We start from the raw sequence: 144,179 nt of genomic DNA on the forward strand, positions 1-144,179 counted from the left end.
ACAGTGACTTTTAGTAAATTAAACACCTATCAAAAAACCACCAGTAACCACAGCTGTGACTTAAGACACTTGAGGTGAACCCAGGAGCGTGATAAACAGAGCACAGTGGTATCAAATGCACTCAGGCTCTTTCCAGAAATGAATGCTTGCTTGTTTCAAATGTATAATGGTAAACAGAACTTTTCAGCAATACTAAAGTAAGATTCTCCTAAACTTCCAAATCACAAGGATTTTTCCTCAAACTTTTATTAACTGTTAGAGAGTCTGGACCACTAGTATCGGAGACCACCTCAAACACAGATGCAGACATCTTCCAGCATGGGAGAAAACTAGCATCATAATATGCAATTTGTTAGTTTTCAGTCTGAAGAAAGATATTGCTAGGGGATGTCCTACCCAGAGGACTTCTTGCCTGACTCTGCTTTCACTGAAACCAAGAGCCTCATGTTTTCATATCAGTGAAGTGATGAGATTCAATGCCACGGGAGTAAATGCAGCAAAGTAGGAATGCAGATTTAGAGGGGGGATGACTGGTTTGCAGGGGCAGTATGGACATTACAGACACAGTGATTCTGCAGGGAAGAAGAGACAGAAACCCTGTGCCAAGTTAACAGCCAAACTGACAAAATCGGCTGGATAATGCTTTGTCTATCAACAGTTATTTTAAATGTGGAATTGTATAACTTTAATTAATAGCTTTATTATTCGTGTATCTATTAATGCACTGGGGATTTTCTTTGTTTCCACACAATTGGCTGAAGAGTCTCAGATCTAATGAGGGATGTATATTTTCAAGGTATTTAATTTCTAGAATTTTACCAATTATTTCTTTATGTTTAAGAACTCAAGGGAAACCCTGAGTTCATTGAATCCCTGAGAAAACTCCCTTGTACTTCAAACTATCAAATAAAAAAAAAGAAAAGTATCTTGACAGACTGCCATGCCCTGAATCCATGAGCTACACACTTGTGCCCAGGACTTCTTTCAACCTGCACAGTCAAAGAACGTGGTTCGTTTATCTGTGCGGTGATCAACAATGTCACTCTCAGGGCAAAAATCAAAAGCGAAATTTATTCTGGCTTCAACTAAAATCTGGCCAGAATCCAATCTACCAAATTCTCACTCTGGAATTGGAAAGAGGATAAAGAAACAAAATAGGTATAGAAAGAACATGGCCAGAGGGCAAGAGAGAAATGTTTGTCTTCTGTGTTCTCCAGATGTTAACATCATGTAATGACAGCACCATGCCAAGCTGAAATTTGGTGTAAAGAGTGTAGCTTATCAACCTTTTCCTAAAAATCACAATATGTTTTCTCTATTTCAGTACTCAAATCAAAAAGTCAAAATATATGAGGGTTAACATTACGTAAATTCTGTTGCACATATTATGTTTTTAGTGCTTTTTACTTCCTTATCTTGTAATTCTTACAAATAAAGTCAGAAAATATTCAGTAATTTTGTAGTTGGGACCATGATACTATGATTACAAAGACTTACATATTCAAGAGCAGCTTGGTTGTAGATGGAAACACTGGAGGCCAGGTTGGATGGGGCTCTGAGCAACCTGATCTAGCTGACAATGACCCTGCTCCTGAAAAGGGTTTTGGACTACATGGCCTTTAAAGGTGCCTTCCAACCCCAACCAGTCTGTGATTCGAAGAGGTTTTTTACTGTTCCATGTGGTTTTAACTATTCTCTAATGTCTGAGCAACAAAAACAAATCGAATGCTACCAAGCAGACACAAAACAATGCTCCTTTGATTGAGATACAGCAGGGATAAGAGTGGGCAGAAGCAACCAGCACAAATCTTCATATAGTATCTTACTATACAGATGACATAACAGATGACTATGGTGAAGCCATATGTTTGTTAAGCAACAAAACAAACACCTCTGTCAGAGTGGTCTTACATGTGAGAATATATAAAGCATGCACATGTCCACAACTTTGCCCCCTTTATTTTTGGCAAAGGAAAAGCTTAACTACAGAACAAAAGCCCTTCGACTTCCCGACAAAATGAAGACATGTACAGTAGAACTCAAAGCAGGCCACTGTACAGCACAGGTGAACTGAGTAGCAGAGGCGTCCTCTAAAATACAAGCTACAAAGTCTCCACTGGCCCATAAAGCAATGAGGTAGGAGACTGCCTGAACCAGGTTCATACCCAAAGGCATGTTGGTAAGTGTTGTGAGCTTGTAACTACTACCTCAGGGCCACACCTCCTGAAGCAACAGTCCCAGGTTCAAAAACTCAGGCAGCAGTTTGATCAGCAGCTTGCAAGAGCAATAAACAGAGAGCCTAGCACAACTATGCCTCTCCATGCAGGAAAATTGATTGGGTTTAGGCTAAACCAAACAGCTAGCAACTTCTCCACTAAACATTTTGATTTCAGGGAAAGCAATCAAAACCAGAGCCTCAAAAGAGAACAGAATGGTGCAAGTTCTGCTTTAGTGTATTATTTCAGAAGCTAACATAAATAATTTTAATAGTGCTTTTGAAGAAAGAAGGAGTAGTCTTAAAGTTACAAAAGCCATGATATTTCTCATGTTTGGTGCAGGGCAACACCTGCTAGCAGGATGTATTATTTGTGAAAACATTTTCTAAAAGGCAGGGACATAGGGGCCTTCTGATCTCATCACTTACAAGCCACTACCCACACTCTACATTCTCCACTGATTGCATCTTCGGCTTTGTTTTGTTTTAAACCCTTGTGTTATCACATTAACTACAGCCTCAGACAGATTCATGGCCCAGGTTCTGAGACTTTTGGAGGGTCAGGACAAAGCAGTAGAGCTCTTTATGATTTCATGACAAACCACAAAAAACACTGCATAGCTGCCCGCTGGTTCTGTTTACATGTTCTTTTAAAAATGCATACCAGTTCCAGTCTGCTCTGCTGGCTACACTGCTGAAGGTGTGGCTGGTATCACCCCGCAGAGGCCATGAAACCCAGCTGAGATCTTTGAAGTGCTCTTCCTCATACTAGCAGAGGATTGCCAGGACTAGAAGACCAGCAGTAGAACACAGGCTTGCAAAATATGTGTTTTGTGAATGCTTATTCCAGGGGAGACCTTATAGCAGCCTTTTGGTACAAACTTTCCCTGATATTTGTTCGCAGGAGGCAGGAGACTCAAAAATCTGCAGAAAAAGTACTAACTGCACCGCGGGCTGCAGGAGGGGCTGTTGCCCTGGGCCAAGGTGGGGCCACCTGCCACCGGCACTGCTACTGCTTTCTGTAGTGCATGCAGTTCCAGCATTACAGAAGACATTACAGATACAATAAGAAATACCTCAATTAAATCATGTTGGTAGCACTTCAAGCCAGCTTAAATAATGCAAGTCTACAACAGGCACAGCTTTTTGGCTTACTGAATGCTTATAAAGATATCAGAAAGTTGAAACAGGCATGAAGCGTATATGGCATTTATAGACAGATTGAAGGATGCGCTCGACAAGCAGGCAGACAACCAAGCAGTTACAGAAGCCTTAATTTTGCAATCAGCGATAAAAAAATCCTAATGACTAATGTAGAAAGATATGGCGCAGTCTGAAAATTCCTACAACAGCAGCTGGGATCATTTACCTATCAAGCATAGCTGATGGCTGCTGCCCTGACTGTACACCGGGACAGAAAGACGTTATGTTTTAGATACGGCAAGGAGAGACATTTTAAAAGAGACCGCCACACGCGATGCCAGGATAGAGGGCCTAAATCTGCCCTTGGTGTGGAAAGGGTAAACATTTTGCCAGTTGGTATAGATTAAAATGGGATAAGAACGGGACAGTATTGTTGAAACACCAGGAGCAAAGCATGGTTCGGAGGCACGTACCGACACAGATGCCTCCATGGCAAGCAGCAGCTCTCACCTCAGAGCAAGAACCAGAGGCAGCACCGAGATAGACATGATCACCACCATTGCAGCAGTGTTGCAACTGTCCGCAGTTCACACAATACCACTGAACATTAAAGGACCACTGGGGGGTGGCTCGGTAATTAGAATGATTATCAATAACTCGGTTGGGAATCTTTGTTTTACCTGGGCTTTACTGGAATAATTCGAGCAAGGGTATGAACGCTGCCTCCAGCAGTGTTATGGACACCATCTCCACTAGTATTAATACCAAACGATGGCCAGATAGCACAATTTATTTTGTTCAAAGCAGCTGTGTTCCAAGCTGACTCTATAGAGCGCGGCTCACAAAGGTTTGGGTCCACGGGAATCCCTGAAATACATTTGGTGCAGTCCTTACAAACTCAGCATCCTATGTTGAAGTGCATACTAAATTTAAAATTTAAAATAAAAACTAAAAAAAATAGGGGGGGAAAGCCAGAACGTCTTAAAATGGCTGTAGTGCAACCCTTTGTTGTGCGTGTTCCGCTAATCTTAGGGGGAAGAGATGTGTTAAGTGCAGTGGGAACAGGCATTGGAACCATGAATGAGTGAAAAACTGGGTGCATTGCAAAAGTTAGTGAAGGAGCAAATAGATCAAGGGCATATAGTCCCAATTAACAGTCCTTGGAACACACCTGTATTTGTGATAAAAAGAAATCTGGAAAATGGCATTTATTACATGACTTTTCTAGACAAACTACAAGAGGCCCTAAATAAGCAGGTAGACAATATCACTGCTAGAGAAGTTTTGCTGAAACAATTAACCTCAGAGAATGCAAAAACAGACTTAGTGCACTGTTAATTGCATGATCACCTCTTACAAAGATTGCTTGTTTTACCAGAATTGACTGATGCCGACTTTACAAGAGCAATGCAAGTGATGGCTTGGACATCTATGCCTCCTTGGTTTATACCAAAAGGCACTAGAATTACTCAGCTGATTTGTTTTCCAGCAATTCTACCCCTTGCAGGAAATCGCATACAGGGAGACAGAAGCTTTGGCTGGACTGACCAGTCTGTGATTCTATGAACAGAGAAACTACAAAAATCTTGAACCTGCAAAGTAGGACACTCACAGAGCAACAAAGAGCAATATTTTACTGGAATTGTAACACTTGTTCTGTCATTATCAAGTAGTCATAACCAACATTATATGGATGCATTGAGCTAGCTTTGAAATGATTGGTCCTGTGTGTTTGTGCTTGAAGCACTTCAAACATTTGTAAGACTTACAAATTGGTTTTGATTAATCTTGGAAATACATGAAATACATCTCTGGGACCTTTCAATCTCAAATGTCCACTAAGCCGGCAAACAGGTAGATTTACCTGGGGATCTTTAGAATGAAAGGCTTCAGAAAGAAAAATTTTAAAATACCTAGCAAAACAAACAAACAAAAAGAAAAAACAAAAAAGGAAAAGAGAGAGAGAGAAAAAAAAATGGAAAAAGCCTAGCCTTGCAGTTGCGTGTGTCAATGTCCCTTCCTCACCCCACTTCTCCTAAGTTTGTCCCTGAATGTGTTCTTTTCAGGTCCCCCGAAGTCCAGAGGAGTTAATGGTGTTATCTCTCTAGGGGAATGCCAATTTGTGAGAGCACTCTGCACTCCAGTGTCCCTTATCAGATCAGCAACTGCTGGGCCCTAGCACAGACAACCTTTAGGGATATTGAGCCAACGAAAAGAGGAAAATTAAAAAGATTCATTATGAATTATTGAGTGGATATTTTAAACATAGTCACTAGATTTGAAATGATTACAATGATAATCACCAAGGGAAGAAAAAGAAGCATAGAGTTATTAGACTAGGACTCAACAATCATTTATATCCCAATGACAAAAGAATATGCTAAGTGGTACATGGCAAATATTTTGAATTTACAGGTAGCTGTAACAGATTATCCAGGAAATATTGATATCCATTTACCAAGTCATAAATTGTTTTCCTCTTTACAAACATTACAAATAGAACTGAAGCCCTTATGTAGAGAGTGACCGGTTGATGACCCTACAATATTTACTGATGGCTCAGGAAAAACAAGAGCAGTACTAACATAGAAAGAAAATGGACAGTGGGCAAATAAATTGTATATAATAGAAGGATCAACACTAATAGTGGAATTATATGCAGCGCTAAAGCTTTTGAATGGCATCATAGTCCCTTTAATTTAGTTACAGATTCACAATATGCAGCCAGAGTAGTGCAGCGTATAGAAAGAGGATGGTTAATACAGGTAAAAAATGAGTGTGTGTTTTAAAAATGTTAAAGCAGTTATGGTTTCAAGTCACAACTAGAAAAACAGAATTTTATGTGATGAACATTTGGAGTCACACATCACTTCCAGGATTTTAGTCGAAGGGAACAGAATAGCAGACAGACCGACAGCAGGGGCAGTACAAGGCCCACTAGCAAACATTATTCAACAAGCACTAACATCACATAATCTTATCACCAGTCTGCCAAGGCACTACTTAGGCAATTTAAAATTTCATTAGAATTAGCCTGGAACGTAATAAAATATGCCCAGATTGTCAACAAATAACACCATTACATCCTGGAGGAGCCAACCCAAGGGGATTAAGTGCATTACAAATTTGGCAAAAAGATATTACTCACATACCTGAATTTGGAAAATTGAGATATGTACATGTTTTGATTGACAGGTATTCAAATGTGATATGGGCAACAGCACATACAGGGGAATCTTTAAAAGAAATAGTGAACTCACACAGGTAAAAACAGGCAATGGGCCAGGATATGTAAGTGCCCAACCTGAGAAGTTTTTTCAAACCTAGGGAATAACACATAATAGGGCATACCATATTCTCCACAAGGACAGGCAATAGTAGAACGAGCCCACCACACACTAAAAAATACGTTGTTAAAACAAAACAGGGGAATGAAGGGTGAAACACCATAGAACAGATTAGGGAAAGCATTGTATGTATGCAAGAAAATTAGGGAATGGAACTATTGCCTATAGTCAGGTTTTTTTTTTTCTTCGCAAGCAGAGGGTCAGCGGCTCGGTGGTGAAGGAGCCAGGGTAGTGTTGAAATCTTTAGAGTCAGGCCAATGGGAAGGACCGTGTCAGTTAATAACATGGGGTCGAGGATATGCTTGTGTTTCCACAAGTGGATGCCAGCATGGTGTGTCCATCTGTAACTAAGCAGAGAGAGCAATTATGACGAAGATGACGGCGATACTAACATGGACAGCAATAATGCTGGGGCTATATCAGCACTCATGAACAGGGCAAAGAAGCTTGAAGATGAATGATGATTGAAAAAACTTGTTATAAAGGATTCTTAAGTCAGAAAGCTAGTTAAAGGCTTGAATCAAAATTGCTTTTCTTGCATTAGTATACTTCTGTGTATCTGTAGTAAGATATTTCTATGTTTAATCATGTGTGTCTCATGTTTTCCATGAAAGGTACAACAAGCAATTAATAGTTCAGGATGTTTATAAACAAAAGAAGGGGAAAATGGGGGCATAAAAATTCCAGCATTGCATGTATGCTGAGGCGAGCAGCCGATGCCTTGGTGTACCTGCAATATTACCGGCAAGCACAGAACAAACGGCTGATGTTCTCGTGCTTGCTAGCTTGTTAAGACCTTGGAATTTTTATTAAGATTTGTGGGTTAATAGGAAAGTAATGCACTAGGTGGAAGACATGAAGATAAGGGGCACATCTGTGGAAAACAGAGGGTTGCACTCTGTCACTGTACTGCGGGATTCTCACAGGTAGAAATTCACTGGGATAGCAGTTACTGGATACAGAGGCACTATATAAGGTTTGCACCTGCTCAATAAAGTTGATCTCATTTGTTGCCTCATCAACGGGGTCCCTGCCTTAATTGCGACACTGATGTATGGCCATTTCTAAAAGAATAGTGGATTTCCACTCTCCCCATCCTACACAGCCATCACATCCACAGCATGAAGGAAGGAAGAACTGGGGAAAACGTGATTAGAAATTAGCTGCTGGAAGAGAGAATTGCAACAAGACAAAACTTGATCAAAGGCATGCATTGCTTAAAAAGCACCTGAGGTCTTGCCTCTACCAGGAAGGACTCTGTACTTAGACAGCCTGTAACAACAAAACTGTACCAGTAACTAGGAAACCACCAAGAAAGAAGCTGCTTCCATCGTAACACTAAACAATCTCCCACCTACTATGAAATGTTTATTTGATAATTCATAGACACATATTGCAGCTCAGGCATTATCACAGGTTTGTATTTCTAGCACCAACACAGTTATAAAAGACAGAACAAAAGATGAAAAAAAATTGTTTTGACAAGTTTCAATGCTTTAAACTTTTGTAAAATTCAACTGCAACAAAATGACTATTGAAACTGAGCTATTTGGTGTGGTAAAAACAGGAGTGTAGCATGCATATCTTATTGCCAAGGTGAAATCCAAGACAGAACAGAATTCAATTCTGCCTAAACTGAAAGTAATCTTTTATAAGAGCTGAGGAGGGGCTCAGGGGACGTAGGGATAGGATGAGGGATAAAACTTTCAGCTGAAAAAGGGCAGATTTAGACGAGATATTAGAAAGAAATGTTTTCCTGTGAGGGTGGTGAGGCACTGGCACAGGTTGCCCAGAGAAGTCATGGATGCCCAATCCCTTTATGTGTTCAAGGCTACTTTGGATAAGGTTTTGAGTAATCTGATCCAGTGGAAGGTGTCCCTGCCCATGGCAGGAGGTTGGAACTGGATAATCTTCAAACCCAAATCATTCTTTGATCAGGATTTAAGAACCTTCTAATACAGACTTGAGGAAGTGTGGGGAAATCAATGCAACTGGGATGCTATTACTGCAATGGAAACAATCTAGACGTCTCCAAAGTAATCGGGAACCCATTCCATTGAGTCAGTGTACTAAGAAATAAAACCACCAGGTGAAAGGGTCTTTGGACAATTTATGGGCAGTAGCAGGAGAGGAGGGAGAAAAAAAAAAAAAGCCTAAAGTAGAGACAAGGAAACAGGATTTGCTTGAAGCTGTGGAACTAGGCAAAAGTAAAATAATGTTGCCCTTCTATTCCCATTCTCTGTTTTCTTTGTTCCATAAACGTGCTTGTAGGAACATGGCTTAAAATGCGTAAAACTAAACTTTGAGTACCAATGAATAATATAAATCACATTTTTTTCAAATTTGAGCCTTCAAAGAGATGCAAAGGCAACATATTAAATATTATCAGATACAATTACACCACCTCTCCACCCATGGAAACAACATACTAGAACATTTCACAATGTTTAATGTCACTTAGAATGTACAAATTCTAACAGCTTGCTGTGAGAAGCCACATTAAATTAAGTACCAAAGAGCATGGAAGATTTACTTCTTATTGCCCTTCTTTATGTTTTGAAAACAAACTGGGTGAGAGTGTCTTGTTCTTTTTTGAATGTTCCTCTTCTGTTTTATGTTGTTTGCTTCCCTCATTTCAGATGATCATTTGAATTTGGAATTTCATCAAGTTTGTGTTTTCAAAGCTGTAATTCTAATTAAACTTTTGCAGAGGTAGATCTTTACTATAGCTATAAACTAGAACATGAGAAAAAAATCAAAAAATAAAATAAGAAAGAAAATAGATTAAACCAAAAGAAGAAAGCACACCTGAAGCATTTCTGGAGGACATGCTCATGCTCATTCATCCTCTTTGCTTTTCTTGATGCCCTTCTTCATGCACCAAGCATGGCTGCTTGGTGCAGTCAACTTTTTCCTTGTGTTCTGTCATCAAAGTGGTTACAAGGCGATAGCTACCCAGCATTGGATGTCTTTTCCATTAGGTCTGGGTATTTTTTACATATTTGGAGCTAATTTTGCCTCTTTCCTTTTTACCTTTTTTTGTGGCTGGCAGCTCAGAACTTAAAGGCCGAGTCATTTCTAGGGTACAAAGGAAAGCGAGTAGGAACTCAGACTCACAAACGAAGAATCACCAGAAGATTACAACACACTCAAGCAGTGTGACTATCAGAAATCCTCTGCACAATGTAGAAAAATGCTTACAGACCACACATAGCTCATGACAAAAACCAATCAACGAACCAAGCAACTTTTTTCTTCAAAATCAAATAAAGAGTGAAAACACAGAGAAAGGTACTCTTAGCCATTGTGTCTAACATTGTCATCTGCAGATCTGAAAATTTCATTTATGAAAGGTAATCAGGTTTTGGCCTTGAGATTTCTTTTTCTTGTCTTTGTAAGGAGAAATGGTATCGCTAGCTGCAGTTAGACCCTTCTGTCACTTCCTATACTCTAATTACATTTGCATACCAGTTTTTTAATCTGATCTTGGGTTAAAATTTTTTCTGCCCTTGTTCTGACACATTTCTGTTTTTTGTTAAAAGTATCCAGAATGACTTCAGCGCTTGTTGTACCATTTATAGACTCATCCTGTAGGCCAACAGAGGACGCTGATTTGATTTTGCATTCCTCTCATCCATATTTAGGGTCTGCAAATCTTGCCCTTCAGAAGCTTATCCACCAAGCTTGGAAAAGATGGAAAGAAAAGGAGTCTCACTTCTTTGTTAGAGCTTATTTGAAGCACGATACTTCCATACATCATCCTTAAGTCTCATGCTAGGAACAAACCATTTTTCACCTCCTTTCTTCCTGACAAGATATACACATTAATATACAATGAAGTTACTTTGATATGCAAGATCCAGCAGACAAACAGAAATCACTTTCACAAACGTTCTTCAGGAACATTCCTTTTCTAGATACTTTCTTTTTTCACACAAGTCTCACAAAATGTTTCAGAAACTCCCCAAAATAGCAATTTATCAACTGCATGAATCAGCGATGGAATTCTTCCAAAAGGTCCAATTTTAACTCTTACAATTCGGTCTCGCAACACTACAGAAACCATAGATACTCTTACTTGCTCATGAATCCTTCTTTAATGCAGTTATTTACAGCATTGCCATGAAGAGCCATAGCTACCTGAAGAAAACCTGTCACAGTGAAAAATAGTCACAAAGTATGCTCCTTTGTTTTGATATTTGGTTTCTTTTCATTAATATTATTTTATCTCAGCAAGACCAAGACATCACCCCTTACCATGCAGCTCAGACACATCTGACACATTAAATAAATATGTTTAGGACCAAGACATAAAAGCCTATTAGTAGCAGAGATGGGAGACAATGAGATAACATGGTGTTTTGTTAACAAAGTTGGAATAAGGATAGAAATTATATGATGAAAGAATTTGCAAGGGAATTTGCCATAGAAAAATATTTATCATCAACACACATCAGAATCAAGAAACTTTGAAGGACCCAGAATCACACAAAAAACTTGTTGCATTCTATACTGCAAGAACTACCATTGCTCAGACTTATTGTTAGACTGTCAAAAAGCAACAGGAATAGGAAGACCATTGTAGTTACTGCCTTCTTTGGCATGTAAGGTAGGATGCCAGAGGATGGGTATTTGACATGCATTGCTTTGCTCTTAGGAGATGCTGAACACAGCGTTCGAGCATCAAAGCCAGAATGAGGCCATTACAGTGACACAGAGTTGATTCTAGAAAGGTCATTGTTGCAAACTGCCTCCATTTCACCAACAAGCTTATTGCTTATTTTGAATATCTCGGAAAAAAGCATGAATTTCTTGCATGCACCCCTATTACAGATATTTTTGTTTTTTCAACAAATGTAATCACAGAATATGATTGGCAGTTGTGATGGGAATGAAACTGCACAACACAGAAGAGGTGGATGTGCTTTATGTTGGTGGCTGCAGTTTTAAATGGAAGGCAAGCTAGCTACTAAGTAAAATTATGTGTTTTCAGTAAACGTTATTAAAGACTGTCTTTTTTTTAATGCCATGCATGTGAGAATGACTAGCTTATAACATTATCACTTTTAACAAAAAAAAAAAAGCAGGCAAATATAGAATTTTTTTGTGCTTATTGATCACCTCAGCTTAGTATAAGTACTTAATGAGAAGATTTATTCTCCCTTGAAGGAATTTCGCACGGGAAAAACAGTTGTCAGCACACTAGTATGCATGTAAGGAAAAGCTACAGCTTCTTGCTGTGTCTCAGTTAAGATTGTTTCAATCTAACTCTTCCATTGAAAACAGTTAGAAATTAATAAGCAATTCTTTTGTTTGCAAAGTTCCGTGTAACTATGGTATTTGTTCTGCTACTCTAAAACACAGTGAATAAACAACTAGACAAGCAAATGCTTCCATGAATAATTTCCAGTTTTCCAGTCCACCTGATGGCACTGCCACCTACTATGTTTGTGTCAGGTCCTGCCTATAGCAATGTATGGGACTTACACAGAACAAACTGAGACATTAGGAGAAGACTTCACTAATCAATTATATCTGTTCTTTTATCTGGGCAAAAGCTGAAAGTCACTGGAATGTGGTCATAAAAAATAAATAAATAAATAAAAACACCTTACAATAAAAAGTTTGGAAAACCTTGAAAGGAAATAATGAAACATCAACATCCTTCTTCATTTCTTTAGTTCTTTAATTTCACTGGAAATCACTCCCAGTACACAAGAATCAGCAAGCCTAAAGATAAAGAAGGGAAAAAAAAAAATTCTCTTGTACACTGAGGCAGCACTTACACTTATGATGGCAATAAGTCATCTGCTGTCTAGGTGACTGTGCATATCCTGTTATCATGAAAATTTTAATAACAGAGTTTTAGTTTTTAATAATATTTGCATTTAGTTTTAGCAACAATTGCTCTTCTTTTGTGTAATTCTCTGGGACCCGTGGAAAGTCTTAGCAGTAGTGCTAAGACTTGATATCTGTGTTTAGATATGAATAGACACCTTCTTCTTTTACGGCTAAGGGGAACTGATTACATATGTGGGAGAATCCTGTTTTCCCTTAGAATCTGCGGATGCCTCTGCAGAAAGTCCACTGGGAACGGAGAAGCATCAGAGAGAGTTGCAGCCTCTGCAGCTACCAACTTCCAGCTTAGTCTCCAGAAACAGGCAGTGCCAAGCCAGCAGGGAGCAGAGCTAGAGTAACTAGCCCAAGCTCCTCAGATAAATCTCCAGGCACTTCTAATTCGTCTGGTACTACATCCAACTTTTCCCTAAAAGAAAAGTAGGAAAAAAGTAGAATATTTTTGTCCAGCTACCCCTTCGCAGAGGCAGGAAAAGTGAATACAGCCCAGGCTTCCTTTTCCTTTTTCCAGTTCAGTAGGAACTGGCTATGGAATCCTGCAAATGCTCTACCAAAAAGGAACAACATACAGAGAAGAAAGGCAAAAAACCTTTTAAACACATTACCTTTGCCCAAGAACCAGAGGTTTGTAATAAGGCAGAACTGCTAGCCCACTTCAACCAAACTATCCCACAGACAGGCTACCACTGAAAACCAGCATGAAGTCTGACAGCTTGACTAAAACCCAGTGATATTTAGGGGCTACTTTGGCAAGGGGAAAAATAGCAACTTAATATTCAAAACAATGAAATAAAGATTTCAGATATAAAATGCAATTTTTCCTGAGGGAGACCTAGTAAAAACAATTCCTTTTATAGTACAGTCTTTCAATTCCAGTTTTAAAATGTTTCTTAGGTCCATAAATATTCTAAATCCTTTCCAAGGATAGAAACTTACAGAGTAGAAAGGATTGGATACAGTGAGTGTTGAAATAACACCTCTGTTATGAAAGGATCCAGCAGCTGTCTTGTGCTGTGTGGTCACTGTTATTTGTTGACTGGTATGGATTAACTATAGTTCAGAGCATTTTGCCCTCAATCTCATACACGCATCTTAGAGCCCCACAAGGTATATCAGCAGCTCTGGAATAGTTTATCATGTAACAAACATATGCATCAGATAGATATTGCTGCTCACCTCCAATAAAATGAATTTGTTTTCAAACAAGCATTTTCTTTTTTGCACGCAGCAGTCTTTGTGCAGTTACACACACAAAAGAAAATATAAGACTATAGCAAGCGTTGGAAGTACGAACAGCAACATATTTACAGTAACCCCAAAACAGAAAAGCCTTCAAAGGAACAAAAAATCAGCCTAGAGCCTGTGTAAAAGATACAAGTCAAGTCATGATTCCCCTCCACCCTGCATGATATGCATGAAGTCAAATTTATTAGCTGAAGGATAGAACTTTAAAGGCTGTAAGAGAAACACCTTTCCATGACCCTCAAGGCAACCAGAAGTCAGATGCACTGAAGCTTTGAAAATCCTACCAGTAGTATAGCATCAAGTGATTTTCAAGCTTCCTCTTTTGATAGATAGTCCAGGTGGGCCAGGATAAAACACTACCGTCCGGTAGCGGAAAACAGCTTGTTTGAATTGAGTTCAGTAGGATTAGGAACCAGTTTTTCTTTTTAAATATCCACACAGAGAACTGTCAGTTATTTCAATCTTTAGGAGAATGTACATATAAACTAAACAAAATCCTTGGCCCAAATCTTTCAATAGCCTTTAAGAAAATCAGCTTAGTAAAATTAAGAAACAGTTTTTATTTCATCAGGGAGAGAGGGGGGGAAAAAGAAAATTTTTAAAAAAAAAGGAAAAAAAGAAGAAAAAGGAGAAAAGCCTTTATACCTAAAAACTTTCCACAGATTAGAAAATAGTCCGTAAGGAATCATTTTTTCCTTCCTTCCTTCCTTCTGCAATTATCATTTGGATATCTGCTGGGAATTTTTACAAATTACTCTGCTCTGGTGTATCAGCAGGCGCACCTTTCAGATGGATTCCATTCCTCTTCTTTTTTAATGACTCATTGGGAACATGCATTCCTACACATCAGCTTCTCCCTCTGGCCAAAAAGCCAAAATGTAAATGTTAAGGTCGGTCATATTTACATGTCACCACTTATGCTAATAGCAATCCCACTACCTTACTCTTTAAGGAATGTCATCAATCATCTTGAATATGATTAAGCAATCAAGCAGCAAACAACTCACAAGGTGATTTCTGCTACTCTCAGTCAATTAATGTTGAATTGTCCTCCATTTGCAGAAATGCTTCGCATTGAGTATTCCTTACCTCCCTTCAACACACAAAGTAAACACGAACAGCCTCATTTTGTCATTATTCTTGAGAGCACAGACATGCACCTCCAGCAAGATGCAGTTCCCCGAGTGCATGCTTTCCCAGATGTAGTCCAGATGGCTCCTAAATGCATATGGCAGGAAATTCTTCGCAATCTTTTCTGTTTCCCCTATATTATTGGTTTATAATTGCTGCTATCCATCATCATTTTTTTAGCTACTGACTACTGCCCTGCTTTGCAGGTGTGTAGAAAAAAATGCAGGGCTGCCAAATGAGCTAGTTCTACATCTGTCTTGGTGGGGAGCAGTAGAGCTAACCTTTAGTGTTAGCTTAAAGGGAGCCTTATTGGTAAAATCTAACATGAACAAGACGAATATAGCATTGCAGAGTCCTGAAGAGAAATGCATAGTTCCTAACAGACAATTAAGTTTTTCTTATGAAAACTAAATTTATTTGACTGTTGCCTGGCTGGAATTATGCTAACCCAAAGCTCAAGCACAGTGACTGATAGAGAGCAACAGCACAGCATAAAGTGATTCTGCTTCATGGATACACATTCTAGCACTACGAGAGCTTATGTGTCTGTAGAGCAAAGCATGGATTTCATGTTTGCCCTCACCAACAGTCTGTCTATGGCAACATGGTGCTGCGCTTCGACTAATAAACCTGCCTTTAGAGCTAGCTCAAGGATTCCCAGCAGATACAGGAAAATTATATCTGCCAGAGTACAAGGCGAGATTGTTCTTGTGGCTGCAAGGGACGTGGTAGAAGAGAAAAAGGAGACAAGCGTTTACAGAGCTGTACTACAGTATAGTCCTAAATGTAGACTCCTGGTGAGCAAGGCTAGATACCACTTGAGGTGGGAGACAGTAAAGTTTATTGATGAGCCTACTACAACATCTGAATGGAGGGATCTCTGCCGAGTTTCCTCTTTCCAGCAGAGTACTCTAAGTGATGTCCTAATTTGCCTTGAGCCCATGTACTTCTCCACGACTATTCTGACCCTGTGGTGTTTAACATCCGTTTCCTGCTTTGTCTTAGAATCACAGAATCATAGAATCACCAGGTTGGAAGAGACCCACCGGATCATCAAGTCCAACCATTCCCACCAATCTCTAAACCATGCCCTCTTGCAGCACACAGTACAGACATACCATGAAATTATAATGAGTGAGTGGTTTGCTTAGGTTATTCTATACCCTGCACAGTTTCTCAGGTTTTCTGCAGAGCTTTGCCCTGGAGTAGTAGCATCAGTGCACGTCTTGTGCTCAGAGCCTGGAAAGAGCTCCTTGGATAACAGTTATACCCTGGTCTTCTTTGGAACACTTCACTAAATACCCCACCAACCACTCAAATCTGTAGCTATGATCTAAGTCCCAAGCTTTAACTTCTAGGTATGAGCTGCAAGCTCACAGCTCCCAAGTAACAAGTGACGGGAAAGAGGGCTGGAGCACCTCCCATTTGAGGACAGGCTGAGAGAGTTGGTGTTGTTCAGCCTGGAGAAGGCTCCAGTGAGACCTGATGGCAGCCTTCCAGTACTGAAAAGGGGGGAGACAGGAAAGCTCGGGGGGGCGCTCTTGGTCAGGGAGTACAGGGATAAGGCAAGGGGGAATGGTTTTAAACTGAAAGAGCGGAGATTGAGATCAGATCATAGAAAGACATTTTTTACTGTGAAGGTGGTAAGGCACTGGCACAGTCATGGCTGTCCCATCCCTGGAAGTGTTCAAGGCAAGACTGGATGGGACTTTGCGCACCCTGATCCAGTAGAAGGTGTTCCTGTCCCATAGCACAGAGGTTAAAGCTGGATGATCTTTAAGCTCCCTTCTAACCCAAATCATTCTTTGATTCTATTAAATGATCAAAGCCTGATTAACATCCTGACAGTGAGTGAAGTTTAATATGATAGCACGGATCTTCATTTGACACTTTTTTTTTACATGGATTCTTTTGAAGATTATTAATCCAGGACAATTAAAATAGACTAAATTATCATCTCACTCCATAGTAAATCAAGCCCAGAAAGACTCACAGAGTCCTCAACACAGATATTCAACAGTCTGTCTCCTAGAAACCCATCTGTGGATGCACGTACTCACTCATGCACAGGTGAAGAGGATGCAGTTCTCTTTCACAAAGCTCTTTGTAGACCAGGTAGACAGTAAGTACATGTAATAAAGATGAACAGTATTTTTAGGAATATGTTTAAAAAACTATTTTCTCAGGTGAGAATTCTTATAGTACAGTTTGAATGTGTCGCTAATTTTAATATTCACATCCTAAAGTTTGTTTTAAATAAGCTCCAGCCTTTACAGCTGTGCTGCCTACCAGAACAATACTTGCAGGAAAAAGGCCTTTAGTAATAATCACTGTTGTATGTTCACGTGTTTACTGACATTGACTAGTTTGAGAAACCAGATAGAATGGCTGCAGAACTCAAAAAAAAACCCCAAAACTCCATTGTTTACTCTGGCAAAACTATGCTCATTAATTATGAAGAGAAAGAAATGCATATTGATTGCAAATCTTAATGTCTTGTAGATGCATTATATTACAACAAATTTGCTCGATGTTGAGTTAACACAGTAAGATTCTCTCTTTGGGGATCAAACGGTAAGAATGAGTCACATCCTCGACTTACCAAGGCAGTAAAAGATAATGAAGCCAGCCAGCCAATAGTCACTCTTCATATCCCTCGTCCTTGCTGTTTATAGTGTCACACAGGACATGCTGCATGACACCAATCCAAGAAGATTCTACTCTCCCACTTTCTCCAGTGGTGGACTCCATTACATCACTGGTTAAAAAAAACAACTGAAAAAAGAAGAAAAAACAAGTAAGGAGAGTCTTTGGCTATAGATTCACACATGCTTTGAAGGCAGCACTGCCCTCATGAAAAGCAGTCTTACTCAACAGCTGCTTCTTCCTGTCCTTCACCACTCCATTTCTCATCCCAGCAAAAGTATTTATATAGTTCCACGGCAGAATAAAAACTGACCAGTCAAAAAATAGCACTTAGTTTTAACCCAGATTGGTTTCCACTACTAAATTTTAGTTAAAAGTGTGTATGAAATGACAGCCTTAGTCTTCTAGCCAAAACATATAAAGAAGACGCCGACAGTTACAAGGTTCTCTCATGAGCTAAGCCTTTCTAAGGGGAAGAAGTAGACAGGGAATAGAGAAAAACCTACACTGATTCTCACAGTCCTGTTCCCTGTAGTAAACCTTAACTAATCTCCCTAAAACTGTACAGAAGAGATCACTTCTAGCTCCATGCTCTGACGATGCTGCATCTCATGACCTGGAGATTTTATGCTGTTTGATTTAAGGTAACCGATTTCACTGTCAGAATTAAGAGCATAGCCACCTCAAGCTGTTTACTAAGCTCTCAAAGTCATTTCAGGGAATATGAGTAGACAACAAGTTCTGGAGATTCTGCACCTATACAGCATAGGCAGACTCGCAACTCAGACCATAAAGTGAAAGTTATAAGGAATATGCATGCACATCCATCCAAGTTAACATGCACAGAATAGTGATCTTTATTGGCCTGAAAAGACACCCTGGACAATCCCAGAGGAAAAAGTCAGCTTCTCTAGAACACTATTCAAAGCTTTATTAGGAGATTGGCCCTGTCACACTGGTGTCAGAAGTTTCCTTAAAGCCTTTTCATATAAGCCATTGCAGTCCTCCTTTCCTTAATTACTCTGTAATTTTCTCCCAGAAGGGGTCATCTCACTGTGATGTTTTCCAGTCTAGTTTTGAATGTCTTTGTTTTTTGAGCCCTTTAATCTTTACCTCCCCTCACTCTCATTCCCTCTTCATTCCCACTTTGGAACCTTTATTAATATCATAAATGCACTTGGTTCTGCTGTTTGCTTGTTCCATCGATCAGCTCACATATTCTTTAATTCAGCTGTGTATTCTCTCATCATTCATCAGTCCATTTACACATTCTTCTATCCATCCTCATGTTCTCTCTCTCACTTGCTCTTCTGTCACCTCTCTCATTTTTACACTGCCTACCTCCTGTGGGTTCTGCAGCCCTGGCTCTCCAAGAGTATCACACAGTGTGTCATTGTATACCATCTTGAACTCAAAATTACCACGAAACATTTCACAGCTAATCATACCTGCAAATCCAATTATGTTTTATACATTCAGTGGTCCTGATTCTGATTTCATTCACTTCACAGTAAATTAAAGCAATGCTAGTGGGAATATACAGGTGCAAAATTACTTTAAGTAAGATGAAAAAGAACTCATTTTCTATCAATAACATCAGTATTAGAGAGCTAAATAGGAAGTTGGATAAGTCAAAATCCAGCAACTGATCTTTTGAGGAGAACAAAAAATGCTGGAAAACTGGAGGATCATTGCTTTCTTAGCAGAGGTGTCATAAAGAAACACTCCCTGAGCGCATGTTATTTAGACACAGAGGCTGTAAGACAATGGAATATGTCTTGCTGAGTACCAAAGACATGAGAAAAACACATTAAAAATTTGTACAAAATCCAGTACAAACACAACTGACTCCACAGAAAACCTTCACAAGGTTCACACACAAGCACCTTCACTAATAGAAGTAACAGGCAGAAACAGTGCTTGTGACAAACATGAGAGTCCGTGGAAACAATGAAAAAGCAGAAGCAACATAGAAAACTTCATAAATCTTTATAGGCCTTGCTCTGTTAGCAGTCAGGCAAGGCATGAAAGGGCCATTAAGATTCTTCCCACACAGAAACACAAGCTCTTGAAACTGAGTTGAATCTTTTGAAGGGGCACCTAGAAATGCAGCTGAAACATGAGAAAACATGGCACAAACAGCACTGATGGTAAGTGAAATTCCAAGGAGGAAAATCATGCAACGCCCACACCCATAAAGTAGTGACACACAGGAAGAGGAACAAGAGATGAAAAACACAACACTCTTAGTCTAAGAAAAATGACCAAGGAACAATGCGAAAGATTGAGAATCCATTCAGTTCCAATTCCTCAATGTAGAAAATAAGAAAATCCTTTAAGCTACAGGAAACAACAATTTCTTATTAAAAATATGGAAAATATCACATGGTCATGGAAAAAAGGAGCTAGGCCTAGGTATAATGTCAACACTACATAATCACTTATATCAGGTTAAGAAAAGAGTATGATAAACAGACATTGCAGATCAAACTTCAAACACTGATAATAACATCATGCAGAAGTTCTGCCTTTCTTCTGTTCTTCTCACGTTAATAGTTTCATTGAACTGAACAGAATTTGGTGAGACAGAGGCAAGAATTTGAAGTGATTTTTCATATAAAGAACAGAAAAAAGAAACTTAACAATACCAGCAAAACTGAATGAGGAAAATCAAGACCACAGACAGACCACAAGACTCAACATAAAACACTCAAGAAGCCAGCCATTACCATAAAAGAAGAAATAGCACATTTTTGCTTTCACAAACAGCTACCACATCTTGGAGTTCTTGAAATGCATTGAAGTGGAACCAAGTGGAGGCCACAGAGAGGAAGAGAGGGCAGGGGAGGTTATTTGAACCCAGGAATATGCATCTTAACTGAGATACAGTCTCATTGAGGAAATGTTTTGGAGGTAATAAAATGCAGATTTTAAGATTATGAAAGAACTAAGGGGCAAATGACTTCAGAGAAACCTCATTGACTCTGCCATGCATTCTGACCTTTGAAATACTTGCAGTTTATCATGAAACTTTTTTATTTGATAGGAATGGTTGGACTCGATGATCCGGTGGGTCTCTTCCAACCTGGTTATTCTGTGATTCTGTGTGATTCTGTGAAAGCAGTGACACAGGCTCTGCCATAGCCTTGTTAATTAACTCATTATTTAAGGCCACAATCATAACAACACAAACAGGATTCAGAACATATTGTCATTTATTAGATCAAGTTACAGCCAATGAAAACTATTTTTGTGGTTTATTTTCTTCCTTCTAGACTACTACAGAATTATGATGATGTCGTAACGGCTTAATAAGTTGGTACAAGGCTCAGCTTTCACTGATAATCAGCAGTTCGAATGAGTCCATAATGATGCTTTAGATTCAGTTCTGAGTGGCTGAGTGCCTCTCCCTTCTCTGAAGCATTCATATGGTTTTGATATTGTTGCCTTCTCTAGAGGACACTACCAATATTTTGCAGGGAGGGGGGAAGGGGTTCAAAAGTGTCATTTGCATTTCTGGGCAGTAGTTTTCTGGACTACGTGTTTCAGAAGCCTTCACTTGCTGAATGAAGTTCAACATTCGAACAATCAAAATGACTGGCTTTTAAAGCAACTGTAACCACTAAGGAAGTTGGGGGCAGGGAAACATCTACATATGCAATGAATACCTCTGTTCAATGTGCATGAGTGCTTCAGAAAGCCAACTTAAGGCTGGCTAAGGAATGGTAGGGACATGAATATATAAAAGTATTGCAAACGGCATCAGTTACCATTAACTTTTATTTGTGGAATATACAATTATGTTCTTATTACCCTATGGAAGAAATAGGAAGAAATAGAAAGAAAAGTATTGCTAACAGCGATAGGCATAACCACATATATGAGCAGGTTTCTAAAGAAAGATCAAAACAAGAGGAGCTACCAACACCCATCCTTCCAGTGCAGCTTTTCCCTATCATATTGCCAGGCAAAAACTGTACAAGGGTCCGTGGGCTGGGCATCACTTCTCCATGAGCATCCTACCAGCTCAGAGTCACCACATACATGGCACAACAGCTGCTTAGCCACGTCCTTGTGGACTTCTGAGTGAAAGAGTCACAGCATAGAGCTGAAAAGCTTAAACTCAAACAGGGAGCAAACAAATGCACACTGACAGAAATTGAGAAATAAGTGATAAACCTTCCAAGAGACCAAAGGGTAGATGGGTTTTGCAGCCCATAAAACAATTTAAATGAGTTAAACTGAGCAAAGAAGCAAGGATCCACCTTCCACCACCACAGCAGAAGTGAGAAGGAGCAGGGAGTGAGGAACATGGCTGTTTATTTAAATAAACTCCTTTATTTACATCCTGGCTGACTTGAACATTATGAATTTTTTTTATTCAAAAACTCACATATCCTAGCTTCTGTTGAAATAGAACTTGTTTCTTTGTTGTTAGCTTAAAGCCTTTGATTTCCTTTAGGAAAATGAGCTTATGACAGAAGCTCCTGGCACATTTCTCTCAAAGCTTTTGCCAACCTGGGGTCTTTGTCACTTCACTTACAACAGCAACAGATGTCTGCAAGCCCACTCCATAAGGTCTACAGTATTTCATTTTTTGCACATATTCTATAATTGATGTCTCGTTAAAAAATGTTCTTTAGTGCTGTAGTATTTCAAATGCATAATTTCCACGACATTTTTCTGTGGAGCACCTCATTTTATTTGTCCATGCACACCTTGAACATGGATGTGTTCTAGAAACAGACTTTGGCCAGTGTTTCTGAGGAGAAGTCCTCAACTGTTCCATTGGTTCCCATTGGAACACAATAAGGGTGCTGCAGATCACTGCTTACAACACCTCTCTCTAAGATACCCAGGTACTTGATTTAGGACACACAGCAAGGACAAAGCAATGCTAGAAATAAAACGCCAACAGGTTTAATTAGAGGCTGATGTTTTAACCTCCATTCTCCTCTGTCACAACCCGGACCCACAAGCCACACGCTCGTGTCCGGCCCTGACTGGGGGCGAAATTAGATTCATTTGTCTGTGTGGCGATCCGGAGGCCAATAAGGTCACTCCCAGGGTGAATGTCAAAAGCAGTATTTATTTCTGGCTCCAGCAAGCATAAACACAACAAGATGCCGGGGCGCACAACAAAGACATGGGGGGGCGCAAGCACCCTAAGTTACAGAAGTGAATCCCCAAAAACAACCCAGGTCCCTAGGATCCGATCCAACACGCACACCATGAGGTAATGGGGGAGAGAGAAAGAAAGAGGGAGAAGGAAAGAAATCACCACATCGAAGGCAACAGATGATCTCGGGAATGCGTGATCCAGGCCGCGTGGTCCAGGCTGCTCCAATCGAAGCCTGTGAGTGAGAGCGAGCATGGAGGCGAGAGCCAGACTCCTCCCTTGAGAGCCCTTTACAAGGCCAGCCCGACCCCCATCAGCCTGTGTCTTTTTGGCGGCCCCGGAAGCGAAGACGTGGGGGGCAGGGGGGTAGCGGGGGCAGCAGCAACGGCTACATCCCCTCCCCGCACCGAAGCCAGCTCTGGGGCCTGACTTCACCCAAGCGAGGGAGAGCTGTGCCTGCTCCTGCACTGCCTCCCTGCTGAACCTCGGGACTACAGACAAGCTGGTGCCACAAGTGGGTAGTCCTCAGACAAAATGTTTAAGGCAAATAGATAAACATAGTCTGACTTTACATCCTCTCATCTTCCCTGACCATTGGCTGAAATCAGGCACTGACAAAAAGAGCTTGAAACCAGTTCCATAAGACTGTTAACAAACTATCACACTGCTTTCTCTCTCTGCATGGCCAAGCAGGTCTATCAACAACATGAATCTATCCAGAGGTCAGACTCTGTTTATCAAACAACTTGTTCAAAGCTACTGTTCTTATTTGGGCTGGGGTAAAGTTAATTTTCCCCACAGTAACTGGTATGGGGCTATGGTTTGGATTTGTGCTGGAAACTGTGTTGATAATTTGAGGATGTTTTCATTACTACTGAGCAGTGCTTACACAGAGTCAAGGCCTTTTCCTCTCCTCACACCAATCCACCAGTGAGTGGGCTAGGGGTGCACAAGAAACTGGGAGGGGATGTAGCTGAGACAGCTGACCTCAGCTCACCAAAAGGCCATTCCATGCAAAATGATGTTATGCTCAGCATATAAAGCTGGGGGAAGAAGGAGGGCATATTCAGAGTGGTGGCATTTGTCTTCCCAAGTAACTGTTACAGGGCCATTTTCCTGGAGATGGCTGAACACCTGCCTGCCAATGGGAAGTAGTGAAACAATTCCTTGTTTTGTTTTGCTTGTGTGCACAGCTTTCACTTTACTTATGGAGCTGTCTTTACTTCAGCCCATGAGTTTTCTCACTTCTACCCTCCTGATTCTCTCTACCACCCTCCTGTGAGGAAAGTGAGTGGCTGTGTGGTGCTTAGCTGCTGGCTGGTGTTAAACCACCACAGCTACTCAAATCATCTTTGGAAACAGAGATGTTAAAATAAAAAAAAAAAAAAAGTCCGAGTCTTTTTTGAGTTTGATCAACTGTGGATGATCAAATGAATTTGTTCTCCTGCAAGCCATTTATACAGCATTTTAAAATAAACGTTTATGATCTTTAATTCCCATATTACACTATAACTGCTGGATTGGGGTGGCACTGAAGTGGCACTCATACAGTTCACTGTATTTCTGACATCTCATTTTCAGTGGTTGTTAACAAATCCATTTTTTGTTCTCTCTGAAATTCAGACCTCTCAAATATGCCAGAGTACCTTGGCCAGCCAAAATCCTCCATTGCTTTCTACAGTCTCCATCCAAGAACATTAATACTAAGTGTCACATTTCTCCTCACATAGGCCACTGCTTGCATGACTACCAGCATGACAAATAAAACAAGGGATAATTTAACAAAGCACGCTTCTGAAAAGAAGGAGAACATTCTTCAGTATTTCCTCCTGCTGCTGGTAGAGACTTAATGGTATAGCTAGAATTTTGGAATAGCAAATGGAATAGCAGTTGCAAACTACCTCAGGATAATCAGAAAATCAAGGACTGTTTGAGGGGAAGTAGTTTCTCACTCTATTGCTTTACTCTAACTGTGAGAACTCATCTTATAGTGATTGTTCTTCTAGGCTACCAAAAGGTACATTTCACCTCTGTCACTCGCTTCTTTCATTCCTGAAAGTGAGCACTGCATGCCCACCCTGTACTGCCACGATTAGACTCGGTTCTTTCACATCTGGACACCCGTGCTCTATCATCACATCCCTGCCACATCAGCTGAGAACACAGAGTCAAAATTACACAAACACACCAAGCATGTAGACAATGACAGAGACCAGTCATAAAGAGGTTATAATACAACACCAGCTGGCCTCTATGAACTTTTTTTTCATCTCTTCTGTTGTGAAAATTGTATTTTTGTCACTCAACTTCCTTTACAGATACGGGGACTGCATGTCAGTGCTACTGAGTGCCACAGCTCAACCCAGGGCTGTTGCATGTCAGAGTTTAGAATTAAACATGCAGAATGAAGAGAACAATTACAATACAAGCCTTATGATGAGAATGAAAACATAAATAAGGAAAATAAATAAAATAAAAATAGCAGTCACCACCACAGAGACTGTACAAGGCAAAATGAAAACTACATTTCAGCAGAAATGCACACACTCCTGTAGCCAGACAAAAAAATCCTTCTCCTTTTCTCAGTGGAATATTAAAGTTTATAGCCATGCTTCTTATTTTTAGATAGTTCTTTGAATACAGAGCTGCTGGCTTCCTTAATTTCTTTTGTATGTAATATGGGATTGGGGTGGGGAGGGTGCTTTTTTTTTTTTTTAAAGAGCTGAATAGTTGTAAATCAGTCCAGGCTGTGGAGGTCTTAAAGAAATCTAACAGTTAAAACCATAACATTCATAAATACTTTTATTATCCTTTATAGGCTTGTAGAATGGCTTGACATTCATGTCTCTAACTTGGCACAATAACCAGCATAATCTTGGATGTGAGCAAGCACACTAACGCCACCTCATTTCAGCCCGTTTAAGCAAGTAGAAGAGCCTATGCACACTCTCTATGTGCAGTAAGTGTTGTTAGTGCTGTAAAGTGTGTGTGACATAAAGCAGTAAAGGAATCTCATACTCATTTTTCACTGAGAAGAATCACAATTGTTAAAGACTGATTCATTTTGCTGACAGGCACATACTCCACAGTACATGTAATCTGATCACTGCTTCCAAAGAGTAAAGGCATGCTGGGGAACCTTGCTGAGTAAACGCTAACAAACCTCTGGAAGAGACATTATCATGGTTCTTGTAATGAGTTGGCTGATGATCTTTCAGTTCTATCAGCCAAAGAAATTAAAATGAGTCCAAGTACAGGAGCTGTGATCCATATCCAAAGAGCCAAGAGCGGGGGCAGAGGGAATGACCAGTCATCTTAAGGTGTGGCATTATAATTGATGGGTATGTTTTAGCTGTGAATGAAGATCTGAGTCATTCTAATACACAGGATTTGCAAGTCATTCTCAGAAAACTGGTAATAAAGCCCCTTTGGAAATTTCAGTGAATGCAGCCAAGCACCGGTTTTCCTTAAATGTCATCTTTTCCACTGGACCCATGTAAGCATAGGAATGTGTTTGATACCACAGCAAGGTAAGTGTCTCCATTATACATTGTATTAAATGTTAAGCTTCAGATGTAAAATGGGCTTATGCCACAAAACCACATCTAGGTCTAATCTGTGTTTTAGGTTAGAAAATTACCCTTTTATTGCTTCAAAACTTAACATCTTCCTAGTTATCAATTAAGTTAATTTGGTTCAAATAAACAATCTGCAGTTGTGGGAAATATCTGAAAGAATTAGTGGTTGCTTTGTAGAAATCTCAGAGGAAACATTCTGCATGTGGTCCTTTGAGACTGTCACATAGCAAAGGCTGGGCTAAAAAAACACAAACAAACAGACAAAACAAAAAAAAAAGAGAAAAGGCCACAAGGAACTACCTTCATGCTCACACATGATGCAAGGTGTGTTGGCTATTTCAAGACAGAGGAAGGGCAATGATCAGGTCTAGCAGACAGGCCTAGGATTAGCTGGAGAAAAATCTCAAAGACTACATACAGTGTTTGGAGAAAGAATTGAAACGCAATTGCCCAGTACATGATGTAGGAATTGAACACAACACATACACTGCCATCAGCTATCCCTTGAAATCAAAAGCTAAAGATCCAAGCCTCAATTTCATTGCAGATTTGCACGAGCCAAATCAGGGCTAGTGGTGCAATTTAGTTGTAATAATACCAACTTAAGTTATCTCCATGACATCTGGACACCAAAGGACACAAGTCTTGAGATGAGCTGTTCTTGTGAGATAACAAGTACAGAAGACTTCCTTGATTCAGAACTTACGCAGATTCCCCAGAACTAACATTTACTACGGCAAAAATTAATTGCAAATGCCACCGAGGAAGCATAAGACACTTCTAACTATCCTGAGAATGCTTTTGCAGTATAATATCAATTACATTAGGGCTCCTATGACATAGTGTTAGCACATACAAGACATTCTATAAAAGAATGATAAAGAATCAGGAAAAATCCAAAGGGACTATGGTTCCCAGTCTTCACTGCACTTGCAATCACGCCAAATACGTTCACCATCAAGCTGTCATTTCATATTAGAACTTAATTTTCCTGCTATCGATCCTCTCTCTGCTTATTTATTTTCCCAGTATTCAGCTGCCAGGATTTTGGAAAAGCAATAACAACCAAAACTATAAAGACTTGAAGTCCCAAATAAATTTTGCACACAATCATTCCATTACCATCAGCTGGACTGACTTCTATAGCTTCATGCAAATTTTCATTAAAGCTGCTGTGCATTTGAATAATGAGTCACTGTTTAAAGAGAAAAGAATTTAAAAAGCACCTCGCTTTCATGTTGACAAGGAAGCTAAAATCAAATAGAGGTACCTCACAGCATAGGTGTATGTAATATAGTAGTTGCTATATAGAACACACTTTGTTTCTGAAAACAAAATCAGACAAGGACAGATATAGGTCCCACAAATCAGGTGTCAGAGTCCTGTAAGAAATTAATTAAATACACCATATAGGATAGATTGTTACAAAAACAGAAAAGGAAGAAGGATCAAAATAGGTCTGATTGCCACCAGTGAGTTCAAGCTAATTATATGCTCATTAACAGGACTTGTTAGTACAGATATTCTCAAAAGTTAAGTCAGAGACAGCCATACATATAGTCTGTCCGTTTACCTTTTAGAACACATTATTCTTTCAGTAAGACTTACTGTCTTTGTACTTATCACAGCTGTTTTTGGCTGAGACAGCTTGAGGAAATGTGGACAAAAGTATGTTTAAGCCTGTAAAGTTGTTCTGGCCCGCAGTGATGGGATACCTTCTCCTGGGGAAACAAGCACGTTTTCCCTGCTCCATCAGTTCAAGCATAGGAAAGATTAGTGATATTCCTGGGGTCTGGTGACAAACAGCCACAACAAATCTTCATATGGTGACAGCAATTAGGAATGTTTTTCCTCGATATGCACAAGATTCTTCCCAGGACTGGCAAGACAATGTTAGGCACAGTACTCTTCAGAAAATCACTCATTCACAGTTAAACAATTAACAGTGTTAGACTATAGTAGAATATAGTAGAAGAGAAGAGTCTCTATATTAAATCGGCCATGAAATTAATTTACTCAAATTCAGATCCTCCACAAGAGGTATCCCACTGGTTGACCAATTGCCTGTATTTCAAGCTATGTCACTTTGAGCCTGGCAGCGTACCACCCTGCAGGACAGCTTGCTCCTAAAGTCAAAAATTAAAACAGCTCTGACTGACACTGGGTCATTTTGTTTGGCTAGAAGTCTGAGTCCTAGACATTTCCTCTTCCACTTTCTTTAAGATGACAGTCTCACCCCTTAATGGATTATCATAATTCTCATTGATCCATTCATATTTGCTTAGAATGTCATCTGCAAAATTTATCAAAGTGAAGGTTGTAAAATTTCTTAAAGGGATGCCTGCAAAAAGGGAACCTGAAAACAATAACCAATATGATGCTGTCTGTGGGTGAATCACCTTTTAAAAGGTAAATAGAGCAGGGATTTCTGATGCCAGTAACCAGGACAAGTGTGACAGAATTCAAGTTCCTGACTGATTGTGGCCTTCAAAAATCAAAGAACCACAAGTACAGGGCTCCCAGATGAGCAGCCTGGCTTATTTCCATTAGCAACAATATCTTATGTGATATCATGGAACAAAGAGCTAGGGGATTCATTTTCACACCCTGATGTGGCTGGCTGCTGTTCCGTATGCATGAAGTAGGGCAGGTCTCTCAGTGAAGATTCTGACCTGGGCACTACTGACGTGTACCTTAATGAGATGCAAAAAAGAATGGGAGGAGGAAGACAGGCAGTCACACCTTAGCATGGTCACAAATGTGAATTTTGAACTTCATTTGCTGTTGGTAAAATATTTTTCTCATTTGGAGAGCTTCTAACTACAGCCTCATGTGCTATGTTAGTTTTTAATGAAATATAAATGATCAAACTCTAGGTACCTCTCTCAGTATGCAGCTCAATTTAGAAACAGTCAACAGAAGAACAGAGCAATTCCACGCTGCTCATGCTGTGTCTGATCAAAGGGGAATTATTCCCCAGGGCTTAGGGAGTGTTCAGTCACTGTTTACCCCAAGGCAGGAAGGAATAGCAACAGTAAGGCATCGCAGCCCTTAGAAAGTCTGCAGAGAAAAACTTCTAAGATGCATTAAGCACAAACATTCTCAGTGCCCAAGGCAAACTGGAAAATATTCCCTCCCTCAAGTTACTTGAAGACTAAATCATCACCTGCAGGTTAGAGCTGTCATTTCATACTGAGTAGAATCTTACAGTGTCAGGAGTTCTACTCAAATCTACTCTTCCCCTCTCCAGTCCAACACACACACAGTGGTTTCTTACACAAGCATTAACAGAACACTGAATTACTTTAAGGAAGCAGTGAAATTTACATTAATATAAAACATACATTAAAGTCCTGATTAAATTCAGCAGCTGCCTTCCAGTCACTTCAAACAGATCTATGTTCAATTACAGTTTGGGGTTTATAAAAAAACAAATAATAAAGTTCTCAGCATTTCCTTGTGTAAGCGCTAGCCTAAGAATGAGTGGTCTGGTCTATAAACAGTAAAAATGGAGCTTAATGATACAATTCCACTGGTGCAAGAATCAGAGGCAAGACACAAATTAAATCCAACCACTTCAAAGATATTCCTGTACTGCAGACTTTACAGCATCAAACTGCACTAGAGTAAACAGTCAGGTTCTGACAAGGATCAGACAGACAAGATTGATTTCCTTCACTGACTTGTCCAGTTCATTGTGGTAAAAGAGTCATCCCTTGGAGTATATGTCCTGGCACTGTAGCAGTGGGATCTAATCTCTTCTTGCTCTCTCACAACTAAAAATAGAAACACTTATATTGAAAAGGCAATCATAACTGGGTAAGTCAAATGATCATTCTTGTCAGCACGCAAGCTGGACTAATGGAGAAGAACCAACAGAACAAATCACACAACAGGAAATATTTTGAGTTATGCACAGGAAATCAATGCAGTCTGCAAAGTTTCACATCCAGGATAAAGCCAAAAGTCAGGCTTGAGATGTTGGAAGTCCTGCCCATTGCTGTGTTAGGAGTGCTGTACAATTTGTAAATCCCCATCACTGCTGTGTGGATGAAAAAGAAAGTAATGCAAATCTCAGAACATTGCTGCACAATAAATTACAAACTGGTTCCTTGAAGAGAAATCCTCCACAAAAACTGTAAAAATCTGGTAAAGCCAAACAGCCTTGCAGCAATCCACTGTGCAGATCAGCCCTTACACCATAACCTACAGAATGGTAGCTACTAGGTAATGCCTTTCTATCCAAGATTATTGTGCAGAGGGAGCACATGCTTTCAGTGCTCATACACGTGACCAGCAAACAGAAGTTAGCAATCGCTCTAAGTGAGTAGCACAGGTTCTCTATTCAATCAATAAGACTTTTTTGCTGATCTGCTTTTACAAAGAGAGTCAACCTAAGTTCCAGGACACTGGATTTATATATGTACTGACCATATGCTTAATGAATTTAAGTTTTACCAAAACACACAATTAAGCATAAAAATTTACCATTCAAAAAAAGTTAACTCACCAACCAGGTTGATAAAACATCTCTCAATTAGTATCCCATTTCTGTCGTGTGTTTCATCCTGAGGAACACTGAAGGGGCTTTGAAAAAATGCAACAAAGCACTGTATAAATTGGATACATTTTATTATCGTTTACCTCTCAGAGGGATTCCAGCATCTGTTTGACACTGAGCAGCATAGCTGCACAGCATGCTGCAGCTTGAAGCAGATCAGCTTTGTACATTAAAGCTGCAGGTGGAACTCAGAGCCAATGTAGTTACAGAGGCTGGAATTTCATCAGAACAGTAAGGCTAAAATTCCTTTCACTACTTCTTGTAAAAGCCCGTAGAACTTGAATGAATAAAAAGGTTTCCCTCTGGCCACTCTTATTTTGAATTGACATTGCTTCAATACATTGGCAGTTTCAGTGGTCAGTAAAATCACAGAGGAATTGCTTCCCCGACAGTCATTGCTTGTTGGAATGAGTTCAAGATTTTCGGCTGAGAGGTAGGTGAGCCTTTTCAAAGTTTGGTCCACAGCTCTGAAAGGGCCATGCTCATTTACCTATACTGTTGGCGTGTTTGCATCCCTCAGGTGGATGGCATGTGTCAGTTTTTAATGCAAATACCATGCTAATGCTTCCAGCAAGATTTGTTTGAAATTGCTTCTTCTCTTGACACTGAGAAAGTAGACTGCCATGTCAAAAAAATAACATGGAGCTTACCTGCCTGCTCTCCTTGCAGACACTCGTCAGAGCAGATCAGCTATCGAAGAGTACAGGCATGAATCTGGAAACACAGTGTGACAACTGTGTTACAGTACTTTTATGGGCAAACGTCTATTGATTAAGAACAGTGAAGAAATCACAGGTTGAGGATGAGGCTTCTTAAGCCTCATCTTCTGATCAACTTCAGTGTCTTCAGAACATTCTTTGACTTGCCCTAGAGATGGGGCAATTGGAGGATCTCTTTCATCCACCTGGTCCTACCACAAAATCTGTACAATGCCACGACTTCTATATTCCTGTTAAATGTTGAGATCATAGAATCACAGAACACTTTAAGTTGTAAGGGACCTTAAAGATCATCTAGTTCCAACCTCCCTGCCATGGGCAGGGACACATCCCACTAGATCAGGCTGCCCAAAGCCCCATCCAAGCTGGCCTTGAACACCTCCAGGGATGGGGCAGCCACAACTTCCCTTGGCAACCTGTTCCAGTGTCTCACCACTCTCACGTTGAAGAAGTTCTTCCTCATATCAACCCTAACTCTGTCCCTCTCCAGTTTGTATCAATTCCCCCTCATACTATCACCACAAGCCTTTATGAATAGTCCTTCTCCAGCTTTCTTGTAGCCACTTTCAGGTACTGGAAGGTCTCTATAAGATCTCCTTGGAGCCTTCTTTTCTCCAGGCTGAACAAGCCCAACTCTCTCAACCTGTACTCACACAGGAGGTGCTCCAACCCTCTGATCATCTTTGTATCTCTCCTCTGGATCTGCCTCAGGTTTAACAGTTAGCAAGGGGAGACCTCTCCCCAAACCAGTGCTGAACGTGATTACAGAAAAACCTCACTTTAATGTTAAAATGCTACCAATAGATCAGGTTCAGTGAAGTACCAGAACAAAGTAAGAAAGCTTAATGTTCTTGTCTTCCATACATTGAACACATAGGTGATTCATGGAGCTGGCCTGTCAGGGTAACAGCAACATATTGGCATTCAGTCAGACTGAGGAAAACTCTTTAATAGAAAAGACAGCTGCTAGAAGTGTTTCACAGAATCATAGAATGGTTTGGGCTGGAAGGGACCTTAAAGATCATCCAGTTTCAAACCCACCCCCCCACCCCCGACATGGGCAAGGATACCTCCCACTAGAATGATCATAGAATTATTTGGTTGGAAAAGACCTTTGAGATCATTGAGATCAACCGTACCTGTCTACTACCAAACCATATCCCTGAGCACCTATTTACCTGTCTTTTAAATACCTACAGGGATGGTGAATCAACCACCTCCCTGGGCAGCCTGTTCCAGTGCCCAATAACCCTTTCAGCAAAGGAAGAAAAATTTTGGTAAGAGACATGCAAGTCTCCTTTACTGGCAAAAAACATTTTCTGTTCCTAACATCTCAAGAAGGTAACAACCAGTATCTTTGCCTAGCTTTGTGCAGATAAACTGTATACCTCCCTGTAGTTTTGATATGAACTGAATTGAGAAATGCTGTCACAGGTTGAAAATATACATCAATATTCAATAGGACAGACTGTAATCTCCTCTTGCAGGAAAGCATTTTCATTACAAAAACTACTTTCCCTACAGGGAACATTGCTGGAAAATCTAGTCAAGAAGTTTTCAAAATCCACATTTTTGGAGGGCCTGAGGGAAGAGAAGAGTAGATACCAAAGAAAGTGTACCATTCAAGCCTAAATCTGACTCAACAGATTTGAGAGATATAGCCAAAAATAAAGCTTTTTTCCCCATGTACTTATTTATGAAAATCCCCTATGAAAATTTGTATTTATATGCAGACACACAAAGAAATGCACATGAACTCACAGGCATCATTTGGATCTGGAAAAGCCAAACTATATGACAAGTTCAGTTAAGAAGTTTAAAATATGAAGTTTAATAAATTCTAAAAATAGTGGCTCAGAGATGCAATAAGCCCTTCTCAATTCTTTGTCTGGACAACAAGCTCCCATGTGCGTGCCAGTATTTTGAAGTTGTCCAAGCTGTCACTGGTTTAACAGAAAAATATTTCAACTTCTTCAGAGAGATTGAAAATGGGGGGGAGGGGGGGGAAGGAAGTAATGAAAGGTAACAGGCCAAGACGATATAGGTTTTTCCCTCATGAGGTTTTTGGCAGGAACCCAGGAACAAAATGTATATTTGCACATTCCAGTGGGAACTGAGAGAAACCTCAACCCTGCCAAATTCTGTGTCTTCATTTTGATGGATGAGAAGTAATCCCACAGCTAGTTGTGCATGACTTGAAGATTTTGAAGAAGTGTGCAACTTCCAAACATCAGAATTGATGAGCAGTTTGCCAGAAGACTACCATGAATACGTCACCAGTATTTTATGTGGTGGAGATTAGAAACACAGAATTTTCATAGAATTAAGTAAAAATAAAGGATGAAAGAGGCTTGTAAGTCACCTGTTGATCTCCTAGTTGCAACACAAAATCAACAGATGCTCCCAGAAAGATGTTTATTTCTCCTGTTCCTAAAGACAGTGAAGGCTATGACTTCAGTCCCCCTCCCACCACCTCATTCCACCATTCCACTGGGCTTGCTCCTGCAGTTCTTTAAGTGTCTGACTTCAGTCTTTTTTTACTACAAATACTTCTTGGCCTAATCATAAGGAAGAAGAGATAACTCCCTTTCTTTTCATAGTAACCATATTTATATTTGATTAAATTCTTCTCACTTTTCAGTTTTATCTTTTGGAGTCTATCTTACTCTAGGCTGCTCAAATTTTTGAATGACACATTCTGTGTTCAAAAGTGAATATGCCACTGAATGCAAGTCCTTCACTAGTGCTGAGAAAGTGGAAGGATTACTTCGTTTATTTTTTAGGACATACTACTTGTTTAGTATACCATCCTGTTCTCCTTTTGACTCACCATCTGTGGGCTGCATGATGGAAACATCACTTGGCTCTGGTTCTCTCTTTCTTTCACATTACTCTCGTGGTCCTCAAGAATGCAGCCCCATCCCCACTCTTCTAAAGACTCCCCCTTTTTCCCAAACTGTCCTTCCTTGTCAATTTTATTGCTAAATATTTGTATTTTGCCCTAATTACTATCATTTGCAGAGCACTTAGTCAGTAAGTTATCCTTAGTTATTTTTAAATCTATTCTTAACAGATGAGAGAAATCTTCAAAGATTGGAACAATTGTTTTAACACCATTTTGTACTGATAAAACAGTAAGTTTAAACATGCTCAAGAGCTTCAAGCAGGAAGAGGAATTGTGACTGCTTCCACGCTAAACTGAAAGATTAAGAGAATGAGGATTAGACTGCATCCATGTTTCATCCTTCCCATTTAAAAGCAAAAAGGACTGAGCAAACATTACCTGGAGTCTGTACTAATGAAACAGAATGCCATTTTAAAAGGAAACTAAAGCAATACTACACCTATTACAGAGCAGAAAGTAAATTGCTCAGAGACTATTTAGAGTTGGAAGTATTAACAATAAGTCTTTTATTAACCCACCATCTTTCATAGAATCATAGAATCACCAGGTTGGAAAAGACCCATCGGATCATCGAGTCCAACCATTCCTATCAAATACTAAACCATGCCCCTCAGCGCCTCGTCCACCCATCCCTTAAACAGCTCCAGGGAAGGTGACACAAAAGGTTGATTGGAGTGACATTCAGGTTACTTGGAGTAAATACATTCTGGGGCTTTGCTGTTAGGAGAGGAGATCCTCTCTCGCCAGATAATGCCCCAGTTTATACACTTCATCACAAATTATTGCTGCTAAGATTTTGCTCACAAAGTAAGTGAGCAAAAAAAAATACACAGAACTGCAAATACAACACTAAGGAATTTGTATCTTAGTCCATCATCCACTCACACAATCGCGTCCCACAGTTTCTTTACTGTCTCAACTTAATTGCTAACCACTTTTTAATGCGCTCTGCTAAGACATTTTTTTACTACCACTTTCACACCTAAGAATTAAACCCTAGTTGGCCTTAGCTTTATTGCTGGTTACAGTTTTTGGCAAAGCCATGCCAATCTCTGCAGTGGCATTTGAAGTCCTGTGCCAATTTTAGAGTGATGCTGAGAGCCCAGGAGGAGAGGCAGGAGCAGACTGAGGACCTTGCAGTCCATGTTCCTTCATGGTGGCTGGGGGCTGGCACTGCTGGCTGCAGTGAGGACCCTCAGGCCTCCCCAGACCCAGCTCCTACCTTGTGACTTCACATTTTAGCAACAACTTTCCACATTACCCATGGCTTTGCCTTTTGAGTGGCCATCACCCTACTATTGCATGCCGTTACCAAAACCATAGCAGAAGGGAGGACTCCATTTTGTTGTCCTGTTTACTTTCTCCACAACAAGTAACTGCTGTCTCCTCGTGGAGAGAAACCCTAACTATTGGACATGGTCCTGCAGAACCAGGGAGGCACAGCCCTGCTTTGCACACTGAAAGAGAGACAGGAGAAGAGAAGATTCCATGGAGACCATAGAGCAGCCTTCCAGTACTGAAAGGAAAGCTGGGGAGGTGCTTTTTATCAGGGAGTACAAGGACAGGAGGTGGGGGGAACAGTTTCAAGCTGAAAGAAGGGAAATTTAGATTAGATCTTAGAAGAAATGTTTTCCTGCGAGGGTGGCAAGGCCCTGGCACAGGTTGCCCAGAGAAGTGGTGGCTGCTCCATGCCTGGAGGTGTTCAAGGCCAGGTTGGATGGGGCTCTGAACAGCCTGATCCAGTGGGAGGTGGTTGGAACTTCATGATCTTTAAGGTCCCTTCCAACCCAAACCATTCTATGATTCTGTGAAGAGTCGGCTGCCACCTTTCTCCTTCCTCCTCTCCTCAGCAGCACCCACCACATGCCCTCACAGCACTGTCAGTAAGCTGTCCATGAGGCAAAAATCCCTCTCCTTTGCCAGCCACAGGGTACAGGGCAGACTCACAAACAAATAGCCCTGGGGCTTGAAGGGAAAGCTGCAGAAAGGAAAACTGCATTTCTAAAGGACAGAAGCAGCCTGCATATGTGGCAATCACTGCCGAGCAGTGATTTCACAGAAAATTTATATACAGAATAGTTTTTTGAACCTACAACAATCATTGAGTCCAACTGCCAGACCAGTTTAGGGCTGACCAAAAGATTAAGCATATTAAGAGAACTTCCCAATGCCCTTTAAACACTGACAGGCTTGGGGCATTGATCGCTTCTCTAGGAAGCCTGCTCAGGTGTTTGTCCATCCTCTCGGTAAAGAAATGTTTTTTGATGTTCAGTCTAAGCTACCCCAGCACAGCTTTGAACAACTCCCATGCATCCTGTCACTGGATAGCAGGGAGACGAGATCGGCGCCTCCCTCTGCTCTTCCTCTCCTCAGGTATTTGTAGAGAGCAATGAAGCCACCCCTCAGCCTCGAAAAGCCCAGTGTTCTTAGCCACTACTCAGAATATTCCTTCCAGCCTTTTCACCCGCTTTGTTCCCCTTCTCTGGACATATCCAAGGACCCTCACATCCTTTCTAAATTACAGAGCCCAGAACTGCACACAGTAGTCAAGGCGCCATGACAATTGACTCCCATCCTATGCCAGTCAGAAAAGCACTGTCAGAAGTAACACAGATGCACAGCAAGCCCTTACACTTAACGAGACTCTGCCTACCTCTATGTGTTTAAGCTGGCTGCCTTCCTTCTCATAAAATCACCACTTCAGAGCATGACTGGCTGATTCCAGTCCCCTATTAAAAGCAAAAATATTGTCTTCACTTTCCTGCAAGCTGATAACTTCCACTGTTCTTTCTTACCAAAAACCTAATTACCACAACACAGACTGAAGAAGTTAATTCTTAACAGATAAATCTTTCCATAAGCCTACTTAACTTCGGGTTCACATCTAAAAGGTTGGGAACACAGCTGAGAGGGCAGTAATTGCTGACAAATGTCATCTTACACTAGCTTTATTACACAGTAATGGCCATCACTTATAGCCTTGTGAAAGAGGTTTAAGCAAAGAGATCTGGGATAGATAGGGATAAGAACACACTCAAGACACTATTGTTGCCCACTTGACAGCTACTAATGTCAGTAGCCACTAATTCTCCTTCTGGTACCTGAACTAGGCATGTATGAATGCAGCAGAAAAGCACTAAAGCCTCTTACTTTAGAAGTCTGGCTTTCTTTAAAAGAAAGAGACACTGAATTGGTCAAAGACCCATTCTACCTAGCCCTATCAAAGGAGAACCTTAAGCAGGTGAGGAGATGAAAAAGGAGAATGAAATTAGCAACCAGTGGGCTAATATAAATTCACCAGAAACTATGCTTGGTTCCCTCTCTGTTCTGTTGCTCACTGCTTTCAGGGCAGACTTTTTGAGGGAAGAAATAGACTTCTCAGTATGACAGTTATTCCTCCCATCATTTAAATCTGAAGAAACCCTCTTTATGGATCACAGTTTCTGATTAAATAATTGTATGGAGATGCCAAATCCAGCAGCCCTACATAAGCATGTCTGCTGCAGCTCTGTGCCCCCAGGGCCAGTCAGTAGCAAGACAGCACACCATATCCAGTAACTAGCCCTGGACCCTTTAATCTTCCACGCACCCAACTATACATGCCAGCACTCACATGTACACACTACAGATGCCCTCATAACTGGCCTTAGACATTCAGTCTGTCCCGTATCTGGTCCTGGATCCTCAGCATGCTGGCTGGCACACTCAAAATAGTTGCCTGTTTGTACTGGCTCCAGGGAAGATGCTGCAACAACTGGCAACAGAGGCCACATTTTCTACCTCTGTTACCAATTTTTCTTTTTTAATCTTGTGTGTCCTGTTTTGCAAAGACTTTCAACAGCAACAACTTCACCTCATAAACTCTTCCTCCTCACATTCTCAATGACTATTTTTCAAAGATATCTTAGACTGACAAACAGATGGAATTTTTTGTTCGCTATCATAATGTTCTTAGAATAAAATCTGGACTGCTTTTCATTTTAAATGACATGACTCCTTCTTCACCTTTCATTTTTATTTCAATAGCAGAAACTTTAAATGATGATTTTTGTCAAGGGATTCTGAAGGAACAGCTTAAGGGTAGTTCTAAATCACTTTCGAAAATGGCTGCCCAGGACTTTTGGAAACAAAGGCCTTAATAATATTTGGTTTCAGTACAAAGAACTTCACAAAGTTCAGAGCGTGTCACATCTCTACTACTTTAGTAATAACACAACACAAACATGTGACAAAGGTCCTTTCATGTGGAAAAGGGGAAGAAACGAAACAACAAGGCAAGCAAACAACTTGATATCAAACCAGAAAACTGCCAGGGAAATACTCTGCTTAAGAATTCCGTATCATAGAAGCATAGAGTGGTTTGAGTTGGAAGGGACCTTATAGGCCATTCAGTTCCATCCCCTCTGCCATAGGGAAGGGACACCTCCCACTGGATCAGGGGCTCAAAGCCCCATCCAGCCTGGCCTCGAACACCGCCAGGGATGGGGTAGCCACCACTGCTCTGGGCAACCTGTGCCAGTGCCTCACCACCCTCACAGGAAAATATTTCTTCCTAATATCTGATCTGTATCTCCCCTCTTTCAGCTGAAAACCATCCCCCCGTGTCCTGTCCTTGCACTCCCTGACCAAGAGCCCTTCTCCAGCTTTCCTGGACCCCCTTTCAGTGCTGGAAGGCTGCTCTAGGGTCTCCTCAGAGCCTTCTCTTTGTTAGGCTAAACAACGCTATGGGCTTTACTAACTTCAAAACTTGCTCTGCTGAAAAGAGTAGGATTGAATTTGGCACAGAGGAAAGTAGAGCTCTCGTCGCCTGAAGAATACTCCTGTTTTCAGTAATGTGAGTGACTTGCTTCAAAGTAACTATCGCAGTTATTATTCCTACTTCACCCCACAATGTTTTGAGCAACTTCTACAAATAAATAACCATTCACTTCATCCATGGAGAAGGAGGCCTTTTCTTCAGACTGCAGGATGAAAACCATCTGCAGCTTCCCTGGCTTTCACTTTGCTCTTCCACAACGTTGCAATTCCAGAGCAAAGGCATGGTTTGTTCCCCAATTCACACAAAAACATTTTTTGTACAACAGAAAAGGGCCACGAGAGGGCAGCCTACTTCTTCCTGCAAAATCACTTGCTCTCAGACAGTATTTTCAAGGAGAACCTTCTTTCTGTACTATTATACTCTGCACTGGATTAATTTGCACATAGATGCCTTCTTGACCCTTCCCAAATATAAAACCAGAATATGAAAACTTCATAATGTTCAAAGATCATTTGAAACTAAAACTATTACACCTATCAGAAATAAAAGACTGGGAGGAGGAGTGGGGGGAAAGAATCTGCATCAGCACTGCACAGTAAAATAGGCTGAAATTTATGAGGAAACACTACCAACATTCACACATTTCACTCAGGCTACAAGTCTCCCACCTGTTAATTTTCATGTGACTTTATTTCTTCTTCAAAGGAAGGGCAGTAGCATGCAGGAAGAACAATGACTGGAAACAGTCACAATAACATTGGTGCCTTTCCACTGTGGTGCACGCATATGCCCCGATCATATAAACAGTTATGGACTGGAAGCCAGAAGAAAAACTGACAAAGACAAGGCATTAACAACTAATAAATGCACTGCTCCTTTCACCCTTTTACAGCCACGTTCCTCGTTTCTTACCTGCTTCTCTATGCAAACAGGTCACATTCCGTCTGTGATCCTCCATTTATATACTCTATATATGTTTGTTCATTTTAAGTCCCTCAGTGCCACACTGACTTCCTTAAAAACATGCTAAATATCATTCCTTTACTCAGACACCTTGAAGTAAGGAGTGACTGCAGGGGGACTGCTTGGCATGAACAATGCTGGAAAGAGTATTAAGTATTCCTACACCCACTTTTCCATACTCCTTAAACACCACAGAAGCTTACAAGTAACAGTGAAGTAAAGGCTGAGGAAGAGAAAACAGAAATGAGAGGTATAGGAACTAGTATTTCATTTCTCTAAGTGTAAAGAGAACTCTGTCTAGAGGATAACAATACTTCATATTTACCACTATAACAACTATTAGAGACACCCTCCAACATAGCAGCATTGATTGTAATTTGACATCCAGAAAGTATAAACTTTTGACATCTGGGTCAGTCAGCTACTAACAGAATCTGATCTTTCTGCATATGTCTCACTTTCTTCTATATGTATGATTACACAAAGAGCCTGGCACCCAACCTGGCACCCAACTGGCATTGATAAATCTAGTGGGATTAACTCCCGGGCCTTGGAACTTCAAATAGAATGCTTATTAGTTAACCAGCAACCAAAGGTCCGTAAAACCAGTGTATTTTTCCTCCTTTACAAAAAAAGTTAAACTAGAAGTTTGGAAAACTGCTGCAATAACCATTATTGCTTGGGACTGCAATGTTTTTTTGAGCCAAACGAATGACAAGTTCATTCAAACTCACATATCCAATTCATGGCTGCATCTCAAAACCCCCAGAACAGACAAGGGGAATCTTTCTGCAAAAAGAAATCAAAACAGAACACTTTGATGGTACGTCTTCAGAAGATGCAAGGCTAGAGGCTATTCCTAGTGCAGTCTTTTGAAGACACCAACACTGGCATTTGCAGAAGCTGTTACGGGTTTGAAGTTTCTAAATAACACCCTTGAAACATCAGCCAGGGGAGGTTTAGGCTGGACATTAGGAAAAAATTCTTCACAGAAAGGGTCATTGGGCACTGGAACAGCCTGCCCAGGGAGGTGGTTGAGTCACCTTCCCTGGAGGTGTTTAAGGCACAGGTGGACGAGGTGCTAAGGGGCATGGTTTAGTGTTTGATAGGAATGGTTGGACTCGATGATCCGGTGGGTCTCTTCTAACCTGGTTATTCTATGATTCTATGATCAGTGGTAATGGTTCTGCACTTCAGCATCATTCCTTCAAATGGTCACCAAACAGCATCAAAGCTGAATGCTCTGAAGAGCAATAGCTGCCTTTTGCAGACAGCTGAACACACCTTTGTAGAATTTGGCACTTATGTTGGACAAAATGGTCCAGTTCACATCATTTACACAAAGAGAGCTCAGCTCTCAAAAACCTCTCTTCTTCTCTGCCCTCCAGCACACAAATACAGCTAGTCTTTTAGAGAGAAAGAAAATGTTTCCAGATGTTACACATTCTAATGTGGTACAAAAGCCCCAAATTTTCTAACAGGATTTCTATTTCAGTATTTGTGAAATGTTTACCTGCTCCTTCTCACACCTGGAACCAGACCATATTAAGCGGAGACATTACTAATGCAAAAAGCAGCTTAACAATACAAACTTATCATGTTACTGCAAATAGCTAAGGAAGTCAAAATAAACATGCAAGTATACAGAGTCCCCAAACTTTTATTTCAACATCTTCAAATGCAGCATTGAAAATAGAGAGAGTGGAATGCCAATAGTCAGAGAACTTACGCTAAGTTGTGTTTTCTTTGATACACTAGCACCATTGAATCACAATGACTAAAATATTTCTAGAGGTGTAAAACACCTCCACCATTACAAAATTTCTATGAGCTCTATTAAAAATTGGTTCTGGGTTTATGACTCCTAAAGAGATGAATGCAGTTTGAAATACAAGATTTTGTATCTACTCATTGCTCAAGTTACCCATAAAAGACAATATATTCTTAATTCTAAACTTCCTGATCAAGGGTGAAAAAATGTCTAAAAGTCAGCTTCACAAGTCTTTACAAACAAAACAGGTAAGAAAGATCTACTGTGTTACAAATATACAAAGTACGATATGTACAGGTCTGATGTTGCAAAACAAGAGCTTCCTAGTCCATAAAAATACTAACTCAACTACAAAATTTTATTAGTGTTTAGTTGAACTGTCTCAAGCAGTCACTATAACAAATTCCTAAAACATTGACTTGTTTCATAGCACAGCAGCTTGGATGTGTTCACAACAGGAAAGAGCCCAACACTTCACCACAAAACTGATTTCTAATCCTAATTTCCCACCCAGGTTTATCAGTAATATTAGTGTTTGCTATCTATTTTAATGTCACAAGACCTTTACATATTTCCAGACTGTGTTTGAACTACTCAAAGTGCTGCAAGTGCGATCAAAGAACAGAGTTTTGCATCCATTTTGCAGTATACTTTTCTCTTTCACTGGTGACAGCATCCAAGTATTTATAGGTTTGTGGGGTCTAAAAGGCACATGGTCATTTAGACATGCACAGGTGAGCATGCACAAATACACACACCCACTTTGCTTTAAAGACCTGCCCCTAAATATTAAAATGCTTCTTTCTGAGTAGGGAGCTTCAAAAATTCCCTACAAATGGTTTAATGCAGATGCCTGAAACTCTGAAATACCTTGATAAAAACTGCTTAAAAAGAACGAGATGGCAGTGAAAAAAGAAGTGGTTCAAGGACTGCTATGGAACACAGAGAAACAAAGTCTGTGCTCTCTCACTCTATCCAGCAACATCCAGGTTACAGTAGCCTGTGTGATTTCATTACAGCTAACACAGCATTTCTGAGCAAACACATATACACAACACTCCCTTCAGTATTCATTCTTCTATTGAAGACGATCTGCAGTCTGAACAAAAATATCTGGAGAATGTTTCCAGCAATATCCTCTTGTACTTGTACTTACACATACAAGTACAAGAAATAACAAAGCTGAACTGTGCCTCAACCAGAATACAGATTTTGACTGATATGTGAATTGATATTGCTTCCTTTTCACTTTCTGCCCCTACAGTGATCTTCTACGACATGCATCATAATAACTAGTGCTGTTAAAAACTAAGAACATATCTCTCTTCACAAAGTTAACAAATTTTTCTAGTGGGCACATTAGCTTGCTGGAACGTTTATAATAATCCTTGCAAAATGAGGTCTGGAATGTGACATCAGCGCCATTATAGAGGATGCGCATAAAGTGTTCTTTGGGTCTCTTCCCATCCTGCCACAGCTCGAAAACTAATCTGGCAGCAAATCTTGGAAATCTAGCCTCTGTAATGCCCAAGGCACTAAGAACAGGTGACAATGTGACATCATGTGCAGAGTAAAGAACAAATACTTCCTCTTTCTTGCCTTCTGCAATACGCTGCAGCCGATTAACAGTCTGGTTGAGGAGAGGATGAGTAGCCAATAATGCATACAAGAAATAAAGTTTCTTTTCCTGTCTTTCTCTCTCATCCTCCAACTGATGTCTTTTGATGACTTTGAAGTGTTCCATATCAATGCAGCCAGTTTGGGTACACGGAAAACTGACATTATGGCAAAAATAGCACAAGAGAGAATCTATTGGGTTAGAAGCTCTCAGCTGCCTGGTGGGAACGCCTACAATCTTTGCCATATCCACATATATCTTCTCCAAGTCATTGTTTTTCACTCGTAAACTGTACTGTCTGTGCTGTTCTTCTTCAAGGTAGTGGTTTCGCATAGGACAGTCGCAGCTTCCAGAGCAAAAGATGGTGCTCCACTGATACTTCATGTTAATTTTCTTCCAGTCAAAATCTGGCAAAAAAGTGTAGAGCAGTGCCAACGCACTCTGCAGGGTCCGACTTTTTCCTGTTGTCTCCAAATAGAGCTGTTTTGCTGTCCAGTTGCTCAAAAGCAGTTTATGTTTGTTTATATAAACTTCTCGTAAGAGCTGGCCATTTTGCAAGTGCTGTACAACCCCTGGAAGAGAGTTTTTTGGAAGAAGTTAAAACTCATGACTGGAATCTCCTTAGTTTTGGATAAAAATAAAATACACAGCCAGCAGTCTTACTAATAAGTGCATAGTTAGTTAAAAGGTTGTGAAATTCAAACCTAAACTTTACCTAGGCTTGACTATTAGGAAAATTGCACAAAATATTAATTACTTGCTGTTCTTAAGTATCTCTTAGATTCTAGAAGTTAAACTGAGGGATAGATGGTTACATAAAACTTGTTTAAACCTCATAGCTTAATCTTTGGTCTTTGGACTAGAGACTACAACTGAATGTGTCTAATGTGATTGGAAAAATAAGATGGTTATGGGGATCGAGACTGCATCTGAGCCATGCTTCCAGACAGGCAGTGAATGCTGTGCTCCCCACAGCCAGTAAAACTACCAGTCATTATGAAATGAACCCACAGAACGTGAACTAGCATGTAAACTCACCAAACAGTGGTGAGGTGTGGCAATTGCATCAAACTTTCCTCTGCGTCTTCCTTCAGGAAGTACTCAAACTGCTTGTTAATTCGTACACTAATGCTCTGTCATTATCCAGTCGGAAAGGAAGATGGTGTGTATCCTTTGCACATGCAAAACCCTTTACTCTGGCATCCAACTATCTTGAGTTATCCTCCCACAGCAAAGCAACAGGCATGAACCCTTTATGCACTAGAACATCTGTCTAACTTGCTACAGGCAATAGGAGTCTCAAATAGTAACTCAGTCACAAGCTGTGTGTGATGGTGAATCCAGTTTCAAATGCAACATGCTGTTTGAAGAGCTCCTTGTTAACCTCACTAGATTTCTCCTGAGATCACTTTGACCCTGGCCTAAAATTTCTTCTGGTCAGATCCCAGAACATACAAGAATTCAACAGGCAATTTTTGGTCTAAAGAAACCACAGGGGACTCCTGGAGAGAAGTTGTAAAAGGGAAAGTGGTGCCATCTCCACAAATATTCAACACTATTTTCACTCTCTTTAGAAAAGAGTCTCTAGATCCATTGTGACGTGCTCTTTCAGTCATTGTATTTAAGATAAAAAAAGCAAAATAGTTATAAGCAAGGCATGGTAATAAAATGAAATGGATCAATATTAACATTTGAAAAGACACAGGGGAACAGAGAAGTACTATTAATGTGAATTTTCAAATTAAATTAATGAATGTTGAAGAGAAAAATCCACATGACTAGCGCTCTTCACAATCACATTTCTACCCAGTTGCACAGCAGTGTTTCCACATGTTTGTGGGAAAGCACTTCTGCCTTATTTTTGATGCTCTGATATGAATACATGAAGAAAAATTGGTGCAGCAAACACACAAATGGACTTCAGTTCATACCAGCTCAGCTAGCCATTCCTGGTGGAGAACGCAAACAATTCCAGGAGCTGTGGAACCTGTGAAAATCTGTTTCTTACAAAGTGGAAACTTCTTTCAATACTTCTGCCTTCTTACCTTTTGTTCCCCTCGCCTTTTCTGTTGCCTGCTGGCAGCAGTCCCAGACCCTTGTCAGTGCCCCTTTTTGTAACTGATCCAGCACTACCTCCACTTTCCCTCTCCATCTGCCAACACTTTGGATCTCTTAATAAATGGCAGAGACACCATACCTGGAGATGTTCAAAAAACAAGCAGACGTGGCACTCTGGGACATGGTTTAGTAGGCACACTGGTGTTGGGCTGACAGTTGAACTAAATGAGCTTAGAAGTCTTTTCCAACCTTATCAAATCTATGACTCTTATTCCCAATGCTCCCGGCACTACAAGATGCTCATGTCTCTGCTTACCTTCTTGTACATACTCAAATCCCTGACTGCAACACTTGGTTACCTCCCATCTCCTCACCCTTTTGGTATAAGCTAAAGAATTCATTCACTAACAGAGCTCAGCAGCCTTTCTCTCAGTTGTAGTACTGATGAATTCTCAAAACTTCTTGTGTGGAATGTAATTGCTGATATTTTCACCTTTTCTCCCAATAACCAGCTCAGAAGAACTGATAGATGGAATAAGAAAATAAGTTTAATTTTCCTATGGTGAAAATACACATAAATAAACATGCCAGAAAACATGCTTCATTACAAAGCAGGGGAGGGGAAGAAAGCCCTAAATGTTTAAAAGTTTTTCAGTTTCCATAATACAAGCATTAAATGTGTCTGTTACATCTGAATCTCTTGCAGGGGGCAGTAGTTGCATCACAGGTAAAAACTGGCAACTATATTATTGTTCTTCAGTTCCAGGGCCATTCTGAATTAACACCAATCAGTATCAGAGTACCAGATCTTCCACAGCAGTGACTGAACAATGTCATTTTGCACAAGGGCGACAAAGCAATCCTGTGGTGTGAAGCAACATCAATGAAAGGTCCTCTGACACATTACAAATAAAGTTAAGAGATGCCAAAGGTTATTCATCTGTAACAGAATGTAGGCAAACTATAGGATAAAGCACTGTTACAGTAGTCTAATACTTCATTCATATCCCTGCATAATGTAAGCCATGACCAACATTATACGCTTCCCACAAAAAAAAAGCACTTATTTCAATACAAAGAGAAACAGAAGATCCCTTTTCAAGCTGACTGTACGTAACAGAACAGAAGAGCTATGGACACTTACCTGTCTGTGTAAGCTCTCCCATTTCGCACAACGAATGGCTAGGATAACGAGGCAGGTTGCTTAGGGCGCCATCCATTTGGGCTGCAGACCCCCTGGACATACGTTTAATGAAAGCTTCAAGCTGAGGATGAGAAGGTTTCCTAGAGAGGTAAACCAAAACGTGAAAAGTTCCAAAAGCATATGGGAAAACAACACAAGAGAGTCAAAAATTCTAACTATGCCAGCTCTGAAATTTCACGCTGTGAGGTTATTTCCCACTGAGACAACATCTGTTCTTACTCAGGACTTTTGCAAGTATACAAAAGAAAACTAACTCTGTACTAACTACCAAAGAGCTGTAGGGAGACTGATGTCTTGTCGTCTTAAAAATAATTCCAACCTTTAGTAATTTGGAATGAGGTTTTTTTTTAATTTTTTGAACACAGTCACTAATACTGTGATGAATTAAAAAAAAACCTTACCGAAGAAGTGCTCTCTCCAGTTTCTGAAGTATCATTGCACTAGAACACCACAGCTGAAGGCACTAGTAATCTACAGAAGGGTTCAATAAACCAGTATTTTAAGTAGATGAACTTGAAGTTATTCTCATGTTTTATAAAGTATAATGCTAATTATAATCGTAGTCGTTATTTCTAATTAATTCAGGCTTCAAATCGAATACCACATGTAGCCTTAGTGGGGTGGTACCCAGAAAGCAGTATCCGGTGGCCCCATTAAAACTGGAAGTAATTGTTTTGGATGTTGTACTATTACATAAGAAGAACGAATCCAACACTGCTGGACACTCAAACAGGTGAGATACCCCTACAGTACAAGTAATGAACACAAGTTAAAAAGAGATATATACACATAAAGTTTAGGTTAACACACTGAAACAGAACTCAACCCAGTGAAAGAACACTTAGGTCTCCCAACCCATTCACCAATTTTCAAATACACTACAGACTCAGTTCCCTGTTGTACCACTGTGCTGAAAACAGCACATAAAAACAAGTCCACAGGCAACGTCACTGAAAGGGATTTAAAATTTTTAAAGCAATAAAATCTATGATCCCACTTCTACAACAGGAATACATTACATGTGTTAAATGCTCAACAAGTGTCACACAGTCACCTCTACTCCTGTGCAAAACTAAATCAGAAACTGTTTGGCAATGCAACTCTGCCCTAGACGTTTCTCATTTTAACAGGATTTTCAGCCTAAAGATGGTACATATTTTCTTTATGATGCTCACAAAAAATATATATATTTAGAAAAGAAGATAAATATAATCACAGAACTTTTACTGCAGTCTGGGGTTTATGTTTATTGTTTACATTTACACTTAGCTAGAATGATAAACTGTTCTGATATAAAAACCTCGGGCCTAGAAGGAGCTCCCAGAGTTGCAGGATCCACAAGAGGGAGCAATAACACCACTGAAGTATGAAGATGTGTCTGTCAAGTCTATCAGGACAAAGACATCAATGCTTACATAGAGGAAACAACTCAGAAACTATCAGATGAGAAAGCACCTCGCAGAGTTATGCTTACAGCATGCAGAGGCAGGAAGTCCCCCCATAAGGAGGTCCTGTAGCTACCAGCAAGGTAGCTCACTGTCAGACCATTGTGCAGAACTTGAATTTTCCAGTATTTAATTTACTTTCAGGGGGGAAAAAAAGAATCTTGGGAGGAAAATGATACAATAAATGATGGTACAAATGCCAGTAAGAAAAATACACAAAATGAGACAAAAAAAAAAACCCAAAAAAATACCATTTTTCCTTGAAACTGAAAAGAAAACTAGCCAGTTCATGACATTCTAAATCCACTGCTGCTTCTGTGTATTATAATTTTAACAATGCAAATAAAGAACAGTATTTGAGAAGCTGAGGGACATAAGACATTTTAAAGGCTTTGTTCCTTTCTAAAGCTGTGGAAGCTTCTTGGACTAAGCATTCAAAAGTGAATCCAGCTCCATAACTGAATGCCAAACAGAACTTATTGTACATTTCACTATTTTCACAGCCCAGCAGTGCAATCTGAGAATAGAGGAATTAAAGTTGAGAAAATTAAATTAAACCCATTAACAAATATTTTTAAGCTTATTACAGAACTAGCCATTTTCTAAATTCTGCAGTTCAAAAAACTCCGAACACGAACAAACCATCAATCACAATTTTCCTCTGACCCTGTTTATTCAGTTAAAAAGTTCTGCAGATACACATGTAAAGAAGCTAAAAGATCCGCATTAGCCATTCTGCTTGATTTTGCTGTTTTGCATACAAAAACCTGAATTCTAACAGAATCAAACATGCACCAATAAAAATGTCAGCCATCACTTGCGGGAAGAAAGAACACGCTTCGCAAAAAGATTTACCTAAAAAATGGCAGGCAAGATAAACTAACATCCAAGATAAAATAATGTATGATAATTGATAAAATATCATTCATATGTGTTGATATAGCTTTTGATATACATATATAGATGCAAGTTATTTAACTTTGGATTACAATGCTTACTACTCGTTAAATCCATTCCAGAGGAAAAGAAAAATAAAAAATAACATTAGACATAAGAGCCATTCTTCTTGAAGGGGACAGACATCTCAGGCTACAATATACTGCTGTCCTGAATGTAACCCTCCTATATATCACAAAATTCTGAACATACCAGCAATTCTCTCCCGAGTAAACCCATACAACTGAGCAAACAACTTATTTTTCTCAAGAGCAAAATTTACAGCACCACTCAGGCTACCAACTAACAAATTATTCCACCTCCCTGCCCCATGATTTCTCCGTTATTTAGAACATGAATCCTCTCATTGAATTGGCCAATTTACAGATGCAGGAGATGGAGTATCTAGGCAACACAGCTAAGGCTGCTGGGGCTGTCTGAGCAGGAAGCTAAGGAAATTACACAGTTGTATAGTTGAAAAGACTGAAATATCCTTAAAATTTTATTTCCATAAAAGTAACCAGAAAATAAAAACAGGCAAAAAAGATATTGTTCTGTAATCTGTCGGACATGACAGTAAGCTACCACATCTGGGAAATTAATACCATAACTATTCCTATTTTTGTCAGAACATGGAATGGCTTTTCACCTAACATCACTCGTAATGATCATACTTTTTCCTCATTTTAAGCATTTATCTTTTATTTTTCTTGCCTATTAATTTGCCATCTAATGATTTTACTTTTGTAAACTAAAATACATTTTATCTGTAACAAAACTGAGTATGCTTCTTTTTGCTCAAATAATGAATTCAGCTTGGTTTTTTGTTATTTACAAAGTAAACACTGAGATAATAGATTCCAGATTTCATAGGGTAGTTTTCATGCACTAGCGTTAAAAACGATCAACATTTAAATTATTACTCAACGTCTAAATATTTGTAAAGGTCTTAAAAAGCTTTAAAACTGAACTGTCATCTCGCTATTGCTATACTCTAACCAGTGCACAGGAAAGAAATCACTGAGCAACCATCTGAACTATATGTGTACTTCTGCCAGCAACTGAGCTGACATCCTTCACTAAAAATTTCCTTTTTTCCCTCGAGGAGTTTAGCTAAAAAGAAACGTAGAGAACGGGCTGGGGTTTTGTTTGTTTTTTCTTTACTAGAAGCAGACACGAACTTACTGGTTATTGTGAATTAGCACAGAAAATAGAGAAATACAGTACCAGAGTGAGTATGTGCACACACCACCTCAGGAAACCTGCTGACAGATTTTTTGATGGCTTAGCTATAACAGCACAAAATACAATGTCAGGAACACACATGAAAATATGATCATAGCATTTATTATACTACATGCCTTTGGATGTATAGAACTCATACAGCTGAACATTAAGTTCAAACATAGCATACAGTAAAGCCTCAACTCCTATACAGCAGCACAGAAACTTTGTTACAGGACATTTTTGCATACCACCCTCGTGAGGCTAACTGAATGCAAGACTTCAAGGTTAGTATTTAGGAATTGCTACGGGAGACAGTGGGGTCCCAGAGAAAGTTATGCTTAGACTAACTGAATGCATGGAAGCCTCTTTTGGTAACAGGTTTCTGAGGCTAACGGCTTTTGTTATATAATAACAACAATAATGATGATACTTAGAATAGAGAATCACAGCATAGAGACCATTGCTAAACCTGAAAGTTAATTCACAGATCAAAAAGAAAACCATCCTTGCTTCTCAGGGTTACTTGTCACAGGACCACTCGGGAAAACATTGCCATTGATTTATACTGCCTACTTGTGAAACATTTTCTTCCCTCATCCTTGTGAGCAGAAACCGGTTTTATTAAAGAATTAAAGCATAAGTAGAAATAAGATCTAGAGCACAGTTTTGCTCCTCCTTTAGACCTAACAGCAAATCAGACCAAGCAAGGTCAAATTTGGCCTTGTTTTGTCAATAGACTTGCTGCTCAACAAATCACAGCATTCAATCTGTTCTCCAACTCCTTAAACTGAATTCTCTTTTGAATCCCCAACAAATTTGAGACTATATATCTGTAAAAATTGCAAAGAATCCAATTAAGACAAAGTACGGGTTTTAAGAAACAGAAGTGCAAGATATGATCTCAAACAAGACTATACGCAATCACAGTTTAGATAATAATTCACATGTTCATAAAAATTCAAGAGTGGTATAAATAATGTACCTTCCCTGACACGTAAGATACTACGGACAAAAATGATGTTAGTCGAAGTTATGATTAAAAGAGAAATTGCAACAGAAGAAATACTTTAATTACTGAGATCAATGACTAAGAGTCACCAATTTAACAGCGAAAACCAAATAGTTAATTGACTAGGAAACTAACAGCAGATTATGGAATTTTTGCAGAGTGAAGGAAGGGTGAACTTTTCACTCCTCTGTTACTGCACAGCGCTGTCCTCTCACAGCACTATATGGTTCTGCAAATCTATATGCCTCACGAAGGAGCTTGTGGAGGTGAATATTGACAGAAACGAGATATTGACCTTTTTTTCTTCCTTCCCAAATGGCATTTATCTATGCTAATGTCACTTTTGTTAATAAATACAGAATCTGCAAAAGCCAAGACCACCAAACTTCTCACAAGTCACTTGGTGAGCAAACATACCATGACAGGCACATGCCAAGCTTCTGGTAAACAAATGTGATCTTTTTGTATCACACTATACCAGATTCTGTACCAGAAGCTGACGGAAGAAAATACGGGACAACACACACCGATCAATGTGATCCAAGTGAAGCCGTTTTATTTAGGGTTCGTTCTGCTTTTATAAACTTGTTTAACTTTAGCCCGCCTTCAACAGTTACCTTCCTAATTTGCATAACACAACAGAGTCGTTGTAACCTTTTATAACCTTGAGGACCCTGGCTATGGCTTCCCAGCTCCTCCCAGCCACAGTGCTTGGGTTGCTCATTGTGTGTTGCTACCCAACAATTCCCCCGTTTTCTTTTTGAGCAACCAAGCACTACAATACTGGCAATCAAGATAAACAATCCTTGCTTTAAGGCTCCAACAAGCCACTTCCTTGACTTGTGACACAGCTTCAAGAGCTGCAACTCCTGGGGCTAATAAACCGGCAAAAACTTTTTTCTCAGATCTCCAAAACCGAAAAATTTTTCCTCAAAACTCCAAAAACATATTGTAACCTTGGTGTAAACAACGTTAACTTTCCCAAATAACAAGGTCCACCAATTGGTTTGCTGGGTATTCCGCCCCCATGCTCTGTCACCACAGATTAGAAAATATCCGGGTGGAAGAGCCTTTTCAGAACCGTTATTCCAAATTCCCTTTTCTGTCAAAAGACCACCCCAGTTTCTTCTTCCGATGTGAGGTCCTCTTGCTCAGTCGTCTTCCTTTCTTTCCAGGGCTTGATCCACTTTTGTGGCACCCAGCGAGGTCCAGTATCTGTTAGGACACAAGCATAACCTCTTCCTGTCATTTTTAGTTCAACAGGTCCTTTCCATTCACCTGAGTCCCAGTCTTTGTATTGTACCTTGATACCTTGCTGGTCCTGGTTATTCAATCCTGATTCTAGTGATCGATGATGAATTACAATTGGAGGGCTATTCCTAGTTCCAGTAAGGCGCAAAAAATTTAACACATAAGTCGCTTTTGCAATTCTTTCACTAGGGGGCAGTACATCTCCTCCCCCTTTTTGTTTTTGCAAAAGGGACTTCAAGGTTGCATGAGAACGCTCAATGATTGCCTGACCCGTTGGAGAATGTGGGATACCCGTGTTATGACGGATTCCCCATTGAACACAAAAATGTTTAAATTTTTGAGAGACATAAGCTGGCCCATTGTCTGTTTTTATCATTTGAGGTATCCCTAGTGCCATTATGGCAGCATACATGTGTTTAATTACATGTTTTGCAGATTCCCCAGTCTGTGCCGTGGCCCATATGGCCATAGAAAAAGTATCTACTGAGACACGCACGTATTTCAATCGCCCAAACTCTGGAATATGGGTCACATCCATTTGCCATAATTGTAAGGCTTGAAGCCCTCTGGGGTTTATTCCAAATCCTAATCCCATACCTTGTTTTTGACAATCTGGACAAGAATTGATTATACCTTGTGCATCAGACAGAGGAGTATTAAATTGGCGTTTAAGTACTTTAGCACTTTGGTGAAAAAATTCGTGTGAGGCTTTAGCTTGTAAAAAGAGATTTGTTCGAGGATCATTCCAAACTGCAGCAACAAGGCGATCGGCACGATTATTCCCGATTGCCAGGCCAAAATTAGGTTGATGGCTTCGTATATGAGTAATAAAATACTTATGCTCTCGTTGTTCCAACAGGTACAGCAATTGTAACAGTAAGGCATACAAAACTGCATTTTTAACTTCTTTTATCATAGCCCTTTCTATTCTACAAACAGTACCTACAACATATAATGAATCAGAAACTATATTAATAGGCTGTGATGTATATTGTTGAAATACCCAAACCACTGCTCGTAGCTCCATAGTTTGTAATGAATCACCTGGCTGTGTAAATATTAACTTCTGATTCCATTGTCCTCGCTTTTGCCAGGTAATAGCAACACTACCAGATTTCTTTCCTGCATCTGTAAAAAATGTAATGCCTTTCACTGGCGTTTCAGATCGCATCGGTATCTGTTCAAAGGTTTGGTTTTGTATCAAAGGAATCAATTTGCTAATTGGATAGGTGTTGCTAACCTCTCCCATAAAATCTGCTAATGCAATTCCAATAGGTTCTGAATGTTCCATAAGCCAATCCAAATATCCCTTATTAATTGGCAGGTAAATTCGTGAAGGTTCAGTCCCAGACAATTCCAAAGATCTTTTCCTGCCTTTCATAATCAATTGACCAAACAGCTCGAGTCTAGTGGTTATAGTATTTTTCGGTTGATACGGTAAAAATATCCATTCTATGATTTGAAACGTTTGTTCTGTCTGTCCCAAAAGGCCAAAGGATGTTTTTGATCTTGACCAGAGTTAACCAACACTAGCTCCAAAGGCTTATCTGCCACATAACGAGTTACATTAGCTTTTAAAATTTTTTCTATGATTTTGTCCAGCTGCCCATCAGTGGTCGCTCCCCAAAATTTGATACCAATCGTGTCCCCATTTGAGACAACACGTCTTGTCCTAATAACGCTTTGCTGTGGGAGAAAGTAGCCAATAAATCCCCTTGTTTGTTTTTTTGTGAGCAGTGCAAAGTTAGGCCCAGTGGCTGCATTTTGGCTAGGCTAACGATAGCTCCACTGGTTTTCTCAGCCTGGGGGGGCTGGTCCTCTTTCCAACAGGAGCTATAGCAGCGGCTATTAGTCCCTCTGTCCAAGGGGCTGCAGGCATTTTCTTTTCTCGAATGGGGGGGGCAGCTTTTGTCTGGGGGCTGCCGCTTTTTTGCCAACCAATGTAGGTCAGATAGGGGCAAGCTAGGCATTAAATATCGGGGAAACCCCTCTCCTATTCCAGGAATAGGGATTTCAATATTATCATTCTGCTCCCAAAATCTATTTCCTCTACCCCAGCAGAATCCTGCTTGAATCACAAAGCACAGTGCTCCCTCAAGCTCCTGCAATCCAGCCAGCTCCCTTAGGGCACATGCATTTGCTTTCCCTACAGTAGAGGTTTCAGACTTCGCCCCCTTATCAATAACAATTGGGGGTTGGAGTTTGAAATCAGGATCTGCATCAAGAGCAAGACCAGGTTCTGCCACCCCGTCATTAATAATGATCAGGGGCTGGAGTTCGGGATCAGAATCGGGAATAGGATCCGATTTCATCACCCCGTCCTCCCAAAAACAATGAGCCTCAAGCTGCGAACTAGAAAAACCCGTCTGACAACACCTCCCACCGCGGTTTAAAAGCGGCGATGTGATGCCTTCTGTTTCACCAACAGGACCCGCTCGAGCCACCCGCTCGGACTCTGGGGCTGCATCCAACGGACTGTAAGGTCCCTCAAGTTCTTGCTGAGAAACTCTAGTCCTGTCCTCTCCCTCATAAGCAACCTCTGTTTCAAACAGGGGTCGGAGCTCAGGGCCACGATGAGGCCGCACCCTCTCATCCCAACAATCAGTGGCCGCTTCCTGATCACACAAATGTTCCCAAGCTTGATAGAAGGCAAGGCGCTGAGATGGGGATAATATTAACATAACTAATTGCCGAATATCTGCAGGACAAAGGGTATGACCCGTAAATATAAAATCTAATAAACCCCGTGTAAATGGTGATTGCAAACCATATTGTGTACAAGCAGCCTTGACTTCTTTTAGTAATTTCCAATCGAATGGTTCCCATTCACTCGCTCCTGTCTGTGTATTTAACAATACAGGATACGCTTCCACAGTTACCCCTTCTAGAACCGCGTCCCTAATTACCCCCTGCCAACGCGCTCCCGGTCCCCGCCACCTTGTCCCCCCAGTCCCGGTATCAAACCCCATCGATGGTAGAGCCGGTGCAGTCGGTTCAGGCCGTGGCTGCATTCCTGGGTAGTCGGGTGGAGGTGGTTCGGGTGGAGGGCTCTCCTTTTCCTGGCGAAGTCGAATTTCTTCCAGCTTTGCCATCAATTTATCAAATTCTTGTCTGAAATTGGAGCACTCACGAGAGGGGGACACCAGACGTTCAGAGTCCTCACTAAACGAATCCTCTAAGGAATTAATTGAAGGACTTTCTGGAGGAGGACGCCAAGGAAGACCTTCATCTTCGGTAGCCTGAACCTCCTCATGTTCTTCCACTGGGGGAAATGGAAGAGAAGGCCAATCTTTGGAAGGTGGTGGTGGTGGTGCCTTCGTGGGTAAATTACTTTCACGGAACGATAATGCAGATGCAAATGAACCACCACTGTTCTCTTGATTCCTATGCATAGCAGCATAAGCCGATGCCGCAACTTCTCGCTCGACTTTCATATCACACAATGTCTCTTTAACTAACCGCCAAAGAGTAAGATACTGCCAAAGGCTCTTATTTCCTTTCGAGCATTCATCAAACAGTCTTTGTCCCATTCTCTCCCAAGTTTCTTCTTCGAATAGGGCAGTGGTCGTTGTTACAACGCCGCTTTTATAAGCCCATGTTAACATAGACTGCATCGCAGCTTTTTCGTAAGTAATTCCTCTCATTGAGAGCATATGTTGGAGGAGCTTCTGCGCAGATTCTATCCGAGCCTTGTCCTCGGAAGAAAGCGCCTGCCCCATCTCCTCCCCGACCGCTCGCCTGGCCAGTGGCGAGTTTCCTCAATTCCTTAAGCTGCGCAGCTCTGCCAAATTTTTTCCCGAGTGCCGGGGACAGCACTCACCTACGGCCGGCTTTTCCGTACCCCCTGCTCTGCGTCTTCAGTCGTTCAAGGCAACTTCGGCAGGCCATCTGAGGGTCCCTGTTCGGGCGCCATTCGACGGAAGAAAATACGGGACAACACACACCGATCAATGTGATCCAAGTGAAGCCGTTTTATTTAGGGTTCGTTCTGCTTTTATAAACTTGTTTAACTTTAGCCCGCCTTCAACAGTTACCTTCCTAATTTGCATAACACAACAGAGTCGTTGTAACCTTTTATAACCTTGAGGACCCTGGCTATGGCTTCCCAGCTCCTCCCAGCCACAGTGCTTGGGTTGCTCATTGTGTGTTGCTACCCAACAAGAAGCAAGTAATTTTTATTTAAAAATACCAAAAATGATATATTTTAACTTCAAACAGAAATAGCATGTTTTCTGCAAAGTTTAAGTACACAAAAAAAAGTTGTTAGATCAAAGGACTACACCATTTCCTTTTTAAGAAGCAAATGAATGGAAAGATCCACTAAAAACAACAGATGACGGTAGTCTACAAAACAGATCCTTAAGATAGCATTACTACTGTTAGGGCTGATCTATTCATAAAGGTCTTGCAGATTTTACAATTTTATAACAAATTTTATCATGATCCAATCTACTCCACTGCTCTTCTGAGTCTTTAGACAAGTCAGAAGAGGCCACAGGAGACCTTTCTTCACCTGATTCTGGTCTGGATCATGCTTCAACCTCACTCTAAGTCAAATCCACAAATCCTTTAGCTGACAGTATAATACTCTCCCACATTCTTCCCTCCCACTTTTCTGGCAGTTACAAACATGTGCATATCAAACCTAATATTCAAATATTTTTAAATAAGCTTCTTACAATTAACATCAACACCTCCCAAAACTCCTTAAAGCATTTGCCAATTAACTCAGCATAGTATCAAACCATAGTAGTCTTCTGAAATCATTATAGTGTCTTCCAAAAAGCATTTCTTCTCTGTCTAATACAAACTCAGTGATGAAACACTGCATTTTTATTCTTTTTTTTTTTTTTTACTTTTGACACTAAAAATGTAAGATACAAAGGAAAAAAAGAATCGCAGAATCATAGAATAATCAGGTTGGAAAAGACCCCCCAGATCATTGAGTCCAACCATTCCTATCAAATACTAAACCATGCCCCTCAGCGCCTTGTCCACCCATCCCTTAAACACCTCCAGGGAAGGTGAATCAACCACCACCCTGGACAGCCTCTGCCAGTGCTCAATGACCCTTTTTATGAAAAATTTTTTCCTAATGTCCCACCTGAATCTCCCCTGGCGGAGCTTGAGGCCATTCCCTCTTGTCCTGTCCCCTGTCACTTGGGAGAAGAGGCCAGCACCCTCCTCTCTACAACCTCCTTTCAGGTAGTTGTAGAGAGCAATAAGGTCTCCCCTCAGCCTCCTCCTCTCCAGGTTGAACAACTCCAGCTCTCTCAGTCGTTCCTCATAAGGCCTGTTCTCCAGCCCCCTCACCAGCTCTTCTCTGGACACACTCCAGACCTTCAACATCCTTATTGAGGTGAGGGGCCCAGAAATGAACACATATTCAAGGAGCGGTCTCACCAGTGCCGAGTACAGAGGGAGACTAACCTCCCTGGACCTGCTGGTCACGCCGTGTCTAATACAAGCCAAGATGCCATTGGCGTTCTTGGCCACCTGGGCACACTGCTGGCTCATGTTCAGTCGGCTGTCAACCAACACCCCCAGGTCTTTCTCCTTCAGGCAGCTTTCCAGCCAGACTTCTCCTAGTCTGTAGCACTGCATAGGGTTGTTGTGCCCCAAGTGCAGGACCTGGAATTTGGCCTTGTTAAACCTCATCCCATTGGTCTCAGCCCAGTGGTCCAGCCTGTTCAGATCCCTTTGCAGAGCCTCCTGACCCTCCAGCAGATTGACACTTCCACTCAGCTTACTGTCATCTGCAAACTTGCTAAGGGTGCACTCAATGGCTTCATCTAGGTCATTGATAAAGACATTGAAGAGGGTTGGACCCAGTACTGAGCCCTGGGGAACATCACCTGTAACTGGCCTCCAGCTGGATTTAACGCCATTTACCACCACTTCCTCCCCATAAGCAAACGCGAGAACAAAAGGATTTTCATAAAATCATCCAATTAATTTTCTTGAGGAAAAATTTATATATAATGCAGTTCTCTCTGGAAATCTGCATCCAGAACAATGAAAATAATAATAATAATTGAAGTTTTAGATTGACGAAACCTCCAAAGCATTTAATTCATTTCACACTTATATGTCACAATCCACAATTCAGAAAACCGAAGTGTGACCTCAAGGCTATTTTGCATACGTATTAGGGGCTGTAGCATTATGCTTAATTAACGAATGCCATCAGCTGAATGCCAAGTGCTATAAAAAGCAGACTGAATATGAGCAGCATACTTATCTAAAAACTAAAGTCCAGGACACTTAAACAAGCCAGTCTTTCAATCAGACATCTCCACTTAATTATGCAGCGTCCAGAAACCTCCAGTTCAAAGGTAGCAATTATATACCTTATACTCCCCATATAAAAACATGTACAATCAAGCACCAAATTTACAACACAAAGGAATATAAGCCTGAGAGCCAAACAAAGAAAATAGCTTCCTGATGTTAAAGTAATAAATTTTGCAGTCAAAACAACAGCACAAACAGTGGGACAGTAACAATTCTAGCTTTATTCAGAAAGGTCCGTTTTAACACATCGGGACAGAATGGTACAGCCGACTCCTTTCATCTTTCTGCTGCCCTTTCAGAGTTGGCCAGGAGATTGTATTTTACATAAACTTTGTTCTCAAGGTCTTTTTCATTCTCCACTAATTTTTAGTGGCTGTGAATGGTATTCAATGTACAAGCTATACACTGATGTTTTAATTCTTCATAAATCAGTAACAGCCAAGTAACAGCCACTGCTGGCCTCCTCACATCCTGACACTAGGCCCTCTTAACTATTTGACTTGGTTATTCTGTTGGCGTGTCAAACGTGTCAAAAGCTGCACTACTTCTTTGCCTTTTATGGGTACCTTTCATGATTCCAGGGCCTTCACATTGTATCATCACTTAGAGTTATCATCTTTGCAGTCAAGTTCTCACACACATTCTAACATGGCAGATATTGAGCAAGATCAGAAGATCAAAGCTTTTAAGAACTCCAAAAGCTATCTGGATCGTCTTCCTTTACTCAGTATTACAGGCCGAAAATAATCTCACTTCTTAAAGGCTTATCATTAAAAATGTTGTCATAGCTATTAGCAAATTATTCACATCTCATCTTGTTAAAGAAATTAATTGCCACTCAACTCTACAGCAGCCAGTTGACTTGCAGTGAGCACAAAGCACTGTTGGGGGTGGGCACCTCTTAAAGAATTCAAACTTCTCTTGATGGATGTTTGATAAGACCACCAAATGCCACTTCTTGACAAAACAAAAATTTCAGTGGGAGCCAAAGTTTGAATCAAAAAAAGAAGCAGCCAACACGATAGCAGAGGAAAGGTGTTTTTTGAGGGGTTTTGTTTGTTTGTTTGTTTTAAATGGCACTATTTTAAGGGTCCTAGATCACTATTGCTCATAAAACTTGTTCAGTATAGTCAGAAAATCAGGTATTTTGGTTTGTATTCACAGACAAGCACTTCAACAGAGTAGTCTCCCTTCAAGAAAGAGAATATGGTTTTGTTCAATTTCTGATTTTGATACACATATCAAGCAGATAAGAAAGATGTGTGTGTGTATATATATATATATACTCTAAACCCCAGTGAAATTAGAAAATATATGGATCTTCTAAATTCCAATGCCATATTAGCTACGAAAACCAGATGCTTCTTGTCTACTTCTCTTCCCATTCTTCTTTTAAGAATGTATACATACATTTTTGTATGTATATTTGTATATAATTTCAGACTAAAGAATATCTGTGGAATATTCCTCTTGTTAGAAGAAAAAAAATATTCTTCTGTTTAGATACTCACACAAAATGTAGAGACTACATACAAAATTGTAGTCTCTACAAAAGAGTAGACAGCCTGAATAAAACTTGGAAGCCCTTACATCTGTTTCCTATGAACATGCAGACACATAGATGAGCTAAAACTGATAATGGTCTCAAACTTCGGTAGTATTGCTCCAACCACTAAAATGGTACCTTGATTCAGCAATAACTGCTACTTTTCAGTCCCTTATGCCAGGACAGCTGACTACAACTGAAGTCAGCACTGCAAGTCTTGCAGATCTCAGGACAGCTACTAATAACAAGGGCAATTTCTTTTATACAGCCAGATACCCAGAAAGAAAAACAACCTATTTCAGCTTTCCTCAGAGAAAGATCCAATTTGCTGATCATTTTCTGCTAGTCTTTGTGTTCACTGCTGTCTGTATCTACTTAGCAAGCCTCTTTAATCAAGCTTCCCATCACCTTTACAAATATGAGATGAAGGTCTACTTCATTGGTTTCTGGTATTCTTTCATGTCACTTCAGCCTATTTTAGCAGCATTCTCACTGTGCAATATTACTGCTGTGTTTGGTTATTACATATTTGAGCCAGAAACCGACACAGGATCAGATATGAGAATTGTTTTTTTGAAACGGAACTGCCGTAGACTGACTAATCACAAACCTAAGTATACTGTAATCCATCTGCTGTTTCTGAGAGACTCTTGTGTTAGAAGCCCACTGAAGAAACGCTGTAAGCACAGAGTATTCCACATACAAAATATAGAACCATAAATCTTACTGACAAAAGCAATCTACTAAATTTTTAAGGAATATGGCCAATGAATCTATCAAACCAAGAAACACACAGTTGATGTATCTATCTCAGAAATGCACTTTCTGTGTGCACTTTGAGCATGACAGAGTAAAGCCAGTTCTGAACAATTCTATACCAGAAAAGCAAGGATATTATTTCTTTAAAGACAGAGGAGTTTCCATGCTATTTTGAAAGAAGGTATTTATGGTCAGCAGTGAGACATAAATAACTTACGTATGACAGTTTTAAACAGCAAGTGGTAACTACAGGAAAAGGGTAGGTTTCAAGTAGCAAACAGTACACTTTCTGTTTAACTTTTAAAATACAAGTTAAATGTACAGCACTCATGTTTTTTCCTGCCCTTTGACACCAATCATTAATCTAGGCGAATTCTGATAACCTATATTTCAAAAAAGTTAAAGAAAATAACAATAATATACACCACAAATACCAGTTTTTCTAGGTTAGTGACCAACTGAGACCTTTTCGTACTCACACAAAAGGAAGCATGCTCAGCTGAAATGGAAGAGGTGTTCTCAACACTGCACTTACATAATGAACATGTGTAGAAGCTTATCAAAGACAAACAGTAACCTAAATAATTAATTAAATAGATTTGCTTTCAAAAGAAACACCAAGAATCTCTTCTGGTCTATACTGGCAACAGGTAACAGTTCCTGCTTGAAAGGAAGTATTGTACACCACTGACAGGGATTTTTTTCTCATTCCATGACAATACACAGAGATCAGAAGTTGCAATGTACTTCAAGCTGCACAAATTATTTCCTGAAGAGGAACAAACTAATTATCAACCAAAACACACACTTAGTAATGATAAAAGCCAAGAATTTTACCTGTTAGGCAGCAATGTACAGTCAATATCAGGTCTCTTTGTCTTGGGAATGGCATACAGTGGATACCTATCACCATGTCGAATCAACACTTGAACTGACACTAGCTTAAAATAATGAGGTGCATGACCTAAAATGAAGGGAAGAAAAAGAAAATAGAGCAAAAAATCATAAAAGTTAAGTAAAAGTTACTGAAATCTTCCCCCTGGACACTTTTTCTTTAAGGAAAAAAAGAAGCAAAATTAGCCTGATAGCTTTGGTATTGCAATGAAAGAAAATGCCCTTGAGAAATGATACCTTGCCATCCCAAGAAAGATTTCACTTTAAACTGCAAGGCAATTTACACAGCACATTCTCCACACTCCCTCTGAAGTCCAACAACAACAACCATATAAGACATTACTCAAGCACTGAGCTCTGCCAACAGAATAAGGTTACTCCACTTTTATGGTGCCTTTCTTCCAGACCCCTGTTGTAATGATGATTTTGCACAATCCCTAATTGGGAGCTTTTTTATATACTAGTTTGTGGTTTGTTTCATATGCCTGAGTGGGATATGCTAAGGAGGGAATTCATTCAGGCTAAGCTGCTGCAGCAGCTGCTATAGGGGGATGCAAACACGCCTTCTCACTGACTATGCCTAATGGTTCGGAGTTCCAAAACTCGTTACTTCTGGGGGAGAGGATCAGAACTCCAAGTCAATTATTTTTCAGATGTTAATAATAGGTTGTAATGCAGCTCACCTGTAATAAGAATTACAATTGAAACATTAAATTATCACTCCCATTCCTTGCCATTTTAGACCTCCAGCTGACCACTGACAGGAAACAGAACCACTTCCAAAAATCAGCCAACCAAGGGAAGGAAAGAAGAACCCCATATTGTGAAGGATTTAACAGAATTTAAGGTACATATGCTGCACTTTCTCTAAGCACCAAACAACTGACCATAGACAAAATTATTGTTTCCAATGACAGCACATGGAAACAAGCAACTGAAGTGTTGTTTGCATTCACAAGCTCACCTTCCATGCTGCGCTCAGCAATGCTGGGGATATTGCAGTAAACATATGCTTCATACAGGGGATCTATTGCAGGAGGCTCAGTCAGCAAATCAGGCATTATTCTCTTTCGGCTCTTAGGATTCAACCCATCTTCCCAGATGGGGTTTACTGGGATTAAATGCACTGAAAGATACAAAACATACACCATACACTTTTAGGATAGTTTAAGGACATACAAAACTATATCGTTAAAGGACGATTCCTCAGTTGCATCCTGATTCTCAGTCCTTACTTTAAGGGTGAATTTGTTCTGCAATAGAGAGCTGTGCACACAAAGAAAACCAATGACAACAGCAAACCAAAGTGAAACACACCAAGGTTTTAAGAGCATGTAGCTCTTCATTCTTACACTACAATGCACGATTTGAAATATTTTTCTCTTTGCCTGCCAAAGCCACAGTTGAAGCATTTTCCATATCCTAGCTCATGCTGTTGACATGGCAAATACAGACAAAGCTCAGGGACCTCAGACTTTTCCTTAAGCTGTTTCAGATTTTGCATATGGCTGCCCACAGGCCTGTGCCTGGTGAGAATATTAAACTGCATTTTGACTCTGGCTATTTAAACTGCAGGGTTTAGCTCTGATTCCAACACTTATTTATCAGATTTTTTTTTTTTAGAATGATAAGAGTATCTAAAGCTGAAAAGGGTCCATAAGGATCACAGAGTCCAACTCACTGCTCCTCGCAGGACTACCTAAAACTAAATCATATGACTAAAAGCATCTTTCAGACACTCCTTTCAGCTCCTTCCATGCTAAAAGTCACATTATTATGAGACATTACAAACCACTAATCAAGAAAGTCTAGCAATAACACAAAGCCTTGGCAATATCTATTACAGGCTGACAACTGCGGCTCAAAGAGGGCTTGCAGCAAATTTGTATTTAGCATGCGAATCCCAAACCTACGAATGTGTTACAACAGTTCCTGACCTCCACAAATAAGTGGTATTACAGGACAGTAATTGTTGCCTAAAGAGATTAAATGGAAAACTACATCTGTTCATAGAATCTTTAAGGTTGGAAAAGACCTTTAAGATCATCCAGTCCAACAGTCAGCACACCACCACTGTGCCTACTGATCCATGCCCTAAAGTGCCACATCTACTCCTTCAAAGTGCCATTTGAACCCCAATAGGTATGAGGAGTCCATCCCTGGACTTCCTTGGGCAGTCTGTTCCACTGCTTCATCACTCCCTCAGTAAAGAAATTTTTTCTAATATCAAATCTAAATCTTTCCAGTGCAACTTGAAGCCACTGTGTCATATTGGTCAAGTTTCCTAGCCAGAAAAGGCCTTCTATTAACAATTATCTCTAGAGCAACCCAAAACATTGCTACATCTCAATTAACATCACTAAAACCGTACAGAGCTGACTGGAGTACTCAGGGAGTTAATGTAACATAGTTCAGCTTTGACCCATGAGCATTTCAGAAAACAGACCTAGATCCCAACAGCAACAACTACAAAGTCTGGAGCTAAAATTTGGTTAGGAAATTTAAAAGCAAAATAAGGAACCTAAATTTTGACCTAAAACAGTTTTAATTGCAAAAAAACCTGAAAACAGATTACATTTTTATTGAGACTATTAACCACAGCAGTGAACAAATGCATATATTATTTTATTAAGATCAGCTGCTGTGATTCATGGGACCAAACAGTTTATTTGCAGATAGCAAGTCTCACTTCTAATCAAACTAGTTGAAGAAATACCTTAACACTGACAGACAAATTTAAAAACAAGAAAAAGCATGACTTCTTAAAGATTCTATGATCTAACTGGAAACTTCACCAACACTGAAGCTATAAAAAACATGCACATATTATTATAGAGGTAGTTTGACAACAAAGGGGGAAAAATATACTTCATTTCCCAATATTCATAGATTTATTTTTAAAACTAAAGAAGTTTCTATGTAACTACTTTGAAACATTAATTTTTGAAAAACTTATAGCTAGGAAAAAAAGAGGAAGGCTTGCAGAAACAATAAAATCAAAGAGACTTCAATACAACTCCACTTGGTGGCCCACCAAGCTAAAACTGTTTGAAACACAAACTAAAACTAAACACAGGGACTGGTATCAGACAAAAGAAGGACCTGAGAGAAAAGCCAAATAGCAAACCCAGTCCTGTGGCAGACAGAGAACAACACTGGTTGCAACACTGGTTGCAAGGGAGAATGGCTAAATACTGCTGTAGAAACAATCAAGACTTTTTTACAGCTCCAAATTCAAATATGATATTGTTTTTTCAAAGTTGACACAATTAAGATGAAATAAAATCCAAACTCTGATACTAAGTTAAGGGAGATACTGAACTTTTATTTGAGTTTGTCTTAAATTTTCACCATCTTTTAATCAAGAATGTGCAGCTTAAAAAAAAAAAGAAAGCAGACTACAGTGATTGCTATTTTAAATCAAGTCATTTGCCCAGCAGAACCTAGACAAAATTTTAAAATAAACTTAAGTTTGACTAAGAAATGTATTTATGAACTAAACCGATGGCATCTGAAATATTATGACATATGGTTTTATTCTCAATGTACATTAGATATGACTGATTTAAAGGGCAAGAAGCTACTTTGCCTGACTTCCACATCCCCCTCCACTCTCCCACCGTTACTAAATGCCAGAAAATATACCAAAAACGACAAATATTAGACAAGGAGTTTCTAAGCGAGAGAGACAATCATACAGAAGTGCTTTCAGTATAAGGTCTGTAACAATTACTACATAGCAACTAATCACCTCTGGATGTCAAGTTTATCAAATCAACAATTGTACTTAGAAGCCTAAGCAGGGAGCCAGTCTGATATGAATTAGGACTACAAAACTGACATGAATTTTACAGAATTCAGTACAGCAGAAAAAGAAACACAAAGCAAAGTGCAGTTCACGTAGAAGAAACATCAAATTAAATGCTAAGTAAGTCCATTACTGGTTTCTCTCCCTCCTGCAGTCCTAGTTTCAGCTTGACAAACAAAAGGCATCACTACTGTTTACCAAGAAGAAAAAGATCTACCCGGGAAAAAGAAAAATTACCTAAAACCAGAAAGAGAGGGAATAAAACCATTTTCCACTTCTGTTTTCCCTTGCAGCTCCAACCAGCCTGAGAAGCAGCAGCACGAGTAGCCATGCTAGTCTCAATTTTCTGACTAAACAGGCCTGAGTTTTCATCACTTATAAAACAGAAGGTTCTTTCAGCCCTGTGCAAACATACTATTTAAAACAGTCACATGGAAATGAAGTCACATAGCAGAAATTAAAAAAAAACAAACCAAACACAACCCACTGTAGGTATCCTTATGCTAACAGGCAAAGAGAAGCAAACGCGCATGTCAGGCAGCACAAGAAGTTATTTATCCCTTGTCCATCCTCTTTCTGCTCATAGCAGGGCATGGACAAGGCTGCCCAGCACAGAGGAACACTCCATTTACTGTAATTCTGATGAAGGATGTAGACTTCTCTTCTATTCACATGCTCTCTGACAAAAATGGAAACTAGACAAAGAGAAGTGTAGGAAAGAACAACATAAAGAGGCAGGGATGCTTCAAAACCAGTGTAATGGAGCGGGAAGTGAAGACATGTGCAGCAAGAAAAACAATCTGAAGAAACTAGCTGAGGGGCATGTGGGCTGGAGAGCACCCAGTGCAGGTCTGAGCATAGAGGTGGTGGGTCTGGAAGTGAGGCAGTCTGGGCAGGAGCTCCAACACCGTCGCCCCGCTCTCACGCCCAGCAGCACATCCTGAGGGCCACTTCTATAGCCCTGCTTAGGTTACAGTAGCAGCTTTGGAGAGCAATGAAGACCAAATATGCCTGTATGACACATTATCCACCTTTCTCATTTTATTCTTTTGTATAGCTGAATAAAGGCTTTGCAAGCCTCAAAGGTAAGAGCTGCATGGTGAGGGCCTTCATCCATAATGCACAATGCCAAAATCACTAATGTGCTGTACATGAATGCCGAGGAATCACAAGCAAAAGGCTTATTAGTCTCACGCTGGTCAAACTATCAAGTAATATTAAGAAAGACCACCATAAAAACATTTTAAAAGGCTTTCTAAGACTGTGAACATAAGTTTCTAAGCTTCAGATTTTATTTTTATATAACATAAAAACGGAGCTACTAAATTTTACATACATTTTCTTAAGTTTTCAACTTTTAATTTATTAGTAACGTAAAGTTTAATTAAACAAAAACCCTCTAGTAATTTTGATTTTAAATTAAATCACTCGCCCTACAATACCAGATGACTAATTCTATGTTTATATAAAACCTGTCCACACTGAACCGATGAAGAAGCAACAGCCCTCAGTATTTCTGCAGCCTCTGTCCCTTAACCATCCACATCTAAACCTACTTCTTTTACCACATCCCTGCCTCCCCCAGCATCTGCCCTTCTGTTTTTCCCACTTCTGCCATGTCTTCTGCTTGCCCAGGAGCAAGGAGAGCTGGAGGCCCCTGAAGCACAGATGGATTCTCTACAGAAAGCTTCACAAGCAATTGTTGCTGTGTTTGTATTTCCTCATGTTCCTTAAACTACATCTTCTGTTTCAGAGTGATGACACAGAAGTTACAGTCCTATTTCCTTCCCAAATTATTTCTTGTGATTTAATAAAGACAGAAGGTTCCAAGCTTCAAAATTTGCTTCCCACAGTGCTGCGAACTTCTCTGAACACCTCTCTGAAGAAAAAACAGTGTGAAGAGAGCTTTGTGGGTAACGGAAAGAACAGCAGCAGGGGGCTAGGGAAGACATGAACAGCAACAACAATAAGCTCTGCCTTGACAAATCCCTGACAAGCTAAAAAAAGGTTCCTTAAGAGTGTAATTTCTCCACAGTACTTCAACGTAGCAATAGTATGTGTTTCAAGGTCACGTAGGTACAGCTTTCAGATTGGAACTATAAATACTTTCCTTCTTCTACACTTAAAAATGCTATCAAACCAAAGGTCTAAAACGGATGACCTGAAGAACACATTCATCATCCTCAGTACAGAAGCAGACAGGAATTTTCAGCCTCATGGTATCCACTGGGCAAAGAGTGAACAGAGACTGAAGATCCCCTTGAACATGTTCCCTCTGAGTTTACAGGAATTTGCAAACATTTGGCACTAGCAGTAAGTTACGGACCAGGACCTGCCCAGACACACACACCTATTTGACATACATCCAGTTTCTGGATTGCTACTGCTGATCTTCCTTCTCTAAGAGAGATCACAGTGATTTAGAGAATTTCAGGCAATCGGCTGACTTAAACAATCCTATTGCTAGTACTCTAGGTTTCAAGTTCTAAGACAGACTTTTAAAATTATTGAGGAAAAGCATTTATAAGTGTAGTAAGCGACTGGCAAATAACACTGAGTAAACACTCTTCTCAAGCCAGTGCTTCTAATCAAAAGCACTGAAAAATGCGTGCTATGGCAGCCATGAATACATGCACTTCATCCTGCAGAAACACAGATTTCTGCAATAGCTTTCATTATAACGTATTTTGACACCAGAAGCCCATTAAAACAGCTCCATTGATCCTATCAGGTAAACATAGACATCTCCCTTCCTACAACAAAATATCAATTGCTTTGGAAGACAAGGAGCAATGTTACAGCAGGCTGGTGGAACAGAACATCCTATTTTGACTTGTTACACACAAACATTAACCTGCTAATAGAAACTGATTAAATCCACAAAGTTGAGGTTTTTTTCTGTTTTGATGCACTAATCCTTGTAGGGTAAATTTCTGCATTACTTAGATCAACACTAGAAAAGCATTGCTTTAATAATAACTGTGTTCTTTAGTGCTACGTTTCTATTTCCTCATGTTCCTTAAACAACATCTCACATGTCAAAGTGACACAAAAGTTGCAGTTGCATTTCCTTCCCAAATTATTTCTTGTGATTTAATAAAGACAGGAGGTGGATTTCCCTTCCCTTTAATCACTGCAGACCAAATCACCACAGAGCCAGCAGCACCAGTTCCCTCGCTGCCCTCCCTTCCCCTGGAGAACAGTCTTCAAACCCAAACATGGCGGGGATGGTAGCAGGATAGGCAACACAGGGAACCTGTGATTCCATGTGTGCTCAGATGACAAAGAAAGCCAACAGCATCCTGGCTTGGATCAGCCGAGGTGCGGCCAGCAGGAGTAAGGAAGGGGCCATCCCACTGTACTTGGCACTGGTGAGGTCGCACTTTGAATCCTGGGTTCAGTTTTGGGCCCCTCACTACAAGAAGGACATTGAGGGGCTGAAGCCAGTCCAGAGAAGGGCAAAGGAGCTGGGGAAGGGGCTGGAGCATAGAGGTTATGAGGGGCAGTTGAGGGAACTGGGGCTGCTCAGTCTGGAGAAGAAGAGACCGAGGGGAGACCTCATCGCTCTCTGCAGCTCCCTGAAAGGAGGTCGTATCAAGGTGGTTGTTGGTCTCTTCTCCCAAGTAACAAGAGATAGGACGAGAGGAAATGGTCTCAAGTTCTGCCAAAGGAAGTTTAGATTGGACAGTAGGAAAAATGTCTTTCATGCAGCGAGGGGCCCAAAACTGATCACAGGATTCGAGGTGCAGCCTGAACCAGCCTGAACCAGCCTGAGCACAGGGGAAGGACGAATTCCCTGGTCCTGCTGGCCACACTGTTTCTGATACAAGCCAGGAAATGTTGAGAACTTCTTTAAAGCTTTTCTTCAGAGCTTTATATCTTTTCCTTACCTTGGAGCAACTGATAAAAGTAGTCCCTGCCCACCAAGCCATAGAGAGCAGGCATGGACTCAGGGCCTTATTCCTTATCAAACACAGGTGAAAATACCACAGTGCCTTGTCTGTGTATTAGTCTTCAAAAATTAAGAGAACAACTACACATGATCATGATGCACAGTAGCTCTATGAGCTTTAAACAACTCACATCATGACTTCCAAGAACAAGTTTCTTATTTCCACCTGCTTTAGCTGCATGTTTTGCTGATTTTTCACAGGGTCCCAATCAAACTTACACTTACATTAAGAAAAATCAGTTTTGCACCAATGCACAACATGGCAGTACAATGGGTGCTTGCATTTATTGAGTCCAGATGTGGCTCTGAAACAAGCTTTTTAGTTTTAGGGGTTCCCCCTCCCCATCTGTTTTCACTTGACAGTTCAGAAAGGCAATGGTACTGCTTCAACAGATTCCAGGATTTTCAGCTTGACAGCAATAACACAGCACTGCTGACTGTAAGTGTGAGCCTTTTCAGGTTCTAGAGAAGACAGTAATTTTCCACTTCTCCTCCCAAACGGAAAATTACTCTCTACATCTTATTCTATATTCCTACTACACTGAAACTCTACATTGTTTAACATGGAAAATATTTGTATTTCCATTATTTAAATGCAATCCTTTCTTTAAATTAAATATATATGCATAATAAAGCTTTTCCTTACAAGCTGCTCACTAATTACCTCTCTGCTTGGCTCAATAGTCTATTTGAAGGGGGCAAGAGAGGTTCCTACCAGACATCTAGACAGGCAGAAGGATAAACATACTACTCAAGTCAGATGTTGCTCATATTCCAGGTTATTTAGTGACAAGATGCTAAAAAAAGCTCCTCTACTGCTTATGATGAAGCAGTTACGTTGGTATTTTGCCTGCCACAGATTGGCTAGGATTCGCAAATGAGAAGTGTTACACAAACCACATCACGAAGCTAGAAATAACGTCTATGGCTTTCATATCTTATCAGTCTCAGATGACTTTGACTACACTAAATTAGTGTCCGGAGGACCACCAAGTAAAGCTTCAGTATATAAAGACTAAATGGGGCGGGTTATGGCCTGAAGGCATGATTTTTAGAAATTCAGTAGATCCAGCTATTGTCACTTATCTAACAAGATTCATAGGCACTACAATAAGATTTTAAAGCTCTGTCCTGCTTCTGTCTACACAACTCAGCAACTGGTAAATGAACAAATCCAGTTGAATTGTCCTGGAACAGATTCTCAAAACAGCTTTTTTTTACAGAATCATAGAATCACCAGGTTGTAAGAGACCCACCGGAACATCAAGTCCAGCCATTCCTATCAAACACTAAACCATGTCCCTCAGCGCCTCGTCCACCCATCCCTTAAACACCTCCAGGGAAGGTGACTCAACCCCCTCCCTGGGCAGCCTCTGCCAGTGCCCAATGACCCTCAGCTGTGTTCAAGAAACTGTTGGCAATTCTTCCCACTTCCATTATATTGTCTCAAAATAAAGGTCAAACTGAAAAGGTAGCTTCAGGACACAATACACTCAATGCTGCTGCCACAATTTGCCTGTGGGTGGTGACCTTTTTTATTCCTTTTTGTCCTGTATATTTTTCTGGACCTCACAAATCCTGGGTTGGGAAACCGTATAGTGGTGACTGCATCATAACTGAAAAAAAAGATGCTTGGCAGATTTCACATGTGAACTGAACCCAAACACAGAGGCTAACTACACTAAGTGTTCAACTCAGCAGAAAAAATCATGGCAAAAAGTATTTTCTCAGGAACATGGACAGCAAATCCTCCAGCTTTTGTGATCTTTTCATCTCCAGCAGCTGAGAATGATAGAAAAATACGCCCCATACAGTACAGTTCAAGCTAGTTCATAGAAGACAGCTCAGCAGCTGCTCCTGTTCCGTTATCCAGCAATCTGTTGCCAACATTTTAGAGCTTTGACAAGGGTGCTCTCCTGCACAGACATGCATGCTCTCCTGCACTTATTCTTCAAGGAATTCAGTAACTCTTGATACTAAGCTCCCACTCTCAAATGCATATGAAGAGGAAGTGTGCACAATTGTTTTCTATCACCCTAGATAAAATGTTTTTCCTCCCTTTAAAAGACCAGATGATAAGAGTGTATCATCATCTAGAGCTTCAGGTGCATGTCCTCATCTGTCTTCCTTAGGGCTCTCCATAGGCAGCATCCCAAAATACTCGAAATGGCTTTTGAAATACAAGTCAACTTTTACTAGGGCGTGTACTAGAGCATCCAGCTATTGAAATAGACATCACAAAATGAATGGATAAAAACAAAGAAATAAAAGGACTTAAAAGCACACCGTTGCTCTCCCAACACACCTTTGTAAGCTCCCCTGGTTTCAGAACACCAAGTCAGCAGCTTTTTGGGCTGCAAAAAATTCTGTACATCCGCTCACTGGCATAATAAAAGCGTCTGTCACCTCTCAACAGACCTGCCTGCAGAACTCTTCAGCAGTATCTGGGTCTCCACACTTGAGTCAGACACAGTAACCTTGCTTTCTCCCACACAGCAGGAAAATCCACCATGCCTACAGCACAGCCATAGCCTGTACAAGAGGCAGGCATAGGACGCAAACTGTTTAATATGTTAATGTCATCAGTCAAACAGAATCCACAGACATCTGGCACTTCTCAACATCAGTGTCCTTCCAAGATAAAAAGCCTTAAAAATTCAATATTTTTAACTGCTGCATTAAATTAGCAGCTTTCTGTTTCACATCTAATTCCAACTGTTTTCTGTCCACAAACTGACCTGCTCAGGGTAGCGATCTCAACACCATATGCCACTGCTTATCCAAGCCAAGTCAGCTCATGTGTTTGTCCTTGTCAACACCAGGACACAGAAAGCTGCCATGGATTTGCTAGCAGCAAACCCCAAACCAGCATATTTAATACAGTACAGTCTGACAGCTTTTTGTGCTGAGGAAGCCTGCAATGACAGGCACAGTCATTAATCTTAGAATTTCAAAAGAGTGTTCCCTGCATCAGAGAATTATTGATATCTTTAGGACACTTGCCATAAAACCAGCATCTTCCTCAGATGGTAAATCTTATTTCTTGTCTTCAGCCAGTATTAGTGCCCACAGTTGGTAAACCCAAAATTATACCACGTATCTCAGGTTTCCAGTTCTTTTAATCCAACTATCTCACAAAAATCATAAAGGGAGATCCCTTCTGCTTCACAGGGCTTCATATTTCACTACAGCAAGTCCACAAAAGCCTCAGTCTTTTAAATACAAACTACTTAGACCCCATCTCATTAACAAATAAACCACAATGCCATTTAATGTGTGCAAGCACTGCTTTTATCTCAGTGAGTGAGCTTGGAAAATTTAAAAGGGAAGTAACTTCAGTAACAGAGATGAGTCTTCTTTTTTTTAAAAAAAAGCAATAAAAAACTGCCTGCAGGCATAAAATTCTTCAAAATCAGTACAGCTTAAGAAACCTTATTAATCACAGAAGATACACAACCCCAAGAACACACAATAAATTCAGTCAGATAATCAGACACTTCGGATCGAGTCAATTACAATATCGTTTCAGCAATGAAAGCCCCGCAAAAGCACAGATAAAAGAACAAAACTGCCTGGAAGATAAATAGCAAGAGGAAAATTAAGAGAACTAAGAAGATACATGAACAACCAGTATCTAAAGAATACTAAGTATATCTGAAAGAAATACACAGGGAAGAAATCGCACGTACATAAACACAATGGTTTTCAACTCAAATTTCAGCAGCACAATGGGGATTAAGGCAGCCACAGCACACAGCTCAAAAAACCAAAACTATCCTCAAATCTAAAGTTTAAATCGTCATCTATGCTTTCCTCAAACACTGCACATGGCCTACAAACAGGGGGACATGACTACATTAACCCACTGACATTAATAGTTTTCCTGGTACTCTCCAGCTGAGACTCTGTATCTGCGCTCTGAACAATGAGGGCAGGGAGATTTGGGTCTGAACATTCCTATGATGAAGACGCAGAACACAAATCTCATACAAAGAACAGCAAACACTGAATGTATGTGGAATTCATTTGTAATTAATAGGTGGCGTAAGCCTCTAATAAAAGTAAAGTGGAAGGAATAAAGCTCATACAGTGTGAAAGTGTGAATTGATTGTGAATTCTCAGGAAACTGATCCAATATCAAAGGGGTCAGCAAAAGATTAACAGGGGGTTTGTACTAAAACAAAATAGGGTGAGAAGGCTGTCTTTACCTTCTTGAGTAAGACATCAGGTTTTATTTTGATGCCATGATCTCTGTAATGAAACATGAAAAAAATAAAGGTACAAAGGAAGGCAGCCTATAGCAAGGGTATGAGCAGCAGAGTAATTGCACCTGGAAAGGAAGAAAAATAAACTTTCAGGGATGAGAATCCCTTCCCGCTGCGCTGCCAGCCAGAACAGAGAACCTCAGCAGGGAGAGCAGTAGAAAGTGGCAGAATCAGACACAGGCAATCTCTGCCTTCACCAGTTCAACCACTGGTGAGCAAAGACCAAAGCTGCCCAAGGCACATCTCTCAGACAGCTCCAAGCAGGTGTGCAAACAGCAGCAATCACATCAGAGGGGCTGGGATTATGAAAGCAAACTGACTTCCAAGAGGGGCTGTGCAGCAATGCAGCAACTGCCTCCTACAGGCGGGGTAACATATGGTGCTCTCACCATCCTCATAAAATAAGAGCTGCCCACAGTACTCAGGCCAACAAAATACAACACTACAGCTTTTCCTTGTGGAGAATCAAAATTTGTTTCCTATGACTCATCTATAAAACCAGAACCTCTAGTGCAAAAGTAGACGATGGACAGTAGAAGGAAATTATTACCAGAAAAGCTAAATGTCATCTCCAGATGTGCTGAAACACCAACACATAAGTCTGAACATCAGGGCAGAGAAAGTATGGCAAAGAAATAAAAAAATAGCAGATACCAACATTCTTTTTATGGAAAGACAACACTATGGCACTGACTAAAAGTATCAAAATACTTAGGGAAACAAACTTCAAATGGTAAGGGAAGCTCCACATGCAGAATCTGCCTGTGAGTCAGGGACTTCACCATGCTCGCACTGCCTGAAACAGGCATATTCCATAGTAAAGTCTGGAATCTAAGCTCAGCACAGGGTAAAAGAGCTACTATAAAGAGCTGCTTTCCCACTAGAGTTTTAGTCCTCTTCTGTTGTCTTTCCTTAGGCTTTCAGGAAACAGAAACAAAGAAAAACCAGAGTAAACAAAGGTATTTATTGAAAAAAATATTTACACGCATTCAATTAAAAAATAAAAATCCAGTCATTATCAAGTAAACTTTACAGAGATTCCATACGGCATCTCAAGATCTAACTGTTCAATTTAATTGTATTTAAGGTCGTTTCAAAGACAAAGAGTTGAGTCATCCTGAGGAGACTGACCTTCAGGCTTCGGCAGTCACAGATGTTCTAACAGACTAGAAGGTCTGTGCTTGCCCTGTAACAGGGTTCTCATGTATTACACCCATGCAGGGGTGGGGGGGGGGGCAGTAAGAAGGCAGCTCTTCAAGCATACTCACAATCTCCTGTTCCTGAGCTGACCTAAGGGCTAACCAACATAATTAACACTGATAGTGTCCTAAATTACACTTTTTCCCCTCAGTGCAACGCTGCAGAACCACAGCTGGATTCCGACACATCCCTTCTACCACACCTGAATCTAGCTGCACTGTCATCCTCTTGTCTTTGAACTGTAAGAACTCCCCAACCATTGCATTTACAAACCTTTTGCATAGCTCAGAGTAGAAGCAAAGACCTCCACCACTGCAACCTTTTCCTCTGACAAGAAAGAATAAAGTACCCCAGCTTGCATTCACTCTGTTTGTACAGAATTAAACTCACCAGTTTTAGTCAACAGCATTACAGATAATATTTACAGAGACAAAAACCCAGCCCACAAACTAGCACAGGTCAGTTCTCCGTTCTGCAGGTTTTCCAACAGAGCAAAGCACTGAAGCCTTTTGAGAGAAAAGCAATGTAATTAGAACAGTCTAACCAAAGAGACTACCAAAACCAGTTCCCTTTTTGTATCTCTTACTGAAGGTTTAAATTGTTTTAGAACCATGACCACTTACACAAAGAGACAAAATGGGGAAAAATAAAAATATGTGAGGAGTGATAAATACCACAAGGGAAATACTTCTCCACTCTCTTCCACAGACCTGGCCCCACACATAACACAAGAAGGAAGCAATGACAATTCCCAAAAAAGCTTTAAGCTGCCAGTCATGTTTAGTTTGGAAGTCAACCAGTCAACCTACCCACTGGGTTTTCCAAACGCAAACTCTCATTGCTATAATTAACCATTGGAGCATCATAATATGCTTTCACAGCCAGCAGTGGAGCAATTTCCAAGTCATAACTTATAACACTGTCATTTCTCTATACTATTTAAAAATTAAAACATGTACAAAGTTCAGAGGTATTTGCCATTAAGTGACAGGGGACAGGACAAGAGGAAATGGCCTGAAGCTCCACGAAGGGAGGTTTAGGCTTAACATTAGGAAAAAAGATTTCACAGAAAGGGTCATTGGGCACTGGAACAGGCTGCCCAGGGAGGTGGTTGAGTCACCTTCCCTGGAAGTGTTTAAGGCACGGGTGGACGAGGTGCTGAGGGGCATGGTTTAGTGTTTGATAGGAATGGTTGGACCTGATGATCTGGTGGGTCTCTTCCAACCTGGTAATTCTATGATTTTACGATTAAAGAGTTTCCCTCTATTGCCAACCTGGTCCAGGTTTCACATGGCACAATCTATCAACAGCCAAACTGAATTTGAGAACACATCTGGATCCCAGCCTTTTGCTCCAAGTCCAAGCCCGACAATTTTATAAAAGATGCCTAGAACCATTAAGACTTCTACATTTTCATCAGGTATAAATTTCTTTTTAAAAGCCTTTACATGTCTGCTAGAAATGGTAAGCAACCGTGGCAAAATTATGAATAGGTTTTGGAATATTCCAGTAAGTTTTCAAATGTGTCCCAGTACTCATTCTCCTAGCAGAAATAAAACTGGCAGCATTATTTACATAAATGAACACTCATAGCTTAAAAACAGTAGGATTTCTTGAAGAAAATAAGTTTTCTCCCCCTACTGCTCCAAGGGAACCACCCTGGGAGCTGGCTAGCCCCCCAGGCAGACAAGCCTTGCACCTGATGCAGTAGGAAGCAGTACACGAGATGGCTGTACTCAAACCCTGTGCCTTTTGCTCCTGTACAAGGGCATAAAGAGTCAAACCGGTCAATTCCCCCATTGTCCCAAACCTACGTGACAGAGGACTCTGGCAGCAGGAATGAAGGTATCTTATGGTATCCACAGGAACTAAATCCCCTTGAAAAATTACTAGTACAGTTTAAAAACAAAAAATCCTTCCTCCAACTATTTGACAAAGTGCAGTCTGCTTGTACAGCGAAATTAAGGATGTCCCATCCCTGGAGGTGTTCCAGACCTGGCTGGCTGAGGCTTTGAGCAACCTGATCTAGTAGAAGGTATCTCTGCCCATGGCAGGGGTGTTGGAACTGGACAGGCTTTAAGGTCCCTTCCAACCCAACCCATTCTATGATTCTATGATCCAGCAAGACAATCCAGCAGACAACATTTGACAAACGTAAACCAACTGCTCCAGAGAGCAACTGCACCTGCACCTCTGGTACCACGGCACTGCAGATACCAGACAGAGGGGAGCTTCTGTTTTGGGAAAAGTGACCCCTGCCAACCAGTCCACGTCAATCCACTGTAAATGTCGGTGGGACAGAACACTTTTAGCACTGTTTGCTGTCAAGAGAGATTTTGAAGGAAACTCAATTATTTACCCTGTAATTTAAACAGTGTTAGTATCCACATAAAGCACCGGCCTTGATGGGGAAAACATCACAGGAAAGCAAACTACTTTAGACAGGAAGTCAGAAACCACAACAGAAGAGAAAGAGACCAAGAATAAACATCAAAACAGGAAACAGTTTTCTATCGATCCTGGGTGCATCCCCAGCCTACCAATACAGAGTTCTTGAGCTCCAATACTGGTTGTTTTCCCCAGCATTTCTCTCCTTGCATCTAAATCCTAGATGTGACAACTGTTAGTTCCAAAATAATTGCCTTGAGAGTTTGTCCTACAAGGAAGGACAGACTTACACATAAGGACTGTTGACATAATTATGACATCCATCACCTCCACTCATCGCAGCTGCAGAAGGAACTGCTCACAAAGCAGTTCCAGACCTTTCACAACATGGTCTATTAAAGTAAACCAGCATCGATTTCTGCTTGATTGGGCAGCAAACTGCTGCAAGCAATTCCTGAACCCTCACAGCTCAAGCACAGGACAGACTGTAATCTTGTCAGCCATCCTGGTGGGGGACGTTTGCAGTATTGAGTCAGAACATATGGAAAACCAGCTGAACTTGGCCTCCACTATTTCCTTTGCTTCAGGGTTAGCTAAAACTCATGGGTCTGGCTTCAAACTGCCACATTTCCACATGTGGACAAGAGGGGGTAAAATATCAAGCATTTGCGGGAGTGATGCTCTGCCCTAAAGCAAAAGTTTAAAACAAGAAGATATGTACCACTTGTATAACTATGCTTACTATGTTTCACTTCAAACAAATCTAGCCCATGAAAGAAGAGGTATTTTCAACATTCACTGCTTGGAAAAGCAGAAATATGTTTTAAAATCACCAGCCCTCCTCCACAAAGCTGTGCACTGCTTGCTAACAAAGAATCACAATCTCACAACAGCATAAATCATCCATATCCACCCAAAACACTTTAGTAGGTAATTCCCTTCAAACAAAACAAAACAAAACAAAAACTTCAGTGGCTCAGACATTTTCTTTAGTCTTGATGTATAAGCTCTCATTTTCATTCAGTGATCTAACACAAACTATAAAATCATAGAATGCTTTGGGTTGGAAGGAACTTTTACAGTTCATCCGCAGGAGCAGAGACATCTTTAAGTAGATCAGGTTACTCACAAGCCCCATGCACAAACTGACCTTGAATGTTTCCAGAGACTGGGCCTCCTCTACCTTTCTGGGCAACCTATGCCAGTGTTTCACCATACTCATTGTAAAAAATTTCTTCCTTATACCCAGACTAAATCTACTCTCCCTTAGTTTAAAAGCATTACTCCTTGTCCTGTCACAACAGGCCTAGTTAAAAAGTCTGTTCCCAGCTTTCCTGGAGCCCCTTTCAGTATTGGAAGGCTGCTATAAGGTCTCCCTGGATCCTTCTTTTCTTCAGGCTGAACAACCCCAACTCAGACTGTCCTCGTAGAAGAGGTGTTCCAGGCCCTCAGATAATCTTCTTGGCCCTAGAATCATTTAGGTTGAAAAAGACCTTTAGGATCATCTAGTCCAACCATAAACCTAACACTGCCAACTCCACCACTAAACCATGTCCGTAAGTGATACATCCACAGAATCTAAATCCTTCCAGGAATGGTGACTCCCATCACTTCCCTGGGCAGCCTGTTCCAATGTTTCACCACTCTTTCAGTAAAGAAATTTTCCTAATATCCAGTCTAAACCTCCCCTGGCACAACTTAAGGCCATTTCCTCTCATCCTATCACTTGTTACTTGGGAGAAGAGACCAGCACTCATCCACTACAACCTCCTTTCAGGCAGCTGTTAAGAGCTATGAGGTCTCCCCTCAGTCTTGTCTTCTCCAGACTAAACAATCCCAGACCTCTCAGCTGCTCCTCATAACACTTGTTCTCTAGACCCTAGATCCTTCAATAGCTATGTTTAAATTGCAAGCAGCTCATCAACCACTTGTAGACTCTAATATAATTTTGCAAGTCATGAATTCCTTCACAGCTGGCAGGGGAAGACTGGGTTTGGCTATAGGACTTGAGTTCGGCTTTTAAATTCTCCAAACTCCACCTGGTTTCCAAATAGTTTTCTATGGTGATAGAAGAGAGTTTTGTCTTCGATTTGGAAATCGTTTTTGTTCTGAGATGGAACTAATCTCTCTCCAAGCTGAAGATGGTAGAAAGTCAAGTATCAGGCTACCTGTATCTCTTAACTTGGTACCCACTACCCTGCATTGCAGTCCTCGCTATGTAAAAATTTCTGCATGTATTTTGGTACTGGCATTAAGCTCATCATGCCTGCTTGCTGTAGCCTAAGTACTTTTTAAATCACCCCTTTCACCCAGACATCTTTCTCCCAGAATTCCTCTTGCACAAATGCTATCTTCTAATTAAGTGGAAAATAACTTCTTCTTTTGATAAAACGGGATTCACTCTCCTATGTGTCTCCTTACCTCCTCATCTCTAAATAAAGCACATTTTTGTTAACTATTTCCTTTCAGATTTCAGCTGAAGTTCTTCTGGGACCTTTGCCCTATACACAATTCATAGCCTACCATATAATGTTAAGGGCAAAGCCATAAAGAGTCTAATGGGTAAAACAAGCTGCAATCAGACCCACTGGCATGCTGGAGGCTGAAAAAGCAGTTTGGAGCCAAAGGTCCCTTTATTGCATGCAGACAGATGAGTTTAAGCGCAGAAAAAAATAATAACAAACTAACAAAATTTCTTTCCCTCCCGTATGCCCTTTTTTCAGTTGTCTATCATTTGCAAAAGATGCATTCTAAATCTCAAGTAATCCTCTGGCTTTGGGGTGGACTTATGCAAAAAAAAACAAACCACAGACCAGAAGCACCACACTTAAATTAAAACATGATGCAAGACAACAACAACAAACATTATCCTATACTATGAATATGCATTTTTCATTGCCTTCTAACAGCAACTAATTACACTGGTGTTTATTAGTACATATTAGTTTTACACACAAATTTGCTTTACCTAGCAAATGTTATCCTTCATGAACCAACTGATAGACAGTCACATAGCACAATGCTCATTTGTCACCATTCAGCACCAGCTTCCTGCTCAGCTGTCAGTAAATGATGCCCTCTGGACTGACCTGTGATTAATTGATCTGAAGCACAACATCATTTATCTTTTCTTAAACAAACCGGCCACTTGTGATGAGCCAATTCAACTGTTTAAGTTTCCTGATGTGAGGGTACAAACAAGGAAAGTTACAGCACTCAACCCTCTCACAGCAGTCTTCTCAATCCTGTCTGGTGTGATGCAATGTAAAATAGGAATTGCAGCAGTTTTTTCTTAAATGAGTTTTGACTACTTTCATGGAAGAACTCAATCACATTCAATTACTCAGTTACACTACAAAATTAAGATTTTTTTTTTTTTCTGAGATAGCCTGATTTGGAAAGTTTCTAGGTTGTATAGATTCCTATATGGCACACAAAACTAATCAAAGCTAATTTTACTCTTATATTTACTTTCCTATTTTTTGTGGGAAAAAAAAAAAGCAAACAAAACCAAAAGCATCACAACAACAAATATTTCAATACAGAAACAATGCTTTAACACTATGTAAGCACGGCCACTTTTAAGCACGCCTATAGATCACTATGTACAGAAAACAAAAGGGAAGGACACTTACAGAACTGTAGACTGAGGCTCAGAAAGGCTAACAAGGCTGCCAAAGCCAGCAAGAACAAAAAACGGTTTCGTAAAAGCATTATTATTCGTTCTGCTTTCTCTTCATGGTTTCATCTTCCTATATCAGCAGTGCCTGCAAATAACAAAACATGGGCAAATATATTTCAGACATCAGCTGTAGCAAAGAAAATTCAAACATCCTTTTGACAAGGTGAAGTTACTTCTTGAAAGGCAAGCAGGAGGCAACGACAGTATCACTAACTTTTCACCCTAGTTATGAGATTAACTATAGTTCCACAAGACAGACTTTTTAAGTAAATAAAAAAAGGCCATTTGCCATAAAATGCAGTTTTCTCCTGCTAACATAAGGATATTGCTCATGTCATAACATGGTCAACTGTTCTTAAATAAGTCTCTCGCCTGTGTGCAAAACAAATCACAAGAATATGATTACATATGGCTTTCTAGAGCAATTGGATAAATCATCCCAGGAAACAAAACGATCCCATAACATGTTTAAAGGGTACACATGCACACTCTTTTACACAGGTTAAAAATTAGTTTCTCTAACTGGTAGTTCTTTTACTGACACAAAGTTCACACTTCTTATTTAAAAAAATAAGTAGTAAGAAAAATTACCAACACCACTATGCAGAGAATGGAAAAGTGTTTTGACTTGAGATGAATACCTGACATAATTCCATGTAACAATAGATTTAAACAGCTGTTTTGATTACTATCAGAATAGTATCTTTCAAATCAATATTATTTAATCAAACTACAAAACTCAAATAACTTGTTGCAAATGTTTGTTGGTTTTTTTTTTTCAAATAGGCAAAGAAACCCAACCCTCTTCTGAAAACGCCCAAACAAGAAGCATGCACCATTAATGAAGCACTCACTTTTCCCCGCAAAATGACATACCAAAGCACACAGAATTTGCTGAAGTGCCCTGCTTTCACAGATGCCCGGTTTCCACTGGAAAATTACTCTGTATAATAAATGATGGGGACCATTCTCACGCACACTTCTGTTTTTTTAAACAACCAGCTGCTCTTATGTGCAATAGATCCGTTTTCCTAGAGTTGACACCACGTTGCAGGAAATTGGTTAGTCTTAAAAGAAACGTTCTGAGATTCCCAGACCCTTTGAACTAAGCTGCTTCTGACAGCACATCCAAACATTGTCAAAAAAAAACCTCTCCCCCTCCACCACCACTGTTCCTTTTTGCCTCACCACTTACTCTCTCATAGAAAGAGATCTCCCTTGCTTCTTTCTTAATTTTGAGAATTTAAAGGCCTACAATTACATGTAACTGATAAGTAACTGTTTATCAAAACTCTTCTGCACTCCAAAAGCTAACCACAAGCCTGAGGGTGTTGGTTGACAGCCAACTGAACATGAGCCAGCAGTGTGCCCAGGTGGCCAAGAAGGTAAATGGCATCTTGGCTTGTATCAGAAACTGCATGACCAGCAGCTCCAGGGAAGTTATCCTGCCTCTGTACTCGGCACTGGTGAGACCACACCTCGAATACTGCGTTCATTTCTGGGCCCCTCACCACAAGGAGGATGTTGAGGCTCTGGAACGAGTCCAAAGAAGAGCAACAACGCTGATGAGGGGGCTGGAGAACAGGCCTTATGAGGAGCGGCTGAGAGAGCTGGGGTTGTTTAGCCTGGAGAAGAGGAGGCTGAGGGGAGGCTTTATTGCTCTCTACAACTACCTGAAAGGAGGTTGTGGAGAGGAGGGAGCTGGCCTCTTCTCCCAATTAACAGGGGACAGGACAAGAGGGAATGGCCTCAAGCTCCACCAGAGGAGGTTCAGGCTGGACATCAGGAAAGAATTTTTCACAGAAAGGGTCATTGGGCAGTGGCAGAGGCTGCCCGGGGAGGTGGTTGAGCCACCTTCCCTGGAGGTGTTTAAAGGACAAGTGGATGAGGTGCTGAGGGGCATGGTTTAGTAATTGATAGGAAAGGTTGGACTCGATGATCCATTGGGTCTTTTCCAACCTAGTGATTCTATGATTCTATGATTCATCTTAGCAAAATCTTAATCTCTGCCTCTGAGCATTGATAAACCCAGTAAAATCACAATCTCAGAATTCAGATTTTTTTTCTCCAATTTATTTTCTCATTAGTATTAAAAAACATCTCATGAATCACTGAATTTCCTATCTATGGTGGTTTGTCTCTTATGAAGAGTTGTCGGATCTATGATGTGGCCCACAGTAAATTCCATATTTCAAACCAATGGGACTCAGAGCATCTCTCTGGAATGAGGGCAGTGGGGCTTGCAGTAAGTGAAATGTGCTACACGTGCACATTTTGCAGGATTGAGGTCTTTCTATCTCATTTTACTTGGAAAGCTACCTCTACAGCTCTTGGAAACTGTTGAAAAATGGAAAGAACTGGAGATTCTGAGAAGTGAGAAACCGGAGCTATTACAATGTTCTTCCAAAATGCTAATAGCACCATAAATGGGATGTGCAAGCAGTCACAGAAACACAGTTTCAAGTAAAAATGGGGAGTAGAGACAGAAGAAATGATTTTAAAGGTCTCAGTTTCACAAAGTCATAGCTCATCCTGGAAGATCTCAATGAAAGGCATGCTGAAACTAAACTGAACCGAACCACTGAAACGAAACAGGGATTGGAAGGTAGAAGGATTAGTGTATACAAACCACTAGGAGAGACTAAAGCAGTTACACCAAACAGATGGGGGAACAGAAGGGGAACTACAAGAAAAAGCAAAATTAGACTTAGCAGGGAGTAGAAGGTAAAATCTATTGAAAGGCTCTCAGGAACAAGAGTCTACACTCATTAATCCTACTGCTGCACAAAAAAAAAATAGTTGCTACAAAAAAGGAAAAGTTACAAGACTGGAAAATAGGAGATCATGCACACCTCTTATTAGCAAAGAAAAAACTTAATTGCAAGAGCAGAAGTTTCAAAACATTTAGTATAAAATGTAATATTCAAGAAATTATAAAAAAGGTGGAAAGATTTTTATTTTAAATATCTCTTGTCATGTTAAAAACATTAAAAATTGATGTGTTCTAACTTCTAAAGGACAGAACAGGTCCTGTTGAGTAACTGTTAAATAAGAGACTACCAATACTATTTGTCACCAGCTCCGACTTGATATCAAGATGATGAGAACCATGAATTTATCTAAGAGTGAGTACTGAAGCCACTGCTCCTCCACGGTGCAGGAGGTTCTCCAGGGACAAGCAGCCCTTAACCAGCACATATTAATCAAAGACAGTATATAAGCACTGTGAGCACTGACTGAAGTGAGCATTTGTAAGCTAAAAAAGATAAAACTGAGCCTGGGGTGGGGGCAACAAAAACCTAACCAACCTTATCTCCCCTAAGAACTATTTCTACATGCACACGAATCAAAAACCAAACCACAGAGCAAGACACAGTTAGGGTCTTCTATATATTACCACATAGGAAGAGGCTGTAGTGTTGCAGAGCACCTGCTGCTAACGTGACATTTAGACAATATTCATCTTGATCTGTTTACTCTGTGCACAGGCCAGAGTGGAGGTCATGTCCCAGCCTTACCAACTCCACACTGTAGGCTCTCAGGACTCAAAGGTCAGCTCTATCAACAACCGACAACACCCAGGTATGGGCCTTGGTTCTTTACTTCAGAGATAAGTAATACTTACTTATTGCTTCTAAAGGTAAGTGAGCACCATAGCGCTGCAGGAGAGGTGGAACTCTGCACTGGGAGCAGCAGCGTTCTGGCAGCAGCCTCTGACGTGTGCCAGGAAAGCAGCAATGTATGCACATGCCTAAAAATAGGGGTTTTTGCTCAAGACCTAAACAGCCTCAACTTGTGCCGGGAGGGGGTTAGATTGGATATTAAGAAAAACATCTTCACTAAAAGTGTTGTCAAGCACTGAAACACGCTGCCCAGGGATGTGGTGGCATCACCATCCCTGGAGATGTTCAAAAAAACATGTACATGTGGCACTTTGGGATGTGGTTTAGTGGTGGACTTGGCACTGCTAAGGTGATGGTTTGACTTGATGATCTTAAAGGTTTTTTCCAATCTAAATTATTTGATGAATGCAAGACTGATTTGATAATGATGACCTACAAACCCCAAACTTATTTCAGCAACACTAATTAGAAGTGTGACGTATATAAGCTCTCCAGATCTTCTTAGTAGTCATTAATAGCGAATTCTTTATCAAAATGCAGATACATAGAAGGCTACTTCTGACTCACCTTTCTACGGCATACCTGCCTGCCCTCAGAATTTACCTTTTTCTTCTAAATGTGTTCAAAAAGTCTCTACTCATCAAAACACACAACTCACCAAAATGACTCACAGCACTTGGAGCACCTTATGCTCTTAACTAACCACCCAAGATGGTGCCAACACACGCTAGTGTGAGGTGCTAGGCTATCACACTCTCACACAGTGTAAAAACAATCTTAGAGTTGAAGGCTAAGCAGCAGCCTAGCCAAGCCTCTGCTAGGCACTTGGAAAAATCTGGTCAGGTCACATTGTCTGTTTTAGGTCATTTCACTGGAAAAGTTAGTAACTGCCTAGGAATGCCAGGAGAGCAGCATGCCTGCTAAGAGTCTGGGCTAAGCACATTGCTCCCAGCGGACCAGTTGGCATGTCTAACCTACTTTTTGTACAGCACGAGCTGGGTATTGCTTGCTGGTGCTCCACAAAGAACAGGCCCCCGTCATCTCCTCCTCCTGAGCAAAACAGAAAGAGGACATTTTTTGCAGGGTTGACTAGCTAAATTATTTCACTCAGCTGTTTTAAGTCAGGCCCTGAAAATAACTCGATAATGCATTAAAAGTGCAAGTGAGGTTAGACATGACACTAAACCACCACTGCCAAACTTCTGTGCCAGTGGACTGATACTGTTACATCCTCTAAATTACCCATATCCATTCAGAAGACAAACCCACTATTTAGCATGAATTGTAAGCACGTTATTACACTGAATCACCGTGACAGCTTAAATGAATTTTCTTGATCAAACTACCATGTCTCCATAAATAATCAAAAGTACTTTTCTAAGTCTGCCACAATAAAATTACTGTATTTATCTGATGTGGTACACCAAAATGACATTGTCTACTGAAATACAAGTGAGCAAAAAAGTGGTCTCAATGAAACAGCCAAGACAAATGGTGACTTGGCCCAAAAAGGAAGGTAGCATTAACTTTGTCACTAGCAAAGAGAGAACGAGGAATATTTTGCAGCAGGCTTATAGAGCCTAGGAGGGCGAGTAAAAACCCTACGGGCAGCGTAAGGTTGATGTGGAGTAACTACTCATAGATAGTTTTAGCAAAAGACACAGAAGAACACAGGGACCCACTTAGGAGTATGATGCCTCTACACTGTAGAAGAGCATTTTAATTTTAATTGCTTTTTGATGCATCTTTTATCTTTCATCTACATCTGCAGGCATATTTTCAGACAAAACCTGTTTTGAAGACATCTGAAATGAGGGTGACAGCTCATGATACAATTTTAATGAAGACTTCTGCCTTTACTTTCATTTTTGACTCATGATGCTCCATCAATTACTCTCCTGCCAGCTGGCAGCAGGCCACCAGGTAGTACATTTGTCATCCCCTAACACCCACAAGTCCAACATCAGACAGCTGAAGAACTCCATACTCTTGAAATGGAAACTGCAGAAAAACAGCTGTGTCAGCAAGAGTCAGGAGCCAAGCCTTCTCTTTGGTGCTTCAAAGGATTTCCTTTTTTAGTCCACGAATGAAAACTACCGGTTTGGATCTTGTGGTTATGACCAAATTGACCAGTGCTACAAAGATCTATGGCAAGCACAAGGACACAGAGGAAATGGGAACACTCAGCAGAACCAATTCTCTGGTTAGCATAACTGCTTAGTTACAGACGCTGGTAGCCATCACACTGAGGAAACGCTCACAAAACCCCTGCAGCAGACTGTAACATCAGCAGTTTGAACTGGACATAGGATTCCTACAGCACTGAGGTTGCCTTTTGCATAGCATCACAAAATAACAAAGCTAGTGTGTGTGATACCATTAGCTGTAATTCTTCCTTTTCCCATCAGAAACAACCAACCATTCAATTTCTTTAAAAAAGCATTTATGAGAAACAGGTCACATCACTTGGCATAAATACACTGCATTTCTAAAAAAGTGAAAGAGCTCATCATTGGAAAAATTAAATAAAACCTGTTCAGTAATGTTACTGATGCCAGCCCACCCCATGACTTAAGCTGGAAGTTGGCAACCACAGGTAACACGAAATTTGACTGAAAATATAAAGAGGTCAGTAGTCTCAGAAATAAAATGGAAGTGAAGATAAGGAAAGCCATGGTAAACTGAGGCAACACAGACCACTCCACAGTAACCATGCACAGAAACAGCAGGAAGCAGCGCATATCCAATAGTGCATAGCTACATTTGACATGTAAAAACTAGTAGCTACTTTAGAATAATTTAATTTTCAAATTACTTAATACTCCAGCAGCAAGTATCTGATAAAAAAAAAACCCAACAAACAACTAAGTTGCTAAAGTTTAATACATTTCAGTATTTCAAACATTACAATATCTACATGTAAATTTCTCTTTTCTCCTATTCCAAGTGTCTCCCTTATCCGGCTAATCCTAAAATCTTCATGCTGGCACAGCTGGTCATCTCAAGATGGGCAAAAGCTATTGAAAATGGCACAGCAGTATTGCCCAGTTTGTCAAAGCAACTTCTACAAGCTCCCGCTTCATTAGAGCTAAGAGATCAGAGATCTTAAACCAGTAAGATCATGCCCCTCTCCACAGCACTCATTATTTTCACTGTGCAGCAAATTTACTGATGGATTTAGCAAGTAAAAGTGAAGAGTTGGTCAGTGTTCAGGAGTGATGAAGGGACTATTTAGCCATACTGAAATGTGACCACACCTTGAAGATACGCTACTGTTCTCAAAATAAATAGTCCACTTGACTCTGAGCTTTTCAATCTCAAGGTGTGCAAGCATTGTGAACATTTTAAACGCCTCTTTCTCCTAACCAGCTGATCTAAGTAGGACTGTCACAAAGAGAACAGGGTGCCCAGAGAAGTCATGGATGCCCCATCCCTGGAAGTGTTCAAGGCCAGGCTGGATGGGGCTTTGAGCAACCTGATCCAGTGGGAGGTACTTCTGCTTATGGCAGGGAGGTTGGAACTGGATGGGTTTAAAGGCCCCTTCTGACCCAAACCATTCTATGATTCTATGGTTCTAAGTTTTTACACCACACATTCTGGGAAAGCAATCTTGAGCTTATAACTTTAGTTCCCACCCTTCAAAGGACAGTTTCCAGCATTTCCATTCTGTCATACTCGGATCGCCGCTATGAGTTGCCTTCTTGCAGATATCAGCACCTAACAGACACAAGCAGAGCAAGTTTTTACAGAGTTTAGGTTTGCATCTGATTTCTGTCAATCCAGGTCCTTTAGAACAGGTTTCTTCCACTTAAAACCTACAAGTCTATGAAATTCTTCAAAGTGGTCAGTAAGCACAGGCACGCAGATTTATCCATGTTCAAGTTATGCCTGGTGCATTAATGCTGTAGTTAAATAATGGAGCATTATAGCATTGCAACTACCCTGTATGAGTTTCCCAGCACTGGAAGTTGACTTATTTTGCAGCCAGGGATCTCCTGGTTTCTGGAATTTCCTTAGACTTACATCAGTTTTCTGATGGAACTATGCCTGTGTTTTCTTGAACAACAAAAAAAAAATTAAAAACTGTGGGAACTATTAAAGCATGAAAAGACCATTAAGTATTTCATTCTTTTCTCTTTTTCACACTTCCGGAGAACACCATTTAGATATATCAGCTCACCTCACCTGCACTCTGACCATGAACCACCACTTCTAAAACCAAGTGCTTCTGATAATTCAAACCTTATCAGTGACTTGTAAATACGTCCTTTCTATTCAGCAACATTTAAAAACTGTTTTCAGAACAAGCACAATCAATTCTGACAGGTAGTCACTGAAGGTTATTAGCACTGCAGTTATTTCTACATAATCAACAGTTCCTAGCACTAGTATTAAAAAAAAAAAATAGCAAATGCATGGAGTAACTTACAGATGAAGGAACCTATAGCACCAAAATATAAGGTACTGTAAACACATAATTCCTCCAGGACAATGCTATTGTTCAAGACCATTCGCTTCCTTCCCCACTCACTGCTATTCCCAAAATGACAAGTAGATACCAGAGAAGTTCTGAACAGCTGGAATTCAAATATAGTTATGTCCTGTAAATCCTTCCCTTAAAAATAAAGAAAGAAATTTAAACATTTTAAATATAGTCTCATTTCCCCCTCTTCCCAGAACACTTCCCCCCTTTACAGATTGAGCTTGGAGCCAGTTTGCTGCCTTGATGCCCAGGCACTAGCAACATCCTGAGAACAGAGGCACTTTTCCTCCTACCACTGTTATATTTATAAAGACCATCAAGTGTTCCCCTCGGCCACAACGCTGAGATGAGTGCCCCTGCCTGGAGGAATTTACAAGAGCCTAAATTAGCCCTGTCAGTGAACAGACAGGAAAAGCAGGATTAGCCATAGAAACTATTATGGAATGTTTATCACAACCTCTCTGTGGTCTCCTTTATGTTCTACTTTCTGCCAGATTTAGCTGTCTGTTTAGATCAGAGGACAAAGTGGCAGTCAGCATCAAAATTCACACTCATCAGCTCATGCATACTCTCTCTCTTGATTAGAACGGTAAGCCATTCTTGCTCACCAATGCTGTGTCCTATCACTCACTCGAGGGGGCTCAGAGATGAGAGAGTAATTGCTGCTGAATTTTACTCCAAATTAAAGAAACACACAGGTGAAGCTCCACATTGCAACCACAGGAACCTGTGAACTTCAGTCCTTCAGCAGAGATGTACATTTTTTCTAATATCCAATCTGAACCTCCTCTGGCACAACTTCAGGCCATTTCTCCTCATCCTATCACTTGTTACTTGGGAGAAGAGACCTAGAACTACCTCACTACAATTTCCTTTCAAGAAGCTGCAGAGAGTACTGAGGTCTCCCCTCAGCCTCCTCTTCTCCAGGCTAAACTGCTCTAGTTCCCTCAGCTGCTCCCAGAATCCCTGTACTCCAGACTCTTCATCAGCACCGCTCCCCTTCACCAGATGCGCTCTAGCCCCTCAGTGGCATTCCTGTAGTGAGGACCCCAAAATTGAACCCAACATTTGAGGTGCGACTTCGAAGATTCCCTCCCTGGTCCTGCTGGCCACACCAAGGCTGATTCAAGCCATGATGCTGTTGGCCTTCTTGGCCACCTGGGCACACTGCTGGCTTATGTTCAGCCCCTGTTCACTAGCACACATAGGTCCTTTTCCACCAGGCAGCTTTCCAGCCACTCTTCTCCAAGCCTGGAGCATTGCCTGGGGTTGTTGTGACCAAAGTGCAGAACGCAGCACTTGGCCTTGTTGAATTCCATACAGTTGACCTTGGCCCATCGATCCAGCCTGCCCAGGTCCCTCTGTAGAGTCTTCCTGTCCTCTAGTAGATCGACACACCAACCCAATATGGTGTCATCTGCAAAATGACTGAGGGAGCACTCAATCCCTTCATCCACATCATTGATAAAGATATTAAATCAGACTGGCCCCAACACTGAGACCTGGGGAACACCTCTAGTGACCCAACACCTACACACTATTTAAGTTTGTATTGATGTCACTGCTTGCAAGCACTAAATACAACCCAAGTTTTTATTTTGCTACTGCTGGTTGCATTCATAGGATGTGTCCAGGGATGGAATGGCAACAGATGCTGCAATGCCACACAAACACAGAATCATTTAGGTTGGAAAAGACCTTTAAGGTCAAGTCCAATTGTAAACCTTACACTGCCAAGTCCACCACTAAACCATATTCTTAAGTGCCATATCTCCACATCTTTTAAATATCTTGTTTCTAAACAATACGCTGTCAAGCAAGCCACCAAAACATAAGAATTGAAACATGCTACAGCAAATTTCCATTGGGTTTTCCCCCTTCAGAGTTTACAGAGATCAGGTACTAAGCCCAAATACACCCTCACTACAACTCCCGTTACAATCAACTTTTAAGTTGTTATGGATGTATAATGAATTTCTACAAATGTGAGAGCAAACCATGGACCTTCATACTCCCTTGGCTTTCACACCTCTGCATTTACAACAGAAACAAAAATCTAAACTCATCATACAGGACTTGTCACCTTTTCTAACTATGAACACATATTAAAGATTTGTTACACACCTAAGTAAATGAATGAACATAAAGCCTACTAAATACCAGGGGAAAAGCATCACTGAAAGCTGATTTAGGTCATCGTCTTCTGGAGCAAACAAAAAAAAACTGGAAACTGGAGTATTTTGAATAAATATTTTTGTTTTCTCTCCAACAATACAAAGAAACTGCATGTAAATATAAAACTTTGCATTTTCTAGGTCACACACTAGTCTAGTCTGCCTTTGATCACTGCTTTCAGGCCAAGGTTTATGCAGAAACATATTGGCTGCAAACTGATTCTCTACTATAGATAAAAGAATTTAGGACAGGTCTTCACTCCTCACTAAGATAAGAGGAAAAGCCGCATGAAAGTCCTACCACCCGTAGCACTGAAAATAAGCACAAGCTGCTGTCACATGCAGTTTTGTGACATTTCAAACAATCAAAGTTTGTCTGACTGTTCCCTTCCCAAGACTTTCCCCCAACTCAGCCTCACATGACTATACATTTTAAACTACACCTGCTCCAAACTGGCTCAAACAAATCTAAAGACTAAAAAAAAAAGTCTCCACTCTAAGGAAACTACAAATATTAGATGTGAAGACTGAGAAAGACCACTTCGTTCAAGATGAAGAAACTTGCAGGTCTACCACTGCTGCAAGGTCTCTCAGAGAGAGAACACAGAACAGTTTGTGTTGGAAAGGACCATAAAGCCCATCCAGTTCCAACACCCTGCCATGGGCCGGGACACCTTCCACTAGGTCAGAAAGTCTCATTCAAGCTGGCCTTGAACACCACACCTACAAGGAGAAGGTGCTTTAACTTTGGTTTCTCCAGGTCCATATAATCCCTTAGGTCAAGAGATTGTTCCATTCAGACCAACTCCTCAGTAAGTGTTTTAATCTGGCCTTGACTACCTCTTTTCGATGGAAATAAGGATGGTGTCCTGCAGCTGTACACATTACTCTGCAGAAATCTGAGAAAAGTTGAAGTCAGTAGCAATCCACCAGCTCAGAACGTCACATTGGAGGCCCTCCAGAAATAAAACTGCAATAACAAGGAAAATCTGTCAGAAGACCAACTCTGTGCCATCCACTTCAAGAATGTCACCATATTCCTACTCTTTTCCTACACAATGCCAGGTCATACACATATCTGAAGTGCATGGAAAGTAAAAAAAAAAAAAAAACACAATAACAAAGGAAGCGCTTTTACTTCCGTAAAGGAAACTGAGCAACTCTTTTTGAACATTATTACGAAACTTGAAAGAAGCCTTATGATTTTGATGGCTCCAGGCCAGAACTGAATCTTAATTGGCAGCCAAACCATTCCAGAACATAGTCAATTAAATAATTCTTAAAAAACAACACCAGAATGTAATTATTTTAAACTCACAATTTTAAAATGCTATATCATATGCCTATAACTGTATGAGCACAGATCCTAATCACACACGGATCCCAGCCAGTGGCTGATCAGGTAATACCACAGCTCCAAAAAGTACGTAAAGGCAAAGCATTTAGCATGTTTGAACTGTTGTTAGTTAAGCTTTTATTCTTTACAGTTTTAAATTTTTTAACAACTCCCTCTCCTCCTGACACACTCCCCTCTGCATGAGATTCTAACACAGACCTTGGAACGTGCCTCTGAACAGGAACCTGCCTCGCTCTGCTCCAGTGTCAGGGGTTCTACTCAGCTGCAAATACCTTCTTCTGGCACTGACTCTGAAAACAAACATGGCAGGAATGCACTCAAAGTTAATGCTGATCAACCAGTGAAGTCAAACTGAATAAACATTTCAGTGAAGAAATGCAGGGAACTGTTTATCCTCCCACAACAGGTCCAATTAATCCTCTCCAACATCTGAGATGATGTTAGTATGAAGGACAATATTTTCCTACATGTCTGCCCTTCCAGATGGACTTGAGAAGAGGATCCGAGCTCCCAAATCTGCTGCTTTCAGTTGCAGGTCTTTTACTAGGTCTGTTTATAACCTGCCTGCACACACATACATTCTAATTCCAAAAGCTCACACACACACAGTTCTCAGGACTTCACCCAGTCAGGTTGCTTTGCTCACAGTATTCAAATTGAATGGAGTTGGGGAGATTCTAGTCAAGTCGCAAGAGCCTTCTGACTTAATTACTCCAAGCTCTCGCCTTCCCATCTTGTATCTCCTCTTCAGCTGCTCCTTTACCTCTCACCCTGTGGAAAACTGCTAGAACCTTAATCCACTAAGTTCCCTGGTAGCTTGCACAGGACCCCACAGGTAACCATTAGCTGGCCACACCTTCCGCTTACCCTGAAAACACAGCATTTTACATCTGGGGATCCTGCAGCTACTGAGAGCCTTCCACAGAGTAAAACAATTATGCCAAATGATCTCCATTATACAAGTGAAAAATGGCAGCAAAACAATCTTATGTCAGAAGTGTTTTTTCAAGACAGATAGAAGGGTTGATATTTATTTCATTATCAATTATACTCCTATTCTACCCTTGTTCTCCATCTATATCCAACTATATCCTGGTCTGCATCCAAAGAAGTGCGAGCAGCAGGGCAAGGGAGGTGATTCTTCCACTCATGAGACCCTACCTGGAGTCCTCCATTCAGTTCTGGAATCCTCAGCATAGAAGAAGATAGATCTGTTGGAACGAGTTTGGAAAAGGCCACAGACATGATCCAAGGGGTGGAGAACCTTCTACACAAGAGCACGATGAAAGTGTTGGGGTTGTTCAGCCTGGAGAAGAGAAGGCTCCAGGGAGACCTTAGAGCAGCTTCCAGTACTGAAAGGGGCCTCCAGGAAAGACAGGGAGGGGCTCTTGATCAGTGAGTGCAGGGATAGGACAAGGAGGAATAATTTTAAGCTGAAGGAGGGGAGATACAGATTAGATATTAGGAAGAAATTTTTTCCAGTGAGGGTGGTGAGGCACTGGCACAGACTTCCCAGAGAACTCATGGCTGCTTCATCTCTGGAGGTGTTCAAGGCCAGGTTGGATGAGGCATTGAGCAACCTGATCTAGTGGGAGGTGTCTCTGCCTACAGAAGGGGGCTTGGAACTGCATGATCTTTAAGGCCCTTTCCAGCTCAAACTATTCCATGGTTTTGACCCTCATCCCAAAAAATATTTTCTCCTGACTATGGCCCTGCCATGAGATCTGCTCCACCCTTCACCATATTCCAGGTCACCCAACACTTCCATATTCAAACACAGGGATTCAAAATTACAAGGTTGATACTGTTTCCTGTCTTCCAAACATAAAACTTGTGTTCCTCTCCGCAGGTTATCCTATTACCCATTGCAGCAGCGACAGCTGGCAGCTCATACTGGAGAGGAAAAAAACCCCAACTAAATAGACCTTATTCAGCAATTTTGTCACCCTCCTACAATCTAACCCCAGCGTAGTGATTACACAGATGCATTAGTAGACAATCAGCATTTTCTGCTGCCCTTTCTTCCCCTAATACTTCATTCAACTACCAGCTTGCCTGGGTGCTCGGCAGCTGAACAGAGAATAACACAGACAACACACTGGGAAAAATGACGGGCTGCCGGCAAAAGGGCATGCCTGTTTTTCTCTTCATCCTCATGGCAGCAGCACAAGCTGACCTCTAGAAACATGCCACAATACAACCCAAACAAAAAAGTGCAAGCAGGTGAGTTTTTTCTTCAAAGGGAAAGATATCAATATGTTTGGGTAAACAGTGCTGGCATTAAACACAATTTCATGGCATTTCATTGGAAAGGTTTTGTTGCTCAGTTCCAGAAAGTTTCCACCATTTATTGGCCCAACAGAAGCTCTTCATGAAGGTAGGCAAAAGTCTTCAGAGTCTGAAACGTAAGCTTGTGTTCAGACTTCTAATTCAGAGGCAACCAGTAAACCAACATCAGCTGAACAAAGCACAAAAAACAAGGCAAAGTGCAATATCCAGTGTCAGCATGGCTTTGTCCTTTAAAATAAACATTCACAACAGAGTACACCAGGTATTCCAGGGCCTCCCTTTTTTTGCAGAATTCATCATAGAAAGCATTGAGACAAAGTTATGGGGTTTATTTTTTGTATTTTCAAAAGGGATGGCATGACTGTGTGACAGCTTTCCAGAGGAAAGCGACCTCGTTCTTTGTAGACAAGAAAATTTAAACTGGCTATAGAATCTATGGGTGAAACAGCTGGCAAACAGTGATGAGCATTTCCAAAAAGCATTTCTGAACAATGACTTTACTGTTTAGCATGAACAAGTAACCCTAATTATTTCAGCTTCCCAAAATCAGTTAATTTTAGGTCAGCTAACTAGCTTTCCAATGTCAAGTTTACCTCTCTAATCATTACCAAAAAGGCTGTCAATCCTCCCCTGAATCCTCTGCCTGTCATCAGAACCACTTAGAGCAACAGCACACAATCACCAACCACCTAACTAGTCCTCCCAGCAAATGTTCCTCTTCCATTATCATCTTACACAAGGAAATAATGCTCTTTTTTGCTCCTTAGGATGAACCATTATACTTACGACTCAGACATTATCTGAACACAGCAAGATGACATCTTATTTTTTTAGAAGAGCCATAAACACAGATTCGCAAACTACACCTTCCCACTCTATTTCTCTGCTGAACAAGCTGCCTTACCCAGTTGTAATCAGAGATCACCTAATGCTTTCAGAAAAACAAGAATATAAATTTTCAGTTCTAACCTAAACATGCCACAAAACAAGCCACATGGGCAAAGCTCACGTGCTCCTGCATAGGCACACATCAAGACTGGATGGAAGCGTGGATCTGATGGAGGGTAGGGAGGCTCTGCAAAGGGATCTGAACAGCCTGGACCACTGGGCAGAGTCAAATGGCATGAGGTTTAACAAGGCCAAGTGCCGAGTCCTGCACTTGGGGCACAACAACCCTATGCACTGCTACAGACTAGGAGACGTCTGGCTAGAAGGCTGCCTGGAGGAGAGGGACCTAGGGGTGTTGGTTGACAGCCAACTGAACATGAGCCAGCAGTGGCCCAGGTGGCCAAGAAGGCCAATGGCATCTTGGCTTGTGTCAGAAACTGCATGACCAGGGAGGTTATTTGCCCTCTGTACTCGGCCCTGGTGAGACCACATCTCAAATACTGTGTTCATTTCTGGGCCCCTCACCACAAGAAGGATGTTGAGGCTCTGGAACGAGTCCAGAGAAGAGCAACAACGCTGATGAGGGGGCTGGAGAACAGGCCTTACGAGAAGTGGCTGAGAGAGCTGGGGTTGTTCAGCCTGGAGAAGAGGAGGCTGAGGGGAGACCTCATTGCTCTCTATAACTACCTGAAAGGAGGTTGTAGAGAGGAGGGTGCTGGCCTCTTCTCCCAAGTGACAGGGGACAGGACAAGAGGGAATGGCCTCAAACTCCGCCAGGGGAGGTTTAGGCTGGACATTAGGAAAAAATTTTTCACGAAAAGGGTCATTGGGCAGTGGCAGAGGCTGCCCGGGGAGGTGGTTGAGTCATCTTCCCTGGAGGTGTTTAAGGGATGGGTGGACAAGGCGCTGAGGGGCATGGTTTAGTGATTGATAGGAATGGTTGGACTCGATGATCCGTTGGGTCTTTTCCAACCTGGTGATTCTATGATAAGACTCATGTATCCCATGCTGCAATTCTGAGACAACACAATTTCCAAACACTGCTGCCCTAAATGGTTTGCAAAACCAAATGCTTGCTTAAGGGGACTCCATTTGGCTGTCAGTGAAGTGCAGCCTGACTTTAACAGAACATGAAGCACATCACAGTCTGCATGACATTTCTAGTACTGTTCCAGAAAGCTACTACATAAACCTTCAGTCATCATCATCATCCTATATGTAGCTTCATGATCAACTGTTACCATTTCTATTTCTGTGTAATGTATACCATATACAGCCCTACATTCATTACAGAAAACATTCTGGAAAGCATTTAAAAAAAAAATAAAATAAAGAGGTTTTTTAACGCACAATCTTTTTAACAGTACTGCAATTGCAGTAAAATTACCACAACACTCAAACCCGTGCAAGTGGAGAATTTGTATGAAATACACATTTAAAGTCTCCTGCCAGAGATTTGGCACTTCTTTCCTTTTTGCTATACGATTTAGGTTTGCATTTTTACAGCCTTCTGCATGTGAATCAATAGGTACCTCACTCACCAACCACCTCATCCAGCCAGTCAAGATTAAAGGCTATGTTCCAACACTTCCCAAATGCAACACACTGCTTGAAGAGTTTTGACCCGAAACACCTAGTTGCCCAATATTTGGACCACTGAGGTTCTTTTTCTCAGCAAATCCTTCCTTATCAGAAGCTGCAATCTAGCAGTGTGTGTGGGTGGTGGCCAAGTGCTTGCCAGCACAGCTGAGATACCCTGTTGTCTTTTCTTGTATCTTATCAGTAAACACCTCTTGCATCTCCCAATGACTCCCAAGACCTTCCTGTGCTACCTACCACAAACTCCATCTTCTTTATTCCTCTCATACTTTCTTTACCAAATGATTCCTTTAACATCTCAACTGCTGTGTGTTTTGTGTGCGCTTCCCAATATTCCTCAAGAGGCCACTTTCATCATTTTGATAGAGGCACATGCTCACAAACATACATCAAATATATCATAAAGCATATGTTAGCATACATTTGATGTATGTTTGTGAGCAACATCCATTTCATAGTGGGGTTTTTTGTATATTAATTGCCAATATTTTTTTAATTCATTAGAATAAAAACACTGGGGAGAAGGAGGCAATATGTGACCAAAACTGACCATAAATCCAGATAAAAGCCACACTTAGAATCACATGAACTCATCGTTCATCTTTTTGGCAATATTATGCAGACACACTTAAGATACGAGTCTTTTATAACTATAAATAAATAGATTTTTTTAATTATCTGCAACTTGAGCAGAAAAACTCAATCGAAATCTCATTTCAAAGGTCTCTTAAGAGATGATGAAAATGAACAAAGACCTACATAAAAAGACCTCACAGGACACTGAAGGTTTCTTTCGTCTAAGGAGGTTATAATGGAAGATCAGTAGGTAAAAATATACACTCCCCCGTAAAACTACTAGAGAAAGCAAACTGCATGGGGGACATACTTTTACACACTCTGAGGCACCACTTTTTCTATGTGCTTATTCCAATACACCTGCTTTTTAAACTAAGAAGAAGTCCCAAACAGGAAAGAAGGCTGCTAGAGGAAAGCAAGTTCACAACGATGGAACCAAAATGAGATAACCAAGTGCTGCAGTATCACCAGAGGCATCCCTCTGCCTTGGGACACAGGTACAGCTCGCTTCAGTTCCACCAGCACAGTTTCATAGATCTGCTGTTGTCAGACCATCACACGAGACTTTGTTGTTCCTCACCCACTTCTCTTTCCCTGCAGAACTGGGAGCTCGTTCAGTAGGTATTGAATCCTACTAATGTTTCAGCGCTACTGAGTTTACATAAAATATTTAAGAGACTACAATTAAATGCCATTAGAGAGAGAAGCATATGTGTTTTAACCATGTGCACTACTTTTAGTTACCTTTTTGAGAAGATTAAAATTAAGCAGCTTTCGCTTTTCATCCCATTTGCACCCTCCCACTAAAAATCCTGCTGCAGTTAATCCTCCTTCTACAGACGTCAAAACAGGGCAGAAGTATTACAGCTACTTACTGCCAAAACGTGTTGCCTTAATATCCCATTACTATTGTAATACTGGCACAATAACTTATTATATGTGACAGCTTTTGCAGTTAGTCAAGGATAGAGGCACTTACTTGGTAGTTTTTTCATCCATGTGAAACTATATATGTAAAAATTGTAGAAGAGAAAATTTAAGCTCTGAACTAGCAGCTCATCTCAGACTTAACACCAGACAACGTAAAAGGCTTACAAGGTCATCGCACATGCTCTTCCCACCCTGTCACTTCCATTGCCCCAACCTTTATGCAAAGGGATCTGCTCAGAAATTCAGGTTACAGTATTTAACTAAACGTTGTTTAATCATATAAGGTTGGAACAGAACTCTTAAGATCATCCAGTCCAACAGTCAGCACAACCCCACCATGCCTACTAAGCCATGTCCTGAAGTGGCATGTCCACATGTTCTTTGAACACCTCCAAGGATGGAGATCCCACCACTTCCCTGGGCAGCCTGTTTCAATACTTTACCACTCTTTCAATAAAGAAATTTTTCTTAATATCCAATCTAAACCTCCCCTGGCACAACTTGAAGCCATTTCCTCTCATCCTATTGTTACCTGGGAGAAGTGACCAGCATCCACTTCACCACAAACTCCTTTCAGGGAGGTTGCCCCTCCCAGCATCTTAAACAAAACTTGCACAGATATTCAACTTCATTTTTTATTTCTCAAGAAGAACACTCTACATGAAGGCCAATGTGGTCCCCATGTCAGAAAAAAATTCCAATGGGAAATCCACACTTGTCAAAAGGTTTTGGATTAGTCTCCAGACACCTGCAGCACAGAAATACATTACGCCTGCTTCAGACTCCAAAAATATTTACATTGCAGTGTTTACAGTGAAAGAGACTGCTCTCAGATGCACAAAAGCCAACTGGCATCAAAAGGAGATTAATCCACTCTACTCAGCACTTGCCAGGCCACACCTAGAGTGCCACGTCCAGTTTTGGTCCCCATTGTACAAAAAAGATGAGGCCAGGCTGGAGAGGGTCCAGAGAAGGACCATTAAGATGATCAGAGGACCAGGAAACCTACCATATGAAGTAAGGTTCAGAGAACCGTGTTTGTTCGGGCTTGAGAGAAGAGAGCTTAGGGAAGACTTCATCACCATGTACCAGTACCAAGAGGATGAAGAGTCCGTTTTTAGGAGGAGCCACATGGAAAAAAACAAGGGGCACTTAAGGCTCAGCCTGAAGGGTGCTGGGCCATTGAGACCTCACCTGGAGTATTGCATCCAGTTCTAGAATCCCCAACAAAAGAAGGATATGGAACTGTTGGAACAGGTCCAGACAAGGGCTACGAAAATGATCCGAGGGCTGGAGCACCTCTGCTATGACAGGCTGAGAGAGCTGAGATTATTCAGCCTGGAGGAAAGAAGGCTCCGAGAAGACCTTAAAGCACCTTCCAGCGCCTGAAGGGGCTGCAGGAAAGCTGAGGAAGGACTTTTTACGAGGGCGTGGAGTGACAGGACGAGGCAGAACGGCTTTACATTGGGAGGGGAAAGATTTAGATTAGATGTTAGGACGAAATTCTTCACACTGAGGGTGGTGAGGCGCTGGCACAGGTTGCCCAGAGCAGTGGCGGCTACTCAGTCCCTGGAAGTGTCCAAAGCCAGTTTGGACGGGGCTCGGAGCAACCACATGCAGGGGAAGGCGTCTCCGTCCATGGCAGGGGGTGGACCTGGACGGGCTTTGGGGCCCCTTCCAACCCGAACCGTTCTATGACTGAGTAGCCCTCCCACTCGCCTTCCCTGCCGGGCGGGGGGCTCCGGACCCTTCCCGCTCGCCCAGCCTCGCGCCGCCGGAGCCTCCGGACCCTTCCCCGCTCCCGGCTGCTCCCGCTCGCCCAGCGCGGAGCGGGCAGAGCACCGCACCCCGCCCGCCGCCCCAGGGCTGCCCGGAGCGGGTGGGAGGCGCTGGACCCTTCCCGGCTCTCGCCGCCGAGCGCTTAACCGGGGCGGAGCGGCCCCGCGGCGCGCCCCGGCCCGCCGCCGCCGCTTACCTGCCCTGCCGCGCCGCTCCTGGGGCCGGCACTGAGCCGCCCCCGCCGCCACGCCACGCCACTGCCCTGCTGCGCCCGGCACCGCCCCCGCGCGCCCCACGGCGCCCCCTGCCGCCCGCAACGAGGGGGGACGGGGGCGGAACTGCCGACAGTCCCGCCTCGCTGCCCCGGGCGGAGCCGCCCCAGCTCCCCGCTGCCCGCACGGAGCTGTCCCCGCCCCTGCAGCCTTGTTTTCCGACTTCCTGCTGCTTCTGTCCCTGGAAGAGGTGGCCATCAGTTCGGAGAAACGTGTAATTGTTGCGGTTGCAAAAGACCTCAAAGATCATTCAGACAAACCGTCAACCCAAGCCCACCGTGCTTGTAAAGCGTGTCCTGAAGTGCTGTGTCTACTTTGAACCCCTCCAGTGATGGAGACTCCATTACTGCCCTGTGCAGCAGGTTCTAATGCTTCACCACTCATTCAGTAAAGAATATTTTCCTTTATATATCCAATCTAAACATCCCCTTGCACAGCTTGAGGCCATTTCCTCTCGTCCTCTCCCTTGCCACTTGGGAGAAGAGCCCAGCACCCACCTCACTACAGCTTCCCTTCAGAGAGCTGCAAAGAGCTATGAGGTCTCCCCTCAGCCTCCTCTTCAAAGCCTCATCCAACCTGGCCTTGAACACCTCTAGGGATGGGACAACCACAACTTCTCTGGAGAACCCATGCCGGTGTCTTACCACCCTCACAGGAAGACATTTCTTCCTAAGATAGGATCTAAATCTCCCCTCTTTCAGCTTGAAATCATTCCACGCTGTCTCATCCCTGCACTCCCTGATACAGAGCCCTCTCCATCGTTCCCTTCCCACACCCATGTGGGCATGTCTGTGCAGGACCCTTACAAAGACTGGGTGATCATAGTAGAAGCACCAACACCAAACAAGTTGGCACCAGCGTTTATGACAAATGGCTGTAAGGGATTTTTGTTGCAGTCACCTCAAAGAGCATGTGAGGTTCACATACTCCTCCTGTTCTACTTTCAACCCTGGATATTTATGTCGGTTTCTAACTGGGCCGTCACTCTGCTCTGCCAGCCAAGCTACTTATCTGTGTGGCCTCTACTCTTAGACCATGGTGACCAGTGGTCATTGCCCCGTGAACAGCAGAACAGAGCCAAATTTTCTTTCTTTGATATTGCAATCCACATACCTGGCACATTTTTCTAGTTAGAGTAGCACTTTTGCCTGACTGATATCGTGTCACCTGGAAACATTCTAAGGTTCTCCATCTTTCCATTTGGGGTAAGGAGGAGGAATTAATGTAGTTGTAACCAGCAGTGGTGTGGGAAGCAGTTGTCCAGCTGCAGGTGAGAAGGCTGGAAACTTTACCAACTACTGTTCTTGAAAACCCGTACCCGGAGATGTTCAGCAGTGTGGTGGATGGCTTGCCAACTGGCTGCTATACAGCAAACACACAGACGCTGCTTTTCTTCCATGCTACCAGCATCACATCAGATTAGAGCTAATAGATCATAATGATTTTCTTATTTTTCAGTACACTAGCACTGACCATCTGTAAAAGAATGGTTTGCAAAAGAGTAAGAAGAGTAGAAGACAAACGTAGACAGTTACTTAAGGATATGGTTTAGGACATGATATGATTTAGTAGCAGATAAGTATGGTTGGACTCGAAGATCTCAGAGGTCTTTTCCAACCTAGTGATTCTATAATTCTATGAAACTCTGGAACCCTAGATGTGGAACTGTGAGACTTCTGACTGCCACTTGCCAGATCACCTTGGGGTCTGACATCAGCATGAAGAAACCTGGCCTTCCTGTACCCAGGATGCAGAGTACATATTTAACAGAAAAATCATTTCCATACAGAAACAATGATTTATCATGACAGCAAATGCTTGCCATGACAGTTACATTTCCACCTCCATCTAGAACAAAGTGCAATTCACAAAGGATTTGGGATTCAGGAATTGTCAATCTATTCTCTGCATAATAAAAGGGTTTGATTTTTCTTCACAGATTTTTTTTGTTTTGGAGAATAAAATATGGTTGTCTATAGACAGAAATCAATTTCATTACAGTCATTGTAATATTTATAATACAAATGACTGTGTACTCAAAAATTGTTAACATCCATAAAATTACTCTGCAGAAACCCCATATGCTTGGATTTTAAAGATGAAATGAGAGGAGACAAACTGAATATTCTCAGGGCAGGGCAACTGCAACTGCTGTCCTTGGAGCAGGCTTAGAGTTATGCTCAGTCCCACTGTATCGCCTCACTTGATATTGTTGTCAATTGGTTCTACTTTTTTCTATACATACAATATTGCATCCAATGACATTCTTATAATGCAAATACTACTTCACATTATAAGATCTGTCTCGCAGCAAGTATTGTATGGATATCCTTACAGTAGAGCAAATAAACTAATAAAAACTGCATGGCATTTACCAAAGAGTAGCTATGAACTTGTGTGGATGCTAAAGTTGTAAGCTCGCTCACTCGTATCCACAACTGCTACTGAGACAATCCATAATGATACGTGGTCAAAACACAGTAGTGTTCCTCTGTCTGACCTCAATCCCAAGAGGAAAACTGACAACCTGAATTACAGAGGACAGGTCACAGTGAAATGCAGCAGGGAGGACAGTTCTAATTTGATGATTTACTAAGATTTCTGAGCTCCTAGTGCTAATCTTACTCTTTTCTGTCTTTTTTTTTTTTTTGAGAATATATTCCAACTGTTAGATGGGAGTTTTTCTCCTTCATTTCTAGTCACTGAATCAGAGTGACTACAAATCCTTGTGTTTGCTGGCGTTTGTGAATAAGAGATTCTTGGGAGAAAGTATGGGTTGGTTCAAAGCTCTCCTGCAGACAAGTTCTAACACACATAGTACACAATCGGTTACGTTTTAACATGTAAAATAATTTTTTATTTAGTCCAACAGCTAATACTTTTGCAGGGAGTTAGAATCAGTAAGTAAGCCCAGAATGCCAGCTAGATCCCAACTACAGCTCCTAAGAGCCGTGACAGCAGTGGAGTATAGTACCAGAGCACAAATGAATGGGAAGAGAGGCAAGACATTGCTCTACAAACAAGTTTGCAGTCACTTTTACTCATGAAGGAGGTTTTCAGGCACTTCTAAGCTATTGCATATTTGAACTGAGAATTTTCTATGAAGTAATTGAATAAGGTATACAGTTCCAGGTTACTTCTTCACTCTAACAGTCTCAGGCCCTCTATGGGTTTTTTTTGAGGGGGGGCATTTCTTATTTTAAGAACACAAGAGTTTCAGTGGTCTGAATCATTCTTTCGGTTCCATTGTTTGACTTCAGCTGGATTTCTCAGTTACATGCCTGAATGCTTCAGAGTCCTTACTCTGTATCTAGCAAAAGGTAGCTTCTGACAATACCTCATTCTTAGCCAACACTGATTTCAGTTTTCTAATTACTGCCCAAGATGCTTTGTGTATCAGTCCTACTGCTTTTAAGTATTTAAAGAAATGCTGGCAGTTCTGGAAGGAAACCCCATTGGAAACAGTTATTTACACCTGCTTTTTGCAACCACCTACCCAAAGTCTGATGTCACTTCTTTCAGTTGCTTTGTGTGTGTTCCTGCGTCATTCAAGTGTCATTTCTATCCAATACCTGACAAAGTTAGCCCTGTTTTTATAGCTTTGAGTGCCTTCAACACTATATTCCTATAACCTCCTGGGATGCCAATGTTGTTCCCCATTAAGTTACCTGACTCTGAGTCTCATTGGATCTTCTGGAATCTTTTAATGATGTCATAACTATTGGTCTGAGTAGGGTGCCAAGGCCACTCACCCTTTATTTCTGTAATTTTTCTATTGCATTGCAGCAGTTTTTGTTTTCCTCAGAGGCTGCACATTACGTTATAGCATTTCTACATATATGGCTTTACAGCATTTAAATTTTCTTTGCAGAGAGTCATTCAATTCAGCCCTCAAACTTGGTATTTTGCAGTGCATCATATTCACATTATATGTTATGTTTTCATCTCTTGCTCTCAGGCATTTAACTTCCCGATATCATCATACTCTGCCTCATCAGTTTCAGCAGTAATCAAGAAATCAACAATTAAAGCACATACTGGGAATATTACCACATATTTCGTTATTTTCCTCTACTCTTTCATGGGATTAGGCCCCAAATAATAATTACAAATTCACCATTGTTTCTAGGTGGTATTGAACAGACACAGCAGAAGATGCCGTATTGTGTCATACTTGTTAATACTCCCCTTCCTTCTGGACAGCAGCATAGAAAACCCTGTTTATTTTTCATAGTGAACAGAAGATTGCTATTTGCTCATCACTCTGTCCTGGAATATATACAGGTATATAATATTTCTCTATTTGGAAAATCAAGTGACTTAGCTGCAGGATTTTCAAAAATAAATTAGGACCATTGAACAAATAAGGACTTGAATAGTTAATTTGGCCCATTACTTCCTCCTTCCTTTTCCAGGACCCACTGTCATGCAGCTGCGTGCAGACCAACTACGGGAGTAAAATACAGGCATCTTATCCCAGCAGGTCCATGTTTTAACCCAGCAGGACCCTCCATAGTCATAAGAGGATTGCCAGTGCATGTCAGAATAACGAAGACCAATTAATCAAAAGTCATTCAGCAATGCAGCCAGCTACCTACAGAGGTGGTTTCAGTATGCATGAATATGCATCACCAAATGGTAGCGTTGCACATCTCAGTCCAATTGGGCCTTTCCTGAATGTGCAAACAGGGTGTCATATTTTGAAGAACAGAGCTTGCTGCCACTTCTTTATGGAGAAATTACTGCAAGGAGCAGAAACCACAAACTAAATTTGGGGCTGAAGTTTTTGAAAGAGGAAGTCTGTGTGGAACCACACTCATGGAGGAATGTGTGCAATATAAATAGACTTTATAAGTATGCTAAGAAAATACCTGTTGACGGGAGCATGGAATCAAAACGCAGAGATCAATGTGATCAGCGAGTGTTCACTTTATTGAGCTTAGCTGTTTCTTTATAAACCCTTTTCGGTTACATAACTGGGTGCCCACGAGGGTATCTACAGTGTATTATTGGTTAAAGGTAGCTGTCCATAAGGCTATTACTAATATATTATTGGCTAAACTACTGCACATGCTAAGAAACCAAGTTATACTAAACTTAACTATGTTGACAGTTCTCTTCAATTGTTTTCCTTTCAGCCAGTGCTTGTTCCCACAGAAGTAGCCACTACATTCCTCCCAACTGGCCCCTGTTTATCTTTCGGCTCTCTGTTTCAAGGCCTTGTTAGAGTTGTTCAGTATTAAACAATCTCACAGCATCCAGGCCTTGTTCTCTGTAAAATGTTCCAACAAATACCCATATCATGCACTGCTGATCTCTCCCCACCAGAAAACTGAGCACCTGTTTCCACTGTGCAGATGTTTGGCAGTACTCCACGTAGCCAAATTTCTTAAGCGGGCATGTGGAAGCATAAGACACAGTATACAAACCATAGCTCTAATTTTACTCAGTGCTACTGGAAAGGAAACTTAAGGGCTTTCTTTTTCTTGGTATAATGCCTTATGACACATCATACATCAGTTTTGATCAAAGAGCCCCTGTTCATAATTCACACATCAAAGCAGATTTAAATAAGATTTGAGAGCATAAACAAGCTACTTGAACACTAGCTTTTGTTACCACTGAAGATGTCTTTAATGAGTATTGGTTACATTCATAATCATCAGTTATTGTATTCATAGATTCCTATCCAGGTGTTATTCTGAACACCTATCTAAGTTTGAGTAGCACACATAATGATACATGACACAACTTCTTGATCAACAGCCCTAAACCAAAATTAAATATTCAGGAACTTTGCTCTTAAATCACCCCACTTTGCCTCTCTAAATAGTAGTCAGTAGTGTAGGGTGACCCAGAAACCCACCTGGAGAGAGCACCCACTTGTGCCACTCTAATAGGTGCGCTATTTGGCAAGCTTATTCTTTCATCTATTTAAAGCTCAATTTGGTAATTTTCCACTAGGATTAGCATCTGAAAAGAAACTTCACAATGGGTTCAGCATAGTCCTCTGAAACACAGGTCTCAGTTGTCTGAATATGTTAGCATGGCTTTTATTTGCATTTCAAACAACTCAGATGAAAGTACAAATGCCCAAAAAGATAGCAAGTGCTTAGAAAAAGCCTCAAAAAGAACCCTTTAAATAACTGCATACATACACAACTACTCTGCGGTGTCACTTATAATCCCAAACAACTACATCTGTCTCCCCAGAATAAGGCCAGACATTCTTACAGCACTTAATTAGTTCTTGGGGTAACCAAGTACAGCTGTTCTCTCTAACAAAGCAGCACAGCTGCTTTCTCTCAGTCTGGAGAAGCTGAGGAGAATGAAAAAACATAGAAGTACCCACCACTTCAAGAGCTCCATTCGCAGGGTCTTACAAACCTGACTAGAATCTGGATCGGAATTTCAAACAGATCCCTTAGGAGCAGCAGTTGGCTTCCTAGGCAACCAGGGTGGCTGTGTAGCTACTGCTGCACTGTCTACATGGTGACAGGAGGAAGGGCTGGGGGGAAATATATAAATATATATAATTGCCCTTACATGCTCACAGAAGGGTTTCCTAGTTCATAAATATTCTTGCTGGAAGCTGTGATTTTAGTTAAATTCAGACTCAACTCGCCAAAGTCGTAGGCAGTAAAGTTATTCAGAGTGACAGCTTTTAGCCCTTCTGTTGCTGGGTGAGTAGGGACCAGATGGTTTGATGCCAGCAGAACTGGCTTTACAATATCTGAATGCTTCCCTGTCCCTGATGAACCCCTAGTTACCTCACTGGGAAAGACTTCTGACATGTCTGATGTGTGGAACTGAAGAGTTGCCCATGAAGGTGAATTTATATTATTTATATTATTTCCCTGTTGCATTTAGTTCTCAGGGGAATTGCCAACTTTAAAAGTCTAATTAGGGAAAGCTATGTAGGAAAAAAAAGCCTGCAGCACTGACATTATCCCTGCCAACTTCCTTATTACCCCATTCTCTGATATGCTTCAAACCTGCCCATGAGGGGGCCCAGCCAAACACGAGAAGGGGTGGCTGTTCCTCCTTAGGCATTGCCCTTAAACTAAAACCAATACCAAGGGCACCCATAGATCAAACATTCATCTCCCATACTGCTGTTCAAAATCTGGTCGAGAAATGCCTTGGAATGCTAACACACACACCGAAGATCATTTTGACATACAAATATCATTCATACCCTTTGTCATCAAGGGGGAAAGGGGCAAAAAATTCATATGGAACATATCAGTCTCCTTAGCTGATAGTCAGTAACACTGGTTTGCCCCAAAGGTAGCAGAGCTGCATTTGGTACACTGACCTGATGTTCCACCAAGGAAGAAAGCATACGGGAATGCAGATAACATAGGTGGGTATAGCAGAAACAACATATAAATAAAATATTAAGTCATTGCTGCTTGAAATATGAATAACACCCAATAGTTTTGGTATCTGAGTATCTTAGCTTCCTATTTATATGAACAATCCGTTGGCTGAGAATGCAAGATATGTATAGTCTGGAGCCATGTCGTAGTTTAAGTAACGATAAATAGTGGGTGCAGGACCTACCTTCCCAAACTTTTAATCCTTACTGCTTAAAATTGGCACTGCTGATCCACAATATATCAGTCAGAAGGCTTCTTGTCTGTGTCCCTGCCTGTGGCAGGTGGGTTGGAACTGGATGTGCTTTAAAGTCCTTTCCAACACAAACTAGTCTATGATTCTGTGATTCCTCTAACGTACAGGCATCTACTGCTGTATTTGAAGAGCTATCAGTATGAACACATACAACTGCTTCAAGGCAGAAATAATAGCATACAGATATTAAGCCAGATATTTCAATATAATTTATTTCTAACTGTATTTAACATTCATGTCAGGAATGGACCTCATTTTTAGGACTCAGTTCTTCTGCATTAACATACAGAAGGCATTTCCCCAGCGTTGTAGGAGTAAATAAGAAAGTGAGTATAATGTAGAGAGTGAATGAGTTGTGCAGCATTTTCTCAGCACGACAGAGAAAAAGCAGTTTGTGTGGCTAAGCCAAGCTTCTCTCTTTCTATGCCCACACAGGGTGAGCATTTCAAGTATTCATTTCCTCTTCACTACTTCAAGGTTTGTCAAACGAACAAATCCAGTAACCGTAAGAGCAGCTCCAACCCTAGGAGAACTTGCTTTCAGACAAGGAGAAGGAAAAAGCCTTATTTTAACATTTGATTCAACTTGGAGGCATCCACTGTGAACACCAGCGAGCAAGAGACAGCATTCTGAGAAGATCTAGAGAAGGAAATTAAGCTGTTGCACTGCCTAATTGCCTCCAGGTCACTTAAGCTTCTGCTATTCTTATAGATCTTTGCCTAGTACATTCTGGGGAGGAGCAAAACCCCCATATTACTCTATACCTCTGGTCTCTTTAGCCAGTTAATTCTTAATCATTCTCTTCCCTTTTTCAAGGTACTAGAATACTCTCCATTTCCATTTACAGTTTTCAGACACTGTACAGTGGAAGCTTCAGGGATCAAAGCCAGAGCTTCCTCAAAACTAGGTTTTGACAATATAACTTAAATAGAACAGAAATTGAAAATAAATAGCGGCTGAAAACAAATGTGCTCAGAGTCCCTCCTTCCTCTGAAAATCCACTTATTAGCACTTCTTGCATAAGGGGATAGTTCCGCTGCCTTTGGTAGAGTTCCTGCTGATTTAAAACCATATCAATGATATCAGGAAAAGACCTACTTACCTCAGGCTTTTGAAATCTTGGAGTCAAGTACCTTTAATATCAATGTTGCCATAGTTCGGTGCACACCCTGTTTACGCTGCTTCTGAACTGCAGCTGCATGTGGGGGCAGATCAAAGGAGCCAGCTGCTCCCCATGGGGCAGGGAGAGTCACCCAGCCCTGCAGGTGAGGGGAGCAGGGCAGAGCCAGAGGTGTGGGCCAGGTTCAAGCCAAAGCCCAGTGCCTCAGGTGAGTTCATGGCAAGGAAGCAGGTCCCAGGGAAAGCCAAGAAGTAAATCCACAGGTCAGAATCAGACCAAGTGATTGACATGCTGATCCACAGTAGCAAGGCATACCCAAAGTCAAACCAGGGCCCAGAACAATGTAGTGCAAGACAGAGCTGTAGCAGGACTAGAGACTAGCACTCCAAGAGAGTTCACACCAGGATTGAAAGTTGCAGAACGGTTTGGATCAGAAGGGACCTTAAAGCCCATCCAGTTCCAAGCCCCCTGCCATAGGCAGGGACACCTCCCACTGGATCAAGTTGCTCCATGTCTCATCCATCCTAGCCTCAAATACCTCCAGAGATGGGACAGTCATGACTTCTCTGGGCAACCTTTGCCAGTGCCTCCCCACCGTCACAGTAAAACAATTCTTCCTAATATCTCATCTAAGTCTCCCCTCTCTCAGCTTAAAAACATTCCCCCTGGTTCTATCCCTGCATTATCTCATAAAGAGCCCCTCCCCAGCTTTCCTAGACAGAATTTAAGGGGGCTCCTGTGCCCACAGGCAGAGGCTGGAGTGAAGCTGATCAGGACCGTTAAGGACTGTCAGTGCCCTCAGGGCCATAAGGAATTTTCTTCCCATGTGAGCCCCTGGCAATGGTTCTTGTTTACAGCCATGCCCAGTAACACCATCCTCAGTGAACTGTGTTGTGTATTGATCACGTTTTAAAAATTCTACAAATAGCATGTCTGGCTTTCAACAGTCCGCTCCTGTGAGATTTGCACTATCAGTTTAGGTGTGTGTTAATTGTGGCAAATGGAAGAGGCAAAGGGCCAGGATACTAAGCTGAAACATGAAGGCAGGTCAGGAAAATGCTTCCTTCCTACAGCAGAAGGTCCAGTACGTGCCACGGGATGGCAAGAAAATGGCCCTAGAGGTCACCCCTATCTGGTATGAATACAGATTGTCAGCATTCAGTGCTGATGAATTGTGCCTGCCAGTATAAATCATTTGTCATTGTCACTCTGAGAACTCATGGGGGTTTGGGGTTTTTTATTCAGAAAAACTGCAACTTCTTTGTCTTGTTATTTTTCTCATACAGCTAACTGGCATGTTTCAAGGGCAGGACGAGATCAAGAAAAGATGAGAGGGTATCAGGAATGTGAGAGAGATAAATGAGTTGTACACTGTGTGATGATAAAAAAAAGACCATTTGATAATAGCCACTGCAGAGAAGAGCTAAGTAACACAAATGGTATGCATGAGCATCGCATTGCCCATAATGAAAAGAATCATCCAAGCAATGGTCCAAATGCTTATTAACCCAAGTACGTGTCTGAAAACAAACACATTCATATGAATGGAGCTGTCAGGAAACAACCGATTAATCCCACGATCCCAAATGCAGAATTACCCAGCTGCAGCAATCTTAAGAACTTCATTTTCAGACACAGAAGAGAGAGCAGGAAATTTGCTACTGCTACCCAGAAAAACCTGCAGTCCCCCTTAAATATGAATTAGGGATCATACCTGAGGGATCACCGGTCCCACCTAGGGATCAAGGCCTGAGGGGGTCCATGAAACTACCTATTTATGTATAGCAGATAAGGAACACACACCATGGACTTTACCAATCAGACAGGCAGGCAGAGCATGAAAAGAATCATAGAATCATAGAATCACTAGGTTGGAAAAGACCCACAGGATCATCAAGTCCAACCATTCCTATCAATCACTAAACCGTGCCCATCAGCGCCTCCAGGCTCAACACCTCCAGGGAAGGTGACTCAACCACCTCCCTGGGCAGCCTCTGCCAGTGCCCAATGACCCTTTCCATGAAAAATTTTTTCCTAATGTCCAGCCTAAACCTCCCCTGGTGGAGCTTGAGGCCATTCCCTCTTGTCCTGTCCCCTGTCACTTGGGAGAAGAGGCCAGCTCCCTCTTCTCTACAACCTCCTTTCAGGTAGTTGTAGAGAGCAATGAGGGCTCCCCTCAGCCTCCTCTTCTCCAGGCTAAACAACCCCAGCTCCCTCAGCTGCTCCTCATAAGACTTGTTCTCCATGCACTTCACCAGCTTCATTGCTCTTCTCTGGACTTGCTCCAGAGCCTCAACATCCTTCTTGTGGTGAGGGGCCCAGAACTGAACACAGTATTCAAGGAGTGGTCTCACCAGGGCCAAGTACAGAGGGAGAATAACCTCCCTGGAGATGCTGGTCATGCCGTTTCTGATACAAACCAAGATGCCATTGGCCTTCTTGGCCACCTGGGCACACTGCTGGCTCATGTTCAGTTGGCTGTCAACCAACACCCCTAGGTCCCTCTCCTCCAGGCAGCCTTCTAGCCAGACTTCTCCTAGTCTGTAGCAGTGCATAGGGTTGTTGTGCCCCAAGTGCAGGACTCGGCACTTGGCCTTGTTAAACCTCATGCCATTTGACTCTGCCCAGTGGTCCAGGCTGTTCAGATCCTTTTGGAGAGCCTCCTGACCCTCCAGCAGATCTACGCTTCCACCCAGCTTAGTGTCATCCGCAGATTTGCTGAGGGTGCACTCAATGCCTTCATCCAGGTCATTGATAAAGACATTGAACAGGGCTGGACCCAGCATTGAGCCCTGGGGACACCACTTGTAACTAGCCTCCAGCTGGATTTAATGCCATTTACCGCCACTCTCTGGGCCTGGCCATCCAACCAGTTTTCAACCCAGAAGAGTGCACCTCTCCAGGCCAGAGTCTGACAGTTTCTGAAGCAGAATGCTGTGAGAAACTGTGTCAAAGGCTTTACTGAAGTCCAAGAATACTATATCCACAGCCTTTCCCTACCCAGTAGGTGGGTCACTTTATCATAGAAGGCGATCAGGTTAGTTTCATAAGACCTGCCTTTCATGAACCCATGTTGACTGGGCCTGATCACCCAGTTTTCTTGCATGTGCTTCATGATAACACTCAAGACCACCTCTTCCATGACTTTCCCTGGCACTGAGGCCAGACTGACAGGCCTGTAGTTCCCTGGATCTTCCCTGCAACCCTTCTTGTAGATGGGCACAACATCAGCCAGCCTTCAGTCCAGTGTTACCTCCCCAGTCAGCCAGGACCGCTGGAAGGGGTTTGGCAGGCACATCTGCCAGCTCTTTCAATGCTCTTGGGTGGATCCCATCGGGCCCCATAGACTTGTGGGTGTCTAGCTGGGCAAGCAAGTCTCTAACCACCTCCTCTTGGATCATGGGAGCCTGATTCTGCTCCTCTAACTCCTCGGTGTGTACACAAAGGGAACAACCTTCCTTACTATTAAAGACTGAGGCAAAGAAGGCATTAAGTACCTCTGGAAGTTTAATGTGACTGTTCTGCTAATCCACCTCTTCACCTCACCTAGAACTGAAAAACCTATCATCTTGTGATTGCTATGTCCCAGGTGTCCTCCAATCGTCACTCTGTTGACAAACAGCAGGTCCAAGAAGGCAGCTTCCCTTGTCAGTTCAGTCATCAGTTGTGTGAGGAAGTTGTCTTCCACGCACTCCAGGAACATCGTAGACTGCTTCCATTTTGCTGTATAGTACTTCCAGCAGATATGCGGAAGACTGAAGTTGTTTATAGAAGAGCTCATCAGCTGCTGCTTCTTGGCTGGGTGGTCTATAACAGGCTCCCATCACAATATCTGCCTTCCTGTGGGCTCCTCTGATTTTAACCCACAGGCACGCAGTCCCATCCTTACCATAATCGAGCTCAGGGGTATCAAAGCACTCTCTAACATAGAGGACTACCCTGCCTCCTCTCCTACCCTTCCTGTCCCATCTGAAAAGTTTATACCCCACCATAGCTCCACTCCAGTTATATGAGTCATCCCATCACGTTTCCATGATGGCAATGACATCATAGCTTCCTTGCCATACAACAGCTTCCAACTCCTCCTTCTTACTCCCCATGCTGCATGCATTGGTGTAAATGCACGTCAGCTGAGCTGGCAAACCTTCAGCCCTCATAAAGGGAATAGAGTTCATTCCCAATTGATTGGTCGTTGGAATACCTGATACCTCAGTGCCAGTTTCATCCTTACTGTCACCAGATGTACTCGCCCCCACTTGCTCTGTAGTGACATACTGGCAGTCCTTGCCAGCACACCATCTCTCACTCACTGGAGTTCCACTTCCAGGCTCACTCCCAACTAGCCTGGCCTTGTGCCCCTCCCACTTCATATCTATTTTAAAGCTCTGTTTATGAGCCTAGCTAGATTTTTTAGTGAGGACTTTAGTCCCCCTAGGAGACAAGCGTGCAGCATCCCTAGTAAGCAAGCCTGGGAAAAAAATATTAGGGACTGAAATTTGTCCTTTTTTCCTCTCAAAATCTGATGTTCTAAATTTTAATTTGAAATTGAAACAGCATTTAAGTGATATTTTTTTCCTGTATAAAATGGCAGGTTTTCTAGCTTCTTATGTCTATTAAAATAGCCTATATTTGTTGTGTTTATTTTGTAGACTGATTTCAGATACACAAAGAGGACTCTGCTATCTCCCAAGTGTCCTCAGTGGGTTTATTTCAGGCTTACATCAGCATGACTAAGAGGAGGAGAACTAGCCCTTTTCCAAAGTCAGATAGCAATGAATGCCTTTTGCCCACAGTCAAGCACAAGTTCTGAATAAGGAAAGCACTCTGACATTTCATACATGTCTGAGTTCCACTGAAATGCTGCTAATATTAGATGCATGTTTAAAGCAAATTCCCTTTAAATTGGCACAGATACAAAGAAAGCTGCCTCTTACATTCTAGTCTCAGAACTAAAACCAAGCCAGATGGGAATTAGGAAGATGAGCTGAAGTGTCTCAAAGGAACAATCAAAAGCAAACAAGCCACCTATGTCAGATAACTCAGGTAAATCCTTTTAAGGTTTTTTGGCCCTTTAGGAGAAACCATGGGAAAAAAAGACAGCAAAAGCCAGACCTACAAAGGGTGTGCTACGAAACTTAAACATCATTGTTTCTGGATGCCTGTACTTAACTAAAATCACTATACAAGTCTCAGTCAGTATTATGGGTTAAAGTGAGTTTGCACTGTTTGTATGTGTTTGTTCATTTGATAGTTTGCACATGAGGAGCTAGTGCTTGTTTCTCAACAGAATATACAAGGACCCATGTTTCTCTAAGGGTGCTATCTAATGTCTAGAAGCTCCTGGTTATAATGCATTGGAGGTATTTTTTTCTACTCTGGCAAATTAAAAATCCCCTACAGAGGGTAAAATGTTTAACTGCAAACTTTTAGTAAGCCTTCAGAATAATTTGTTGATTAAATGTAGTAGCCTTCAGCCTCTAAACAGCTTTCTCACTGAAAATGGTAAGGAGGCAGCAGAATTGGCAAAAGATATCTTTTCCCCAAAAGATTAGCACCAGCAGTCTTTGGCATATTTTTCCCCTTTCTGATGCACAGTTACTCTCATAACAAATGTGCAGTTCATAATCTAGTCAGTATAGGGTCCGATAGACTTTAGGCAGTTGTGATACTGGCTCTCATATGATCTTTTAAGATCTCATTCATCACAGCACTTGTCACAGCAGGCTATGCTGTGTTAAAGCCTTTTTTGTTCTAAGTCGATAGATGGGTGGGGTGTTAAACCACATACAGGTGAGAAAGCTGATTTAACAACCTGGATGCTTAAACAAATGAGCTCATTAAAAGAGACCAATTTCATGTGGCTTTTCTACCACAGATAAATTAAAAAAATGTCAGTTTTCCTCTCTGGTTTTAAAGCTAAACATTTCAGTTCTGAACAAAGGAGTTGGGTAAACAAGTGGCTTTAGGAACAGGAGGGAAAACATTTCTATTCTTTGCAATGAATGCCCTAAAGTGTGAAAGCAGAATACTCTGCATTGTATCTATGATACTGCTGTCTCCCTAATGCACAAAAGGATGGCACATGGGCTCACACAACTTTGACGGCAGCAAAGTAGCAGGGATCCCAGTGGTGTTCCCATGGAGCTTTCATTAGAAATGGCAATTCATGGTGTGTTTAATCTCATTTCCTGAAGGATTTTGCTATATATGAATTGGCAGTAGTGCATAAAGATTAGAATAGCAGTCTGCCAAAGAGAGTTTAAAGTTGCACAATTTAGTGCAAACCAGCAACCAGCACTCCCCACCCCAAAGAAAAATCCCTCAATCCACTAAATATAGAGTCTCAGGTTCTGATGCCTCTGCCTTTCCTCAGCACATCATTGTTATTACAGGAAGGCTTCTGTTGGAGTTGCAGCCCGTATGTTACACATGATTATGTACCACTCTTGTCCTCAAAGTCAACAAAATGTAGCATCCTGATGGAACGCAGATGAGACTTCAGACTCAAATGAGCCAAGGCAGTAGTTGTATATTGAGTAATTTCTTGCCTAAAGAAGAAGAGACAACTTCATTGTCTGTCTGCTCTAAAAATCTGAAGATGATCACGTCAGCCAGATCTGCCCACCAAGTTATTGTTTTATATCAGCCTAGGTAGTGTCTCTGAAACAGTCATTCTACACATTTTCTCTCTACAAAGGCAGGGTTTCAAAAGACTGCACTTAGTATCTCAGCCTGGCCTCTAACTATTGCAGTTTGTCTTTCTATGTTTCTTCTGACACAGGTTACAGATATAGCTGAGAAATTCTTTTGTTAACCCAGAACCATGCAGGGTTAGCAAACTGCCTGGACCTAGGTCGTCTTGCAGAATTTTACCCTCGGGTCAGTTGTGAATGAATGAAGAACAGAAATATTACTTTACATCCAATATGGATTTGTTTGACTACTTCTTGAAGTTAAGAGGATTATAACAAAACAGTTGAACTCAATCTTTGTTCCTGTACATTTTAAGCATCTTTTAACACATTACCCAGTCTGGTGCCATACAGACTTCTAGCTTGAAAACTCTTCAAATAGTAAATGTGTTTTGACTATATAATTGCTTTCTCTTCTTTGTCAAAACTAATGAGACAACACAAATCTGATATTCAATAATGCTGGTATTAAATGTGCTGTAATATTTTAATTTTTTTTTAGGCTAGTGATTGTTCTTACTCTGGCAAGCAAATATTTCAGCATCATTCTGGCTATGAGACTAACTCTCTAAATTCCCTAAGTGCCCTTGGTAAAAAGGTCAATTAGTAATGCCAGTTACAAAAATGTTTGTTTTCAGTCCACTGCTGTAGTTTATTTTGATGTCTTTCTCAGTTCTCTCCAAATGGATTCTGCTTAAATGGTTTAATTGTATATATTTTGCTTTAAAAAACTATTAATATGTGGAATATGAGAAGTCATTATTGGAGAGAGTTCTTCCATCTTAAGTACTTCCCATGTTTTATGTCTACTTATGTCTACTATGTCACTTAAACTGTATAACCTGAATGGTGTTTCCAGAACTTTGTAACCAGGCTAAGCTCCACTGGGACACTGCTAGTAAAATCATCAGTGCTTTTTGCAGATTGTTTCTGTCTTGTCCACTGGTGATTTCATTCCAAGACTGAATAAGATAGACAAAGCTCTTGCAGATCTGCTGGCTTCAGGCATGGTAATAGAGAAATTGTAAGAACTGAGTAATACCTGAGGTAACAAAATGGACAGCTCTGTGATGTAAATAAGTGAGGTATATGGCAGAAGTTCTGCTCACAATTTGAAGCGAGAGAATCAGAACTACAGCCATGCCAAAGCCCTTTTCCACTGCTTTCACCAGTTGATTTTGTTTGTTTTCTGCTGATTGATTTACACATCTTGTACTATCAGTATTTATCAATATAATAGGTATGAAAAGAAATTGGTAACCTGGTCAGCATTGTTCAGGTTTCAGCAGCAATGTTTACTGTTTTATTTCTGGGAATAATAGAGGAACGGCTGCATCTTACTTCCCAAAAATGGAAAAAGACAAGGTAAAACTCTTTAATATCAGGCATGCGTAGGCTGGCTGCAGTTGACCAGTTTAATAGCAACATACAGGAGCAGCCAATATACATCTATACAAGAAAACGTGGCTATCACTACATTGGTACTTACCTTGCTGACTCTCCTAGTGGTTCCCATGAAGATGTGGCATCCAGCTCTGCTATTCTGTGCTGGAGAGCATGCCGCCATATCTCTGCTGCACTCTTACTGCTGCTAGCTAAATTAAAGTTATCATGGATACAGCAACCATGCTGTGATCACTGTAATATGTTTTATTACAATCTGAGAGTACAGGCAGAGAAATAAGATGGTACAAGCAGGCTCTATGCGCAGAATACTGCCTTAGATTTTATTTGCCAAAATACACATTGAGTGTTTTGAATATTGTCTGAAAACCCACATGAATATTGTTTCATCTTTCAGTAATGCCTATAATAAAGGACACAGAGGAAAAGGTAGGATCTATTAGAAGTCCTCTCTGGATGGAATCAAAACCTAAATTACTCAAAGCATATACAGGGCTTCAATAATACCTATTTATGCAAAGTCTACCTGACAGTCAGCAACTGCTGGTGTCCCTCAGGGACAAGTGCTGGGATCAGTACTGTCTAATGTCTTAATTAATGATTTGGATGATGGGATAGAGTGCACTCTCAGCAAGTTTGCAGACAACACCAAACTGGGAGGAGCTGTCAACATGCCTTATCGCAGGGCTGCTCATCAGAGGAACCTGAACAGACTAGAGAAATGGGCCAACAGGAACATTGTCAGGGGAAGCACAATAAAAGCAAATGCAAATTCCTCCTTCCATGATGGAATAACTCCTTGCAATCCAGACAGGTTGGGACCAACTGTCTGAGAAGCAGCTCTGCAGAAAAAGATTTGAAGATCCAGCTAGACAAGTTCACATGAATCAGCAGTGTGCCCTTGGATCATAGAAGGCTAGCTTCAACCCAGGCTCTATTAGTGAAGCTGGCAGGTTGAAGAAAGTGATCTTTCCCTGTATTTGGCACTTGTGAGACCTGTTCAGCCTAGGAAAAAAAAACCACTTGTAGAGAGTCTTTACTGCTGTCTACAGCTAACTGATCAGAGAGTACAGAAAAGATGGAGCCAGATTCTTATTGGAGGTACACAATGATAGGATGATAGGCAACAGACATAAGCTGGAACACGGGAAAGTGACTAGATATAAAGAAAGCATTTTTACAATTAAAGTGGTCAAATGCTTATACAGGCTGCCCAGGAGGTTGTGGGATCTTCCCTCCTTGCAGTTGTCTAAGACTCAGCTGGACACATGCTGGCAAAATGTGATCTCATTAGACCTACTTGGAGCACTAGATGACCTCTGAGGGTCTCATCCAACCCAAATTATTCTATGATACTATGATTTCTAGAAATGCTAAGGGAGCTGTTGACTGCTAACCTGCATATGGCTAGAAAATAATAGGAGGAAAGGCAATTTCTGCAACTATGAGCCTCTCGGTCTGTCTTCAACGGGTGTTGAGACTTTTGGGATATATTTTAAAGGCAAGAAATACTAAAAACCAAGTAAAGAACGGACACTGAGATAGAATCATAGAATCATAGAATCATAGAATAACCAGGTTGGAAGAGACCCACCGGATCATCGAGTCCAACCATTCCTATCAAACACTAAACCATGCCCCTTAGCACATCATCCACCCATGCCTTAAACACCTCCAGGGAAGGTGACTCAACCACCTCCCTGGGCAGCCTGTTCCAGTGCCCAATGACCCTTTCTGTGAAGAATTTTTTCCTAATGTCCAGCCTAAATCTCCCCTGGTGGAGCTTGAGGCCATTCCCTCTTGTCCTGTCCCCTGTTAATTGGGAGAAGAGGCCAGCTCCCTCCTCTCCACAACCTCCTTTCAGGTAGTTGTAGAGAGCAATAAAGCCTCCCCTCAGCCTCCCCATCTCCAGGCTAAACAACCCCAGCTCTCTCAGCCGCTCCTCGTAAGACCTGCTCTCCAGTCCTCTCACCAGCTTTGTTGTTCTTCTCTGGACTCATTCCAGAGATAATACACTGTATCAGATTACCAGCAGTACTTCCTTCACATGGTCCTGGTATCTTCTTCAATAAGAAACTCCATGTAGTTTAGATCTTCTGTGGTTAAACAGCACTTCATGTTGGAAGATTTTTCAGTCTGAAGAAAACATTTAGTACAATAAATATACATAAGCGAGGAATTAGATTAAACTAAGGAACTGATAATTTGTGCCAAAAAGAGAAGGCTGAGAATTGATTCCTAGCTGGTCTTTTGAAGGCCTGAAATTAGGAACACCTCTCTCGTTAATAGTTAATTTTGCCATTGCCATTAAAAAGATGTTAGAGACAATATTTGTCAATGTCAAAGGTGGGCAATGTTATCAATATCAGAGAGGACTTAAATAACCTACAGAATTAAATGAGAGACCTTGGGAATGACAGCATAAGAACTGGATGATGTTTAATGGCATAGCATGCGAAGTCATGTATTTAAGGAATTGCAGCCAGCTGGAAAGGACTAAGGAAAAAGATCTGGACATGCTGGCAAATCCCTCATGCTCTCTGTGGTGAGTCAAAGTGGTATGATGCAGCTGCACAAGAAATGCAACTCAACAAAAGGCTGTAATTTTTACTGCCTCTTTTGACGCTTCTAGATCTCCTACCAGAGAGCCACCCTGGATGCTGTACAGTTTTTCAGAACCAGCTTTTTTGAATTTTTAGAAAACTTTCAGTTTCCCATATAGAGAACTGCAAATGAAAATTATGTGTGTGTACACAGCAGGAGAGCAATGGAAAAAGATGAAAGACGGGGGGGACACTGAAGCAAAAATGTAATTTTTAGAGGATGTGATTTTCTGTTTGAATAAAAAGCCACTAATTCCAGGAGTACGTTCAAAGACTGCTTTTGAAAGCTTTTGGCAACATCAGTTCCATTAAGTAGAGTGCTACAACATAAGGTGGTTTTAGAGAGTGTGAATGCAGGGGCAGCAGGGGATGTCTTACCAGCTTTTCTTTCAAGGATGTTGTTATTTCCCTGCTAGAACCTACAGCAATGATTCCGCATGCTTGAAGTATTCAATGTTGTTCATAGGCTGTGAAAGCCAGAAGTAACAATTTTCTTAAATTGTATCATATTAATAAGTTCTCTTATTCTGCTCTGATAGCTTCTTATTTTATTATTATATACATTATTAACTATGCTAGCAGCAGGACATAACAAATGCAAAATACTTGTTCAAGAACACCACTGTTTTCATCAGGGAATAATTAAGAATACATTTCAGTAACATTTAGGATTCTAATGAATAAAAGATAACTCAACCAGGCAACTCAGAGGCCTGCATTTTTTTTTCCAAGGAGGTTAAAATGCATATTGAGTGCCTAATTCATAAGGAAGCACTTTTGGGTCCTATATTTCAATAGCAGACAAGATGTGATCAAGGCTCAGGTAACGTATAGGTTCAAAATGCCATTTTTGTTGCAGTAAACCTTCAAAAGGGTACCAGAACTCTTCAGTGTAATTCACCTGAAAAGCAGAAAATACCTCCAAGAGGTGGAACTTTAGAGCTTCAGTACTTTGTGAACAGGACACGTATCATACCCAGAAACTTTACCTCTCATTCATGGAAGCACTGACTACATTTTTCCAGCTAGATCCGAATTGGTAAACAAGTACCTGTGATTGTACAGAACAGGGGCTTTAGATAACCAGGATTGAAAGACAGACATTTGTACATGGATCCACACACATTGACAACCTTCAGACAGCAAAGCTGAAAATTACCAGCAATTTCTAATGAACAGAGCACAAACAAGATTACTGTGTTAGCTTGTGGGTTTTAGATGCCTGTATCTCAGTCATTTTGTCTGATAAAAGCAAATGCTGAAGTTCAGTTGTTGTCTTTATGCTCTCATCACACAGCTGCCTCCTTTATGCAGCTCCAGCTGAACATTTTTTTCTGAATTTTCAAAAATTCCTCCTAAAGCTCGAACCAAACTTAGAAAATCTAACTTTTTTTAGACAGATTCCAACTGCTGGTCCCTACCAAGTGAACAGACAGTATCTAGGACTCCCTGTGAAGCACTCTTTCAGGCTGACGTTAGCATCTGGGGGGGAACCAGGTACAGCTAAGCCCCTGCTGCAGAGTGATGCTGTTCAGGGCTTGTACAAGGCACGCAGAGGAAATAAGAGGCTTTGTGTTTCCTATTTTATTGCCTAGACAGTTAGAACAAGGATTTTTTCTCCCACACTTTGTAAATGTTGTTCAATGCTTTTCAGCTTATAAAAATGCTTGCCTAACAGCCTGCTTTGTCTATATAAATGCAGAAATTGAACAGTTTTGTTCCTGTTCCAAATTGGGATAAGCCGCAACAGAGCTACTTTTAAAGCAGGTTTATCTTTCTACCTCTGTGCTGTTGCCAGGACTACAGAAGACAGTCTCAGTTTTGACGAGGTTGTTTCCTACGATGGAAATAACAGCTCTTCTTCCCCTCTGGGTGCTTCTTCCCCCAACAGCGTAACTCCTTCCCTAAAGCAAGGCCTTTCCCTTAGCCCACTGCCATGTTATATGTAAATAGCTTGGTTTTCTTTGTTTTATTCTTGCCTCCCCCTTTCTTTCTCTTTCAACCCAATTTCTTCCCCCTGTTATGAGGGAGACTAAATTTCTGTGTCCAATGCTGCAAGATGTATTTTTCTGAAAGATAATGACTATTTCATCCATGAGCAGTGATGTGAATTTAAGCAGCTGATCTCCTGGTTCAAGGGGCCTCTGGATTTCTAAAGTTTTCAAGCTTTCATGGGTTTAGAACAAAACTTGGAAACATTATCAGAGCAAATCCTATGCTTAAAAGTCAAAATGCAAGACAAAGGGATCTACAAGCATTACTCTAAATCCTCAATTGACATATTTGTTTAAAGTCAGTATTCTAGGTGATGCTTGGCCACAAGAAATGTAATTAAAATAGTGTTTGTAACAAGGAAAACAAACCCCTAGAAACTGATCTACTTTACCCACACTCACTAACTGCAGTGAGATAGCCCAAGAAACATGTGGTGGCGATACTTTTACATCAGAGCTTTTAAGGGTATTTTTTAAAGAGCAAGCATGTGATGGAGACGTATCAAGCACTTCAACAGTGTAATATTGTCTGATTTCCACCAGCCAAACTCTGCAACCAGCAGTGGGATTTGGGCATCAGCTGGCAGCTCTAAGTCCATATTCAAAAGGCAGAGGTATCTCTCACAAGCCATCTGTGGCCTGATCTTGAGGGGACAGAAAACACACAAGAGTGCTTTGAATTCTAATGTGTTCATTGACTTCTCAGTGCCCTCTACACTGGCATCCTATTTCCCTTCTCAATGTCATTTGCCTTATACTCGCAAATACAGCAAAGGATCTATGCTAGGTCATAACAGTTCAGCTGAGGCACGGTGCTTGTCAGTCCTGGACAGATATCTGCAACTCACCCTTTTCCACCCATTCTCTGTGCAGACAGCGTTTCTTGCTTGGAAATAATATTCTAATGAGGATGAGGAAAGAGCCTCTTTGTTAAAAATGGAATTAGGTAGGTGCCAGATAATATTTCTCTCGTTTCTGAATTTCTACAGCACATATCTTGAGACACTGGATAACAGAGGCTAAACAATAACTGATTTGATGCATCTGTCTTTTCATCGACCAATCTAGGGAAATTATGTGAGATTTGCCACTCACTGACCATTTTCTGGCGATGTTTTCATGGGAAATTATTACTATGCCTGATAAAAATTCTGCAAATCCCAAACAGAGAGAGTATGACAAGAGCAAAGGGTTCCACTACAAGCAGAATCATTATGTTAGACTTACCATGATTTAAATCTAGTCAGTATTTGGCCTTGAGCCTCTGTTTTAAGGATGTAAGTCTAAATGTCCTTCTGAAGACAGCAGTTACAGTACTTTCCAGCAAATCAGGCAACATTCCAGGGGTATGCTTGGGTTTACTGGAAATGATCTTTAATTCATGGTAAATTCAGGACTAAAAATTATCATCAGGTCAAGAGGTGCACTTCAGAATGGAGATCAATAGTCAGAAAAATACAAAATAGACTCCTAAGTGTCAGTGCTGATTTTTCTCATGAAATTAATAAAGTGCTGTTCTATTGGCAGCCTCATCATTCACCACTTAGCAGATAAAGTAGTGACTTTATGCAAATGTGAATATTGAACTTGAAAGGTCCTAGTATCTTATGCAGGAAATGAGCATAAATGACAGTTGGTTTATGTCGTGGTCTCTCATAGAGTCAAAAGCAGAAAACAGCAACTCAGAACTTGAGCAAATTGTTCTTCTAAAACAGAGCTGCTCTGAAAGTAGGGGAATGGAAAATGAAGCAGAAAAAAAACTGTGAAGTTCCTTTCCTTGTTTACTTTGTCTTCCTCTCTTTGAGAGAGTAGGGGCCCTGTGAATGTGACACGTTTCTAGGAAAGTGCAGAGGTGGATGGATCACATAGGCTCTTACTTTCCTACCGTAGCACTGATGGGGAAAAACATGAGCCACGGCTTCCTCTATAGGAACACCAAGCTAAGCAAGGAGTAGAAAATGGGAAAGACGCATGGGAAGCCTACATCAAACATATTAGTGTATATAACTGCAAATTGTATTTCATCAGCTGATGACCCCTATATTGTTTAACAGTCTGAACTGTTATTTAAGCAGAGATGGGTTATTTCAATAGACAATGTAGTGTCCACTCTCGTTCTGATAGGTCAGAGCGGGTTCAAGGCTCCCCAGATGAGCAAATCAGACTAAATTTTGCTAATCCAAAATCCCTTTGAGCAGCAAACCCTCTGAGCTGTGTCAAAGCAGGTTTAAGGGGGCAGTAAGAGAAGGCCAATGGCATTGTGTGAAAGAGAAACGGTCAGTAACATTTAAGAGGAAAGGGAAAATGACAAGGAATCATTTGGCATCTTGGGATGAGCCTGAGGACAGATGTGAATTGCAGTCGGTGAGTAAGGTTTCAGATCAAGCTTCGGGAGCTTTGTAGAAGGCTTTGAAATACTTATCTAAGTTAACTTCTCCTGGAGGTCCAGCTCCTCACTCTTCATTGCCAATTTTGCAAGGAACAACAACTGCTACTCCCCAAGCAATGCCCTGAGAAGAGCTGGGGCTTGCTCTGAAGGCATGAAAGAAATGGAGATGGGAGGAAGATGATTGCCTGCTTGCCACAGTACCCTCTCCCTCAGCAGGGGCAAGGATTGTCTGCCTGATTTGTGCTAATCTTCTCCCAGCCTCCTTCAGTACAGGTACAGGAGACAATCTCCCACCACCCTACACTGCCTGCTTCTTTGTTAGTACTTCACACCTTTGAAGTGGTAAATTACTCAGTCTGACAAGCTCTCCTCAAAAGCTGAAGCCACTCTGCTGGGTTTCAACCAAGAACAACATTTATCAGGAAGACGAGAATGTAAGCAACACTGATTCTTTATCAAGACTAGTCAAAGGAGGGAGTAGGTTCTTTGTGAGGAATCTGGCTCTGGACCACAGATATGGAAATATCCTACTGCACTATGGAACAGTATCACATGTATAAAAGAGATGTCAGAATAAATTAGATGAGGCATACTGGTACTTTCTTAAAGAAAACAAAGGCACAGTTGTCCTTTTTCTTTGAAGAAAAAGAATAGACAAATAACTTGCACTTATTTGAGGCAGATAATGAATGTCTCACCAGAGCAAGGTGTAGTCTGCTAAAAAGATTATGTACACGGCACATCTTCTGGCTCCCGAAAAGCTTAGAAAAAGTCGATAAAATTATAGGATATTATGCAATTTAAGAATAGCTGTGACTATGGTTAAGGACACTGTTGCTATTTAAAGTGTGCATGTGTGACTAAAAGCATTTCAGAACTCCCAGATGTTCAGACATCTCTGCAGGGTAAATGCCCCCTTTATAGTGATGAAGCAGTAGTTTGCCATCTTGAACAATTGTTTTGAGCAGTTACTTAGGAAGTAATTTCAATCAATTAGCTCTAACGGTTCAATCACTTCCTAAAATTTGAATAAAATTATGCTTAGCATTTTCCCATGAAAGTGGTAATTTGCAAAGAACTCATAGCTTTTAAAAAGCTGTGGTGCCTAGCGGAGGCTGTGCACAAGAGAGCACGTTTCAATTAACTGTGTTTCTCATGGTTCCTCAGACCCTAATAAGACTTGAAATGATTATTTTAGATCATCTGAGGGCCCTTACAGTTCTAACACTATCCAGGTTTCTGAAATCCCTCTGGCACCTTTGAAATGAATGTGGAATAAACTGAAAACTGTCTCACTATTTGTTATACTTAATTGTTATCTGTTCTCCGAATGTGCCGCAAAGGGATGGATGAAAAGGGATTGTGGTAGGCCAAGCTCTTCCTTAATGACACCAGTTTGCATCAACAGGAACCTAGAAAAGGAAGTGAAAAGTGAAATTCTGTTATTTTTCTTACTCTCTTTTCTCTGAAGTAGAAAGAAACCCTTGTTTTTCAGGAGTTGGCAAGTCTAAGGAATGCACAGTCATCGGACAAGGAAGGGTGAGGAAAACAGTATTTTCCAAGGCCTTCTGTAACACACTGAGATTTCATGGTAAAACAAATGCAATTCTAAAACAGCACTATTTTATGTTCAATGCTTTAAGCAAAAGTAGCTGTGAATGATGCAGCATAGAAAGGCTCAAAATGTCTATTTATTGTAAACACATATTGAGAAATCTACCAATCAGTATTTGTAAGAAGTTCTTTTCAGGTTCTGGTGTGTATCTTACCACAAAGCTAAATGGTCTTCTTCAAAAACAGCAGGTGAGGATTCATGCTTCTTCCAAGGTAACTAGAGTTTGCGAATGTAGGTCAGTTGCCAGCTTGGGGAAAATTATCTCGAAAAAAGTGAAATTACTTTGATTTAAAATCAATCCTAGCACCTAAGTTGCTCAACTTGGACATCTGCCATGAAACTTCTAACTCACTTGGAAAGACCTGAGATCATGGGTCCAAGCACAAAAAAAACAAACAAAAGCAAAAAAACCCCACCCTGTATTCTAATTAGGATCCGGATGTTGTGGAAAGCTCCCTTAACACTCCAGTTTAACACAGCACCTGGCTTGGAGGGTAATGCTACTGCCTAACAGCAATCCTTAGGTATAACCTCCCATGTCCTTTGTTCAAATGTTAGTTCTCCCCTAGAAAAACACAGAATCCTGAGGAATATGCAAAACTTAACTGAGCAATGCCTTTAGTCCTCTAGTACAACAGAAGTGCCTTTCTTGCTGTGGAACATCTCCCCTGTTGCTTGAAATTGCATTGAACTCTCTCATGAGAAGTAAGTAATGAACTGTTCACATTACTCAGTGTAAGTAAAATTAGAAATGTAACATTAAGTGGCTAGTGAGATAAGAAGCTAAGTTCTTCCAAGTGCCACAACTTGACCCTGTTTTATTTCAAGGCTGGGAAAAAAACAAACAATGAAATGGCTTTAACACAGGCAGAGGGACCTGCCACAACCCCTAGCACTGATTCTCAAAAGCAACTTTCCTCTGCCAAACACTTACGTATTCTCAGATCAACAGGCAAATTAAAGGGAAAACTTCAGCAGCTGAAGACCACTCCAAATGTCGTCTGATTCTTATTTGCTTGTAAGTGATAACCCTTGTGCCAGTATGGCAGAAACATTAGGTAGCGGTGTCATTTCACAACAGATTGAGGGAGGCTGCATTAGAAAAAGACTCCAGTTTTATAGCATCTGATTTAGTGTCTTGAGAAGAATGCGCTACAGATCTTGGCCTGTATTGAATTTAAAACTGGAAACATGAGGACTGTAATTAATTTAGCTAAGAGGAAGCTATAGTAAACTGCAACTTCTAAAAGCAGTTGTTTGTACAGCGTTTGAGGGGGAACCTTGCTGTTTACTTCAAACTGACTGAGCAGAGAGGTTCAAAAAGGAAAAAAGCACACAAAGAGAAACTACCTCAGCCTCCAGTTCCAATTGTAATTGCCCGCCCTTGCATGTAAAGTTACAGTGCCTTTTGAAGGTTATGGCATGGAAATTACTAAGTGGGGCTGCTTATGTGGTCCCCTAAAAACCACAGTGTACATCACCTTTGTTTTATCTGTGTCATTTCCTTTGCACAACAGCTACTGTTCAGCTATGCTTAAAAGAATCAAGCAACCCCACCCTATCTCTCACTGTTTTAGTGGACATCTGAACACTTTCTTATATCCTATTTCCGAGTCTTTCTTGAATGCACAAGCAAAATATGCCTTTTAGAGGAACCTCTTGCATTTCTTTTAGGATGTGGCAGTCCAGAATTACCTGGCATTTTGAAGAGTTTCTGTGGTGCGTAAGACTGCCTGCCCTGCTTTGCTGAGATCAGTTCCCTCCATCACACATCACCAGCTGAGGGGTACAGAGCATCCTGCAAGCCCCTGCTGGGCTCAAAGCAAAACCCCTCCTACTAGGCCTGGCCACCAGCTTTTTTCAAAAGCTGCCGTTTTATCTGCTGTGCTCTGGGCAGGTGGCCCAGGAGTTCTTTTTGGATTCTCTGTAGAGAGGGCTTGGCTTGACAAGGTCCAGCACAGGATGGACAGAACTTGTGCCACACAAATAGGTTTTGCACTTCTTGAGAGGGCAGGCACCCAGTACTGCAAATGAGCTGCCAGGTCTGTCAACGGAAATCACTTAGGTGACCACACATGTCTCCTTCAACCTACAACTCCTTCATGCATCGTCAAAGCTCCAACTGTGTTCTTTCCTTTACACATTGGCTGCTGCTCAGCTGGGTGTAAAAGCAACAACTCCTCAATTTGTAAAGAACTCTCTAGGCACAGCTCCTGTTTCTCTGCAGGCACATCACTACTGAGAGGCTGGGTAGCTGACAGCTTGCCATCAGCTCTGCAACTCTTTTCTCTGACTTGTTTGACCCTGAAAATATTTTGGAATAAACAAAAGGGAAGCTGTGGAAGCCAAAAGCATCATCAATGGCAAACCAGCAGATCAGTAATCCTGAAGCTTCTCTAACACCTCTCTGATTATGATGAGATATGAAAAAATACCAAGTAATACCTATTCTAGTGTAAATTAGTTGAACTCTAAGCTTAAGTGACTGAATTAAAACTACTCAAAATGAACACATAAATCTCACATACTAAGGGTCTTCAAAGGAAGCTTTTGTAAGTCTCTTGGCTAGAATTTGGTTAAGCATCTCTATCTCCAGCCCAAAGTTCGATTATAACTCTAGTGTAGTACACTTGTTTGCCTTCCGGAATAGGAGAAAGGGCATTTGTTATTATTAGCCTTCCCCTTTTTTTCACAATAAAGAACACTTTAACCAAATTACTATGAATACGGAAACATTACACTTGGATGCTTTAGAATAACTTCCATTATTTGCAGAAAATAATCACTTGCATTTAGAATATTTTAAAACTCGTTCTGTTGACTCACTGACCCCAGAAGCATAGCTCACAAGGGATGATGATCTATGCAGCTGATATTTCAATGTTTAAAGACTGCAGATTGCTTTTAATATTTTTTAAAAGCTTTTGGAGGGTCTCGGCCTAATCTTAGGTCCAACTTCCCTTCACCACTAGAGGGAAAGATGTCCTTACTTAACTTCTTAACAAAAGGCTCACAAAAAATGTACACCAGGTCAGTGGGAGGATCCAGGGAACTTCAGGCCTGTCAGTCTGACCTCAGTGCCAGGGAAAGTCATGGAACAGGTGATCTTGAGTGCTATCATGAAGCACTTGCAAGAGAACCGGGTGATCAGGCCCAGTCAACATGGGTTCATGAAAGGCAGGTCTTGTCAAACTAACCTGATTGCCTTCAATGACAAAGTGACCCACCTACTAGATAGGGAAAGGCTAGGACTTCAGTAAAGCCTTTGACACAGTTTCTCAAAGCATTCTGCTTCAGAAACTGTCAGACTCTGGACTGGACAGGCGCAAACTCTCCTGGGTGGAAAACTAGTTGGATGACCGAGCCCAGAGAGTGGTGGTAAACAGAGTTAACTCCAGCTGGAGGCCAATTACAACCAGGGCTCCCCAGGGCTCAATGCTGGGTCCAGCGCTGTTCAATGTCTTTATCAATGACCTGGATGAAGGCATTGAGTGCACCCTTAGCAAGTTTGCAGATGACACTAAGCTGGGTGGAAGCATGGATCTGCTGGAGGGTCAGGAGGTTCTGCAAAGGGATCTGAACAGGCTGGACTGCTGGGCTGAGACCAATGGCATGAGGTTTAACAAGGCCAAATGCCGCTTGGGGCACTTGGGGCACAACAACCCCATGCAGTGCTACAGACTAGGAGAAGTCCGGCTAGAAAGCAGCCTGGAGGAGAAGGAGGCCAATGGCATCTTGGCTTGTATCAGAAACGGTGTGACCAGCAGGTCCAGGGAGGTTATTCTCCCTCTGTACTCGGCACTGGTGAGACCACACCTCGAATACTGTGTTCAGTTCTGGGCCCTTCATCCCAAGAAGGATGTTGAGGCTCTGGAACGAGTCTAGAGAAAAGCAACAAAGCTGGTGAGGGGGCTGAAGAACAATTCCTATGAGGAGCGGCTGAGGGAGCTGGGGTTGTTTAGCCTGGAGAAGAGGAGGCTGAGGGGAGACCTTATTGCTCTCTACAACTACCTGAAAGGTGATTGTGGAGAGGAGGGTGCTGGCCTCTTCTCCCAAGTGACAGGAGAAAGGACGAGAGGGAATGGCCTCAAGCTCCACCAGGGGAGGTTTAGGCTGGATATTTGGAAAAATTATTTCACGGAAAGGGTCATTGGGCACTGGCAGAGGCTGCCCAGGGAGGTGGTTGAGTCACCTTCCCTGGAGGTGTTTAAAGGACAAGTGGATGAGGTGCTGAGTGGCATGGTTTAGTGATTGATGGGAATGATTGGACCTGATGATCCAAGAGGTCTTTTCCAACTTGTTGATTCTATGTTAGTACTAAATTACTAAATAGCATCATAAAGGTTGGAAAAGACCTCTAAGATCGTTGAGTCCAACCATCAACACAACCCCACCGTGCCTACTAAAACATGGCCCAAAGTGCCACATCTACATGTATGTTGAACACTTCCACATATGGAGACTATACCACTTCCCTGGGTAGCCTGTTTCAACGCTTCACCACTCTTTCAGTAAATATATTTTCCCTTATGTCCAATCTAAACCTCCCCTGGCATAACTTGAGGCCACTTTGATTTTTCCTTATCGCTTGTTACTTGGGAGGCAAGACCAACACCCACTTCACTACAACCTCCTTTCAGGGAGCTACAGAGAGCAATAAAGTCTCCCCTCAGCCTCCTCTTCTCCAGACTAAACAATCCCAGTTTCTTCAGCCACTCCTCAGAAAATTTGTGCTCCAGACCTTGAACATATAGTAAAAGTACAGCAAAGAAAAAGATAATTGATCTTGGGAAACCATAGAAGCTCTTGTTAACCTGAGATCCTAGCTCTGCATTTTTCAATCATTCTAGAGTAATCAAACTAGAACAAAATTCTTCTGTTACAACAAATAAATAACAATGCCCTGTGGGATGTATGTCTGTGTCCAAATGGGAGGAAAATAATTTTGGTATACTCTTTTTTTGTGCTTTGCTAGTGCATGATGTCTCAAATTTCAACAGATCGCAAATAAACAGATCTATGCACAATCGCCTATCTGTTACTGCCGTGTAATGTGTCTGAGTCACATTCTCACAAATGTAAAGAGATTTTCCTCCCCTCTATATTCTTTTTGCTTAAAGACTGTGATAAGCAAAGAAGGGGGTTTTTTCCCTCCAAAACAATTGTCCTTTGAAGAAGCACTTTAAGGTTCTACCATTTTGTGAATGTCATATTGCTTTTAATATTTGGGTGTATTTTGAGGGACCTATGCTACAACGAGCCTGCTTTTCCTTTATTGCGTCCTTTTCCAAATAGGAGCTATCAGTCAGCTACTTGCTGTGAGATAGAGCATGCATTAGGTTCACCATTTTAAGGTCTGTCCCAGAGACCATTTTCCAGTGGATTGCCATTTTAAACTGCAGTTGAAGCCCTCTGCAGGAAGCAAGATCTATGCCTGACATAGGTCTGAAGCCCCCTCAGGCCCATGGGCCAGGAGGTATAGTTGGCTCTGGGGGATGTGTTCCGTTACTGATAGAGTCTTTCTTTTACACTGATGATTTCTCCCCAGACTGATATTTTTTAAAGGACTGTTATCTCACTCCCAGAGAGATAATTTAATATTATTTCCCAGAATTAATCATGCGTACAGTTCCTGGAGAAAATTGTAATCTCTGCTTTCCTAACATTCCAGATAAATACTAGATGGCACTCAAAACTGCTGCAAAAAGTAACAAGTTGCAGAAGCTTTTTAAAACCAAAGAAATATTAGCTTACACAGTAATATCCTTACTGAACAGCTGTTCTGCATGTTAATAGAAAATGAGTGAAACATGGCCTTTTTATGCTACAACACCTCTCATGCTGATTAGTTTCAAATTTGGTTCTGGTTAAAAAAAGGAACACAGAATGGCCATATTTGTTTTTCTAGGACTTCATAATCAATTCCTATAAAGTGACTGATTGCCGAAGAATGACACAGATTAGAAATCATAGCAAGAAGCACAGTCCAAGAGCTGCAATGGAACAAGGAGGTCTGAAACCCTTAACACTGACAAGCGTCAGTGGTTAATCTGTTTTCTAGCTAGAGTGAGAATCTAAAACCAAAGCAGCTCTTTCTTTCCATTTGTTTACATATTTCACCTAAGTTTTCATGTGTCAACCTGAACTGTGAAGCAAAAAATTTGAATGATGACTGAGAAGTGAAGTCTCCAAGGGCGTATTTTCAAACAACACAATTCAAGATAAATGAAAACAGAAGTGCCACCCTCGAACTGTTCATAATCTGAGACTATCTGGTAACCAAGTAAAATCAAGGGATGTCTTCACACTGAACAAACTGGCCTTAACAGGTTCTCACTCATTCAGATGGCTTACTCTGAGCTTCTCTGGCCATGAGTGAGTCAATATTTTAATTAAGCACTCAATTTTATAATTCACTGACAGATTTCTCAGGAACTCTTGGTACTAAGCTCCTTTCTAGTGTTTTACTTACACCTAAGTCAGAGATATTTGATACATAGCTCCATCAAGTCAGGTCAGGCAAACAGAGATGACTTGCAGCTTTAGATGAACATGGTCCAATTCTTTGCACTAGAGTATTGGATGCTACTTCAACACCACAAAACAGCCATATATCTGTTTGTGTGGAATACTTGCACCAAAAAAAAAACCTGTTATAGTCCAGATACCTCATCAGATGCGCTGTCCTGTAGGGAAATCGTGGAACAGAACCTGTGTCTCTCCACTGGCACTCATGGGGAGCCAGTCCCTTCAAGTATAGCAACCATGCAGCTGCTATTCCTTTTCCTCCTGCCAACTGCTAATGGAAAGGCCTACAATACACAACACATACCTGCTGCCTAACTCAATCTGAGTAAATCTTTAAATGCTTTTTTGCTTCCTCTGTCTGAATCGGAGGAAATAAAAGTTGTGTGGACTGAATTTATGGACACTAGAGGAAATTCTGCTGTACCTTCAGCAACAGCTCAGGCGCAAGAAGTGAAGCATGAAATCTACTTACCCTGAGCTTGCAGGGCTCATAGCATCAGTCATAAAACCTGCCTTTTTGAATATCCATCCTTGTAATTGGATTGACAAATTCCAGGGACTACTTTTTTTAAGCTCCCTCTCAACAGTACCCAAACTCATATGCACAACTATGTATTATACAAATTGGCCGAATTCACCTCTATGAACTAACTGGACATAACTTCCAAAGGTACTAGAGATCTGCAGCAGCTGAGAATGCATCTCCCTAATTGTCCTCCATTCATTTTAATTAATTTTATAAACCAGACATGACAACATCGAAAAAGAAACTTAATTTTGGGCGTTCCTAATGTGTTAGCCTTTTTTTACCTTATGGGAAGAGGATTGACACTGGTCTTGCTCCGAGATGGAAGTGGTTTGACACAAAGAACTGGGTGTCACACCTGAATTAAGCAAACCACTTGAATGAGCATCACTGTGCAGAGTTCTTAATGCACACTAGCTACTCTGGTGTGATATTGCAACAGGTAACTTCAGTGACACAGCAGCTGAACATCAAAGCCTCAGCACCTGGGGACACTGGAAACTCATGCAGAGATAATTAAGAAGGCTCAGGGGCCGCACACACACCTTGTTTATTTCAAAGTCTGGGAGATGTTTTCATTCATACCTTTTATGCCACTGTATATATTCTGGAATGAGACTCCTTGATGAGAGCAAGTGAAAAGAGAACTTGTGCCAAACTCACCATACTTTCGCATTTCTACCAAGCAGAGCAGGGAACCAACGTGAAAAATTACTCTTAAAAAATGTAACTGGAATAATACCATTCTTCCCATACCTACTTTCAAGGGTTGCTTTCTTTCCCAACCTGACAGCCAGGTAATGCCATCACAGCAGCATATTTTGCTCACAAAGTACCTTTGTGATATAAATAAAACCAGATATCAGTGACAGAGGATTATATCAGAAAGCAGAACTGTTGCTGTTAGAGCAATTTCAGTGTGCCTTTGGGATCAGTGAAGTGTGGGTCTTATTTCATTAACACTCTGAGAACCAGCTACATTATTACATTTCTTTCCTGTTCTGGTCAGCAGACAGTGACACCACGTGCACCACCTACGTACATCAACATTGGCAACCGATTCCTCTCTGGCTGTTCCCCATAGAACTGAAGGGAAACAGCTCAAGTTGCTGAACTTTGACTTGCCAAAACTAATCTCTTTCCTTGCCTCTCTATTAACTCCTTCCAAGAACGGAGCAAGTCAGGCATCTCTCAGGCTGAGGCAAGGGAAGATTGCAATATGAGGTTGCATCTGTTTAAACACCTGCAATGACACTGGTCTTGTAAATTCTGGTATTCATCTGAGTGAAGGCAAACCTTTTATGTAGTTGTGTTTCATGTTTCTGGACATTTGGAGACTCATGCTGTGAGGCACATCTTGAGTCAGAAAGTGGTCAGTGTAGGCTCTGTGACTACGACTGCCTGATTTCAAATGGCTCTTCTAGGCTATCTTGTTTTGCAGAAAAGGAAGGGTCAAAGCTAAGTTGTGAGCAGCCGAAAGTAATTCCACTTATACATTTGCAAATGTTTATCCATCCTCTATGACAGGATAGATAAGTAGGTTGAGCCTACTTAGTCTTACCAATTACTTGTCCTGAAGCACTCTTGGCCCATTTAACTATGACCATACCTGATCTGCTTAAATATAGTATCACACAGGGTAGTATAAGGCTTCACCCAGGTCATCCAGAATGTGGTTGCACGTATTTCTCTGTTGGACCTACTCCTACCCAGTATCAGCAGCCCCCTCTGGTGATGGAGCCTCATAAACTTCAATCCTGTCTCCTGAGGTGCAGTGAACAGCTACATGAATGTTTGCATTCCCCTAAGTGTTGGCAGAGTGATTTTTGCTCATTCCAAGCTTTCCAGAACTCTCCAGCATCCCAAAGTCTATCGTGAAATGATTCTGTTCTCCATAACCACTGCAATCCTGTTTAAAACAGGTTATGAACTTTCATCACGGTTGAAAATGCTTCATGTTTGACGTCGACAACCCTTGGAGTTTTGGATACACTTTTAAATATTGTAGATAGTGGAAAGCTCTCATGACCAAGCACTACTGCACTGAGATCTGAATGCAAGACCTAGCCCATTTCAGCTGTGTTTCACAATCTAACAGGTTTGTTCATTTGTCCTGTCTGTCTGAGGAATCGGAATCCCTCCCTGCCTATAGACTTTTCAATTAGGATGAGGCAATAAAAGAAGGGATCAGGGTAGCAATTGAAATAACACCCCATATTACCGATCAGCTGCTGCCTCCATATCCCATGACATCAGGGGATATTTGAGACTACACTTCACCTCTGGAGGCAAAAAACCCAGGCAAACAGGAAACCTTATACACACCTAGCATAAAACCTATATTTTTATTGCTAGATTATGAACTGCCATTTTCTTTTCCTTCCCAACGACTCAAGTAAGTTTGGTCAGCAGAAGTGAGACAGTCCTTTTTTCTTGTGCTGCCATGCATGTTTTTAACTCTTCAGTTTGAGAAGCACTTGAGAAACTGAGCTCCATGGTTTCATTAAACAAAATATTAGTCAAAACAACTGCTGGGGGGGGGGGCGGGGGGCAGGGATTTGGCACACTCGCCAACAGTACTGCAGACTGCTACCTCAGTTCTACTCTATTCCAACACATCTCAGAATCACAGAATAACCAGGCTGGAAGAGACCCACTGGATCACCGAGTCCAACCGTTCCTACCAAACACTAAACCATATCCCTCAGCACCTCGTCCACCCGTGCCTTAAACACCTCCAGGGAAGGTGACTCAACCACCTCCCTGGGCAGCCTGTTCCAGTGCCCAATGACCCTTTCTGTAAAGAATTTTTTCCTAACGTCTAGCCTAAACCTCCCCTGTCGGAGCTTGAGGCCATTCCCTCATTATTCAAATGCAGTAATCCTGCTGCTGTGGTCCTGCTTGCTGCTCTGCTATCAGCCAAACAGTGAGATAGTTGGAGTAAGTGAGATCTAAGATTAGCCTGTAGGTACATAAACTAGCCCTGGGCTTCATAGAAGTATCCACAAAGCTACATATCATCTTTTGTCCATTTTTTTGCCTCCTTGTTGACAGATAAGATTCATTTCATCCCACTCACTGCTAAATCCATTTGTTGTTTGAACCTTTAAGTGACATCTAATTATTCTGATAAAGTTAACATTTTTTTGAGTCAAAACACAGAAAAACACTGGTAGCATATGAATGGAAGCTTTCTAAGCAACCATTACTTGGTAAATGACATCTCTGATCTCCTCATGACTCACATGGCAGGGGTTATATAATTTGTTACTAATATTAGAAATGAACTGTGGGATTATTTAAAAAAACAAACCAACCCACTTTTTTCCATCTTTACATAAAGAATCATCTTAGGCTAACGGGGGGGTGGGTATTTTTTTCAAATTCCTCATAGAGGTAATTCTAAGGCATATGAAAAACACAAATTCTATTTCACGTACACCGTTACATCATAGCTCCTTGCAATCAACAGAAACAACGCTGGTAACTACATGGGCTCCAGAAGACTTCAGAGAGCACAATTTTCAAGCCCTTTCAAAGAGACCTTTGCTGGAGCAAATAAGAAATATAGATGAAACCAATGTTTTTCCAGATTGCAATATGCATTATGTCTCAGATTTAATAAAATATGCTGTCAAATAGCTTGTGCTTACCTACATATTTAGTCATCAGCCAAAATTCATCAGTCACCAGCAACTTCACAAAAGCTACTCTCTTTAGGCCCTCAAGATATGATCTGCCTAGTGGTGGTAGTGGTAGCAATAGTATAGTACTACTAAATTTTCACTTATCCGATGCTTACTTAGTAGATAGACAATCCTGTTACAACGCTTTTGTAGCTATCTGCTCAATACATGACTCACACACCAATCTCAGAGGTGGTGGTGTTTCTGGTTGTTTTACTCACCCTAGCGCTGAGGAACCTTAAAACACATCACCTTGTGCTTTGACACTGCCTTCCCCAGCACTGCTGCTAATAACAGAATGGGCTGGTTTTCACTATATGATTTTTATAGCATTTATAAGACACATAATTGGATTACTGCTTTGAAAGGGGCTACTGTTTTCAGCTCCACCTTGCTGGAAGGCAGCATAAAAGCTAACACTTAATAAGGCACGTATTTGTCTGCTTGTAGTCAAATACATCTCTGCTAAAATAAATTAGTTTTAGGCCACAGGGTGGCCTGGCTTTCAGCAGAAGCTGGGTTCAGAAGGAGTTAATAAGAACAGTTCAAAGACTAGCAGATGGTACCTTGAGAGCAAGATGGAAGAAAAGGAGGTGAAACAGGTGAAGGGTAGGAGATGTACATTACAATTAGATAACGGCTAGCATCAGCCAAAGCTGTTATGTTTGGTATCTTTATGTTCATTGGGTTTTAAGTATTCAGGATCAGCTACCACGTTCAATACACATAGTTGTGGATTTGCTAGCTTTGACACGAAGCTGCAACAACTTTGATAACTGGCCAAAAAAGAAAACATTTCTAGTACAAGTTCTGCTTTGCCTTACCATGAGTTGCTGACACAATTTTTGTTGGAGCTGCTGCATGTCAGATAAGAGGCAGAACATAAAGGCCAAATCCAAATCCTACTACGTGTTAAAAGGAGGAGTAGTCTGCCTTAATATTATTTCTGGTCTAAACTAGGACTTCTTAAAAAAAATGACAAAATGGGAATCCAGAACTGATTAGTCCCCATAACCTCTATGTTCTTTTCCTGGATAAGCTCAGAGATGTATCTCCTGCTGAGAAACTTACAACCTAACTTCAAAATGAAATACAAGCTTTACATAAAAATGAAATCAAACTCTTAGGGGAACTCATCACACCAGATGGCAATCAAATCCAAGTGCACTATCTCAACTTCACCCATATCAGACTGAACATTGCTTCCTTCGTCAGTTATTTTTCTAGGCAGACCATACAACAACTCTTTGTCTCTCCTCTTTTATTCACAGCAGTGATATTTTCAGCAAAGCTTTTGCCAATCCAGATGAAAGCACCGAGTTTGTTTTGTATTGCTACCAAGGATTTTCCTCTCAAGGATGTCAGCAGGCTGTTAGCATTAGCAAATCTAAAGTTCAAACAACTGTCTCTGGAACATTATAGTTCTCCATAAATTCCATTTTGAAAACAAACAAGCTAACTAAAACAAGTCCTCTAGCCACTAGTTGCATTGAAGTTTTCTCAATGTTCTCCAAATTTTATTTGTTCTCAGGATTTTCAGCTAACAAGCAGTTTAATATGTAATCTCTCATACTGACCACAGCTTTGTTTTTGAAGTTGTCTCTGTTTTAAAATTTTTAAGTTCGCCCACTGCTGTCCATAAAAAGCTAATATTTTCTCACAGAAAAACCAAATCATGCAAGAATAACTTGCAAAAAAAAGATGCAAAACCAAACCACTGAAAGTACTCCATGCTCATGAAAAACCCAAGCAATAACACAGCACCTTGGCATCCAAGCAGTCTGACTTACGGCCTATCGTCTACATTACTTGACATTTTCTCTCTCTTCACTCATGTTATAGAGGTTATAACCAGAAGCAAATGAACTTTAACCAAGCTAGCCTCTGTACTGTCATGTGTTCTGGTAATTCTGCCACTTAGAAATCACTACAGATTATAAAGGTTCATGGTTCTCAGCAGAGGTTGTAGTTGCAGAGAAAAATTGTCTTTTAGAAAATTGATGTAGCACAAACAGTACATCACTAATGGTCTGTGACATCATGGCCATGACTGTTCATTGAGGAGAAAGGAAGACAGAAAAAAAGTCCAGAAATCATCCTTTTCTTAATGTCTATCTGAAAATCCTACCAAGGTCGTACCTTCTTTCTCTGAGTTAATATAGGGCTGAATTGTAGCTACTCATCCTGTCCAGTAGCACAGTGCAGCAACTGTTCCCATGTTGCTGTGTACTCTTCCCCCAAAGTGGGGAAGTAACTGAGGCACAACCACCCAACTGTCCTCCACTCCCTTCCAGCTCAAATGGTCCCCATAGAGAATAGCTGGTGACTCATAGCATAGCCACAGCCAGCAGCTGAGTAACAGAACAAAATGACAAGGAGGGGAATAGTCTTGGTTCATGTGTTTTATCTTCCTGAAAATGCAGGCTGGGTGCCTGTGTTTAACAGGGCTTTAAATGTTTCTTGGAAAAGCAGAACATTTTAACTAAACCTAAGCTTTACGGACTTTGCTGATAACAAAAATAGTTTTTCACATTATTAATTATTCAAAGTACATCTCAACACAACTAATGGTACCACACTAATCCTCCTCTCCCTTGGCATTCATAGCCACCACAGTGTATTGACACTGTATTTACGTTCAGTACTGCACCACAACTAGCCAAACACAGACTTCATTCTTCACTTTTCCTTACTATCCTGTAAGAATTGTAATTAGAATACCTGCTTTTGAGATATAATTTTTCAAGTATCAGACTTGCAGTTTTAGTAGCATGATGCATTTTTTTATAGGACTTCACAAAAAGGGCATCAAGTGATAAAAGGAAAAATAGAAACTGGCTATATTTGCTCTAAACCTTCAGAGATAACTCACCAAGCCTTCCCAAAAAGCATCTGTGTAGTCTTTGGGGTCAGCAAGTGCACCTGAACCACTTTCTTAAAGCTTACTAGTAAGAATATTTTAAAAGAGAAGATGGGGAAAATATCCTAAGTACCAAGCTGTTCACTTCCATTATATCCACACATTGATAGTGCTTCTACAATATGCAGGTATCCACTCTGACTACAGAAAATAACTTAAGTAAATTAATATTACAATAAAAGAGTTCATGCAGTTATTAAACTGTAACAGTAGAGAGCAGCCACTTCACAGTTTCACTGCTGTTTCCCCCACAGTCTGGATTGTGGCTAGCATAAAGTTAAAACGAGGAGTGTGGACAAAGCAACAAGAGCTAGAAAACTCATTTGCACTTCTAGTTCATTTGGACACAGCAGGAAGTGTTCCATCTTCTGCTATAATACGTTAGCATAAATGGATATGCTAGATGTTAAACATAATCTGTGCACTTGCTGTAGGCAGTTTCCCTCACAGAGCTCTAAAAGCAATGTTATTACAGTGGGACTTCGTTTGCTCCAAACCTTGCCTCCACCCCTGACTAAACACAGGAATGCAAAGCCTTCTTTCTTTGCATATTTGGCATGAGTTTGGAGGAAGGGACAGACTGGAAGAGAAGAAACATGACTGCAGTGATAAGAAGGCTTTTACTGGCTTAGCACTTATAAAAATACAGCCTTGTCTCTTTGCTCCTGTTGAAAGGCCTGAACAAAAGGTTCTTCCGACCTCTATACAATTAGTTTCCACTCTCCAGCTATATGAACATGCATTTTTTTGCCTCCAGGAGGAGTGAGAGAGCATCATGTGAACCGGAGTGGTACAGAGTCCAAAGGACTCCAGCAGGCAGTCACTGATACTGATACTAACAAGATACCGAGGTAAGTCAGAAACCTCATTGAAAGGAAAAGGATTTTGTTTACAAAGGCAAATAAGAAAAAGGAAACCATTATCAATCATAACTGCTCCAGTTCCAGGTCATGGGAGCACTCAGCACTTTTTTGAATCCAGCTGGTTTTACCTGAGGCTAAACGCCAAGGCAGGAGGATGGGTAGTGTCAGGCCTAAGCTTAGCTGTCCCATTACTCCCTGAATTTTCTGTAAACTCAAAACTTCCTGAAAGCTGTCCTCCTCTTCTATAAGATTGAGTAGCTTCTTTGTTTATCTGTATGGCAAAACAAAGTATACTGGTTAGATTCCCTACATAAGATCCAATGCTCGGTATCATGTTTTCATTTTTTTATGTTACAGCTTCTGAAAATGACATGAAATTACAGCAGCCACTGCAGTCTGTCTTGAATCAGCTATAGCTTTTTAATTTCCTGTACTGTGCTACCTAAAGGAGCAAGAAGCTTTCAACAATCAGAAACAAAGTATTGTTCAGCAGAACCAGACTTGTGGTAGATGGCTTGGCTAAGCTGTACTGTAGCATGATAGGTATTCCACATATTTTGCCAAATGTATTTTTAGTGTATAAATGCCAAGTGCATTTTTGGGTTGCCACTCATTTTCTCCTGAAGTTCATCTTAAATATTTGACAGCATTTGCAATGTCATTCCAGCCTGCTACTCTGAAGCACTGCTAGTGTGTAGGCATTCCCTGAGCATACTACAAACTGCCACCGTAGTTTGTAAAAAGGCTGTTTTGGCCTTGTTTCTTGAACACCTTCTCAGTAGCTGAAGACAAATCACAAGGCATTCTGGTGGCGATTTTGAAGTCTCTCGTCAGCCTTGAATGTTTCACCTCTAATGATATTACTGATTCGACCACTTGTGGTGAATACCATCACACTTGACAGATGACACTCCTATTTCTAAAGACTTTGGAGTTAAGCTGCTGAGCAAGTTTCATGTAGGTAGGTCCCTCTAGCTGACTTAGCTGACTTTCCCTCTAGCTGATGGCTTAACATCTCACCAGCATGTGTTAAGAGAGGCAGAAAGGTAGCTACAGTTAAGCTCAGTTAAGACTGAGGTACACTATTCGGTATAACGAAAGCTCTAAAAACAATGACAGCAGTGTGCCCCCAGCTACTAGAGTTTACTGACTATCCACAGTGCCTCTTTCCTTCCTTATAGAACATGAAAATTACAAGGGCTTTTTTCTGTTCTGGGTCTTGCCCTAGTTATCTCCAAGTAAAAACTGAAGAGCTACCTCACACTATGTGGGGTGACAGTGCACAGACTGGCAGCTGTGAGGGTCAACAAACCAAGCAGCACATCTGTGGAGAGGTGTTATGCAGCACATGGTACACTGGTGTTACTGGCATCCTCTGCTGCCAGCATCTGCACACTGACAAGAGGACAGAGTAATTTCCAAAGTAAGTACACACTTTCTCCCACTTAACCTGTGAAGATTAATCACTTAGTTGGCCTTCAGAGTATAGTTCCATCAAACATAATTCTGTTGAAGCACTGAGAGTACTGCAGATTACATAACTGCTGTCTGTGAATCTCCAAGTTGCTTGCGAACAACTACATCCTTAAGCACAATTTAAAACTTCCATGACATTGTGGCAAATCTACTTCAATGCATTTAAGGCTAAAATATATTGCTCAGTATTTTGAAGATGTTTCTTACTCCTCATCTTGTAACAGTTGCTCTACTTCTTCCGTTCTTCTGGGCAGGCTCCAATCAAGGGGACTTGTTGTTGGTGCAACAGCTACTCAACTTGGCTTCCAGAAGGGCAAAGTGAGAACAAATATGACAGCTCTTCCAGCTGCTACTGTCACCACAGGACCACAGCAGTAACAGAAAGGTGGAAAGCAAGAATAGACGTAAGTGCCAAAATATCAGGTGTTCAGAATCTTAATTTTGTGTTATAGGCTGGAGTGAACCATATCTTTTGGTTAAGTACTTTTCTACCAGCTCTTCTGGAAGTTAGCAGAACTTCCGACATCTAGAGAACTTGTAGTGAAATATCTATGTAATATTAGGCAATTTAAATAGGCTTGACACACCCTGATTAGAAATCAAGCAATGTAAACTGCTACAGGGGTAACGCAGCATCATGTCTGTCTCATCCTCAGAAGTACTTAATAAATCATGTTACAAGGCAGAGAGAAAAAAACCACAATCTAGCTGGCTGGTTCTCTAGGACAACACTGCAACAGAAAAATGGACCCCTCGACCTCCCAGATCGTCTAACATGCCCAGAGCGTAATGTTACATAGCAGAATCTGTCTTGTATTGATCATTGGTTGTTGTTTCTACTAGGTCTGTGACTGGAAATGCACAGCTAAACTGGGACACTATTTCCTAGTTCATCTTCCTAAATTGTGCCTCCAATTTTCATCAGCAATTCAGTACTAGGCTAGGTATGCTAATATTTACAATCCACCTCAAACAATTTTCAACCTTTTATCTGGCTAGTAAGTTTTCTTGAGGTTGTTTTGCAATACAAACAGAATCCCCCTCAGCATACTAGATCCCTACTTTCAAGAATTACTCTTGTTGATAGCATTAACATTTATCCCTTGTAGACTACTCTTGGCCAAAACATTACAGCCTGCTATTTACCAGTGCCAGTTATCTGCAGATCTTCATTTTCACCTTGAATCCAAGATCAGTTTACTATTTCTGAAGACTAAGATCCCTTCAAGGGAGCATGTATGATACATAACAGAGAAATAAAAAC

The 144,179-nt window shown here is 41.1% G+C and overlaps 1 protein-coding gene across 1 annotated transcript; it reads right to left on the minus strand.

The window, feature by feature from the left end:
- Positions 1–41,871: 41,871 nt before the first annotated feature.
- On the minus strand, positions 41,872–101,507 carry PXYLP1 (2-phosphoxylose phosphatase 1). The gene is made up of 6 exons (XM_069864879.1): positions 101,389–101,507; positions 81,448–81,579; positions 63,164–63,325; positions 62,143–62,269; positions 46,779–46,918; positions 41,872–44,148 (listed from the first exon to the last, which is right to left on the minus strand). Exons 2-6 carry the CDS (start codon positions 81,524–81,526, stop codon positions 43,217–43,219), a joined length of 1,440 nt encoding a protein of 479 aa, XP_069720980.1. The 5' UTR covers positions 81,527–81,579; positions 101,389–101,507; the 3' UTR covers positions 41,872–43,216.
- Positions 101,508–144,179: the final 42,672 nt, after the last annotated feature.

This window comes from Phaenicophaeus curvirostris, chromosome 10 (assembly GCF_032191515.1).
Source record: "Phaenicophaeus curvirostris isolate KB17595 chromosome 10, BPBGC_Pcur_1.0, whole genome shotgun sequence".
In the NCBI taxonomy this organism is placed as follows: domain Eukaryota; kingdom Metazoa; phylum Chordata; class Aves; order Cuculiformes; family Cuculidae; genus Phaenicophaeus; species Phaenicophaeus curvirostris.

Coding starts and splice junctions, on each gene's coding strand:
- PXYLP1 (XM_069864879.1), bottom strand. CDS start 81,526: ATGCTTTTACGAAACCGTTTTTTGTTCTTGCTGGCTTTGGCAGCCTTG. Junction 62,270..63,163: donor TGCTGAGCGCAGCATGGAAG/GTGAGCTTGTGA, acceptor CCTTCATTTTAG/GTCATGCACCTCATTATTTT. Junction 44,149..46,778: donor GGGAGAGCTTACACAGACAG/GTAAGTGTCCAT, acceptor ACTCTCTTCCAG/GGGTTGTACAGCACTTGCAA.